Source organism: Brassica napus, chromosome A4 (assembly GCF_020379485.1).
Source record: "Brassica napus cultivar Da-Ae chromosome A4, Da-Ae, whole genome shotgun sequence".
Lineage (NCBI taxonomy): Eukaryota > Viridiplantae > Streptophyta > Magnoliopsida > Brassicales > Brassicaceae > Brassica > Brassica napus.
This window is the reverse complement of record NC_063437.1, coordinates 2622242-2734084: the sequence shown is the minus strand read 5'-3', so window position 1 is coordinate 2734084 and position 111843 is coordinate 2622242. Positions and strand designations below refer to the sequence as shown.

The window sequence follows — 111843 nt, the reverse complement described above, 5'->3', positions numbered from 1 at the left end:
AAAACAAAGATTTTTACTAAATTTTGGACGTGTGGAAATGGAACCAAATGCCGTGTCACTAAATTTTTGTAGAGGGTACAATATTTAAACTATTGTTCAATTTTAAAATATTTAAGATTTTTAATATATTGATAATTACTTGTTTTTAATATTTTTTTAATCTTTAATCTTAAGATATTTCTACTATATGTTAAGCTTTAAAATGTAATGTTTAATATATGTAATTTGAAAATAATAGATTACAAAAAAAAATTGTATGCTTTTTTTATTCTTATTAGATTAATGGTAATTACTATTGTCAAGTAAAAAAATTTATTTTTTAACTACATATTAATTACTATGATCTATACATACTATTAATTTAAATTGTACGTAATTTTTTAATATTAAATAAAATATTAACTACTATAACTGACCGTATGATATACATTATATTAGGCTTTAGATATATATATTACCTGTCAATTTGAAAACCTTGAAACATTGAATCCGATATAGTATTAGACCATGATGGTGTAAGTTTCGATACATAAAACCCACATACAGCTATCTACTTTATAAGCAATGAAAAACAAATGGTTAATGTTTTTTTTTTATGGACAGAGAAATAATATGGATTGGTGATGTTACGATCGGCTAAAATGATTTGGTTGAACGGCAAAAGACAAATGATGCAACAGATTGTTTTTTTTTGTAACTTTTTTTTTCTCTTATTTTTCACATTATATGGACAGATTGTTTGTTGGAAGAAAAAGAATATCATGGAAATATATATATATATATATTTACATAAAATCATAGCTTACAAATAACCCACTGACAAAGACTTGTAAATATTGTTGAAACAGAAAGTGCATTAAAACAAAAAATCTTATGTTTTAATAGTATAGATAACACATTAAAACCGAGTATAATTAGGAATATTCTAAGGATATACATTATGCGAGATATATTAAGTTACAACAATCTATTATTTTGAATTTTGATATCTATTAAGTTACAACAATAAAATCATTTGGTTATTCTCGTTACTTTATCAAATATTGTAATTTTTATACGGAAGTTTATTCATAATATAATATTTTTATATCCAACTGTTAAACAAATTTTACTGAAAATTATTAAAGTAATGAATTAAAAAGATATGATAGGTAGTTTATGGTTTCATGTATATAAATAAGCAATTGTTAGTGTTTGAGCTTGCACATAACCGAATTCTTGTAGCACTTAGATTATAGCCAAAGTAAATACTTTAATCCAAAACCAAACAAACAAAGAAAAAACAGTTGACAGAGTCGTGTATAAAATATTGTAGCTCGAGGAACTTGTTAGGTATTGTGTGATCACAATTTTCAATGATCATTTGATTCTTTTACCTTAATTACCCCGTTTGAAACAAAGGTTTCAAACTTTTGATATATATCATACGACCTGTTATAGGAAAGATATATCTATTGTATAATTACACATGGTTAATTAAAAAAAGAAGTGGAAAAAGATCACACGAAAGTAGGAGATGATCTGCGATTTACTATAACAAAATAAAAGCATTTGATTAAAAGCATAGATTAAAAATAACTCAGTAGCAGAAAATTGTAAATACTTCTGAAACAGGAGGGCACTTCAAAAAATTGCCTTCTGTTTTAATAGTATAGATGAATTAAACTTCTTATATACTTTATATAAGTAAATGCATTGTATTTATGTTATGTATTTTAATATAGATTTGTAATGATCAATACTATTACAGTCTTAATATAGATAAAAAAAATTTGTTTAAATGCGTACAATGTGTCTAGGTTTACTAATAAAATTAAACTCGTGATTGCTGGAATGATTTTCAATAGTCATGTTTTGGTTTTAGAATTTATCATTCACATTCTCATATTGGGATCAATAAGGGATGTGATGGTAAGAATTTTTTTAATATATTTGAACTAAGAATTATCCGGTGATGGTAAGAAGTGTTTTAATAAATTTGAACTAAGAATTATCCGGGCTGTATCGAATGATGTTGAATTTAAATGAGATTATTTAAATTAGATAGACTATAGAACAGTTAGAGAAATATAGGGTATGACCAAAATATTGTTAGTTAATGAAAGGGTGCAACAACCTTGAATAAGTAAATTTTTTAGAACTCTTTCTCTTTTATTAGTATTGATAGACATAATCAGGATTAGCAACCAAAGGTCCATAACCCATCTCTAACATTGGGGTATAAAAATATTTCATAACCCTGCAAAGTCCAAGAATGACCATACCCAGTTTGTTTACTATGTATGATGATGTTATTATAGCTATATGATTTGTACACGAGTGAGTGGCTACAACCTCTCATGAAATGGCTAAGTGATGGTTTGATGTATAATCAAATGGAAACCACACTGACCGTTGCACGATCGGTTAATTCGGTTTGGTTTATGTGTTATGCTAAGAACAATCAAATATCTTTTCAAAAAAAAAATTCGGTTCTCAGTTTAAATTGGTAAGGAATTTCCAACTCTATCTATCGACCTAGTTAATTGAATCGCTGTCTCGAATTGAAATCGCGCTGGCCTATAAATCGTACTTGCTCACACTCTCAGCATTAGGTCAAATGGGGAAGCTTGGGAAGAAAGCTAGAAAATTTGCAAAGAAGAATCTTCAGTCTGTTCAGAAGCGTAACAGGAAGCAGAAGCCCTTTCTCAAACGCAATTTCGCTAAAAGGTAGTTTCTTTATTTTTTTATTTTTTTGGTTTCCCTATCTGCTTTGTAGTTTGTTAGTTGTTTCCATGATCATAGAGACTACTTGCTTGTTATGTTAGTGGAGAGTAAATTAATTTTATTTCTTGCGTTTCCCTAAGTTTTTTTTTTTGTGTGTCTTCGTAGCTCCTTTGTTAGGTGTTCTTATAAGGCCATGTTCGTTTGTACATCAGGAAGATGCATCCAGATGGTCCATCTAGATATCTTATCCAAATGTTCCATCTGGGTGTTGTTCGTTTCTTTATTTTGTTCATGCATCCAGATGAATCATCTGAATGCAACTATGCTCGTTTGCTTTTCATTTTTTTTAACTTTCATCTGCATCCAGGTAGACTTGTTAATAAAATGACTAAAATATAACTTTTTACGTTTCGGCGGAAAAATAGCATTTTTATGGTTTTGGCGAGAAAATGCGTTTTTTCGGTTTTGGCTGGAAAATACGTTTTTCCGGTTTTCGCGAGAAAATACATTTTTCCGGTTTTAGCGGGAAAATACATTTTTCCGGTTTTGGCGGGAAAATACGTTTTTTCGGTTTTGGCGAGAAAATGCGTTTTCCGGTTTTGGAAGAAAAATGCATTTTTCCGGTTTTGGCGGGAAATAAAACCGAAAATGCGTTTTCTAGTTTTGGCGGAAAATTTTCATTTTCCGGTTTTGGCGGTAAAATTGCATTTTTCAGTTTTGGCGAGAAAATGCGTTTTTCTGGTTTTGGCGGGAAAATTTCGTTTTCCGGTTTAGGCGAGAAAATTATGTTTTTCGGTTTTGGCGAGAAAATGCTTTTTTTTTTTGCGGTTTTGGCCGGAAAATGTTTTTTGGAGTTTTGGCGGGAATATGCGTTTTTTTTTTTGGTTTTGGCGGGAAAATGCGTTTTTTTTTGTTTTGACAAGAAAATGCGTTTTTTCGATTTTGGTCGAAAAGTTCGGTTTTACTGGTTTAGCCGAAAAACGTGTTTTTATGAAAATGTGTGTTTTATGTTTTTTTTTGCAGAAAAATGCATCTTGTGGTTTTGACGGGAAAGTGTGTTTTTCAGTTTTTGCGAGAAAATGCATTTTTTGGTTATAGCGGAAAAATGTATATGCAAAAAAATAAAATTTACAGTTGAAAATAATATTTTGATTTTAAAAGATCATTTTTGTCATTTATCATTTTGAACTGAACTAGATGCATCTGCATTCAGATGCACCATCAAGATTCATCTTCATTTGGGTGAGAATTTGAGATGAGTTTTTAAAAATTCAGCTGGGTGATCCATCTGGATGTAGCATTATAATGCACAAAACGAACATCAATTTGCATCTTCACCCAGATTGATCACCTGGGTGAGCAAACGAACAGGGCCTAATCATAGAGACTACTTGCTTGTTAATGGTATTGGAGAGTTAATGGGGTTTGCAACGGTTGAGAAATTTTTTTGCTTTAAGATCTTGAGTAAGTTTCCTTTGCTAGAGATTGCTTACTTGCTTATGGTAGTGGAGGGTCAATGGTGTTTGCAACGTTTGATAAATTGTTTCACTTTAGGATCTTGGTTAAGTTATTTTTTCGTCTTCCTAGCTCCTTTGTTTGGTGTTTATATGATCATATAGACTACTTGCTTGTTTATGGTAGTGGAGAGTCCATGGTGTTTGCAACAGTTGCGAAAGTTTTTCCCTTTAGGATCTTGACTAAGTTGTTTTTTTTTTTGTAGTGTTTGTGGTAGTGGAGACTAAATGGTTTTTGCAATGCTTTTAAAAGTTTTTTTTTGGGTTTAAGATCTTTGATTCTACCTTGAATCTGATGATATTACCTGACTGTTTAACTTCGGTAGTTTAGGAAATGGGCGTCGTGAGGCAGAAGATGAAGAGGAGAAGATGATGGAACAGCCACATAAGAAGAGGTAAAAGTACAACCCGATCCTTGAAACAGCTGCTCAGTCGACTCTGTTCCATTTTCTTTGTTTTCAGATGTTCGACAAAGATGAAGTTGCAGCTCTCGAATGTGGTGATTCAGATAGTGATGGATATCTTGACGAGGTATTCTTTTAATTTGGCGTACCAAGTATTCACAATATGTTCTTGTAAACATGCTTTTCTTGTTTATTCAGCAAAGTAAATGTAAAGCTAACGATCATCCCATGCAGGTGGTAGATGAAACTAGAACAGATACAATGAAGCGCAAAGTACTCTCTGCATCTGTTTTAACCTCTTGCTGTGACCTAGTCAATGAGGAACAGTCTGCTCAAGCATTAACCAGTTTGTTAAATTGGTACCGAGCTGCATGTCACTACGAACTCGAGCCATCAGGAATGAGTAGTCCTGATATATGCTATGAAATTGAGGACAGCGAGACATTCCCCAAGGTCATGATCTTTGTTCTCCAGAAAGCTGATCAGACTTTCAGAAGTATTCTGGGATTATCAAGCTCCAGTAACAAGGAGAAGATTCTGAAGTTGAAGAACAATCCAAAATGGGATAGTGTAAAACCACTCGTCAAATCTTTCTTTAGAAGCACCATCCATCTTGTCAAGCAGGCTGCGGATTTGGAGATAACAGTCTTTGCGCTTGCCCAACTCAGAGTTTCTTTTGCTCTCAAGATATGCAGAAGTCTTATACCAAAGCCTCTGTTTCCATTACACAACTTGCCAAGTTATTGAAGATGGCTCTCAGTACAAAGAATAAGGTGCTTCTTAGTCCTTGCAACGTTCTTTCTTCTACTTTTAGTTTTTTTTATTTATTTATTTGTCTTCTTAGCCTCTTTCGATTCTTCTAAGCAGGAAGCTGTGGAGAAGATACATAGCGGGCACTTCACAAACTGCCTTGATCTCTGGGTGAGTTTTATCTCCGCCAACGTTCAGGATTGTGATTTCCAGCCATTGGTGTATACTATAATTCAGATTATAAATGGAGTTGCTACACTATTTATTGGACCACGGTACCTTCTCCTAAGGGTTAAATGTATTCAATGGCTTAATCGTCTCTCTCGTGCAAGCGGTATATTCATTCGGATAGCATCATTGGTAATGGATGTGTTGGAATATCAAACCACAAATTCCTGAGGTTGCTACTATTCCCATTATGAGGCTGAAGAAGTTTAACGAGAGAAGCACTATTGAAGGGTTGAAGCGTGTGGTGAAACGCTTTACCGAGCAGGTAACTCTCTCTAAGCAACCAAACCAAAGCAACTACTTTTGTGGAATGTAACAAGAATCTTTGCTTTTGGACTGTTTTTGTTTTGTTTAGGTGGAGATGAATATTGAGTATGTGCAAATGAAGAGAGATGAAGCGGCTTTCTCACCAAACGATCAACAATCGATAGAAACGTTTCTTCTGGTTGAGAAGCGAGATAAGACTTCTCCGTATACGCAATACTATGAAAGCATCATAGACAAAGCTATTGGAACAAAACAGACGAAGCGAGGTAAGTGTGTGGTGGGAATAATTTTAATACAGTTTGTAGTTTTGTAACTCAATAGTAATCTTTTGTTACTCGACACTTCTAATGATGGCTTGTGTTTTTTCTTCTTCTTTTGCTGCAATTATTGTAGGCTAGGAGAAACCGTACCAGTTGGAATTTCTCTAATTTTGTAAAACCATTTTTGTTGTCATTTAGATTTTGGAATTTCATGAATTATGTTCGGAAAGATACAAAAGTATTTTTGCAAGGAGCTTAATCAGATTAAAATGACAGATTACTCGTTTGTTATTTCTGCTCCTTAAAGAATTTGGTGTGTACTAGATAAAGGAAGAAGTGTTAGCAATGTTGGTGTGACATTGATTATAAATATTATTCAAGAACTTATTTAGCATTTTGTTACGTCTTAAGATTACCTTTTCCACTATTTATGAATAATGATTTTGATACAAGTACGTTCCTTCACAGGAGGAATTAAAACAAAATTAATAACGCAGAGACAGACGAGATTCTTTGCAAATTTAAAGCACAATAAATTTTACTGTCTTCCGACGAGATAAGATCCAGGTCGCACTGGTTCTTTTTTTTATTTTACTTTTGTTCTTTAATATTGTTACATATTTTGATGTTGTATATTGTTTTGATAGAATGTAGGAACAAAAGGGAAGGGAATGTAGGAACAAAAGAGATTGACTAAATTAAGTATTAAGTCGTTTATTTTAATTACTTGCAAGCAGTGCCGGCACGTGCACAAGGTGCTTATGCACAGGGTCTCAAAAAAATTAGAAATTTTTAGCAAGAATTTAGGGTTTTCTTCTTACAGATTTAAGGGCCTTATTTACCAATTATTTTATTGGTCTTGTAAAAATAAAATAAAAATGGGAGAATTTGTATAATAACCATAGTGGAAGAAAAAAAATAAGAATATAGCCATGCATTGATAAGTGTGATAATTTGGTATCAAAGTGGACCAATCTCTCCTTCTCGGCGAGTGATTATTTGAATGCATTGTGTGATATTGTGATATACTATATTTGGCAAATAGATAGTACAGAACAATCAAACCACAACAATAACATATCATAACGAAGAAAATTAAAAATAAGATGGAAAATGCGAGGAAGAATAAAAGCAAGACATAAAGGAAGAAACAAAGAATTGTTGTTTTGAATATAGAGAGGAAGGATGAAGAGAGAGAGAAAGAAAAAGAGAGCAAGAGATGATATTGTATATTATTTATCTATTCTATGTTTCTAAATAGTTTGGAACACAACAAAATTGTGTCTTATTTGAAAACAAAATCTGACTATACTATATATATTTCAATGATAGTATAGATTTAGACTCGTGTTTATGGAATATTGTAAAAAAATTATAAAATATATATTTGTTTTGAAAGTTTCGAAACATATTATGTGTAGAAAAAAATCTATGTTTTTATTATGTTAAATTTAAAGTTTAATAATTATTCTAACAGAAATTAAAAGCAATTATAACTAGAAGGGAAAAACATATTTATAAAAATAAAAAAGGTATGCCAAGGGTAATATAGCAATTATTATACAAATATCATAGCCTAAGTTTTCTTATGGTTATATGATTAATTTGATGATGTGTTATAGACATGAACCCAAATTTCCCAATAAAAATTGCCTAGGGTCTGTAAAAAACATGAGCCGGGCATGCTTGCAAGTACACGACAAATATCTATTTCGTATTGTTGGTTTGTTATTCGTGGTTAGTTACCCATTCTCGTGGTTAGTTATCCATTATACTTTTGAAAAACAAAATTAACTATGATAAAATAACTTGTTGATACGATAAATAGATTAAATAAGAATGGTATATTAATAGAAATATTTTAAAGTTTTATTTTATTTTATATAATGTGATGAAAACCTTTTCTTGTTCTTTTTAGTGTTATCCAATATTAACTTTAAACATATGAGAAGGAAGAAATAATATCTATAAAAGAAAATATTTTTTTATCATGGAATTCTAACTAATTAAGGTTTTCTAAAATTCATGTGCAAAGTTTAAGTAGCTAAAATAATGAATAATTATCAAATAACATACAAATAATTATCAAACTGTTTTAAAAAAAAAATATCAAGTAACTTGTAAGTAGTTCATAAATAAAAAGTAGTACAACAGGACAAGTAACTTGCATGTACATCATTTAGCAAGTGTTTTAAATCACAATTATTCGTTTTTCATAAACCAAGTACAAGTCTAAATTTCTATTACTTGAGCAAGTCAAGCCAAATACAAAGTATACTAAAAATGACAATTACTTGGCTTGTGATGATGTTTGTACATTAAGAATATCTCCAAAAAAATCACTCTATTTAAAAGTTTTCAAAACCTCATATTTGAAGTTTAAAGGTGTTTTTTTTTCCACAAAAAAAATCATATTTAACTTCAAAAGTATTTATATTTTATACTATAATTCTTATATTTGTCATAATTAATTTAAATTCATAAAACTTTATAAATAACTAGAACAGAAATAAAAATATTAGAGCAATATTAATAAATAAATTTTTATAAAAAATACATAATTAAATATTAAGTTACAAGTAAAATACCATATTATTTCAAAAAAAAACTATTTTCGTAATACTCTCATATATGATCAACTAGTGTATTTGTTAAGTTTCTTTTGTAATATTATTTTTTCTAAATGTCGTTTTAAAATATTTAAATCTTATTTTTAAATTTTTATTTAATTTTATGTGTAAAACTTAAATTTGTGAAAATAAATTTGAAATGTTATATTTTTAAGTTTAGAAATAGTAAAACTATATTTGAAATCTCACTACTAAAAAGTTTGAAGTTTTGAAGTTAAAGAGTATTCGAAGTTATATACTGTTTTTTTTTAGATTCTCTAAGAGGCGCCCTAATCAGTATATATCAAAAATAGTCCAATCATAAACTCCAATACGTAATTTATTTTAGAATAACATTTACTTCCTTTACTTGGGTTTGTATACAAAGATGTTTTATTGGTCGGCGTAAATAAAGATGTTAATGGTACGGTATATCTATACTATACTAAAAGGGAGATATAAATCTCTCTTAGAGTGTCCACATCAGCATATATAATCATCCAATCAGAGAGCCCGAAGTTGCCACGTCATCTCATTTATTTTTTCGTAAAAAATGAAAAAAAAATGCAAAGGACAGGATCGAACCCGGGTTAGTATGACATAAATATAGAGCATATACCGCTAAGCCATTGAAACTTTCTTGAACACATATACAAGAATCACTAAATATGTAATCACAAACTCTTATGTACATTTACAATAATATGGATTCAACTTTCAAGACTTCGATATTTTGTTTTGTAAAAAAAATAAGAAAGTGACTAAGCTAATATATTCTTTGAAAGTGTGAGAACATTGACAAATATGAAAAAGCATAGATTTTTGTTTTCGTGACAAAGTTAAGACTTTTGTAAAAGTAAGTTTACATAAGCTTGCTTTCCCCGATTCTATATACACAAGATTCTATATACACAAATAAATATAATATAACAACATAAGCTTGCTTTCCCCGATTCATATGAAAACTTTTTAAGTTATCCACCAAAGCAAATTAATTAAATCAATCAAATTGTTAGAATACAACAAATTAATATATAATTTTATTTTAAATTAAATTATTTAAAAGTGTATTTTCATTAAAAAAAAAAAAAAAAAGTAAAACTGATTTGATGGTAATTTTTATGACATATATATATATATATATATATATATATATATATATATATATATATATATATATATATATATATATTATGTGAAAGAAATATAAGCTTAATATGGAAAAAAATCTTAAATACAAAAAATCCTAAAATTAACAAAAAAATTAATAAAAATTAAACTATGATATCAATTGAAAGCTTCTTAGACAATATTAATAAAATATTTAAACGATAATTAGACAAATTTAATTTTTTTTTGCGAGCCAAAAGTGTATTATTAATTAGCATCAGTTATTTCAAGATGTTTAAGAAAGGATGGACTTAAATGATATATGAACTATGAATAGTAGTACTTTGTAAAGCTCACTTAGATAACACATCTGCACATCATTTCCAATCCTTTTTGATGCCTAAATTCAATTTCTTCAGAGCAGTTATTCCACAAAGAGATCGTATGAGATATTATTTTGATATTCAGATTTGTTTCTTGAATGTTAAGAAGATTGATAACTGTAAAAATGTCTCCTTCGAATATGATATGTCTATAACCGAATCTCCAACATGAGACAACTTTGTTTAAAAAGTAAATAATTTTATTTTTCTTATATTATATAATAAATATATATTATTTACTGATAATAAAAATATAATTATTCATCTATCACAAATATCTATGCAAATATGTGAATCAAGTACTACAATCAAACAACATAATGATTTCCACAAAGAAAATTTAAAAAATATATTTATGTTATGTAGTCTTATTTTATATTCTTTAAATAATGTAATACAATATTATACATTATTTTTTTTAGAATTGAGAAATACATACATATCAGTTAGACAAATTAAGCAATAATTAGACAATTTTGACTCTTTTTTTGCCAGCCAAAAGTTTATTATTAATTAGCATCAGTTATTTCAAGATGTTTAAGAAAATATGGACAAAAAATAGGATGGACATAAATGATATATGAATTATGAATAGTACTTTGTAAAACTGACTTAGATAACACATATGCACATCCATTTTCAGTCATTTTTGATGCCTAAATTCAATTTCTTCAGAGCAGTTATTCCACAAAGAGATCGTATGAGATATTGTTTTGATATTCAGATTTGTTTCTTGACTGTTAAGAAGATTGATAACTGTAAAATGTCTCATTTGAATATGATATGTCTATAACCGAGTCCCTACATTAGACAAGTTTCTTTTAAAAGAATATAATTTTATTTTTCTTATATTATATAATAAATATATATTATTTACTGATAATAAAAATATAGTTATTCATCTATCACAAATAACTATGCAAATATGTGAATCAAGTACAACAATCAAACAACATAATGATTTCCACAAAGAAAATTTAAAAAATATATTTATGTTATGTAGTCTTATTTTATATTCTTTAAATAATGTAATACAGTATTATACATTATATTTTTTTAGAATTGAGAAATACATATAATATCTTATCCGCGCGTAGCGCGGTTAAAAAATCTAGTATTAGTAAAAGAATAAAGTAAGAGAAGTGTGTGTAGTTGTAAAATCGTGTAATGTATGGTTAACACTAAATTGTTTTGTGACTCGATATAAGAAAAAACGTTACCAATGAGATTAAGAAATCAAATAATTGAAAAGAAAAGATTGATTTTTTTTTCCAACAAAAGATTGATTAAACATCAAAAAGTTGGTTCTCACTCTCTCTCTCTCTCTCTTTTAGATAAGCTACTAGTACTGTTTAGCAAACGACTTCGATTTATAGTTTGTGGTAACTGGTTTGGCTTTACAAAGGAGATCATGAAACAATTAGAACCACTTCTACAAACCTCTAAAAAGTATCAGAAAAGAGTGAGATCCTTGTTTTGAATCTGTCAAATATAAAAATGATTGCTGTGAATGTAAGAGAGACAATGAGCCAAAATATTTATAACTTCTTAAATAAATAAAAATGTTGGCCTTGTTTTGAAATGAAGAGTTTTGATATATTACCACAGACTTAAGAAATGCGATTAATTAATTGATTATCAATGTCTACATGCATTATGTTCTATATAAGATCTAATTAACAATAAGAAAATGTTCAAAAAAAAAAGATCTAATTAACAAAATCCAGGTAAAGTGAACAATGTTTTTCACAAAGGGACTAACGTTGAAAAAAATCTAGGTAAGGCAACAACTCATAGATTATCTACTCATCTACATCCGAAAGTCCTTGAACAGTTTATACAGAGGGTCTTAGGACATCTGCCATAAGAAATACTTTTCAATATGGATCTCTTAACAAATATATTAGTATTTAAATATAGAATTTTTCAAAAGTCTGAGAAATTCATGTGATAAATGAGAGACTATCACATGTGATCTCAAGCTTTTAAGAGACTCTTTAAATACTGAATATTAATATTTGTTGAGAGACTCAGGTTAAGATATATACTTCCCGTTACTATGGCCTTAGCGTTAAAAAATAATTAACAACACAACTAATATGGAAAAGAAAACTAGCAAAGGTAGAGATAAAAAATTTGGTATAAGATGATTGAAGCAAGCAGCGAAGTAAAAGAAAAAAGATACGTTGTGTGATTATTAGTTTCTAATGATATATCATATTATATTTAATTAAAATTCCTAAATTAAGAGTAACAATACAATTAACATACTTTAATTGTTTGTTTCCACTAGCTATTTTAGAAACTTGACGTGAAGGTATGGTAACTGAAAAAAAACTACTAAAATATGTCATCTTATTATGTAGTTAATTGAATTTGGATGAAAACTTAAGTAGTTGGCAGAAGGACTTGGACAGGGGGGTGGAAAAGGTATACGAGGAGACAGATGCAGAGGGTAAGAGAGCCCTAAAGGCTTTTCCAAATGAAGAAAGCTAATAAGAATAGACTACATATATTCATAGTAACAATATTTATAACTTTCACTTTCTCTGTTTTTTTCTGTAAATTGTCAGCGAAATTTAAGGATTACAGCCTACACAAGCCTATGAAGTACTACAATCTTACCGTCAATAATTTTCGCAACCAATCGTTCTATATTTTTTATGTTTTGCATGGGTTGAAAGCATTTAATGTGTCATGACCCACTTTTCTACGTATTTTGGAGACGAGGTTATAGATCAATCTCATATATTCACAAGGGCAAACGCCATTTTCATTAAAGTATTTGATTATGGTTATATAAGACATCCTCAGCTTTGCTATCATCACTATATAGGCTCTTATCACGTTATATATTGGAAATTTTAAACAGAAAGACTAAGATGCATAAGAGCATCAGCAATGGTTTATATTTAGTGAAAGTATATCAAACACATTATTTAATTGTAGTATTAATTTTAAAAAATATAAAAGTGCTATATGATGAGAAGGTGACATATGAAAGAAGGAGTTTGCCCAAAAAAAAAAGGTCTCATCTATTTTTTTAAAATCTCTCTCCAAATAGCCGATTCTGAAATATTTTTACTCTCCACATTTTTAATTGTTTTGATTATCTATATATATAAAAAAATGTTTGTGTCCCTCCTATTACGCCACCTCAGCATCCAGGTCACAAAGTCAGATCCTTTGTATGTGACACGTGTATCTTTTTTTAAATGAGTTTATTGTTGTGTTGTTTCGATTTTATATAGGCTTTCTTCTTTACAATTTTTGGGCTTTCTCTACCTTATTTATTTTTGTGAAAGATGATGATAGCCCAGCCCGATTAAAAGACCAATCGTCTTCTTCGATCTACGAGAGAGATCTTTTGGTCGAGCTTCTTTCGCGTCGTTTTGTCTGAGATTCTTCTCCGTCACGGATCCCTTCTGCGCTCAATCATTGTCATTAAGGTCTCAATTAACTCCATCTCCCCCACTCCTTCCACGATATCACATTCATTGCATATTTGCATCTCCCATTTTCTTTCAGTCGGTGATTCTAGAGCTATAAATAGCTTAGTTTGTCTTTGTGAAATTCATCACTTTCTTCCTCACAATCATATTTACACCAAAACCTTTCGCAGAGTATAGTGGCGAACTTCTCTCTCCTTGCTGACTTCAAAGACGATGACTGCAGCACCACCGCCGAACTGCGGCTTCTGGAGTTTTAGAGGGCAGGAATGTGATCAATCCTCTGTTCCGACGATCCACTTCACCAATCCTCCGTTCTCTTTTCGACCACAAAAGAAGAAGTTCCTCGAAAGCTCCTCGACCCAAGCAAGATTAGCTTATATCCTTTCCTACACCTGAAAACGAGTATATGATTCTTTGTATAAAAGGATATATGTGTGCGTGAAGGAAGTGCTTTGTTTTGTTCATTGTGAGCGAAATGTATCCTATAACATTGCTTTTATACATTGACTTTTCTCAGATTTGCACATAAGTATATCAGAGTTTGAATGAGCTAACATATTGATTCACGTTACAGTCCGTTAAGTGACAAAGTAAATATAACAATGGAAGATTCAGAAGGAAGCAATGCCATTTCTTGATCAATTTCATAAAGTCTACAACAGCAAAATCACAACTTAACTATCAATATATTACTTCATTGTCTAGGGGATTTATAGTGAGAGAGCACTAATTAACCTGTCAATTGTTATAGACATTAGTTGCATCCGGCACTAAAACCAGCCAATTAGGAATTTATTGACTATCCACATGAACCGTTTCATAAGCCCTTTTTCAAGAAAAAAACAGTTTATACATATAAATTAAGAGTCAAATTATGACCTAAGATCCATAGCTGAAGGCATGCGATTAAGCGAACAATACTGGTTCCTGAACTGGCTGGGAAAAAAGAAAAAAAAAGGATTAAAAACACCTCGATCAGAGAAAACGAACGAAGAAAAAAAAAGGATAATTGAACACCTTAATTCCACAAAGTATACTTCTCTGTTAGATATACGGTTGTCAAAACAGAGCTCTTTCGAACTTCGTCATTGTTAATGTAAACAAAATGCTACTTCACCAGAGACCTATCAAGATCCCAACTCAAATTTGAATAATTTGAACAATCTGAGATCAAACATTAAGAAATTTTAATTTCTATAACCACACTAAATGAGCAGAAATGAAGAAGAAGATCTTTCGTTTAAAAAGAAGATATTCAAAACTCATATCAGATTAAAGGGATATGTTACCTTATGGAAGGCTCAATTTTCGCCGAAGATCTGGTAATTCTTTCTTTTCTGCTTTGTTAATTAAATGTGAATTGTAAAAAAGTTGTGATACACAGCAGCACAGACAGAGACCCCACTCACACCCTACTAAAGAGTTTGCCTCTAATGTTTATGCTAATTTAAGAGACTGCAAGTTGTTTTTCTTCTACTAAACCGGCACACATTCTGTTTCTCAGAAAGTAATTGTTCAGTATCGTACTTTTACAAAATTAATACTATAAAAAACAAACAACTTTACCAAACACAGATTTAAAGTCAAACGCAGCCATGCTACAATAAACTAGATGAAACGATGACATATGGCTCCATCGTTCCCCCACCCACTACATGTTTGTTTAGTATTTAAATATTTTAATTTTAATTATTTAAGCCACATATATACTAAATCAAAAGGAAGAAGAAGAGTAAACTAATGACTTTGATTAGAATGATTATAAATTACCTAAACGTACCAAAAGAAATTATCTATGTTTTTGTGTTATATCCAATCGATTATAAATTTATAATTTACATTATCCTTGCTTTCAAAATTAAATTAGAACAATTATCAAGAGTTAAGTAAAATAATTACAAGTGTGAAAGTTGTTATAAAAATAGTGAAAATTAATGTTACAGATAACTGAGAAAGTTGTTATAACTTTCTATGTCTCTTGGAGCTTAGTACTGATAACAAAATCTGCTTCCTGAGCTTTGTTGTGCTCCCGGAGAATCAATAAGTCAACAAGATGATGCTCTTTATTGGTGTATTGTAGAAGCCATTCTTCATGGAAAGTATTTGATTGGGCACGTTGAAAATTAATGCAAAGTTTGAGCCAGATAGCTTTATATGACACATTTGTGCATTCACTGATGGTTCTTATCACAAATTATATAACTATTTAGTATGTATCAGAAAAAAAAAGAAGCCAGGGATGGAACATTCAAACTTCAAAAATATAGAAGACACAGTACCTACACAATACTAATATATTTTATATATGTGTGTAAGTAGTTAGTCCCTAAACATTTCATACTAAACTATTTTACAGATGTTTTATAGGATCATCAAAGTTTAAGATTGTCCTTAATAGCAAAATAAATTCACATATTCAAAATAAAATTTGGCTTCAAGATTTAATGATCACCGTGTCAATTTTATTGATCATCAAAGTTTAAAATGTTTAGATATTCAAAAAAATTATTTCTGAGATGAAAATTATTTACGTTCTCTTCAAATGAATAATCTAAATTCAATTATATGCTTTAATAAATATAATATACATATAGATCAATAAAATATTTATAGAATCTTTACGTATGTCTGCATATAAATATGTATTAAAATATAAATTAATGATATTTCAAGTAAAATATTTATAATTAATCAAAATACTTCACTCCAATTTATCAAATATTATATGAAAGTTGACAATATCATTATAAATACTAAAAGTTCAAAAATAGTATAAGATAATAAAATTAGAAGTACCAAAGTTATAACAACAAAAAGTAACAATGTTATTTGAAAAACAGATACTTGCAAGGACTTAAACATAAGGAACTTCAAATATGAGATTTTGTACATTATAAATTCAAATATGAAGTTTTACTGTACAAAACATCAAAATTTAAAATTTTGAACTTTCTTTAGAGCAAGTAAAACTCCATATTTGATTTTTTTCAAATTGCTTTTGGAGATGTTCTTAACACGAAACAATTGGTTTTGATTCGTACTCCATTATATGTTCGCTTCAGTTTAAAATGTATTTTTTTAACAAATTGTACAATCAATGAAGTTCTTGCTTTAGTCGATAATAATGTTTAGCAACATAAATATTTAACCGATAACGTGGATATTCATTATATCGACACAAAATAATGAAAAAATAAATAACATATATACAGTAGAAAGTCTATAAATTAATACTCGGCAAATGAATAGACACAATAATTAATAAGTTTTATTAGTCTTGAATTGGACATATGTAAAATATAACATAATTCGATAAAATAATAATAATATAACTATTATATATAACTTTTATATAAACATAAACAAAATATCTTTTAAAAAATGAATTCATCTTTCATCTTTTTTTTTTTCAATTTCAACATTCCGATGTTTCCATTGAATTGCAGATAAAAGACATTTATATACTATCATCAAATTCAACACACATGATATATCAATTAATTTAATAAAGTAGATAAAATTTAACTAATATATAGTATCATAAAGTTTATTTTTTTTGAAAAACATAATCAGCTATTGTAACACAAACAACATATATCTTATCACATATAATTCCTCCTCACCTAAAACTTCCTAAAAGACAAAAGAAACATTATCATACACATCTCTTACAAATGCAAACTTAAAACACAAACCATAAAATCATACAAAAATAATAATCTAGATCACAAGTAAAGTGTATTCCGCCCGTAGGGCGGGCCGACCCTAGTTTTAATTATAAAAATGTCTTAGAGATACAGTCTTTGCGGCTTCCTAAGAATAGCTCCAAATGGAGGAAGAGTTCTCAAACTTAAAAAAAAATATATAAAAAAAAAATGGGAAAGAGAAGAAAACAAAAGTTCTCAATAAAAGATTTTTAGAGCATCAGCTGTGTGTATATCTCCTCTAATCCCTCATCATTAAAAACTATTAAAATGTAATAAAAGAAGAAAGAAAAAGTGAGATATAAGAGAAAAAAGAAGAAACGTACTTGAGGTTAGAGACGTTCAACAACATGTAAGATATTGATTCTATGTGTGTTATGTTGTTAGTGATGTAATATTTTGAAGAAAAAAATTAACTCATTTTGTTAAAATGTCGATATTATAAACTGAGAGACTATGTTGAAGAATCCAGACCGTTGCTGATGCTCTTAGACCACTAACAATGGGCCTATTGAATCATTTATTCAACTGTTGACACCAATGAAAGATGAGTGTTGAATAAAAAAAATACACACGTGGATTTACAAGTGTTGAATACTTTCAACTAGTTAAAAGTGAAGAAATTGGGGTCTACTCTAACCCATGTCCTATTATTCTTGGTTATCTTGTTTTTTTTTTTTAATTTTCACTCTATACTTTAAACTTAATTATTTTATGGTAAAATACTTTTCTAAAAAATAAAAAGTAGATCAAAATTCATCATTTGTAATAATCTATAAATAGAGACTAGTTTTGTTTAATTTGGATATAAAATAAAAATACATGTTTTTTATAGTTTTACTTTTTATTAATATTAATTTTATGAACTCAGTTAATACTATGTCATTTTTAATTAAAATATGTCATTTTTAGTTATTGAGTTTAATTACAATTATTATTTTTATTAATACATTGCTATTTGGCATAGAAATAAAAATATAAATTAGGATGTTGAATTTGATTAAACAAAACTATTGTAGAGATAAAATTTGTGTATGTGTTGAATTAATAGATGGAAGAAGAAGAAGATGATGTGGATTGTGAAAAAGTGTAAATTAGGGTGTTGAATCCAAATGACCATTGTACATAGTCTTAGAACTTGTTAAGATATTAAATCAACATAGGTTACTTTGTTAATTTTTCAAGAATTCAAAATATAAATATATAATGATGTAGTTATAATATTAACTAGATCTTGACCCGTGCTCCCGCACGGGTGTTGGATTTAACTTGCGTTCAATGTAAATTTATAAACCATTTATTTTATAAAATGTCCATTTATATTTTTATGTTTTGTAAAATATATTTAGAGTAGAATATATTATATTATAATATAGATGTTTGATAATAATTTTTTTTATGTACGTAATATTATATTTATAATTTTATAATTGATGCAATTTGAAGTAATTGTAATATTCATATATTAACCTATTGATTTTTTTGTTTATTTATTTAAAAATAATTTAAATTTTTACAGTAGGTTTTTATGAATTATTATTAATTTTATGATATTAGATTTTAAGTGAAGCGGCATATTAATAAATAAGAAAGAAATACAATGGCTAAATGTGTAAATAAAAAGAAATATTTAATCTGCTATTTATGTTTCCAAACAATTCTCATTTAATCTGATATCAAAGTTTCCAAACGACAAAATCTGTAAAAAAGAAAGAAATACAGTGACTAAATATGTAAAAAAAAAATATTTAATCTGCTATCCTTATTTCCAAACAACTTTCATTTAATCTACTATTTAAGTTTCCAAACAGTACCTTTTAGAATTCTTTATCATTTTTACCGATAATACTATTCTAAGAATATGATGCGGCAGTACTGCATGCATATATGTTTTTTTTAACATTAACCGCATACGCATATATTGCAAGTTTGCAACTGGATACATTTTTCCATAAATGATGTGTTCAATAAATTCCATATAAAATAACGATTTTGTATAAATCAAATCAAAGTTTTCTCATGAATATATATGTAAATTCAGATATATAATTTGTTTCTTTTTGTAAAATTAACTATCAAAGATATTTAAGATTTTGTTGCATAACATTTTCAAATGATTAGAGAATAGCCTAAGTATTAGTTATTGAAAATAACACGAGCGTATTGTTGTACACATTACACAATACATAAATAATATGAAGAGATGGATGTGACTATACAAAATAAAAAGTCCCGTACGAGGAGGAGGATTAGACTCATTGGCTCCACTTCTCATGAATCCGTACCATTTGGCATATGCAGCCACGACAATGTCCCATCTCCTCCATGTCTCCATCTTCGTGTTTCCTTCTTTTCTAATTTTTTTTTTTATAAATATTCTTCAACCTGGTATGTCCAATTTTATTGCACGCACGCACTTGTGTTTTTTATGTTTTGCTTTTTAAATATATACGAAATTAAAGTTTCTTTTGCAGACGTGCAACACTAGGGTTTTGTGCTATAGCAATCCTCGTTTCTCCCCACATTTCTCTGGCACTATGAAATTTTAGTGTTGACAAGAAATAATCTGGAGTTTATTAGATTGCAACAGCTATATTTGTTTTCTTTTGTATAACCGATACTCTAAGACGAGCCCACATCTCAGGAACCCATGTGCACTACTCTTTAATGAAAATTAGTTAATCTCATAAATAACAGTGAAGATATAAGACAACTAATATGTGTCTTGTTATAGGTTTTTGTTTCATCATAAGTGAAACTGAGCCACGAGGTATATATAATACGATGACACCAAACATTATGCCACCACATGTGTGTGAGATGTTACTTGGACTGTTTCTCAATTAACGATAAGTTGGTTAGATTAGGGCGGTCCACAAAATTCCGTAAAATGTACAATGGCAATAATTTTCTGTATGACCATAATCTATATAGAAATAAGATCAGTAAGGTGCCATAAAAAATATCTGATCATCATTTTATAATATTTGTAGCAGATTAAAGAAGCGTATAAATATATTTTTCAAGCATATCTGTAAATTCGAAAACTATTAGATAATGCTGAAACAATATATGTAATATGGCTTTAACCGATAAAGCTAAACTCAATTAGATAAACTAGGTCAGTTCCCGGGCTACGCCCGGGTTATTTTCTAAGAAAATTTTGATCCAAAATATTATATTAGATGTAGGTATTCTTTGTTTGAACACAAAAAAGTGTGTTGGTAATAATTATTTTTGTTTCGGATGGAAGGATTGTGTGTTATAATATGTCTGAAAATTTGTAAGTAAAAGCTAAAAAAGCAGTAAGAGGAGATTAAAAGCCAAAAAAGCAAATGTTTAAAAGCCAAAAAAGCAGTAAGTAAAGTAGATAATGGAGGAAGCAGATTAAGTCTTTTGCAGATAAGATTGTTTTGAGGGTCATGAGAAAGAAAGGACCTGAAATTGGATAAGAATAGTTAGTCAGCAAACGTTTAGTTGAATATTGTGGTATTGCTATTAAATTAAAAGTTTTGTACCTGGCGTAGGTGGGGTAAACCTATGTGTAAGTCTCTTCTTTATTGGCTTGTATCATCGCTGGGTCGATATTTTCGAGGTTGTTAATCTGTGAATATAATATGTTATCAGATTTCTGAAAAAGTTTGGAGTAAAAAATAAATTATTTAAATTACCTGTCTCGGGATGAAGGCCTTTGAAGATTTCTTTGTAGACTATGTTCTTCACTTTCAGCTGGTGTGGATCTTCAGTTTTGATGATCGTTAATCCTGCTTTGCTTGTGACACGGGAGAGGGCCACGTAAAGTTGACCATGAGAAAAGACTGGCTTAGGCAGGTATAAGATGACCTCTTTTAAACTTTGGCCTTGGCTTTTGTTGATTGTCATTGCGTAGCACAATCTGATAGGAAATTGCCGCCGACGTAATGTGAACGGTAATTTCGTTTCATCATACAAAAGCACAATTCTTGGGATCAAGACCTCTTCTCCAATGTGGGATCCAGTGATGATCTCGGCCTTCAGAACGCGTTCACCAACGTGGGTTAGGATCATCCGAGTACCGTTGCATAATCCTTTTTTCTGATTTATGTTTCTGAGAAGCATAACTGGGGCACCAACTTTCAGAGTAAGTTTGTGCGAAGGCAAACCCGAGAATTCCAATGAGTTAAGATACTCAATGGAGTATAGTGTATCATTTTGATCTGATGTAGTATCTGATAACTCGAAGCTGTCTGAGCTGTAGTACGGCAGTTCGGTGAGCTTCCGTTGTCATGAATTATGTATGACATAAAATCTCGAGAACTCATAACTATCTCCTTCGGTTAAGTTTTTTGAATCATTCGGCTGAATGTCTCCGGTGACCCGACCTTCTAATAGTTGTCCCTGGGTGTGAAAAATATTTTGTTGGGCCGAACTAAGTAAGCAAGCAGTAAGTAGTTTAAATCAAATATGGTGGATTGGGAAATATATAAATATTTGTATATATATATATATATATATAGAAGTTTTAAAAAGGCTTACGTTGTGGTCGTAGCACATGAAGCCGATGGAAGTTCGAGTACTATCTGTTTGGTGGTTTTTGATGTCCCAAACATTTCTTATACATACGATGATAGGACGCATTGAAATCCCTTCTTGAAGTTGGTGGATTCTTTGAGGAATGTGTTGCATGGAAGATGTCACTAAAAGATTTACGATTCAAAAATTGAAATAAGATAAAGCCAGATTGTTAAAATATGATTTTCCTCACAGATTAATGCTACCGAAACAAACGTATAAATATTGTTACTAAAACGTTTTTTATTTTTTATATTTATGTAATTGGTTATGTTATTTTATAATTACCGAAAATATAGAAACATTATTGTACGGATTTGGTCTCGAGTACAGACAGAAATTAGTTCTGCTGTTATTTAAAAAATTTAAATTAGAATATTGAGTTTTATGGTAAAAATATTAACTGTGTATAATAACATGGGATTTCAAATATAATAACTTTTATAGAAAATGGCATAATAAAATGAAGACAAAAATGATTTTAGAATTCAGAATTCAATTGACTTTTTTTTATTTTTCGGAAAGTTTGGCATCAAAGATTGCTTTCTCTGCAAATCGGACAACTTATGTTTCTGCGAAGCCACTGATCAATGCAAGGGAAATGGAAACTGTGGCCGCATGTAAGAGTACAAAGATTGTTGTGTTGGTTGTAATTTCCGAAGCAAACAATACACATCTCGTGGTTGGGTTTGTTTCAGGGTTTCCACCTGTAGATCTTCTTTGATGCGAGATTCTATGAGATATAAGTGGTATGTCACTCATTGTTGAGGTATTTGTGTGGGGTGAAGTCTTTGTCGAGATGTGGTAAATAGAGTGGGTTTAAATATATAATTTTTTGTCTTTAAACGTTGGTGTGAATGAGTATTTATACCTTAATGTTAATTTTATAAGTTACTTGTGATGGTTAGTCTATTTTCTTTCAGCTTTAATTTTATCCGAGATTTATAAGCAAACTATGAATAGTTAATATATGTTTTAGATTAGCAGAAGAGTATATAAAAGGGAAAATTTAGAAAAAAAAAAAAAGTATAAAAATTATTGAATAAAACGGTAAGACAACAATATTCAAAAAAGATCCTGAATGAATAAATTAACAAATACCGTATATATATATATATATATATATATATATTATTTCTGATCTAAGTTAAATTCATATAAAACTTGTAGTTCCGCAACTTCCCAGTTAAAAAAAACTCGAGACATATTGCTGTGAAGACTTAGAAACTAATATATATATATATATTAGTTGTGAAAAATCGTAACTAAGGTTCGTGATAGTTCAAAAATATAGGTCAAAATTTATTTAATATATACGAAAAACCCGGGTCGAATTGAAACTTTTGAAATCGAATATTTGATCATTTTGTAATATTTATAGAACACATGTTACATTTTAAACAGGTAGTGCAATAATTAAATTAAACATAGTTAAAGAAATCTTCTTCTTTTTCTTGAATCTCAGTTTATATCTTGTGAAAAATCAAAAGTTTAAATAGGATATATATATACTATATAAATATTTATTTTTAAGCTACGTTTAACTTTTGATTAATCTTTTGTGTCAATATGTATGTATATCTTGGTTTATGGCCTAAGAAATACAATTAATATATCTAGCTACATACATCCCTATAAAGCGATTCTTAGGATGATTATAGATTTGTTTACCTGCAGTTTGCGAAGGGGGTGGAAGAGGTGGCTGCTCCATTCCTTATATATTTCTATCCTTATAATGAAACTGATTACCAGTTAGATTGATGGATTAAGATTTGTATATTCTTGGTTTATTTAAAAATTCTTACCTTCCACAGTAGGTTGAGTCTAGCGTTGATTAAAGATGGGAAATAGGAAGCTTGGTTGCAGCAGCTTAAGGGGATGCTTCAAAACGGAAAAATAAATCTTGGTTCACCGGGCAGCAGCCTAAGGGGAGAGTTACGGGAGAAATAATACGTGTTTGATATGATTTAGGTAAATCGCATTACTTGGTTGATTTAAAAATGAGAAGATATATTCTCGATTTAAAAAATCGTGTTTGATATGGTTTAGATATTGCTTGATTACTTGATTGGTTCTTTTTCCATAAACGATACTAAATTTATGCCTTCAACAATTTTATGGAAAGTAGAGTAATTATGTAGATTGGTAAACACGTTTTTATCCAAAGTAAAATATGCACTTGAAAACCTCCTTTTTTCCTAAAATGTTGCTTTCTTTACAGACATTTTTCAAAAAAAAAAAAATAGTTCGTTAAAAACTGATTTTCATATTCGGTATTTGTCACAAAGTTATATTTCAAAACACCTAAAGAAACAGAGTTATAAGCCTTAAAAAGTAGAACAATGATTATCAAAACATAAGCATTCAGAGTTTATAAAAAACTTTAGAGAAACTGAAAGAGATCATAAGTCAATAACAGAGTGAGAAAAAAAAAAAAAAACAAACTTCAGACGTAACCCCATGCAAGACATGCTACGACACACGTAAAATCTAAACCCCACGCTTAAGGCGTTTTGCTTTGCCCATCTCATCAATGTCACCATTGCTCTTACTTCCCTCTGCCGAATCCACACTGGGTTTGGAAGCTGCACACACCTTCGTTCCAGTCTCAAATCCGTCCTCCGAGGTTGTCGGGTTGTAGTTTCCTCCCGAAGCTTCTGTGACTGGTGGAGATTCCATAGGGAGAATCTTGGTCACAGTCAAAGATCGAGACTTGCCATCTAAGTTGTGCTGTGTAACCTTTACACAAAAGTTATGTTTCTGACCGATAGTGCTAATTAAAGCTTCCGGGAAAGGCACCTCTTGAGTAACTCCTTGGTCTCCATTAGCCTGACATTCAAGATTATCAATATTCAATTCTTACGTGAAGACCAATATTGAGAGTACCAACACTAAGAGTTCCGAGTGATGAAACTTACCTCAAAATAGCTGCTGACTAACTCGGCTGCATGCTTCCCGGTTAACTCAAAACCAGCATCACCAAGCAGAACAAAAACAGCTTGCTCACTGTTGTCATAGACAGATATCTGTGCACGGTACCTGCCATGAAAAATTAATAAGCTAATACCATTCAAATTGTTATTGAGAATTGAGCAATGAGTTAGAATAAATACTGTGGTACTCCTGATATGTTGACTTTCCCACATTTTGAACACATCAAAGAAGTAGGGCCTTTCGTAGCCTTAGTATGGCAACCACTGCATGATATGTAATACCAGGTTGAACCATAGACCACATCATCAATCGTAGCCGTGCACTCAAAAAAAGCCTCCTACACAGCAAAGCTCTATAAGACTCAAAATTTTAAATAAATGACTGTTGAAAGTTTCACTGCCCAAGAACATCAATTCGTACCTTATTAGATCCATCCCTGATGTAGGAGAATATTTCTCCTATGGTCAGTGTCTCCCTTTTAGTGACCACTTCTGCATTAACCAACTCAGCACTCTGTGGGTTAGAGCCCAACCTAAGACAGAGTAGTAACATTTTGATCCATTCATTCATTGATATGGGATGAGGCAGCTACAGATTAAATATAAAAATGGAAATATATATAGATTTACCAGCTAAAGTAGTCGACCGTAGGTTGGACGTCGCAGTCCATAAAGACACGTGAGGAGGACATTGTAGTAAGTGCAAGAGTACCTGTTGTATTAAGCAACACCCATTTAAAGACCAGCAAGAGTAGATAACTAATTGTAAGAAAGTTTTCTAAAGTTAGAAACTGAACCTCCGAGACTCTTGGTGTTAACGGTCGTCACCAATAACACAGTGGGGGTGCCTTCGGCTGATTTGAATTTTTTGCAGAAGTCTCTTGCAGCCTGGTCCCAAAGGTAGAGCTTCACCACAGGTCCACTGCAAAATATTGTCACTAAATGGTTAATATAAGTAGACAGACAAAGTGTTTAAGAAATAACAAAACACTTACTCGTATGACTGCACATGAACCAACACATGCCTCGCCCTAGCTATTTCCACTTCATCAAGAACTGGGGTCCCAGTGAGACACTGACCATTAATCAGCTTCATGTGCCCAAGAACATCTACACCATTAATCATTAAGCGTGTAGTAAGAAGACTAAATATGGAAAAGCATTTCAACAATTTCATAGAAAATAAGCAGACATAGAAATCAACCAGCTAACAGATCCTAACCAAACTATCCTAAGAAAAAAAAAAAAAAACCAAACACTGATTGTAGTTAACCAGACACTAAGTAATCTACTTTCTCATGAGCAAACAAAACCAAACACGCATAGCACTGTAAGCAAAATTCTAGATTAATCATCAAGCATTGTAACTCATAGTTGGTGTGTGTGATAACAGAGATTACCGTAGAGGTCTCCTTTGCGATCACAGCCAGCTTGAAATTCCTCAAAGGAATGAAAACGGAATCTGTCTTCATCAAAAGGAGTGGGACTGTCTTCAAGAACAGAGAGCTCCGAGTTCCATGAGAACGACACCGTCACAGCATGATCAGAAACCCGATACATGGTTTTGTTGCTTGATCCATAAAAATTGTTGAGCTTGTAAAGCGATCCAGGCTTCATTTCAGACAAATGTCTCTCAATACGGCTTGGTGAAATAAATCCTTGGATAACAGATCCCTGCGAGAAAATACAGTACCAATAAATAGTTGTTTTTGTTTTGTAAAAACTAAGGACAGTGTAAAAAATTAACTATATAAATCAGGATCTAATAACAAATTTAAGGACGATCGAATATGGTAAAACGAAGAAACTTATCTATATAAAATCAGGAGTTAAAAAAAAATTTTAGAACGTTTTAAATAACAAAGAACGAAAAAACTGATCCAAATTAATGACGATCTTAATAACAACTCTAACAACGACCTAAATAACAACGAAGCTAAAAACTAAATAAATCAGGATCTAATAACAAATTTACGAACGATCAAATAGGGTAATACGAAGAACCTTTTCGATATAAAATCAGGAGAAAATCAAATTCTAAAAACGTTTTAAATTTCAAAAAAGCTAAAACTATATTGCGTGAAAACAAATACCTGCTCGTCAATTAACAGCATCTCAATCCCAATAAGCGTCTTCTTTATAGGGTTCCAAGCCTCCCAGAAATGAATCAAGCGGAAACGCAGCTGGGTTTCGTGGGGACCCGGTGTGACATCGCGGAAAAGCATGATTTTGTCATCGTGATCGGTGGTAACCGGGGATTTTCCATTCGGTTTGATCGCCATAGATTAAGGAGAGAAGCTCGGGCTTTGGTTTCCACTCAAAAGAGATGAACAGTATATAAAGGAGCAGGGAGAAAGCTAACCGAAACGAACTCATAAAGGACAAATTGATGGATGGAGATGTCGTGGGGTATTGATTGTAGAGATGTGGATCGAAAAATCTGTAACGATGAAGAGAGCAAAGGGTGAAGACGAAAAGATGGAGGCGCGGAGTATCGAGGGTTCCGCCTCGACTGAGTTTTTTTTTTTTAATATCTACTGACCAAGCCCAATAAACCAAACCAAGCCCAGACACTTTATTATGAGACCCAAATGACTCTGTCTGCGGTTTTGTCCGCGACCCAGAAAGCCAAAAAGAAAAACGCGTTATCCTACGTGTATCCGACGTGTTTTAAGCAAATGTTGTGATTGGGGGATTAAATATGTCGACGTGGACAGGCTTAAAACACTGTATTTGTTACTTTTAGTATAGAGTAGATTATTAAAACCCTAATACTAAAATTTATTGCTGCTAACTTTTTTGCAATAAAATTCTCCTAGATCAGCAGGTTCCAGGAAATTTAAGTATGGAGAATTATTAATTTTTACAAGTGAGAAGCCGAAATAAATAGATTATTTCAAGCTTGTAGCACACCAGTACGCCCAATTGCAAAGCATCATACGATCCACGAAATAGAATGGGCTTTTAAAGAAGTGCATTTGTTAAATCAAAAAAAAAAATTATGTGTTAGGGTGTGTTTGAGATCATACAAAGATAGTGACAAGTAGCTAGAGCCTACGAGCTCGGGGGCATTTACTATTAGATGAAATATTAGTAGCTGAAGAACTAGCTCTAGCTGTCTTGACATTAGAGAACAATTCAGGGGAGTTTAACTCTCTCATTATAAAACTTTAATAAGTAGTTATAATGTGCTGGAGATCTGTTACACATATGTAGGGCTTATATATACTTTCGCAAACACATTTTTATTTTGTTACATTATAAAAAAAAAAATTATTGGTATCAGAGGACACAGATCAAACTGCATGAATATATTGTACTGAATTTGTCACCTAATGGATATATAATTATATATAGCCAAAGAGATAAGTCTTAGTTCCAACGTCGGCTATGGTATACGAAACATTGTAAGTCTTTAGCAGAGGTTCAATATTTTTTTCGGAGACTCCAACATAATGCAGCAAAATCATGACAAACAAAACTAATTTTTGAATAATGCAAAAAGATCTTTTGGATGTTTGGCTTCAGAAAAGTTGCTGGTAGAGAACGACGCTCGATGAGAGACCAAAATTTGTCAATTATATGAGAAAAATGAAAATGCATAATTGTTGTGAACTAACACTTCAGAGAAAAAAAGGATTGATGCAAATAATTTATGTGAATATTGACTATGTGAATGAATATACGACTCATTAAAACCGTATTTATATAACCTCAAAATCGATATTTTTTTTCATTTAGGAAATTAGTAGATATTTTTCTAATTCTAAAGGGTATACAGTACGCAGAGGTTTTCGACCAACAAATTTGGATTTTTGCTTATACACAGAGATTTAAGTTAATTTCATAATCAACACAATAGTAAAACATTAAAATGTGAAAACCTAAAAAAAGGTTTTCAAAACCGCAATGATTTTAATTTGAAGAAACGAGAGAGAAGCAGAAATGGTAGGAGGAGGGACCAGAAGAAAGGAAACGTCTGGGAAAACTCTAAACCCTAAATGGTGACGAAATGGCAGAGAGGAAAGAGCTGTCAAATGTGTCAATTCCATCGATCCACAAAACTTAATGCTTGTGGACTACGCAACGCATCTCTTCTCTCTTTTATTTTTACACTTCATTAATTTACTCACTATCTTTCCTTTCTAATTAATTCTGGGCACAGTAATGGTTAATGAGCTTTGGTATATTTTGTATCTCCGATTATGATGTGTAAACTGTTTCCTAATCTCTATCCTTCTAAATCTCTGATATGCCAAGACAATCTCGACCGTAGGTTCTCTTTCTCTTCTTCTATTTAAACTCTTTAACCCGTTCCTACTTTCTCCACACAAATCTCTTATACTTCTTCAGATCTTGGGGTTCTCTTTACTCTTTATTACTAGATTACTTATTAGGATTTTTTTATGACGAGATCTAATTTTGAAGTTGTGGCAGTCATTTTTTGCTATTGCATCATCTTCAAGATTCAGAAATCATATTCTTTGATGGGTTCTCCTCTGATCCCATCTTCTTTGGTTTGAGAATCTTGATGATGCTGCAGCGGCAATTAAATGGCTTTTTTTTAATATGATCTAATACTCAAACGGATACTTTAGCAGAAATATAGATCAGATGTTTAGATCTATGATCTATTTACTACGATGACTTGTGGCGAATTCTATTGCACAGGTATGATAAATACATATCTGGTTAAGCACACATATATTTGTCTTTGTATAGATCTGTGTGCATATGTATGTGAACAACTTTTAATATGAAACGATGATGAATGGTATTAACATATGTATATCAATTTATTTTGTGGAATCCGTACTGTTAATCTTGTTATAATTTTTGCTGCACAATGTATGGACTGAGAAAAACAATTCTAGACGGCTCTAGGGTTTTCTTATGAAGTACAAAGTGTACATAGTCATTTTGTAGCTTCCTTTTGTCATTCCATAGCTATTGTATCTAAAGAATCCGTAGATATTGTATGGATTTTGCATATACAACAATAAGTTAAAAGGGTTTGGTAGAATATGGCTTTATGTATGGAGGACGCATATGTATGTTGTTGTTTTTGTTTTGTTACTTTTTTTTGTTCTGTTACATTTGTTTAGTACTTCTCTTTGTCTAATGTTTAATCAAAGGAGTCATCTCCATGTGAAACCTAACCCTCCCTTGTTTTTGTGTGTCCATGGGTTCTTTTTATAAGCAAGATCATTATTTTCGATCATCCTTCTCTAATATATATGTAGATGATGAGGTTACGTATTGTATTGTTTATACTCACATGCTTGTTCACATGAAGCTTCTCTAATTTGATCTAATTAACCATTTAAGAGTTGGTGATTTTTACAACCCTAATGGCCTATATCTCTCTCTAAAATATGTACATGAAATATGAATGGATGTTACAAGATCTTAGTAATGGGTTCCTTTCCAATATTCCAATTGAGATTATAAATGCTGTATGTAACAATTAGTGGAGCAATTGGGGCTAGCTAGGAAGCCTGATAATGTATATAACTGTATACTGGGAAATAAAGTAAATATATAGAAACCAAATTAGTACGAGACTATGCAACTTAGTCATTTCTCCATCAAATCTAAAATTTAACAGAGAATGAACTGTTGCAAATTATTATAGATGTAAGGTTTTTGAAAGCAAGCAATTGTAGGTTAAACTGTCTATCGCGATTCCATATAATGCGATTAGATTTGTGAGCTGAGCTGGTAACCATCGTTTGTAGTCGTTCTTGTCCAGTAATCTATCAAAGTGTATATAGGCCATTTGATGTTTATTTTTCTAATTTAATTATTTAAATGATGATGTAACTGAAGGGAGGAAAAGAAAAACTCTATCCCTTTTGGGAAGAAGCAAGCAGATGAATAAATGGAAAGTAAAAAAGAAAACTACAAAACTTGTTACAAATTTGATAATTGACTGGTTTTATTGGATGGCTGGTCAATTCTTGACGCTTTCTTTGTGCATCTCTCAATTAACACAACGGACCCTTAACATAACGTTGGGAAGTTAATGCCTTTTCTAACTTCTGGCCTTTAAGTTTGGGCCTCAGAATTGGGTTTTTAATGTATGCACACCTGCTTCCTTCCTAATCCTCTCTCCGTCTCAAGAACTTATTAAGTAACATTTTGTCCAGTTATCTTCTGATAATACTCCTGCCTAAGAACTTCAGAGCCGAAATTCATAACCTCTAATGGGATCAGCTTTTTTTTTTTATGTTGTTGTTTATTATTCACATTTAGTGTCTCATAGTTTTCGTCTACTTGGTAAGGCGAGAATAACTGCATATAACAAAAGGATAAACTAAAAACGAGAAGAAGAAAATACATTTTTTTAATTGCATCCAATCATATTCTGATCCGATAAAATGAATTGCATCCAATTATAGGTTAGTATAGTGACCCATAAAATGGAGACTCATATGTATATACATATGCATGCAAATTACTTCCACACATAGTGGCTGGAAAAAGTATATAGTAAGATTTTTCAGATTACTGTTATTGGTGATTGTGATCCTAATCGCAATGATTAAAACAAGATTTGGTGTTTGACTAAGATGGATTTTGTTAGATATGAATTTGCTTTTATTTTTAATGCGACTGAAGAGCAATAGAGACTTTAGTATATTAAAATAACATTGCTTCAATTTGAATTAATCTTGTAGTGAGTTATATGATGAATTTCACTGAATATTGAGATTTTATAAGTTTGGAAGACTATGAGTTATCAGAAGACTCTGATTTTGTTACATATTATATGTTTAATACATTTAACCTTCAATAACTTGTGTCTTAGTTCTAGCAGATCTCTTTTTTTTTTCTTTTTTTTTTGTTCACAGATCTCATTTTTTGTTTTATTTTTTCTTTTATATTATACATTGATATATAAGTAAAGACACACGATTTAATAGTATCGGTAGGATTATTTTGTTTTAGAGTGATAGGGGTGGGAATAATTGAATTGTACTGAGAAAGCAGCAAACTTTATCTATGCAGATAAAAGGTCACTGATTTAGATTTGTTTTGGTGCATCAAAATCTCTCTTTTTGCTGAAGCTTTTATCTTTTTCATTTTTATCTATCAGTGAGATAGTTTGAGATTGCAAAATCAGCTGCTCCCCCAAGAAACCCATTAAAAAGGTAGAGATACAATTCATTCAAAGGCTCCTAATGGTGACTGCGGTTTGAGCGATGCGGGACAAGCGGTTCAACTGCGGTGCGGTTCTAGCAGTTATAAAAATGTATTGATATATAGTAAATGTAGATGTTTTTGTTACTGTTAACTGCGGGACGCGACGGGACAATGATCACCATTTGAAACCTTATAACGCATATATTTATAACTTATAAATATGTTGATTTTTAATTAAATTAAATATATAAGTTTATTTTTATTTGAACCATAGAAAGTATCTTATATATCAGTTCCTTTAAATAAATTACTCAATACATATGCAATTGTAACAGACTATGGTGCAAATATTTTGGAAAAAACATTTCGCATACCAAAAGATTGCAGCTGTAACTTTTGTCGTCCGGTTTGATTCGCATTGGAAATGACTATTTACAATGTTTGGATTTCCGACAAAGAGGTGAAAACACATTTTTTCTACCAAAAGAAAAACATTTCGCATGTGCCATGATACCGTGAGCAACGACCTAAACCATTCGTTGTTGTCTAAGGCTTCGAATGTTTACAACCGTTCCGCCCCGCACCGCAGTTAACAGTAAAAATTTTTTTACATATACTATATATCTATACGTTTTTATAACTGATAAAACCGCACTGTAGTTGAACCGTTTGTCCCGCACCGCTCAAATCGCAGTCACCATTCGGAGCCTAAGTTGAAAATTGAACTATACCCCCGCTATTCCGTACAGTGCGTTTGAAACTTTGAGGATATATACCTAGGTTTGCCTATTGTAAGAAAAATAGTAAATTACTATCGTTCATTAATCTGTATTAGATTAAAAACTACGTTTAATGGATTATGAAGAGATTAGGTAAAAAAAAATCAACGTATTGGTTCATGCAAAGAAATACTAAAATACGACGACGTACATTCAAATCGTTAATTGAAGATAACTTATTTGTTTTATTTTTACACTTATTTAGTTATTTATTTCATTGTCACCTCAAATTTGTTAAAACTGAACCCCTTTCGAAAAAGATTCAACGTAAGAAAGAAAATAAAAATAATAATATTAGAAGTAAAATAGTGTAGAATTTTTTTAATGTTTCATTAATTGAAGATCTATTGAGTAAAGTAAAAGCAAGAAAGAGAAATTTTTTTTATTTTATTTCTCGTCAAGCGGTTTTTTTTTTCCTTTCCAAAAACGACATCGATTTGTAACACCATTATAAATGAGGAAGTATAACCTAAACTCTCCTAAACTCTACTACTCTTTCTTTATCTTTGCTGAATCTCCCAAGTTAAAGAGAACAGATTCCATAATCCATCAATCTCCAACAATAAAATCTTTCGTGGCCAGATCTTCAGTTAAATGACTAGATCATCAGCAAACGCACCGCAGTTTCAGAGATGGAACCTATCATCAAAAAAGGAAACCTTTGGAGATGATGGAGACACGTCGAGAGTCACAAGCTCGTTGAGACAGAAGAAGCAAGGGAAACACGGTTTCACAAGGAAGTGTGGGAGACTAGTGAGAGAACAAGGAGCTCGTTTTTACATCATAAGGAGATGCGTCATCATGCTTCTTTGCTGGACTGATAATAGTAATCATAATAAGAACTACTCCGACCACTCCTAAATCAAACATCAAATCTTCTTTGTCCGTTGTTTTGATTTTTGGAAGTAGATAGAGATACAAATGTAAATAAAGGATTCTCCCTTCCGGTTTCTACGTACTCTTTTAGTTGGTAGACTTGTAGTTTAGATTCTTATGTTTGTGTTTTGCATCTGTTCATCAATTTTAGTGTATGCTCTTGAACAATAGAGAATGCAAAAGCATGTTAGTATAAAATAGTAAATTATATTTGTTTTCAACGCCATGATCATATCGATTTAATAGTTTACTAATTGTTAGAACGTGATTTCGTAGCTAGTTATCATTAGACCAAACAATGTGCTAGAACTTAATTGTGTTATAAAAAAAATGTAGTTGATTAAATACTTAAATGTCATTAGGATTTTCGAATATCCTTGAAGTCAAAGGACATCGGTGACATTTTAAAGGGCTCTGAAATATTGTTGTTAGTAGTGGTACTAGTGGATTAAACGTGCGAAAAATATTTAAAAAAATCTAACGAAAGTACCAATATTTTTTTCTTCCAAATGTTGCGCAAAAGTAAAGATTATCTAGCTAAACATAGCTTATACATAAGTATGAAAAAGTTAATTTATAGAATGGATACTGCAATGTGATGACAACACGTAACATCTTACGTAGTCCACGACTTCATGAAATAGCTGCCACTTATATATGATATTATAAACAGATTAATGTGGTCTTAGAAAAGTTGTTATAAACAGATTTATAAACCCACTATAAAACGTATTTGGTCCCTATGTTAAAAAAAATCGTATTTGGTCCCGTAATTTATATTCATTTCTACTAACAATATGACCACAACAATTATGATTCATTATAGCTCGAATAAATAAGAATATTTTTTTTGAAGTGCTTAATTAGGCATGGGGAAATTAATTAAACAGAGGTGAGGCTAGAAAGATCGAGTCTCTTTAAGAAATTAAGTCACTACTGCTACTCATTGTCATTGAGTTACTGCTGAAGAAGTGATGATATTTTCTTATTAGTTCTAGATCTAGGTCAATAATCTTTGAGAATCATAAACCATAACATGTTAATTTAATATTTTTTAACCAAGGTCCCAGTCCTAGATCCATATTTCTTTGAACCATGAAGTCATAAACCATGCATGTAAAATTAATCTTTTTCTATAAATACTCTCTTCACAATACAATCGATAAACTGATAAAAAAAAATTGTAAGATAAACTGATAAAGAAAATAATTTTATAAGTAAAACATATGTTGTTGCGCTGGATTCTTTCTAGTTTTTGCTGGATATCTTCGTGTTTTATTTAATCTTCGATTTGTTCAATGTAACTACTGCTTCACTTTTGACACTTTGTGGCAAAATAAAATAAAATAAATTAGTTTCTTTAAAAATTCAAACGGGGCCGATTTGATTGTTCTATCGAACATTGCAATATATGGAGGGATAATTGATCATTGCAACGCTGAATTAATAACACTTTAATCTCTAAATGGTGTTTAAACATATAAAAGTAACAAATATTATAAGAAATATAATAAGTATATCATGAATTGAATTCCGTCCCCCTTGGTTGTATCCATACGGATTGCTCGTGGCTCCTCTTGGTTGTTGGAGCAGTATAATGAGTTCCGGCGCTTGTCTCCTTCTTCACCTTTTCTGCTTGTTGACATCTACGATCCTTGGATGTTTGTGTTGATTTATAGTCTATGATCGGTTCTCTGTTTTTTATAAAGTTAGCCTTGTTGTTTTAGTTTGTTTCTTAGGGATTGAATCTCAATCTGTTAGATTTTGGCTCCAGAGATTGTCCTTTATCTGCTGGCTTTTGTCTCTGGGGGTTGGTTAAACTCGCTAGCTTGATGTCATTGTTTGTATGATCTCTGATCTGTTTTTTGATCTTTTAATATAATCCTTCAGTGGGGAAAAAAAAAGAAAAGAGGCAAATTATGATAGTTTAGTTACCGGTGCAACGATTAGTTTGAAATTTGAAGTGCTTTATCAGCCATCCCTACAAATCGAAAAGGATCTTTGCTAAATGATTATTAAATGTTGATTGTTCATTAGCATGCTTGATTTGGATTGTTAGGCAACACTATTGTTTTCACTTTGTGGAATCTTTTGTACTAGTTTGCTCGTAATTATTGGGGTTACATCACTTCTTACTTTATAAAAGTGAAAATGGATTGTGTTTTAGCCTTAAGGCAAAATAAAAGTAGCTGAATCAAAGCGTCAGTCATCACCTATTTCTACAACTGCATGGGCTTGCATCTCTTGTAGGAGGAGATAGACTTCTTAAAATTTTGGGCCTAATGGCCTACCAAATTTTGGTGGCATGAACATCGTAGGATTAGAGGACACTCAGGAGACTCATTATGGACAGTCTTTAGTTTCACTGTTTCATTCAGTCTTTGAATCTGATTTTTTTCAGTAATAGACAATTAATGATTCGCCAATCTTTTTTTCAGGTTTGAGAAGTTGCAAAGTGTGTATCCCTCAAATACCAACTCATGATTCAGTTAAAAGAAAGAAAGAAACTGATGATTTAGCTTGAATCTAGTCAAACTCTTATAAACTCATCATCATTATCAACCATTACATGGTTTGTTTTGTGTTCTCTAGTTCTTGATTTCGATACATTTAATAACATAACAAGTCTCCAAAACCCAAACTTTCAAACCATTTCGGAGGCATCATCATCATCCATCCCGTTTGTCTGTTAGTTATACCATTCTTATTTCTTAATATGCAAATTCTACAAATTTTGGTATCTAGAACTGATTGACTTGACAAAAAACAATTTATTGACATATAACATTTTTGTGCTAATTACTTATAGATGTTGCTGAAAATGAGATGGGTTCTCCAAAAACTATCCGTGATGGCAAAGCAAAATCAGCTAATGACCACCACACGCTGAACTCGACCAACTCAAAACCTTTAAGGAACAGCTCAAACTAGTTATCATGAAAACCATCACATATGAAAAATAGTTTACTTTCTAGGTTCTTTTTTTGGTAACAAAATTTCTTTCTAGCATACAACTTACATTTTCCATGGTCAGGTGAAATTTTTTTAACTCAAAACATTACCAAAATGCGGTTATAAGAACACGAAACCAAATCCATCATCTCCGATCGGTTTTAGTTTTATCGGCGGATGAGAATATAGACGAAGTAGTAGTCTCATGCGGTCTACTTAAAAACCTAGCTGAATCCACAAAATCCTCAAACTCTCCAACATTACCACTTCCATCATCAACACACATGCTATCATTCTTATCTAAAAAATCAGGCGCAGGGACAACTTCCGGGGACGGATGCTGCTTCTCTAGATACATAACCACTTGTCTCATCGTAGGCCTAACCTCTGGGGAGTTGTTAGAACATAGAAGCCCTAGTTTGATAACCATAACCACTTCCTCTTCATCAAACTCACCGTTCAATCTCCTGTCCACAACACCTCTAATGTCTCCACTTTGCCACCTTGACCAAACCCAATCAACCATTACAAGCTCTTCCGGTAAAGCATTTGTCTCTATAGGTCTTCTCCCGCAAGTTACTTCTAACAGAACCGCTCCAAACGCGTAAACATCAGTGCTTGTTGTTAACTTTCCTGATTTAGTAAGTTCTGGTGCTAAGTACCCAAACGTACCAACCACTCTTGTAGCTCCCGGGTTCGATCCATGCTCATATAACTTAGCAAGACCGAAATCTCCAACCCGCCCGTTCATTTCACCGTCTAGCAAAACGTTTGCGGCTTTAATATCGCGGTGAATAACCGTTTGTTCCCATCCTTCATGAAGGTAAAGTAAGCCAGAAGCAACCCCTTTGATAATTTTGAAACGTTGCTTCCACGTCAAGATAACTTTAGGGTTTTCGTCGAACAAGTACATGTCTAAGCTTCCATTAGGCATGTAATCATATACCAGAAGCAGATCTTGTCTCCTTCGACACCAGCCTAGCAACTGAACAAGGTTCCTATGCCTGAGGTGACCAATGCTTGAGACCTCAGACATGAACTCTCGCACACCTTGTCTTGACTCGTGAGAGATTCTCTTGACAGCTACAAACTCGTCTGAATCTTGAAGCTTTCCTTTGTATACTTTCCCAAATCCACCAGACCCGAGAAGCTCCTTGTCCCCAAAACCATTAGTAGCTTTCTTCAGCTCTCTATAAGCGAACCTATGCGGACCAAACTCAAGCTCCCACTCTTCAACTTTGTCATCATCTTTTGCCCTTTTTATAAAAAACATCGCTGCCGCGACAAGAACCGTGATTATCAACAGGGAACACGAGAGAGACACTCCAAGGATCAAGCCAGGGCTCTTCTTGTTCTTGTTTGGATGTGGAAGCCGAGGGAGAGATGGCAAAGACAGAGACAAAGCTTCTCCACCCATGTTAAAGTTCCAACCTAAGATGTAATGAGAACTAGCTAGCATACCGGTCGAAGCAGAGAAACCAACATACATCTCATCTCCAAAGACAGAGGACAGATCTACTTTGTAAGAGAGAAGAGACAACGTTGGTTTCTCGGAGATTGGAGAGAGCTTAACATCTAACCTTTTCTTGTCTGAATCATAATCAACCCAAGCTTGGAACACTCTACCACTGTCTAAGAAAAGCTCCTTTTTGGTTGAGTTAGGTAGAAAATAGCCAGCTGGAGTTGAAGTACTTGATTCAAGAGTGTTTATATCGATGCCAACATGGTTATCATTGATATCATCAAAGTCCAAGTCTCTGACGGTATCAAACTCCACAGCTAAGAAGTTGCTAGAGAAGTTAGCTCGGCTTGAATTCCAAAGGCCTAGGTACTGGCTAGGAAGAGAATTTTGGAGATCTGGAGTTGACGTGATGGCGAAGGCAAGTCCGTGGCCTCCAAGGGTGACGTATTCTGGAACCATGACTATTACAAAAGAGGTGGAGAAGGAGAGAGTTCGGTTCTGACCGGGTGGCTTGAACCGGATTGGTGAGGAGTAGAAGGCGTGACCGGTCATGCGACTTGTGTCTGTTGTGAGCCTGAGAGCTCCTGTGTCGGCTATCCCCGCAACTCCGGACAAGATTAGATTAGGAGAAGCGTTTTTGAAGCCAACGAAGGAGAAGTCTTGAGTTATGGATGAAGCCAAGTGTGTGAAGCAGATGAAGAGTAGCCAGATGAAGACAAAGGTCTCCATCAACAATGATTTTAGCTTTTGGATTCTCTGTAAGATGTTTCCTTGGGAAAGAAGTAAATAGAATTATATATGGTTGATGAGCTATAAGGTTATAGTTCTAACATTGATCGATTAAGAAGAGGAAGAAATAACTAAGGTGAAGATTACGAAAGCATGTGATGCTGAGAATGATGTTGGTGATTCAGGAACATATGATTATTTCTAGGCAGATTACAGTATTAAATATTCAATATTTAAACAGCAAATTGAACTTACTTTAAACTATGGTTATACGAGGTTAGAACTGTTGGATATATCGATGTTGTTAATATCAGTTGAGATCGTCGGTATTGATTAATTTAACTGATGAGCAAGTACGCATATTTTGTAATCAAACGATGACTTTTAACTTAATGAATTTATTATGTATATATCACATCAACATTTAATTTCGGAATATGTGGGGAGATGGAAACGATCTGTGTTTGTAATATGTCTTTATGGACGACAGTATTATTATTATTATTAACGTTGGTGAGTGTCGTCTCTGTTGCATGATTTTAAAACTGGTAATTTACGGTTTAAATGATATCTTTTGGCACTATTATTATCGTTCTTTCCTTGGTCCAGAAACAATATATATAGGAAATGAGGGTGGGTTATAGAAGTAAAAGGGGTTTAATGATGTCAACCCTTCTTATAAATACTTTTTGATCAACTATTTAATCAATACTATTAAAAGGGAAAGAGTCCTAAAAAATCTACTTAAAACAAGTCATAGTTGGACCATTTCATTTAACTAGAATTCCTATTATTTTTCATACTATTAACTTCATTATTCTTCATTAAAACAAATTAGTCATAAAAAATGATACTAACCTAATTCTCTACATATACATTTACTATATACACATTATTCCATCATAATTATTTTATGTTATTATTAAATAATATCTACCCTATATTTGTATATATGGTTACTTGTGATTTATTTAATAGTAAATACCTTCGGAGACTATAAACATAATACAATATCTATTGTAAAACAAATTGCATCTTTTACAGAGATCAACCATTATTTTATACCAATTTTATTAACTAAACTGATTTCATTAACCATGTTATATATATATAAACACTTCAACATTATCATTCACAAACTAAACGATGTTTGTCACAACTTAATATTCCAAATTGGTTGTACCATTTAATACCAAGCCAGTTCTTATACGAATCCATATATATGATTATGGTCTACATAAAACCGGTTCAATCTTTCCATCTCCTATATTTTCAGAAAATGGCTATTTATCTTTGGTTCCGTTAAATATTTAGTCTAACCAATTATAAATCGGTTAGTAATAACTTCTAAAAACTTTAAAAACACATTGTTATTTATTAACACTATATTGATATTTTAAAATAGGTTAGCAATAGAATTGTGTTTTAGAACAAAATCCACTTATTTTAAAACATAATATTATTTTGAAAATAGTTTTGATACTATGTGTTATATTAAACATAGTTATATATATATTTAAAAAAATAATTATATACATAATTTATACTTTTGGTTAACTAAATTATTTATAAACCAAATAAAAATATTCGGGTAATTCAAGTTTTCGAGTTATCCGGTTTATAAATAGTATTTTTAGGATATTTGGTTTTTAAAATTGAATGTAATTAATATTTTTAAATATATAATTTTTATTTGAAAATTCAGATACTCATTTGGTTCTCGGTTTAGTTTCAATTTTTCAGTCATAGATATATGGTTTGCTCTATTATTTATGCAATTCAGTTCAATTTTAGTTTTTCAGTTAGTACGGATTGGTCCGTGTTTTTGGATAAATGTGCTCAAACTTATACATTATCTTATATAGAAATTTGTTTAAAATATATTTAATTACAAAAACAAACCCGCGCTTTTCAAGCGCGGGTCAAAATCTAGTTAGTTCTTAAATTGCATGCAACTTTAAACGCCAACTAGATTTTGACCCGCGCTTCAAAGCGCGGATTTATTTTTGTTTTTTTTTTCAATTGACAAATATTTAGTAAATGTAACATTTTGATATATTTGTGTTTTATTTTATAAAATACTTAAAAATTTTATCTTTATTTATCGTATTTCATTTTAAATGAATATTTATGTTTAAAAAATTAAACTTTATTTTTTTAATAAATTAAGTTGGTATAGCTCTGATAAATTAATTTTATTATGGGGTTAATATTTTAATTAAAAAATTATATACTTTTAATAAAGATTTATACTTTTCAATAAAAAAATCAATTATTTTTATGAATGTTTAAATTATATTAAGAAAAGAAAAAAATAATAATTAAGAATAGTTGAAAAAAAAATTATTTGAACTTGGACTCAATGGCCCAAAAGAAAAAAAAAAGTGAGAATTGAATCTGAGTTTTTAATAGGCCCAAATGACCCAAGAGAGATTTGATGTGGGTGGATCCAAAAATAATGATCCAATATAGATTTGTTATTAATATTACTTAATTGCTCTTAATAAAATATGCAATGTCAGTGAAGAAAAGGACAGGCTAAGGTAATTATGATAATAGGATTCTGCTTTAATAGTATAGATGTAACAATTCTATCTATAAGTATTTTCATTTATCTCTAACTAATCAAATTTATCTCTAAGTCTCTAACTAATCAAATTAGGCTTTAAGAGTCTAAAGTATGTGTAAAACAAAAATCAACAAATCACCACCATTCACTACTGGTGTTATTACATAAGTATTTTACCTTACTCGATTACACCATTCGTTTTTAGTAACAGTGTCTATGTAAGAAAGATATTCTTAAAGAGTAATTAATGCAAAAGAAGTAGTACAGCATTTATACGCACACATTGGAGTAACCCAACGCATACAGCCTGGACACGTATTCAGTAACGTGGCTTCGGCACCAGTGGCAGGGCCTCGGGGAAGGCACTAAATAAACTAATACCAAGAAAACAACTTTATGGTTTCGAATGGTAACCATCGTCTCGTTCCGTCCCGTAGTTAATAGTAACAAAAATTTTTATATATAATATATATTTATACATTTTTATAACTGTTAAAATCACACCGCAGTTGAACTGCTTATCCCGCACCATTCAAACCGCAGTCCATTCGGAGCCTATATACTTCCACCACTCGAGAAAATTCATCGAATTAAATATCCTAAAGTATGACGACGAAACGAATTTTCATATAGAATAAATTGTGTAAACTACCCACTTTATATTGAAAAATATTGCTAGCATGCATTGTGGAAAAATCAGAAACGTTGAATACAAAAATATTCTTGGATATCAAACAAGAGTCAATAAAATTTTCTCAAAAAGGTCAATAAAATCACATAATAAAGCTAATGAAATCAAAATTGGAATAAGTTTGGAGACATTAACGGATAAAGTAAACGTTGTCAAAAATTGGAAGACTAAAAGTTAATAAAACAGAAGATGTTTTACCAATAATTATAGCGATGACTACAATACATAATGGAATGGTAAATAAATAATGGAATAAAATAAATATTTTTTTGCCACCAAAATAAATATTTGAATAGATAAATTAATGGTAATAAATAATTAGCTCCAAAATGTGAAAACATGAATTTTAATTAATATTATTGTGAAAGAAAATAGCGTAATCATGTTTTGAAACGGAGTTGTCGGGGAAGACATATCGGCAGTGGAGAATTGAACCGGTCAAGATTGGCTCAGTTTCAATTATTTTTGACCAAATACAGAGCTGAATTTGAACTAAAAAACAAATCGAGTTATATAGTATATTTTTCTTTTGACAAAAACCAAAATAATGGTATGTTCTAATTCACTATATGCGTTTGGCAAAAGGAGAACGAATTCATTATTTCTCAAAACTGGAAAAAACACAAAACAAAAACTGAATCGAAATCCTACTATATAAAAGGGACTAAATTCAAGGCTTTTGAGGCTATCCACCTCAGCCAAAATATTCTCATCCAAAAAGAATTAAAAATAAATGTCATTTAGAAGATAATTAACTAATATAAAACTTTTGATATTTCTAAAAATTTTAAATTTGTAACTGCTAATTTATTAATAGAATCATATATCTATATTGAATTATGTTCTATTTTTAATCGTTACTTTAAGAGTAAATAAATTATTAATTTATAATATATATATAGTTTATAACTTTATATTGTAGTTATAAATAAAGAGAAAATAACCGGGAAAGGTGAAGAAGCTCATATAAAATTATGTAATTAAAATGGTAAAATGGTGAATATGATGAAGTGAATCTAAGAAAATTTGTTGTACAAATTATGGTGCTTTCTTCGTCCACTATAATGATTTAAAATAATATATATTCATATAAATAAGTCAATATTTGTTGTTTTTTTTTGTAAGATGTTAAGATTATCATTTTCTGAAAGGTTACACTGATCCAAAGAGATTAGTTTGTGGAGCTAACCAAACGAGGATTATAGTGTTTACTTTGAAAAAAGTAATAGGTTGAACGATAGATGGCGTGCGTGTTTTTTCACATGGAAATCTGCACATATATTAAAATTGTAAGATTTGAATCATAGAGAAAATATAGTGTATATGACTGAAGTTGATTCATTCCGAAACTAAAGATGGCTAAAATTCTTCTTTGTCAAAATGCATAGATGTGAATCTTATATGAATAGAGTTCTCAATTGCTTATAGCAGTGTAATAAATTCCGTGTGTAAAGGAAAAAAAATGTTATATAAGTGAAAACAAAAATTATGATTTTTTTCTTGTGCCTATAGGCTCTTCGCAATTTGAAGAAGAAAGAACATATTGTGTGAAAATCTTTGGCTCGGTCAAATTTTATCGAGTTGTTTATAAAACTGTTGTTATATGATTCATGTAAATTTTCAGTGTTGATTTAAAAGCCCAAGAAAACTCATCTATACTGACTTTTTGATTTTTTTCTGTGATTTAAATTAAAAAAGATAAAACTTTCGATAAGTTATGTAAACTCAGAACAAGTATTTAACTTTAGAAAGCATTTACATGTTTCAAACTTATAATATATACATATATAATGTTTAAAATTATGTATATAAAACCTGTATAAAATGTGCTTAAATATGTTTCTTTTCTTTAATGTGTTAATTGTACTATATATAACATTATTTTAAAATTTCAAAAAGTTTATGTCACATTCAAAAACTATCAATAAAAAATATAATTCTCCATCTACAACCAGAAAAAAAGAAAAACTATAAACATATAAATTTAAATTAAGAAAAACTAACATTGGAAAAACAAAAAATTAATGTAAAAGAAACAAACCGACAAATAATATTATAAATAAAATAAATTTATAAGACACAATCCGCGCGAAGCGCGGAAAAAATCTCTAGTCTACTATAATATACACTCCTACTGTTAGCAGCTAAAGAGCAGTATAATTGAAGAAATCAACACGTTAATTACACCGAACCTTGATCTTATGAAAATGCGTAATGGACAAGAAATTTAATCTTAGATGATCTCTAATAGTTCACCAAATTTTTTACTATAAAATAAAATAATTTTATAATAGATTGTGATATAATCAAATTGTATTATATTTTAGAATAGAAAATAGAATGATGAACAAAAAAAACAATTTACTCTATATATAGAACAAAACTATTTTTTATTCTATTATAGACAGAAAAATAAAACATCGTTAAAACATTTTTACTTTAAACTTTATTTCAGAGTAAAAAATAGAGTGGAGTTAGAAATTTCTTTTGATATATCACTAAACTCTTTTACGAGCGAGATTATTTTAGATTTAGTGTCTAGCTATTCCTCCGATAATCAACTACCCATCTTGCTGCTAATGTGTATGAAGTTGAAGCAGATCTTGCAAAGCTGCGCTGCTACTTTGTTGCCTAGCTAATATTGTATCTATTTTCAAACGAAATTTTTTATTCTTTCAGTTCTCTATGAACTTTTAGGAATAATAAAATATGTTGACAAAAAAAAAAGGAATAATAAAATATAAACATACAAATTTGCTACGGTATTTAGTTATGATGGGACCATATCTCCCGTACTTTCGTTTTTGGTTTGCTTGTAGTACAAGTGGTACATAAAAAGAAAAAGAATTTGTAAGACCAATGACTGTAAAAACACCCAAAAATGGAAAAATACCGATTCTTATTTGATAAAACCACTCTTTTTGACCATATAAAAGACCTTGGTACCAAAACCAAAAACAGTAACATCAATAAAATCATCTTGGTTGAAATACCAAACAACTTTCTCTAGAAGAATAAACAATACACATGTATATAAGAAAGTATATCCTCAATCTTAAACCACATAAAACCTCACTAACATTGACTCCTCACATGGTTATTGTATGCTTAAAGATTCAAAAATGAAGCATATATAAAATCCCTAAATCCACATATCTACTTGTAACACAAACCCCTCCCTTGCCAACTCTTACCGCATCACAAAGACACAAACTCAAGAAGAACAAAATAATAGAGAAATATAACGAAACTAAACCAGCCTCGAGATCTAGAAATGATTAGAACAATGCCTCAAACGAATAAAAGGTCTTAAAGAACGCGAAGGATGAACAAGAATCACACTCCACACACGCCATTTCTCATAAAGACTATGCTGAGGTTTATCCACAAAATAAAGAGAAGAACATCAAAGCTCCAAGGCGATTCTATGATCAGTTAACAACATTCATAACAAAACTAACCGAGATCAGTCAGAAAAACTAGTAATCACCGCCACAAAACAAACAAACACTAGCTAGACATCGTCCGAGCTTAATAAACAAAAGTCTAACCACTCCTAAATAATTTCAACAGATGGAAACATAATCCTCCGAGCTAAAAGAACACCTTGCAACCATCACCTATCTAATTATCAATATGAAGGAGGACCACGAGGAGGAGGAGCACCCCAATACACGTCGTGTTGAGCCATTTGCTGACCATTTGGCATAAAACCAGGAGGCATATTATACATCGGCGGGGGTAGCGGCTGCATGGACCCTTCGTTACCATCATTCCCACTCTCGTTATCGTCTTTCTCTTTCTCCTTCTTAGCTTCTTCTAGTTGCGGTTGCTGCTGCTCATCTTCAATAGGTAACCTCTCGTAAGTAGCATTAGAAAACGTAGCAGCGATAACAATAACCGGTCCAGAAGCAATAAGCGGTCCAGCGACTCCACCTCCCAGGACTTGACCCTGAGCTCCAGCTAAGTAAACCGTTAAACCGGCCGCGGCTGCCGGAGAACCTGAAGTCGGAAGAAAAGCACCGCACATAGACAAGATCTCAAACTGACCACGAAGAGACAAAACTCCTCCAGACACAGCAGGCTGTCGCAGAGTAACATTAGTCACCAAACCGCTACCGCTCAGAACAGAAACGCCTCTCCCGCGTCTACGAGCGAAGGCGTTTAGGGCTTCCGCCACGTCAGTTCCCGTGGCGATCTCGAGGACGTGGCTTTGCAGCGAGTTGGGACTTTCTTTGGAGACAACCACTGGGTTCTTCGGTTTGTTCTTGGAACCTGGAGGTCTCCCTCTCGGACGTCGACCCGTAGACCCGGATCCAGATCCGGGTTCGATAGCAAGTACCTCGTCTCGGCTATTAGGTTCCTCTTGGCTGTTCTGTGTCTGTGTCTGAGTGTTAGGGCTTCCACTGTTGTTGGCGAAGTCATGGTCCAATCTTGGATCCGACCGGGGCATACTCGGGTTATTGCTTCTGTGGTGCATAGACGGAGCTGATGACGTCACTGGACTCTCCACTCCTCCCATAGCAACGTTCCCTACCCACCAAGGATTCGCCATTGATTTTACTTTTTTTTTTCTGCTCTCTGACAAAAACTATTCCAAAGGGGGAGATAGAAATCTGAAAAACCTTATCCTAAAGTTTAGATTGCATCTTTTGTAACCAAATCTAAGCCGACATGTTGCATGAAGCAGACACAGAAGTCATGGGACATCATTCCTTTTTTTATCATATACCTGAAGGGAAAAGGAAGAAAATAATCAGATCTAGAATTAGCAAGAAAACGCAAAACAAAAAAAAAAAAAATAAGGAAAAAAACCCTAGAACTATCACCAAATATCAAATAACGAAAACCCAGAAACCCAAACATAAAAATCTTAACTTTATTTTCCAATCGAATTTAAAAAAGAAACTTTATGTGATTGACTAAAAAGAGCTAATGAAAAAGATTAAATTAAAGGAGAAGAAAATATGGTGAAATTTTACTATCAGCAAAAATCAAATATCGAAAACATAAAAATCTTAACACTATTTCCAAATCGAATAAAAAAATGAAACTTTATGTGTGATTAAAATAAGTTAAGGATAAAAAGATTAAATTAAAGGAGAAGAAAATATGGTGTAATTTTCGAATCTAGAGAGGGAGACCTAAAGATTTGTTCCAGACAAAGCTTTGTACTTGAAAGTCGTAGAAACTCTTTTACTGTCTCTTTCTATTTTGTACTTTGGAGAATACTGGCGTATGCGTACGATAAAAGGACTTAATGGCAGAGAGGCGTACGATAAGGAGTTTCTGGTGGTGGATGATGAATTGTGATTTGATCTTTCGTGATAACGTTCTCTGAAGCGGTCCTCTCTTTATCTATCTCTAGACCAGAGCCGTCCTTTTGGACCATTGAACTTTTAGGTGTTCGTGCAAAAGTCTGAGCGACCTTCTCTAGACACGCCCTGTCTCTTCTCTCTATCTCAACTAGCCCTGGATTAGCTCACTTTTGTGGACCCGTTTTTGAAACTACTGTATTACCCCTGGCTTCAATTGTCAATTTTTAGATCTATATTTGGTAACAAGTTTTCTGGTTTGATTGTGATAAATCAGCTGTAGAAAAGGAGAAACAAGTTGACTTGAGCTTAAGTTAGTATAATACTAAGACCACTTTTATTATATGTAACACTGTAAGAAAATATTAAAAAAACAAATATTAATACTTTAAGATTTTTTTTGGTCAAAATATACTTAAATTTAAAAATCAATAAAATTAGGTAAATAGCATTTGAAATTGTATAGATATCTATTCCTTTACATTTTAACAATTTTCCTATTTTCTTGTATTATTATTTTATTATAAAATATTTTATTAGATTATCTGTAGTTGCTTTATATTTAAAGTTACTTTTACATTATGCAATTAAATACATTGAACCAGATGTGAATTAAATTTTGTAGAATGTATTGAATCATGAAGAGGGTGAAAAAGAAAACAATGTCACGTGGTGCGTTGTTATTAGGCCATTTCCTATAAGATACCAAAACACTAAATTTAGTGTTATTTTATCTCTAACAAGACATCAAATTTGACATCATTTCACCAAATTTGATGTAATGTGAATGGTATTACATCAAATTTGGTGTAATACTATTCATCACACCAAATCTTCAAAATACATATTTTAATATGTTTTATTTAAAAATATAATTTAATTACTCTTAAATTTGTAATTAAACATAAATATATTGTATTATCTTTTTTAAAATTTATTTTCACATTTCGTGTGATAATATTCATCACACTAAATTTCTAAAATACATTTTAATATGTTTCATTTAATAATATAGATCAATTACTATCAAATTTGTAATTAAACATAAATAATATTATATTATTTGTATTTTTAATTTATTTTCATAAAATTTATTTTTTTTATTTTTATTTTATTATTATATTTAAAATAAATTAGTAAATAACTATTATTATTTATCACTTACAAATAATAAAATATAAATATAATCCAGATATAACAAAGTTATTATTTATCAATTACAAATAATAGAAATATAAAAGTTTTAAAACTGAAAACATCAAATAATATATAATATTGCTTTTGGTGTAAGATTTGGTGTTATTATTGGAGATGACAAAAAAAAATTAATACCAAAACACCAAATTTGGTGTAATTTCAACACTAAATTTAGTGTCATTGTTAGAGATGCTCTTAGATGTATGCATTGTTAAATCAAAAGTAATTGGAAAACACTGTTATTATTGTTAAACTGAGAGAATTAACTTAATATATATAAATGGTGTTAAAATTAGTAATCTACACATGTTTTGACATATGTATAGATTGCTCTACATTTCTTACTTTAGATTTTCAAAAATGTCTTTCTTTACATTCTCTTTTCTTTTATATATTTTTACACTATCTTTCTTCTTACACATTCTTACATTCTCTTTTCTCTTACATATTCTTATACATTTTTACACTTTCTTTTCTCTTACACATTCTTACATTTTCTTTCTTCTTACACTATCGTTCCTCTTATACTTTCACATTCACTTTTCTTTTATATTTTCACATTCACTTTATTAGTCTCAATTTAGAAAACTATAAACATATAAAAAAAGTATATTTGAGGATCTTCCAGTCTAACAACAATGACAACACATAAATGTTTTAGCTAATATAATTTGTAACCACTAAGATATAGTGTTATATATGATCTAACATAACACGTATCAGATAACCAATTATATTCAGCTACCATAACATGTACCAAGTAACAAACCATCTATCAATTTTTTATACCAAATTATATACGAGGTAACAGAATGTATACCATGTAACAAATATTTTTATCAAATAACAACAAATCTATGTAGCATACCAACCATTTGTCAATATTTTTATATAAATTTATGTATAAGCTAAAATAACATGTACCATGTAACAAAATAATTTATCAGATAACAAACAATTTATCAAAAAATATATCAACTCGCAAATCATATATCTACCAATTTATCAAATAACAAACCATGCATGAAACAATGTATAATTCGATAAACCATTCACCAAAACATTTATCAGCTACTAAATTAAGTAGCAGTTGGTAACAAATATTTTATAACATCTTACTTGAAAATTATTAATCAAATTAGACTCATAATTTAATTAAACACATAATTTGAAAACTATTAATCAAATTTGAAAATATCTATAATCTTCTCAAAAGTTAATTAAACTCATAATTTGAAATCATTAACCAGACGACGTTTAAGGAATATAATCTATGAACAACATAAATTATATGATTAATAATTTAAAATTATTAATCAAATTTGAAATATCCATAATTTTCTCAAAAGTTAATTAAACTCACAATTTAAAATTATTAATCAGAAGGAGTTTAGAGAACATATGCTAGGAAAAACATAAATTATATGATTATATCTTATCAAACATACACCATCAATACATAAACTTGTTTCAAGTGAAGTTAATAATCGCTTCACGTCCACGAGACTAACACGGTTTCAGCTGCACAGACTAGAGTCTAGGGCTATTATGGTCTTGAAATTATTAATTAGAAGGCATGAATACATTGCCAATATAGATGTTCAGTAGGGATACAAATACCAATTAACTCTTATTGTTTTGGGAAAATTGTTTTTTAGGCCAAAAATAGTAACTATGTCTCATTAGATTAATTTCTATTTTGTACCATTTTTGTCTCTAATTCCCTTTAATATTTTTGAAAATAAATGAAATAAATATTTTTACAAACAAAAAAAATAGAAAATAGTAACTACTGATGATATACCTATATAAACTTAGTGGTATTGTTTCCAGTTCTAAAAAAGTTTAAATCATAATTTCAGATTTTGTTCTACATAAAGTAGAATTGACATTCTACAAAGTAGAAAATAAAATCCACTTTTTTTTATTGAAACTACAATTTTTAGAATATGTGATTTACGTAAATAATAGTACTCTAAAAATATTTAGAATACACATTCCGCGCTTAACATATCATTCTAAAATCTGTAGAAATCGGAACCTATCGATTACTATAAATCTAAAACCTACAAAAATTGAAATCTAAACATTACTATAAACCTAAAAACTTGTAGAAACCGAATTCTACAGATTTACTTAAATCTAAAACTTGTAGAAACTGAAATCTACACATTACTATAAATCTACAAATCTGTAGAAACCGAATTCTACAGATTTATTGTATTCTTCGGATAAGAATAATTAGTTCCAAGAAATATGGGAAAAAATATTTGGAAATATTTAGTTTCCATATATGAAAAAAATAATTTTTTCAGAAATAAAAATCATGGAGATAGAGTTTTTTTTATTTGAGGATTTTTAATATTTTTTACTTTAATTATTTTAATTATTTATTGTATTTTAATATTTAACAATTGATTTGTTAATTGTAATTTTGAATTTATAATTGAAATTAAGGACATTATTGTCATTTTGAAAATAATTAGCCTAATAGGACATAAAGTATAGGCATGGAACTTTTATCCGAGATCCGGATTCGATCTGATCCGAAAATCTGGATATCCAGAGGAACCAAATCCGGATCCGGATAAAATGTTGGATCCGTCAAAGCCGGATCCGGATATCTTAATTTTTTAGTCCGGATATCCGGATCCGTAAGTTTTATTAATAAATATTTCAAAAATAGTAATATCTATATATAAAAATTAATTTTATTTAATATATTTTAAGAATCCAAATTCGGATATGGATATCCGCCGGATATTACATTTTTTAGAAGGATATCCGACATCCGGATATCCGAGAGCCCGGATCGAGATAAAAATAATAAAATTATGGATCCGCCGGATAAGGATCCGGATATCCGATCCGTTCCGGGCCTAATAAAGTATATGACATTTGTGTAATTGGACGTACTTATCATTTTTTTGGCCAAAAAACCAATTTTCTCTAATTTGTTTTGATACTTTTACAAATTTATATACTACCCAAGGTCCAAATTAAGAGTAGCCCCGAAAGAGTATCAGCACTCTTTCTTAAAACAATGGCTTCAGAATTAATCTACCGTGTAGCCTAGGGCTTTTCAATATGGTAAAACCGAACCGTACCAAACCGAACCGAAATAGACAATATGGTTTGGTTTTGGTATATACTATATAAACCGAATGGATATAACTTTATAAAAACCGTAGGATTTGGATATGGTTTGGTATATAACCGATTAAACCGAATAAACCGAATAAACCGAACAAAACCGATTAAAAGTAGAAACATGTAAATATGTGTCTATTTTATAACGATACATGAAAATCTATTTGTTACATAAGTTAAATTTATGTTAATAACTATTAGCATAATTTTATAGTAATAAAAAACCTTAATTTGTAAAACACTTGAACTATAACTAAATAACAATACATCACAATTCAGACATTTTATTTTCTAAATCTTTTTTTGATCTTTTTGCTTTATTTTAGTCTTCACTAAATTAATATGAAGATTATAAATTTGATGGATAATAATTAATGGAAAATTTTCAATTGAAAAAGCATGACTTTAATGAACACTAAATATGGAAGAGTGGAAAAACTTTTCTTTCATGTTTATATAAATGACGGTGTTGACAATATGACTCTAAAATTCATATAATATGATCTCAAACAAAATAATTATGTTTTTTGGTATAAAACCGAATAATCCGAAAACCGACGGTATATAAACCGAACCGAACCGAAGTAAATATGGATTTAGAATGATAGTTATATTTTACTAACCGAAATACCAAAAACCAAAAAAAACCGAACCGATATCCGGATTGAACACCCCTAGTGTGGCCCAATGTAAGTTGTCACTCCTTTTATGAAATTTTCAGTTATTTTTTTAAGATGGGCGGAGAAAATAATTGTACTACATTGAAGACAATTACACTACCGTTTAACCAGCTTGTAACAAAAGTACTCGATCCATTAAAAAATCAGAGTGATAAAGTGTATTTTTTGGTCAAAGAAAAGATTTTATCCTATTTTCCTTCTAAAAGGCAGTCAATACCATTTCACTTATCTGACCCTTGTTTTAACTGCTTCCATAACATTGACATAAGAAACTCGTGATATACATGTTTCTTTATTACTCAACATCATTTATCGTAGCGTAGCATAAACTTAGTACATTTCAAAACACTACGCCATAGCTGATGTTGTTTCTTTCTTCAGTTTGGAGTTGATGGCTTGTCTTGATAAATCTTTGGATTGTGTAGTTGAAATCCAAAGGAAAGCTCCAATAGCAAACTCTCGCTTGTGAGCCAAGTCTCCATAAGTAGACAAACCGTAGTCTGCTAAAACCCTGTCGAGTTTCCATTCTGGCATGACTTGGTAATCTTCTTTAGAGTATCTCGGGTAGTGAAGAGGCATCTGAAATACACTTACTTCATCGTTCTTGCGATTTCTGACATCCATCCTCTTACTTATTATGTTTTGCTTCTGATGTACCAATGTGCATGTGTTACGTTAATGTTCTTCGGAGGACTATATAGGGATGCTGGAAGTGATGGTTTACACACTTAACGTGTGAATTTTTGTCACACGAATTGGTTTGTTTACCTTCTTAATTTCCGTTGCTAAACGCATGATTATGTGGATTGTACACATTACTATTGGATTACTTGAAAGAGTCTGATCACTTGCACGTACGATGTTATAAGTTTGAACAAACTCTCCATTCTCCTTCCTTGTTTGTCATTAACCAGTATCGTTTCTAAAAATACTTTCTAAGGGAACCTATATTAAGAAATATAAAAAGAAAAGATATTTCAAAACTGCATTTCAAGTAAAGGGTTTTGGTCCACATACTCCAAAGATATATTTACTTGGCTTTCATACATTCGAGAGACAACTTACATGGCTCCATATTTCACCAGATACTTCAAAAATGTTTCTCCACCAAAACCCAACAACTTTGTTATAATTCCCAATAAAATTAATCAAGATAGACAAATCTTACCTTTCAGACTAATTGTTAATTTATCCATGAACAAGAGTAACCATCAAATCTTATCGTATGGTTATTGTGCGTAAAGCCCAAAGCTCCTTTTGTTTTGTTGTTAATCTTAAAATTTCAAGGTTTCAATATACATCTATCTGAGCTTAAACTAATTTTTCACAATACTAATTGTATATTTAACAGCTTGAGCCATTCAGTGGCGGATCTGGACAAATCATTAGAATGGGAGCACAAATTTAAATTTATAATAAATAAGAACTATTATTACTGTGAATATAAAACTATAAATTTTATTCGACTCATAAAGTTATATTTATATTATATATAATTTCAAATTTTCTTACTAATATTATCAATCAAAATAACACACTGTAAAGAAATTGACTTTTAAATATATAGAAAAATAGTATATATAATATTATGTCAATTTATACTATATAATTTTCCTTATCATATCACAAAGAAGGAAAGAACTTATAAATTCTAAGTGTTAATAAAAAGTTTATAGATTGTTTACTAGTATAATATTAGTTAGATATGTAAAATGGTTTCAAGATTCAACTTATCTTTTAATACTCCATGTCATTTTTTTTCTTTCTTCCACATCTTTTAACTTTATATTCATTCAACACAAATTCAATTTTTATCCACTACAATGGTCTTGTTCAATAAAATTCAACACTTTATTTTATTAATAAATATTTATTTTTTCTATATCTAAATTAAATAAATGTAATCTCTATTTATAGATAATTTAAAATGATAAAATTTAGTATAAAAATACAAATAAATTATTTAATTTATAATGAGATTAATTAGTTTTAAATAACTAAGAAAATGTTAAAATATCAAAAGTCTTTCAGAAAGTGACATTTGTCGTCGGTGATCTCCACTTTCTTTTTATTCAGCACCAATTAATCTACATCATCAAATATTATTTTTCAACCTTCATTGTAGAGATTCAACTGTTGAATTTTTTATTCAACACCCCTATTGTACATAGTCTTAAAAGATCTATATTTTGTTTGGAGAAAAAGAAATCTAACTTTTAGAAAACTACTACTACTGCAATGGCGCATCCTCCCAACGCGCCCCCAAAATTCTCTCTCAAACCTAATCTTCTTGAGCTCGAACTTTGGGTTTCACCTAGCCTCCCCAATGCCGACTTGCGTCGTGATAGGCCCATAAACCTCCCGACGAGTCCATCTTCCCCCGCCTCAACCCTCAGCTGCTCCCTCTATGTTCTTTCCTCCTTGCTTTGAGTTTCTGGATTTGTTAAATCTTTGGGAATCAGAGGCGTCTTTGATTTCTTTCGGAGCTCTGGCGAGGCGAGACGAGTCTGGTGTTATCTTAGGGGCCTTGGGTCTGCTCATAGTCGCCGTTTGCGCTCGGATCTGGGTCAGATCTAGGATCCGAGACCCACCAGAACTCCTGACGCGTTGCCGTCTTTGTTCTTGCCATGTCGTCTCGTTCCAATCAGTTTCTTCTATCGGCATGCTCCAAGGTTTGTAGTAGAGATTCTCCTCTTTTTCTAGAGTGAAAAGTGGCTTCGAGGTGAGCCACCGAGGACCTCTATATTTAGTTCAACAGACAACAACCATGGTCGTCTCACAGTAAGCATGTGGATTCTCCCTCTTGCTCCTGATGCTGTTCGCTTGAGTTTTGAGGACAACCCTATGTTGGCGTCGCTTGCATCAAGGTGGAGCTTTCTTGCTTCCTGATTGAGTCATCTGCTTAAAGGAGTTTAAAAACTCTTTACGCGCTTCACTTCTGTGTCCTACGCTCCGGCAATTAGCTCTGTAATGGTTGGACTCTCTACTGCATCTTTTGTGTCGCGTGGCCGGATGGAGCATGTTTAGACCGCATGTGCTTGACCGTAACATGTTCTTCCTGTCTCTGCGGTGTTGAGTCGGTATTGTTCTTTGCTTCTTGTCGAGATAACTATGGGATTTGTTCTATCGGTGTCCTCCTCCAGTGGTGTCCCGGGGTGAGAGCCAGCCACCTCCATTGAAGCTGCTTGGAGCCACTTCAGTGTGTTCAACTGAACGTCCCTTTTAGCTATTCTCATGCTTATGAAGTTTTCTGATTGAGCTTGAAGTGCTTAGGTATGAGAGATATACATTGTTGTTTGTTGTTCTAGTTGATCTCTTACTTTCAAACCTTTCATTGTGAGGAACTTGAATTTAAGTACTTAGGTTTTTAGGAGTTTTTTTAAATTTTTTACTTCTAAACAATCAAATGGCTGTCTCAACAAACTATGGTTGCAAGTCATCTTGTAACCAAAACCCTCATTAGAAATAATGACATTTATACTTTAGCAAGAAAGAAAAAATCTAAAGACGAAAATACAATGAAAAAAACTAAAGAAAGAGTGGTTCAAAAAAAGTAAAGAAAACTTAGAAAAATGAAATAAGTCTGTTAAAAAGAAAAAGAAGTAACAAAGATAAATATGAAACGTGTCAATTGCCAAACATAACATTAATTAATGCTGTATAAAAATAATATGAGTTGATGGAACTCTCAACATAGAATCAAAGAGGGACACTTTTACCAACTGAGCTACGAAATATTAATAACATTAGGTGATAATCTGCGCCCTGCGCGGAACGAAGAGGTTATTAAAGTATTATAACTTTTAATATGTAGACATAATAAAAGTTAAAGGCATAGTAAGAAAAATATATGTAAGAAAGTACGGATTATAGCTAGGAATTTTAGTATGTCAATATAAATTTATATGCGATGGCCATTAAAATTAAATTGTATATTTGTTTGCATGCGGGTAAATTATAAATATAATATTAAATGAAACATAAGCAATAGTCTAATAAAATATAAAAGGAACAATGTATAAAAAAACAAAAGAAAATTAAAAATAGAGACAAAATAACTGCTGTCAATAATGCCTTCAAAAGTCTTCGTTTGCAATCATATTATGAACAATAGCAAAGAGATCATCTAGAAAATTTAAAAATATTATTTAACAAAATATGTGAATGCATGTATTACCTCAATCGTGGAAGATGGAAACGATGAGCTCTACTATTTATATCAACACGGAGCCTAGATCTTTCATATCCACACCAAATTCAATCGAAGAAACGGATATTAATGATGGGAAATTAATACCGTATATACCAGTTGCCTGATTTATAAATTGCGTGATGCCTGGACGTAAAATAGGTAAAGAAAATCAGTGATGGTCACGCAAAAAATATTTCAGAAATATTCTCCTATCGATTAAGGTAAGTTTTTCAAGTCTTTGAATTTTTTTTCCTTTAATACGTTAACAATTCAATTGTGATTCTTTAATATTTTGAAGCATTAAGTATAGGTATGATACCACGAAAATATCATACCACGATTTGTTGCCTTTATCATTTTGTTGCCTTGAATACATACACAATTCAATTGTGTTTCCTTAACATTTGAAAATATCATACCACGATTTTTAGTGATCATTCGTATAGGTTATGATATGAACATTATGATAAACGATTTGATATTAGTTTTACGATAAACATTGTTTGCTTATTCCAAAATTAGATATGAACACTCGTACAGGTTATGATATGAACTTTCGTACAGGTAAAAATAACCAATACAAACCGTAAAGAACTTTGTTGTACCACGTTTAAAGAATCAAAAATTGTAATAAAGCGTATATGACTTTAGATGAGGCACTTATTTTGTTGCCTTATTTAAAAGAAAAACTTCCAAATCTTCGAACATACCATAAAGCCTCTCTTAGGTCGAGTTAATATACTGCCTTATTTAGAGCCCCGTTTTAAAAAAAAATCGAAATGTAATCAAGATGATAATTAGCGAAATGTAATCAAGATGATAAATCGAAATCATATAGTATAAACAAATGACCAGTGGCATTTGTATGTAATTATTCTAGTTCATAAAGGGTTTTTTTAAGAAGTAAGTGAGAGTGCATTAGCTGATGACACCTATGAAATGGCACTCATGTAATAAACACATGAGGCAAATGTTTATTTTTACCAATGCTTTTCCTTTAATAAGAAAGGGATGAAGATCTATAAGTAAATGAGTTTTTAAAAGTAGTTGGGGGCACGTGCCCTCTTTGCTTTCACTGTACATCCGCCACTGGAGCAATCATCCTAAATTATTACCCTATTTATGATTTATCTTGTTATGCTATACCAATTATGTCGGAGATAACGGATGAAACATAATAATTCATTTTAATCAATACCATTAACTAATAAACATGTATGCTTATGAAGTTACAAGTTATGACACATAAGTTTTTTTGGGGGCACCTAGTTATATAAACAAATTGACATAATCAATAACTCTTCACGCAGAAGATTAATAGTTTTAAGGAAAAAATGATCGAAATAATAGTTTTCTATTCACTACTTATACAAATAAACTAATTTTTGATCGGATGAAAATTTATTCTAAGGTAGACCTCCATCCGATGGTGTCTAAATAATAGTTAACCAACCTAAATTTTGCTTATATATATATATTCTTTTGCAGTCAACATTTTACATTGAGGAAAAGAAGTTCAATGGGCTATTACAAATTAAGTTAAACTTAAAATAAACTCATTCTCAACTATTTACATTTTTAATAAAGATAAATTTGTGTCAATCCAACCCAATATATAACAATCTAAAGTGCGGCGCCTAATTGTTTACCACATGTCCTACTGATTTACTCCAAAATGAGAACATTTGTCATTTGCCACGGATTACATGTATATACTTTGACTATTTCGCTATGCATACATTATTTATGCAACATTTTTCTTCTAGCTATGCAACTCACAGATTGCAGTAACTATTTAGGAGTTTTTTTTGAATCAAACTATTTAGGAGTTTCAACATTAATTTTACAACGGAGGGGTCCTTCTTAAAGAAAATAAAGTTTAGAGACTAAATCAAATGATTCTGAAATTAAGGAGGCTTGTTTGAAAGACGCGCTCCACTATTAGATCACCTCCATCGGGATCTCTTAAAGAAGGTTTTAAACAAAAGAGAGAAAAAAATGAAAAAGGATTAAAAACGAGAGAACCACTGTTTATTTTGGGATTTTTAGAGGTGTTAAGAAACCTTATGTGTCACGGTCTTATCCGACCTCACATCCATGAATCTCTCTCCTTCGTCGGCTTGTGTAAACGAAATCAATCGTTTCTCTTCCTCCTCCAATGTCGATCACTCCATCTTCTCCTACGATTCTGATGTCGATCTTCGTTGATTGTTATTACAAACGCAAGAATCTATATAAAATAATTCGATTTGTAGGTAAAGAATTGTTAGAACTTTTTATGTTTTCTAAAGTCCACACAAAAACGTTTACAAAATATCTTTATGGTAAAAGCATCTGATCATTGTGTTGGTTCTACACAAAAAAAACTCTCTTTTTTATTTTTTGAAAACTAGATTATTCTCAATTTTTTCACGTGTTAAAATAAAATATAAAGTAATTCTACAACCAATTATCTCAATTAATTATAATATTGTTTTTCTGTAAGAGAAATATTTGTAATGACTAAGGTTTATGTTGTTGAACTATTTTAAACCTCACAGATCTTATAAAAATATATATTGAAATTTTTGATTATCCAACTATTTGAAATTTAAAATTTAAAATTTTAATTATTATTCAAAACTTATAACAATGTAAACATAACATATATTTTCATATAATATAATTATCTGCAAAATTGCGGGCAAACACCTAGTTTACTATTATTATTATCAATAATGGGGATAAGAGAAGAATCTATGTATGTATATCGGCTTTTATGGCTTTACTGGTCTTACAACATCCTCCTTTATTTTTGTTATGGGATTCATCAACTACAGAAACTGGACTCTACCGAGGAGGCCATTGAGCATAACTTAGTGAGAACGGGATACGAAAATGTAAGGGCGCCAAGGATATATTTAGAGAGTTCAAAGACGAGTTGCTTCCAGTGGTTATTGAACTTGGCGGCTTGGCCATGACCTATGTGTTCATAGTGGTTGTTCTGTTGATCCGAGTCACATGAAACATATGATTCGGGGAGTGAAAACCAATTAGCTAGTATGAGGTTTATATAGCACTTGACATTCTCTATGTTATATAATTCAGTTGTTACATTAATAAAAAACCAAGCTAGTTAGTTTCTTGATTTCCTTGATTTCACCGTTTCTACCAACTTAACCAAGCTAAACCGATACACATTGATAGGTGGCTGGTAGGGGTCTGGCAAATTAGCCAGAACCGAGCTACACCAAAATTGATCGAATACATGAAATACAATTTATATAGTCAAAATATTAATTATATTTAAACTTAAAATAATTTAATTATATAAAAATAATTTAAATTTTTATAAAACAATCCAAAATATTTAAAAAAACTCAATTATTTGAAATTACTCTAAATTATTTAAATATTTTTATTCAAAATGATATAACTACCTAAAAAATTTATTTTGAATTAGTTGATATTTTACTCGATGATACTATCCAAAAATGTGAACTAAACTGAAATTAACCTAAGTTTTTTTTGATATTATAAGATTTTCTAAAATGTTCGCTCTTATTAAGAATTTAATAAATATTTATAATTTAAATTTTCTTTTACTTTATTAATGCACTTTTCAATAGTTTTTCACCAATAAAATTTAATCAATTCAAATAATTTCATTTAATGTTTTTTTAAAGTATAAAAAAATACTTTAAACATATTAAACATATATAAAATCTATTTTTATGGAACAAGTAAAAAATTTAAAACATCTTACTTTTAGAAACAAGGGAGTATATGAACCGATCAGATCGATTTTTTCGGTTATTATTCGAACTATTCGAGATTCAAAATAACCGAACCAAATATTCTTGTTTCCGAAATTTATATTGACTTCCGGTTTGGATAGAAATTGAGTTTCCGGTACGGATCTGTGCAATTCATTTGTTTTTAAAACCCTATTGAAAGAAGGCCGAACCCAAAACCCTGCAGAAGAGAGAATCCATTCCCTTGTAACCGCCATGGTTTTCGCTTCATGCATTCGCAGGTCAGCTTCTCCTTTAGCTTCCGTGTGTGGTCGTGTCGCTCGGTCCCAGGCCATCTCTGCCGCCGTCGTCGTTAACCGCTCGTCCCTTGTTCCCAACCCATCTTCTCTGCTTCGTCCTTTCGTATCTCGTGGCTTCCTCTATTCGACGGATACTAATGACCGGTTAAAGTCCGATCAGACGCTTATCCAAGTGATTGACGCCGAGATCAAAGACGCTTTCGATGCTGATGTGGTAAACAAAACCCCATTTCATTTTAGCTTACTCGAGAAGATTAGAATAGAAGAGTATTGCTGTTTGGGTTAAGGGTTTTGATTAAAGTCCATAAAGTTTCCAACTTTATGATCAAAGCATTGGTTTCATGAATTGGGTTCAGGGTTTGATCAAGTTCCATAAAGTTTCATGAATTGGGTTTTTGTTTGATTAAGTTCCATAAAGTTTCCAACTTTTTGATCAAAGCTTTAGTTTCATGTATTTGGTTTTTGTTTGATCGAATTCCATAAAGTTTCAAACTTTTTGATCATAGCATTGGTTTCATGAATTGGGTTTTTGTTCAAGTTTCATAAAGTTTCAAACTTTTTGATTATAGCATTGGTTTCATGAATTTGGGTTTTTGTTTAAGTTTCATAAAGTTTCAAACTTTTTGATCATAGCATTGGTTACATGAATTGGGTTTTTGTTCAAGTTTCATAAAGTTTCAAACTTTTTGATCATAGCATTGGTTTCATGAATTGGGTTTTTGTTTAAGTTTCATAAAGTTTCAAACTTTTTGATTAAGCATTGGTTTCATGAATTGGGTTTTTGTTCAAGTTTCATAAAGTTTCAAACTTTTTGATTATAGCATTGGTTTCATGAATTGGGTTTTTGTTTAAATCTATTGCACCAATTATTCATAGCATTGGTTTCATGTGTTGGGTTTTTCTGATTATGTGTGTTCTTTATGCAGCAGGGTGAAGACGAGACACCAGGTTCTGGTGACTTTCCTTTTAAGATTGAAGATAATCCTGGTCACAGAACTGTAACGTTGACTAGAGAGTACAATGGAGAGCAGATTAGAGTAGAAGTAAGTATGCCTGGTTCCATGGATGAACATGAAGATGGTATGGATGACAATGAAGATGGTGATGAGAAAGTTAACGAGACAAGCATTCCACTTGTTGTCACTGTGACTAAGAAGAGTGGTCTCAGCCTTGAGTTTAGCTGCACTGCTTTCCCTGATGCGATTGTCATTGATGGTTTGTCTGTGAACCATTCGGATAAGTCTTCTGAAGAAGAAGAAGAACAATTGACATATGATGGACCTGATTTTCAGTAAGTTAACATTTTCTTGTCACTACTATGATGACCAAAAACCTCAATTTTTTTTTTATTTCTTTTGGCTTTGCAGAGAGTTGGATGAGAACATGCGCAAGTCGTTCCACAAGTTTCTCGAGGCCAGAGGAATCAAACCAAGCGTGACGGATTTCATGCATGAGTACATGATGAAGAAAGATAGCAGAGAGTACTTGCTATGGTTGAAGAATCTCAAAAACTTCATCCAAGAATGAATCAAGATTGAAGACACCAAGAAGAGTAGTTTTTATGGTTGCAGTTGTGTACTAGTGACATCTAAGTTCTCAGTCTTTTGAAAGTGAAATTCGAATTTGAGCATTAACCTTCCTTTGGATGGAGAATGATAAAAAAAAAAAGACAGAAAGTTACATTGACTTATAACTTTTTTGACATGAAGAATAGCTAATAAACATTTTGCTATTATCAAAGAACATCAAGGTAGATGGATCTTATTTTGGTGCAACTCCACAAGAAACACTAAATCCTAATCAAACAAAAGAACTTCTGTGTAATAATATGACATTAGCAGAGCTAGAGCCCGTTCTCCACTGCCTCTGTCCTTTAGAATCCGTTCTCCACTGCCTCTGTCCTTTAGAACCCGTTCTCCACTGCCTATGTCCTTTTCAAGACAGGGAGGTCCTTATGTGTGTAAGCAACTCCTTTGTCTCCATCCACAACTTGTCCTTCTCCTCTCATTATCCTGCGCCATTCACCACCATTAATATTCAATCCTCAATAGAGTTTCTAAGAAGTGAATGAACAGAGGAAAGACAAAAGAAGTTCAATGGTGGTACCATCTGGTTGTCAATAATCCTTCTACTCCAACTGGACCACGGGCGTGTATTCTGCTTGTGCTTATCCCCACCTACACATAAAAACAAGCCACATTAGCCATTCATTCATTCACAGTTCATTATTCATTTGGTTCTGTCGTACCTCAGCACCAAGTCCAAATCTAAAACCATCACAGAATCTTGTGCTTGCATTGTGGAAAACAGCCGCACTGTCATAATGTTAAAAGAGTTTAGTTTCCAATTTATTCAACCACAAACATTCTATGGACTGTAGGATTAAACAACACAAGCTATTATTACCTGTCCACTTGGCGGAGGAATATGTCTGCGACTTCACTATCTTCTGTCACTATGCAATCAGTGTGTGCACTGCTCTCACGAGACAAGACAAGACAAAAGAAGTAAGTGACCAAACTAGTGTTCCAGCACATGCAAAGAATACAGTTTACTGTGAAAGACTTTGTGATATAAAATTTGGATTCAACAATAATTTTTACCTCCCATGATTGTGGATATGATCTATAGCACCATGTACGTCTTCTACAATTTCAACAGTGCATGCCTTGGCACTGTACTCGTGATGAAATGATTGTGTTTCCGGAATGTTCAGTTTACCACTTGCTCTTGGACCACCATACAAAGTGACACCTACAAGTTAAAACAAATGTCTCTAATGAAGCTAACCAACAAACTAAATCTTATCTTATTTTTAGTACTTATGGTTTTTCAAACTCATAGTTCATGGTTAAAGACAAACAAACTACTATTCTTACCACTGGCTTGCAGAGCATGTATAAGCTCGTTGAGCACACCATTATTCTCTAGATCCTTATGTACAAGAAGAGTTTCCTGTTAGGACAAGATAAAAACAGAAGACGAGGTGAGACAAGAAGTTCTAAGTGAACATTACTGAAAAAGGTAAAGAGTCTCTAACCATTGCGTTACAGGCTGCTGGATAATCTAACTTTGCATCTGAAACTACACGCTTTGCCATGTCCAGATTACAAGATTTGTCGACATATACATGACATATACCATCTGCAAACACCAAAAAAAAGTAAGCAGTGTTCTCATTAGACCAGTCCAGAATATGAACTTAATGGAAGTGAACTTATAAAAGGTACCAGCGTGCCCTAGCACTGGGATTTTAGTTGAGTTTTTTATCTGAGAAACAAGCTTGTTGCTGCCTCTTGGGATCACAAGATCAATAACATCATCAAGCTGTATACAAATGCAAATGGTAAGTTCTAGATTAAGTAAAAAGAGCTAATCACTTCTGGTGACCTCCCCATTCATGTATTTATACCTTGAGCAAATCAGGAATCTCATCTCTCGAAGTCACAAGTCCTATGAGTTTACCTCCAACAGTCTTTGGAATTGCATCAGTGATCACCTATAGTTTTTTCCATGATTTCAAACATTTTGAGAACCAAGATGATGACTAGTATTGACTACTATGGAGTTCACTCCAATCTATGAATATGAGGTTGATGTACCTTATGTAAGATAGCATTTGATCGACGAGCTTCTTTTCCACCCTTCAGCAGAAGACCATTTCCACTCCGGATAGCAAGTGAAGCTATCTGTTTGATTCATTGATAGTGTTTGGTGATCAGAGTTTACATCTAAGAGTATAAAGGACAATGTCCAGTGACATACCTGAACAAGTGCATCAGGACGAGACTCAAAAACAATCAGAAGAACACCTAGTGGTGATGATGTCTTCTCTAAAACAAGACCATCTGCAATCTGTTATACAAAAAATTGTCAGGAAACATTTGAATTTGAAAGAAAAAAAATTGCATGTTAATAGGAGGGTTGGATCTTCCATCATTTCAGGTTACCTCGGTTTTTGCTAAAACACGGCCGATTGGATCTTCCATTTCAGCTAGCTGGCGAATAGAAGCTGCAAGGCTTGAGATCTATCAAGCACCCGAAACAAACAATGTAAATAATTGGTGCAATAGATTTAATCACACAGTGAATACAGTCTTACCTTCCCAGGCTTCATAACTAAGCGAGCTACCAAGGACTCCTCATATCCAGCTTGTTGTGCTACAGCAACATCTAAATCATTCTCAGCTTTAATTATTTTCTCATTTGCTTCAAGGGCGTTAGCAATATCGAGTAGAATGTTTTTCCTCTCTTCTGACGACAAGGCCTGTTAAAGCAAATTGCAAACAAGTCAATATCTGAACTAACAATTTGAGTACGGTGGCATAAAAGTCCTAACGTTACCTGAAGCTTTCTTGAACTCTCCCTTGCAGCAACTGCCATGTCACGGGAAGTAGTATCTACAACCGGAGCCCACAAATGAGCATCTTGGTGGAATAGAGTACCAACGCGCAGTCCATTAAGGACTTTAGCTATATTATCAGCTGCAAAGCCACTTCAAACCAAAAAAAAAAAAAAAGCAAGAAAAGTATCACTCTTCCATCCAACACTATATGCTAGCTTAGGCATGGACACAATATCCCGAACCAAGAAACCACACCGTACCGAATAAACCGAACCGAATTTATAACTGAGTGGTTCCTATATCTCTTGAACCGAAAAAACGAATGAGTATCCTATATACCTAAAAGTGTTAATTATATTTAATTTCTAAGTAACAAAATCCTAAAAATACTATTTATAAACCAAATTATCCGAAAAATATAATTAACAGAATATTTTTCATCCAAAATATTAAAATTATCCGAATTACCCAACATTTTCATTTTTATCCGAACAATCCAAATTACTAGCTTATTGATTAGTCTCTGACTCCCTTCTAGATTCAGATATTTAGGGGAACAAGCTGATGCTAAGAACTTATGAGTACCGAAGGGCCTTTTACCTGGTAATGATAACAGGAATGCCACCATAAGCAGCACTAACAGCAGCTTTAACTTTTGCAGTCATACCCCCTCGTCCTAATTTGGACTTTTCCCCGAAGGTGATCTCTTCCTGGTGCTTTTCTTTAATGTATGTGTGGATCAACGTTGAATTAGGATCGCTTGGAGGGCCAGTATAGAGACCCTCAACATCACTTAGAAGAACCAAAAGATCAGCTTTCAGCTCCAGTGACAGTAGAGCAGCTAAGCTGTCATTATCCCAAAATATACCAGTAGAATCCTGCATAGGTAACAAAAGAAAGGCAGTGAATTAGTAACGCTTATAACCAAAAAGAAAGGCAGTGAACAAACCTTGTAAGGGGCTTTTCGAGTGCTTATAGCATCATTCTCGTTGAAAACTGGAATAACCCTCATCTTCATCATGGCTTTAACCGTTTCACTAAGTTGCTTTCTGAAATCCTTATCTCTAAAATCCTTATCAGTCACCAGCATTTGAGCCACCGTCACATCCAACTACCAAAAGAGGAAGCAACACCATTAGTACTCAAAATGCTTGCCAATAATCAAGAAATTAGAAGAGGAAAATCACATCACATCACCTGGTCGAACATAGTCTCATAGTAAGCCATGAGGCTGCTCTGTCCAACAGCAGCACAAGCCTTCCCATCAAGTTCATTCTGTGGCTTCTGAAGGTCTGCAAAGCTGGAGTCCATATAGAATAAAAAGATTCAGAACAAAACAAAACAGAACAAGAAATATAACAGTTATTCCCAATGCCCCTGAGACATAATTTGAAAAGGGATGTTTCCATGACAAAACCTGCTGTTGACTAATTGTCTGTAACGAAGCCTTTGACGACCAAGACCAACCGCACCAGATGACACCAAAATGACCTCAAATCCGTCCGAGTTTAATTCCGCTAGCTGCCATTAAAATTATTTAAACAAGTTAATAGATGATTAATGTATAGCTTTAATCAAGAACGTGTATTTGATGTTAGGATTCAAATCAAGAAACCTGCTCGCAGATAGCTCCTAAGCGGCCAAGAGCCAATCTTCCATCTTTCCCAGTAACAACTGCAGTCCCAACCTGTCAACAAAAAAACCACTCTGTGTGATCAAAGGCAACAAAAAAGTTTCAATCTTTAAGAAAATAAAAGAACAAACTTTTAATGTTTTCCACATTTTTGCCCAGATTCATATCGAACCACCATAAAAGTCAAACCCGTAAAAGAGAGAGAGAGAGATGGGAACCTTGACGACGATACGCTTAACGTTCTTGGTGAAAGCGCGGGAACGATCGGTCTCCGCCATATTAGCGCGAGTCAACTCGGTCGGACGTGAGGAGAGGAATGTGGTATAATCCGGTGAGGAGGAGTATCACAAGTGGGATGGGAAGGGAGCAAATGGGGTTTTTAAAGGTAAAGAGCGTCAGCCAAATACTGTATGTGAAAAATAGTTAAAACAAACAAACCCTTGTGTTTTCTCACAAATTAAGTGATGATACTCAAGTTTTATAACTGAATATTAAACCAGTTTTATATTCAGAAATTAAGTTAATTAATTTACAAATTAGGGTTAGCTTCCTACACTAATGGGGATATTTTATAAATAACTTTTTTTGTAATCATATTTGTTATTTCTATAAACTTGATTAGTTTTATATTTGTTTTTTGGTCCTTCGGTAAAACTATAAATCAGTGGCGGATGTACTTGTAACAAAGAGGTGGCAAGTGTCTCCACTCAAAATCTTACAATCCGTGTTATTTTTTTAAGCTTTAGATTATTGCCACATGACAAATACTTTTTTTTTGCCCCAATCGATTTTAAATTTCAAATTATAACCAAAAGAAAATTTTCACATATTTAATTCTATGAAATCCATTAATAATAATTTCTTCTTTTACAAAAAAAATTAGACATTTAGACCTTATAACTTAATTTTATAATGCAAAAGTCTCATATTTCTTATAAAATGTTTTTTTGCCCCTAATCCTAAATTTTTCTGCATCAACCCCTGCTCCAGTTTTGGAAGTTGTATGCATGACTAGTGTTATATATTTGATAACAAATGGTCCTTACCACCATGCAATTTAAAACAAATGTAATTAGACAATGGGAAAATATGTACAAGTGTAAATTTCTCTTTATTTATTTACTCACTGATAAAACAAATCTTTAATTCCCGTAGAGTAATGGTATGTGTCACCAATTTCATGAGTTGAAAAATATCTTGTTGTAAATAATTTTAATTTTATGCTTTATTTGTTTAAAAAAAAACTAAATCGATGCCAGTTTCAGTGTGGCCGCATTTTGTATTAAGTTCTTTCGAAAAATTTCACAATAAAATTCTATAAATTAATATTTTATAAGTTAATAAGTATCTAATATAATAAATTTATATATTTCTAAGTTGGTTTTATTCAAAATAATATAAACTGACAAAATAATGCAATTTTTAAATTTATATGTAAATATAATGGCTAAATATATTCCTAAATCTGTTTATTTGTTTTGATATTTAATGATATTTTGCATGAACTAATAACTAGTAACTTATAAATTAATAAAGTATAAGTTTAATATTACTTTACAAAAAGATACTGTGGTTATGTAGTTGTGAAATCGGGAATTTGTATTGAGAACAAATGGTAGTTACTAGTTAGTAACATGTTCTGTTGTCATATTGTAAAATTGTGATAATTTAGAAATTCTTTTGTCTTTTTCTTCTGAATTTACGGTTTCTAATGTCTAAAAAAATAAACGTAGGTATGCGTTATACACGTTTTTAGCTAAGTCCCGAACCACCTGGCGCCACGTCATGGGGATCTCACATCCTGATCCACATTGATGACGTGGTGATCGTGCAGAGTAAAAGAGTTAGGGTATGGCGCAGCGGATCAGCTCAAGACTGGTGGGTGTATTTTATCGATTTATAACCTGGAGGCTGAGAGAGCACCGTGAACGTGAACTACACAAAGAGAGGACAACAAGTCAGTCTTACTTGGCAATACCTCATGAAACAATTAAAATTTCATAATTCATACGCATCGCCACAACATCATCATTCATCATCATATGATTTGTTATCGTTAAAGTACAAAATTCAAATGATTTTGACATAGTCATATGTGATATTTTATATGTTTGCTATTCAAGGAAAAGAGAAGTTATAAGAATATAACCCAAGAAAGCATTAAGAACATAAGAGCAACATTATTAGGAGCATCTAATCGAAGTTTTCAAAGGACAATAAATTATGATGAGATATTATAAATTAGTGTTGGAGTATCTCAAAATAACCCCATCCCAAGCTATATCACTGGACATGCTCTAACAATCGCCCGTTTCCAGAATAAAAAAATATATTGTCTCTAGTCCTAAATCCATTACCATGTCGTGCCACAACACACGAATACGGCTGAATCTTGTATTCGATATATATGTATACTTAACTTTTGCTCGATATAGTAAAATGTCTTTAGTAACTTAGGGCATTTTACCCGGCTGGCCACACAGATATAGGCTATTACTTTCGGTTCATTTGAATGTTTAGGAAAGGATCTATCCGTAGGTTGTACCCGGCTGGCCACACAGATATAGGCTATTACTTTCGGTTCATTTGAATGTTTAGGAAAGGATCTATCCGTAGGTTGTACCTCCATCCGGAGGTTAGATATGTATCTTTAATAGATTTGGGTTTAACCATTTTTGTTACAAAAAAACTTAGGGTATTTACCAAATTTTATCAAAAAAAAACCTTAGGACGTTTACCATTCATTTAGTATTAATTTAGTGAGAACGTATTTTTATTACTACTTTACTAGTGTATCTAGGAATAAATGAATGGTAAGGAAAATAAATTATTTTAGTTTATTCAAATTTAAAATGAAAAAGGTATATTCAAATTTATTAATTAAAAGTTATTTTCATCTAAAAAATAAATACGTTAAACACATGGAAAGCTATAATTGTAGCTAAAAAAATCACGCGTCTGTGGACAGATGGTTAAGGCGTTCCATAAATTCTCAAAAGATCTGAATTCGAATCCGCACCACATCAGATTTCTACATATGTGGCCACCAGAGTTTTTCATATTCCATCTCCGAGAAATAGTTTACCATTTTTTTTTAATTGTAGCTCAAATTTGATCGCGCTAGAAGCTTAGAGCCAGCCATAAGATATATAGTTTATGTTATGTATACGCCAATGGTCGGTTCTCTTGTCAACTATCGATACACACGTCTATCAAACTCCAATTCTGTTCAATCTCTATCACCTTTTTTAATCCGGTTAGCTATTTCACACGGCAGTAAACTACTACAAATATAGATATACCCTCCATTAAAATAGTGATTAAAAAAAAAAACTTCTTCTGCTACAATTCATCTTTTCCACCAAATGCAAGAATATGCCATAAAAGTGATACCAACATTTATTGTGACGACGGCTCCTATGCCGTTCAAAAGTTTTAGATTGTAAAATTGTATATATAGACAAAAACAATTCTTCTCTTTTTTTCTTATTTTCGTGTTTTAGGGTGATTGGTAAGTGCTATGAGTATTTTAGACCATCATTAGTAATTTAGTCTCTTTACCAATGTCTCTGGAAAAAAATATATTAGTATTTTAAAATAAAATGATCTATACTATTATATTAAAATAGAAATCATGATTTCTTTCATGTGTGATATTTTTATTTGGACCATCCTTAGAAAATTTATTAAATTTTGCATAACTTAATTATAATATTTTTAATATCTTTATATTTATTTGAAATACTAATAAATATCTTACAGAAATGTCTAACAAAATCTTTCAAATATCTTTTAAAATTTTTTAAAATATATTTTCGAAATTAGTTAATTAAAATTTTAATTATCACAAAGTACAATTAGAAACTAAATTTTAGTTTAGTTTTGATTGTAAAAAAAATAATTTTAACAGTATTTTAATGATAATAAAAAAATAAAATTATTTAATTTTCAAAATTAAATTTAAGAAGAATTTTAAAAGATATTTTTAAAAATAAATATTCATTTCTATTTCTAATTTAAAATAAAAACTCTTATCTATTTAGCACAAAAATTACGACTTATTTCATATGTGATTTTTTAATTTAGACCACTTAGAAATCACACCTTTAAATGTTTTTACCATGTAATACAACTAATTTACATCTCATAGATGAAATATTTGATATTTATTCATATCGTTATATTTATTCATATTGTATACATAAAACTTTATTATTATTATAACGTCTGTGTATTCCACTAAGTTAAAAACACAATTTGGTTTGTTATTTAAACAGCTATATTAAATTGGTTTAATTTATAACTATATACCAAATTTTCTATTTTGTAGGTTCAACTTAATTTAGTTTCCACATATATTTCAAATTTAGAAATGAACAAAATTATGTATAGCAGTATCGTTATATATATGGTTGTTGATTCATGGGATAACAAGTTGTAGGCTTGTAAATGTCCATAGGATGGTTTTTACTTTTTACCCATAGCCGAAAATGTTTTAAAAGAGGAGAGATTTCATCGGTGCAGTTTGATTTCTCAATTGTTAAAAAGTTAGAATATAATAGAAAAGATGAAAGAGCTTCGATTCCAAATTTGGAAAAGTCGAGTTCCATCACGTTCGGAGCCTTTAACTATACAAGCAAACAAGAAGTTACATTCATCCCATCTTTTTCTTTTAGTTCTTCACACAAACCAAGAAAATTCGTCGACGCATAGATATTTTCCAACGTGAGTACTCCCACTGTTTTAAAACATAAGATGTTTTAGCCAAAACCACAAAAAAAAAATTTAATTTTGTCAAGAAATATAAATTAAATAACTCAACTAAATATAAAAAAAAATCTATAAACTGTAATTGCCTAGTTGGTTACACAATTTTTAACAAAATTTAAATACATCTAAAATATAAAAATTTATATTTCAAAACATCAACAATGGCTTAAAACATGTTATATTCAGAAACAGAGAGAATCTTTTTTTTTTTACTCCTGGTGATGCAGTAAACAAAATAGTTATATTACACCATCAACAGTGTTTGCTGTGAATGATCATTAATTTTCAAGTGTAAAATCCTTAATATCTTCATGAACACACTTTCACTTTCCATACCATTTGCAGCTATGACCATATGTATGTGAAGAAAAACGCTATACCGGTTTGACATGCACCTTTTAATATGTTAGTCTATATATAAATATTTACAGATGATGTCAAAAGAAATATTTACAGATATGACTGGCTCGAACAAATCTATATATAATAAACGTTTGATTGCAGGAAATGGGAAAGCATCTGGATTCAACCCCAATAGAAAAAACGGCTAGTTTCTCTCTCATCAGGTGCGATAGGAAAGGCGATTTACAAACCAAACAGTGTCTCCGATACCAGCGGCTCACCGGCGTCTCATCAGACGTCGGCTGCTAAGTCAACTGTCTGCTTCTTCTCCCCCGAAGCAGATGAAGAAGAAAAAACCCAAGAATTCTCCGGCGAAATCTAGGTCTTCCCTGCCGGCGAAATCCACACTTGAGAAGTCAAAGGATGTAGATCTCCCTTTAGCCTTCGAGGTTGTTTCCGATGCCCAAATCGGCTCTCAAGCTGACACGGTTGCTCAACAATCCTCAGTCGCCGCAGATCTACCCTCCTCTGAACAATCTTCACCACCATCGAACAAGACAGTGATCGTCGATCCTACGGGAGATCCATCTCTAGCTCAAATTGCAGACCCGTTCGCTCAATTTGAGTCTAATCGTGTTGATTCAACCCAAATAGTACTGGAAACAGAGACCGGAAAGGCAACGAACTGCAACATCAAGACTGCCCTTCAAACTTCTCTTCCAATAGCCAATGCTGATGCTAAGATAAACTCTTTAAGCTCGCAAACGGCTGATGAAACGCTTATCTCCACAACTCCATCGAGTGAGGAAGATTTAACCGGTATGGATGGCTCTGCTGTCATCAAAGCTAAAGCTGCTCTGGACCCTACACAACAGGAAGGGAACACGAGCCAAACTGATGCAGTAAAACGCGTCGAGACTGCTGAAGGTGACATAAACACCCCATCTCCACCAGTCAATGTGGTGAAACAACCCACAGTCACTGCCAACCCCTCCACAGATAACTGGTGCGATCACGCTAAAGGATTAGGAAAGAGGTTATCAAAGAAGGGTGAAGCCTTCATTCTACCCTCGGGTGAAGCCTGTATCAAAATTCCCAATTCAGTGATCGAAAAAAACAGGAAGTCTTGGGAGCCATTTGTCTTGGGGCAGTTTTACTCGGATCCTCCCTCCCAAGGAACGCTGCACAACATTGTTAACGGAATTTGGAGCAAACACTACAGGGACATTGTGGTTTCAAAGATGGAAGGTTTTTCGTTTTTGTTTCGAATTCCAAATGCAGCGACAAGAAGCAGAGTTTTAAACCAGAGATTGTGGCAGATTGAAGGTCAGACTATGTTTGTGGATAAATGGGAACCGGGAATTGTCCCTACTAAGCCCGAGCTCACCTCAGCACCTATTTGGCTAGAGCTTAGAAAGGTACCATTCCAGTTCTTTAATGAGGATGGGCTGGAGAGAATCGCCGGTCTGGTGGGCCATCCCAAGTATCTCCACCCTGCGACTGCAAATAAAACGAACTTGGAGGTTGCAAAGGTCCTTACCATTATCGACCCAAGGAAGCCACTTCCCGAGGCCGTAAATGTCCAGTTTGATTCAGGAGAGATCAGTAGAGTTCTAGTGTCCAGCCCTTGGATGCCGCCTGTCTGTGGAATCTGTAAGGAGGTGGGCCATTGTACCAGGCGCTGTCCGTCAGCCCCTAAAGTGTGCAGTTTCTGTTCGTCCACCGCCCACGATTCCGCTAACTGCCCAAAGAAGCCGGGACAGGAAGCACGGGGTAGGAAGACCAGAAGAGGTAAGTCTAAGGAGAAGAAAAAATGGGTTGCGACTGGACCAGCTCAATCGGATCCTCAGAAGTCGGTTAACCGATCCTCAAGCCCCTCCTCTTCTCCTGCAATTGCTAAAGCGGGGGTTATTCAGGTAATAACGGCTGTTGGATCAAAGCTGGGTACGGAAAAAGATCAGGAGAAGGGAGAATCCAGTGTCAAGCCCTACTATCTGAGATCAGCAACACCAAGGAGTAACTCAGCTGCCTCTAGATCCTCTAACTCCAACGTCCAACCTGACTCTTCTGATGTGGAATCGTCGGAGTCTGAACTAGAGGAAGGTGAATTCAGCATTCTCGAACCGGATTTTGAATTGGTCAGGAACAAAAAGAAGTTTTCAGGTCTGAAAGGAAACCGGGGCAGGAGCTCCAAAACCCACTAATTTTTATGTCGACAGACATTTTTTGCTGGAATGTACGCGGGATGAATAAATTCAGTCACCGTATCGGATTAAGTAAATGGTCTAGGAAAAATTCCCCACTTTTTGGCGGCATTCTTGAGACTCACGTCAAGCAACTCAAGATGAATAAATTTGTGTCGCAGCTTTTCCCGGGTTGGTCTGCTCATCACAATTACGGCTTCTCTCCTTTGGGTAAAATCTGGATTGTTTGGCACCCTTCTCTACTTGTCTCCATAATCTCGGAGTCTTGCCAGATGATCACGGCCGAAATCACTTGGCCCTCCGTCCAGACCAAGATTTACATCTCTACGGTTTATGCGTCTAACGACGCTGAAGATCGTCTCACTCTTTGGTCTGAAATCACCTCCATGGCCTCTTCGTACGGGCTGGATAACAAACCTTGGTTGGTTATTGGTGACTTTAATCAAATTAGAGTCCCTTCTGAGCACTCCCTTCCTCCCACTCTGAACATGGACAAGAGGATGAGGGATTTCAATGACTGCCTTATGGAAGCAAACCTTGAGGATCTGAATTTCAGAGGCCCGACATTTACTTGGTGGAACAAGCGCAAGCTCGCTCCTGTAGCTAAAAAACTTGACAGAGGACTAGTAAATGAGGACTGGCTCATTGTGTTTCCGTCTTCAGTCCTTTTCTTCGGTAATCCAAATTTCTCTGACCACGCAGTTATGGCTATCACCCTGGAGCCTGAGAGGACTAGGATCAAAAAGCCATTCAGATTTTATAATTTTATGCTGCAAAACCCTGACTTCTTGGCTGTTGTTTGTGAGAACTGGTTTTCCTTCAACGTCGTCGGATCGGCAATGTACAGGGTCTCTTCAAAACTCAAGCTACTGAAGAAGGTTCTCAGAGACTTTAGCTTCCAGAACTATTCCGGTATTGAGAAGAAGACTGCCATTGCTCATGGAAAACTGCTGCAGGCCTAGTCGTCCATGCTTTCTGACCCTACTACGGCCAACGCTTCGATTGAGCTTCTAGCGTTGCAGGAATGGGAGGAACTCTCTACTGCTGAAACTGCTTTCTTTTTCCAGAGGTCTCACATAAATTGGCTTTCTGTCGGAGATGGAAACTCCAGGCTGTTTCATAGGTATGCAGCATCCAGACAGGCCATAAATCACATTCATTTTCTCACTTCGGAGTCGGGGGAACGAATTGATTCTCAATCAGGCATACAAGAGCTGTGCGTGGTCTACTTCTCAGACCTCCTTGGCGGCACGGTATCAGAGCCCATGTTTATACAGAGCGATCTTGACCTTCTCTTCGATTTCAGATGCTCCACACAACAGGCTACAAACTTTCAGAAACCCTTCTCGGCTGAGGATATCAAAGAAGCCTTTTTCACTCTGCCTAAGAATAAAACAGGTGGCCCGATGGTTATTCTGCTGAATTCTTTACTTCATCCTGGTCGGTGATTGGTCCTGAGGTTACGGAAGCAATCTTGGAATTCTTTAAGTCTGTTAGTCTTTTGAAGCAATGGAATGCTGCCAACTTAGTGCTTATACCCAAAAAGCTTAACGCGTCTCATCCTTCCGACTTTAGACCCATCTCCTGCCTCAACACGCTTTATAAAGTGATCTCAAAGCTACTTGCTTCAAGACTTAAGGAGATCCTGCCCTTAATGGTCTCTAAATCACAATCAGCGTTCCTCCCGGGGAGACTTCTTGCGGAAAATGTGCTTCTAGCAACAGATCTGGTCAACGGTTACAATACACAGAACCAGACTCCCCGAGGCATGCTAAAGGTGGACTTAAGGAAAGCATTCGATTGTGTCAGATGGGATTTCATCATCGCCTCTTTACGTGCGATTGCCATTCCGGAAGGTTACATCAGCCTCATCAAAGAATGCCTCTCCACAGCTTCTTTCTCTGTTTCAGTTAACGGAGCTTCGAGTGGCTTTTTCAAGAGTACTAAGGGTATCTGTCAGGGTGATCCGCTGTCGCCGTATCTATTTGTTCTGGCTATGGAGAGTTTATCCCGACTGCTTCTCTCTCGATATGAAATAGGCATTATTGGCTATCACCCGCGAACACAACAGCTGAAGATCTCTCACCTCATGTTTGCGGATGATGTAATGGTTTTCTTTGATGGAACGAGCAACAGTCTTCACGGTATAGCTGAATGCCTGGATGATTTTGCTTCCTGGTCTGGCTTACACATGAACACTCTAAAAACAGAGCTGTTTACTTCGGGATTAGAACAAAGGGAGTCTGATGCGATTGCTTGCTACGGTTTCCCCTCTGGTAACTTCCCCATCAGGTACCTTGGTTTGCCTCTCATGAGTCGTAAGCTTAAAATAGCTGAATATGCTCCCCTCATGACCAAGATTAACAGAAGTTTCCACTCGTGGTCTGCTAAACTGTTCTCGTTCGCGGGACGGCTTCAGCTACTGAAGACAGTAATTTTTGGCATGGTTAACTTCTGGATGTCGGCTTTCCTTCTCCCTAAGGGCTGTATCAAATCCATTGAATCTCTGTGCATCAGATTCTTATGGTCAGGAAACACGGATAAGAAAGGCATAGCCAAATTAGCTTGGACTACGGTTTGTCTACCCAAAATAGAAGGCGGACTTGGTCTGCGAAACTTATCTACCTGGAATCAAGTCTTATGCCTTAAATTCATTTGGATTTTGCTGTCTAAAACCCCATCGCTGTGGGCTGATTGGCACTGGAGTATTCACCTGCAAAATAAATCTTTTTGGGCGGTTGAAGTCTCTGTTAACGACTCTTGGGCATGGAAGAAGTTGCTGGATTTGAGACCCCTGGCGATTAACTTCTGCAAAGTCAAATTGGGCAACGGCAAAACAGCGAGCTTTTGGTACGATGTGTGGACTCCTTTGGGACAGCTAATTAACTATATTGGCCCCAATGGCCCAAGAGCTCTTCGAATAAGAAAGGATGCCAAGGTTGCGGATGCAATTATTGAAGGATCATGGACCTTACCTCACCCTAGATCGCAGAAGGAAGTTGCTCTACACTCTCATCTTACCACTCTCTCGCTGCCTCTAGCTATAGACATTGATGATGAATGTGAATGGATTGCTGGTGACTCTCCCCTTTGTTTTTTCAGGGCAAATACTACATGGGAGGTACTTCGGCCAAAAGAAGATGTAAAGCCATGGGTGGACGTGGTGTGGTTCAAAGGAGCGATACCAAAGAACTCTTTCACCATGTGGATAGCGAACTACGACAGACTTCCGACTCGGGCGCGTCTTGCTAGCTGGGGCATGCCAATCTCCCCTCTATGCTGCTTCTGCTCCTCCACCGAGGAAACCAGAGACCATCTTCTTCTGTCTTGCGATTATAGTCAGGATGTCTGGAGGGAAGTGTTTCTAAGATGCCAACCTCCTTCATCAGCAATAACAAATTGGGCAGAGCTCCTCTCTTGGATCAGAGCCCCCACCTCCACAAAGTTTTCCTTACTAAGGAAACTAGCGGCTCAAACTGTTATCTCTCACCTTTGGAAACAAAGGAACAACCTGCTTCATAATCAAACCTCTGTTCCTGCTGCCTCTGTTTTCCGAAACATTGACAGAGAACTAAGAAACATCATCTCAGCTAGGAGAACTAGGAAAACTTTCAATTCACTCATGGTATTGTGGCTGAGATAGGAATGACTTCATCGGCTGTCTAGTAGGTTATGTGTAAAGATCCATCTTGTTTTTTCTCTTTTTTGCCAAGATGACTTTGTCTTAGGTTTCTTGCTTATGTAAAACCTTTCTTCATTCTATGATATTTACAATTTAGCAAAAAAAAAAAAACGTTTGATTGCTCAAAAAAAAAAAAAAAAAAAACAAAACAAAACGTTTGATCTATCTAACACGTTAATTGTATTTAACTCTAACATGTAAGTTAAAATTACAACAAACTCGTTATTCGACTACATTACATGTAGTGGATGGATGTATTTTAAGTCTCTTGAAAGTGCAAATAGTTTTTAAACATTTTTAGTTTGCATGGTAACAAGACGAATAGAATAAGAAAATCTAAAAACATATTATAAAGTATGTGGCGTATTTAAGAAACCATGAAAAAAAATTCTAGATACTACGAGAGCCGGCTTAATAATATTGGGGGCCCTTGGGCAAATATTTTTTTGGGCCCAATAATTAATTAATTATAATATTATTACTAAAAAGAATATAGAAAATTTTAACAAATAAACTATAACTTATTAATTCTGTTTGTGTTTTAAAATTCTAAAACTAAGATAACTACGTCATTTAAGTACAAAAAAAAAAATCTGAACTCTTATTGTAATATAAGATAAAAACTATACATTTGGACCTTTTGTGACATTAAAATAGATTAGATTGTGGATGGGCTCTGGACGGATGCATTATTTTCCCTCCCCATAAAACCGGCCTGGATACTACAAATATAAAATATAACCAAATAAAATGAACTAGGTGATTTTTCCGTGCTCATGCACGGATACAAATATTTCTAAAGTAAATATACTGTAATAATTGATTGCTATTTACTTTAATTACACATATGATTTTATATATGTTATATCTAATCGATTTTGTTGTTTTTATAGTCAATTTAGTTATCATTTGGATAAATATATTAAAATTTTGATTAATTTCTTATTTGCATTTAGTTGGTTGTTGTCTTAGATATGTAAATATATTTTATGAAGATTATCTATAACTTAATATAGCTTTTGCGTAGAATGAAATAAAAAAATAAACTAAAGTGTATGATTCCAAATTAAATAAATTAATATAAAGATAATATTTTGAAGCATTTATATAAATTTTACAAAAGAACTAAATTGTAACTATTGGTTAATATTTTATTTTCATTTTTAATATGTTTTGAGCTGTCTTATGATTCATATTTATAAAATAAATCAATATTTTTATAAAGTTAAATATTTTTATCCTAGTTAAATCTATGATTTTAGATATAAGTTGTATTAGTCGAGTCACTTCTGTTGTGAGTATATTGAGTTACATATATTCTTTTAAATTTAAAATGAAGTATAATTATTTTTTATTATAATTAAGTCAAATGAAATCAATTTTATTTATCGTTTAAATACGTACGTACTTTCATAATATTTATCAAATTATATGTTGATGTTTTTTTTAAGATTAGAAAATAACACAATGCTCAATAGGAAATTACATGCATAAGTAGCTGATACATTTTTGGAAACTCATGAATACATATCAATATTTACAATAATTAAAATATTTTATAAATTCTAAATAAATTTATGCCTTCGATTTATTGAAATAAAACTAAAATTTATTTTAAATAATATTAAAAATCAAAATTCATATTTGCTTTGGTATTTTTGTTATGGTTATACTAAGTTCCACAAACATAAAAACATAAAATTTAAAAGCAAATTTAATACTAAAAAATAACTTTAATAATGATAAAATATAATGTATCTACCTCATTAAACTATTTTGTAACTATTTGTTCAAATGATGTTTATTTTTAAAATTTATTTTTAGTTTGTTTAATATCTCTTAAAAATATGCAGTAAACAAATTTTTGATCATTTATAAAATAATTGTTATATAAATAAATATAATTTATCGATATTTTTTTCAGTGATTGAAAGATATTATAGTCAACTAAATATATGAAAATAAATAAAACACTTCAATAATACTAATTATAAACTATTTTTAGTTAATTAAACATATATCAGTATGTTACTTAATTATTTTGTGTAATCATCTAAGAAAATAGATAGATATACAAAAATATTTCTATTACTTTGTATTTTTTTGTTTGAAATTATGTTTTAAGAGAAATAATATTTCTTTTACTAATATCAAGATTATCTTTGTAAATTGTTTTTAATGAAATCACATTATATACAAATTTATATTTTTTTCATCTAAGAAAATATAGATGTAAATATAGTATTTTATTTCTTCAAATGAATATTTTAAGTTATTAAAAAATATTTTTTTAAATGTAATATTACTATTTTGTGAACTTTCTCTTTTTTTTATGAAATCATATTATATATACATATATTTTCGTTTTTCAATAAGTTTTTTTTTTAACTTTATCAAAAAATTCCTTTTTTCTTTTATGTATATTTGTTTTTTGGAAAATTTTAAAAAGGAAACTAAATAAAAAATAAATAATCTCTACTAATAAAAGGGAGCTTTTGAGGCTCCATAGGGCGTCCACATCAGCGGAAATGTTTTTTCCCGAAAGATGACACGTGGCATAAAATATAGTTTTACATTTTAATATTACTTATTTTCGAAAATTGTAAAAAATATGTAAACATACAGCATAAAAAATGGAAAAACTACATTAAACATATGTAAGATTACTATTTTTCACTTAAAAAAAGACGGCTTATCTCCATAATATAACATTACCGTTTTATAAAAAAAAACAAAAAACATTATATATAATTTCAAAAATAATAATATATGTAAAACATACAACATAAAAATGGAAATACTACATTAAACATATGTAAGATTATCATTTTACATTTAAAAATAACAATAATATGTAAACATACAACATAAAAAAAATGGAAACTTTACATTAAACATATGTAAGATTACCATTATTCACTAAAAAAACGGTTTATCTTCATAATGTAACATTACCATTTTATAAAAAAACGAAAAAAATATAAATATAACTATTTGATTATTTGTCCAAGTTCTTCTATTAAACATTGCCGTTTTACATTAAAAATGGAAAAATACGTAAAGATTTAAATATCTATCTTAAAATATAAAATATAGACATTAACTAAATATAAAGTATAAGAAAGAGAAATACTCAATATAAAAAAATATATAATAAGTAAATATTATAAATATATAAATATACGAATTATATATACAATAATAAGTAAATGCACAATTTCAAAAAATGGAAAGAGTACATTAAATATTAAACATCTATCTTAAAATGTAAAATATAGATATTAAGTAAAGAGAAAGTATAAGAAAAAGAAATACACAACTTAAAAACAATGGAAAAAGTATATTAAGATTTAAACATCTATCTTAAAATATAAAATATAGATATTACGCAAATAGAAAGTACAAGAAAAGGAAATACACAATTAAAAAAATGGAAAAAGTACATTAATATTTAAACATCTATCTTAAAATGTAAATCAATCTTAAAATATAAATTTATTAGTAAATAGAAAGTATAAGAAATAGAAATACACAATATAAAGAAAAATAAATAATAAGTAAATATATAATATAATCCTGAAAGATGACACGTGGCATAAAATACAGTTTTACATTTTAATATTACTTATTTTCGAAAATTTATAAAAAATATGTAAACATACAGCATAAAAAAATTGAAAAACTACATTAAACATATGTAAGATTACTATTTTTCACTTAAAAAAAAGACGGTCTATCTCCATAATGTAACATTACCGTTTTATAAACAAAGCAAAAAACATTATATATAATTTCGAAAAATAATAAATATATGTAAAACATACAACATAAAAATGGAAATACTACATTAAACATATGTAAAATTACCATTTTACATTTTTATTTAAGAAAATAATATGTAAACATACAACAAAAAAAATTGAAAAACTACATTAAACATATGTAAGATTACCATTTTCACTAAACAAAAAGACGGCTTATCTCCATAATGTAACATTACTATTTTGTAAAAAAAATATTATATATAATTTCGAAAATAATAAATAATATGTAAACATACAATATAAAAATGGAAATACCACATTAAACATATGTAAAATTACCATTTTACATTTAAAAATAACAATAATATGTAAACATACAACATAAAAAAATAGAAAAACTACATTAAACATATGTAAGATTACCCTTGTTCACTAAAAAAACGGGTTATCTTCATAATGTAACATTACCATTTTATAAAAAAAAGAAAAAAAAACATAAATATAACTATTTGACTATTTGTCCAAGTTCTTCTATTAAACATTGCCGTTTTACATTAAAAATGGAAAAATACGTACAAATTTAAACATCTATCTTAAAATATAAAATATAGACATTAACTAAATATAAAGTATAAGAAAGAGAAATACTCAATATATAGAAAAATAAATAATAAGTAAATATTATAAATATATAAATATACGAATTATATATACAATAACAAGTAAATGCACAATTTTAAAAAAATGGAAAGAGTACATTAAATATTAAACATCTATCTTAAAATGTAAAATATAGATATTAAGTAAATAGAAAGTATAAGAAAAGGAAATACACAATTTTAAAAAATGGAAAAAGTACATTAGTATTTAAACATCTATCTTAAAATGTAAATCAATCTTAAGATATAAAATTATTAGCAAATAGAAAGTATAAGAAATAGAAATACACAATATAAAGAAAAATAAATAATAAGTAAATATATAATATAAGTAAATACCAAATTTAAAAAATGGTAAATTACATTAAGATTTAAAAATATATATTAAAATTTAAAATATAGATATTACGTAAATAAAAAGTATAACAAATGGAAATATACAATTTAGAAAAAATGGAAAACGTACATTAATATTTAAACATTTATCTTAAAATGTAAAATAGAGATATTAAGTAAATGAAAAGTACATGAAATGGAAATACATATACAGGAAAATAAATAATAAGTAAATAATGTAAATATATAATATATGAATTATATATGTAATAATAAGTAAATACACAATTTTTTTTAAAAATGGAAAAAGTTCATCAAGCATTAAACATCTATCTTAAAATGTAAAATATATAATATAAGTAAATACACAATTTAAAAAATGGAAAAAGTACATTAATATTTAAATATCTATTTTAAAATATAAAATATAGATATTACGTAAATAAAAATATAAGAAATGGAAATAAACATTTAAAAAAATGGAAAAAGTACATTAAGATTTAAGCATCTATCTTAAAATGTACTTCTATCTTAAAATGGTAGTAAATTAAATAAAAATGAAAATACCACATTAAACAAAAAAAAATGTATAGTTTTACATCAAGAAAGTCCCTATAAAACTCATTATTCCATCCACATCAACCTCACACTATTAAGGAAAATTTCAAAGCACTCGAGCAAACAAATGGTTTCACCATCAACTCTTGCCGTCCCAGAAACCTTTAATGACCTTGAATGAGATTTTTCTTATAACAACAAACTTTTTGTTAGGTGGATTCATTGTTGGGAAACCCGCAACTTCCAAAAGCTAAACTTATTCATGGGAATTGAATTGCTTTTCATAGACTCAAAGGTATTCTTACAAATTTAAATTAATCTAATCCATAATTTTATTGTTAATATTCATAATAACTCTTTCATGATCAAACCATTTCAGTTAATAACCATTCAAACATTTATCCTGAAACACTTCCTTCCTCGCCGAATCAGGTATTGGTTCATGTTGATTTAGTATTGTTTTTGGTTTACTAACTGGTTTAGGATGGTCCTATTGTAAATATAATTTAAGTTTGTTTAGCATATATTATGTTTAAAATAACTTAAATTAAATAATAATAATATTATGCTTAAAATATAATTTTAGAGAGTTTTCAAATATAGTTTACAGAACATTATAGGTGATGAATTTAATTTATTAAATTCGTTTATTACTTAAAACTAAGTTTTTTAAAAAACATACTGAGTTATAAATATCAATGATGGATTGGTGAGTATGACATGAAGACAAAAATATAAATATCTGATTTTCAAGATAAGAAATTCAGCTTTTATTCATATACTCAATATATAATATCTTAAATTATTTTTAAAAAATATACATAATTTTTATATATAGATTAATCTTCCAAACTTAAACTATTATATTATATATGAATAATGTTTTTAAATAAAAATAATTTCTGATTTAAAATAAAAATAAAAACAACAAATGGTTATTTTCAAATAATGGATGTAATTTACATTATACTATCATTTAACAAGTATTAGATACGTTTTGATATATCATTATTTTCTATTTCCAGAAAACAATAAATTGTTAAATATCAATATCATCTAGGTTAAGTATACGAACAACACAAATTCAAACATCACAAAAAATATTTACATAACCATTATAATACAATAATTTAATCAAAAAATACAATTAAAAAATATTAAAAAGAATAGTTATATACTTATTATTTGAAAATAAAATATATTTTTGCTAAAATTTTACTTACCTGGCCAAGGAGATCGACCATCTTTTTATGGATCGATCGAATGTTGAGCATATGGTCCATCCGAAAATACTATGCAGTTTAATAAAATCTCTAAAACATTTATTCCAACACTCAAAAGATAGTTTTGGTAAATATGATAACTAGATAGCCAATAAAATTACAAAAAAATATTTAAATAGTAAAAAATATGTTAATTTAACGTGTTAAAATTTAAAAATAAATTTTAATTATGACATGCATTTTAACATTTATATAAATATATATATCATAGCCTAAATATAAATAATTTAACAACTTAAATTAGAAAAAAATAAAAATCCCGGGCGTAGCCCGGGTTAATCCCTAGTAGTATTTTAAATGTAAGGTTTTTAATTCATTATGGTATTAGTGTAATCAACCATCGTGAGAGTTAACGTGAGAGCGACACACAGGAAATTAACTTTTCAAATAATATTATAGAGATTTTATATCTACAAAAACCAGGAAAAACAGTAATGAAAATAAAATGCAAGATTTTTGTCGAATGAATAATTTCCCCTATATATATAACATTAAAAACTGATATCCTTTTTTGTGTTGTTGGTATGTGTATATTTCTTAGGAATAAATCGAGATTGACCATCTCCAATAATATTTCTTTTGAAGAAAAACATCAAAAACTAAAAAAAATTTCTTTCTAATTGTATCTTTTAGAGAAAAATGAAGACATAAACAATAACACATTAATTTGAGATAATATTATTCATAACCACGTTTTAATTTTGAGTTTTAATTTACGTAATATTTATATTTTATATCAAATTTAAAAGATTAAATATTTGTGTTTTTACGTTAGTTAAATCATTAATATTTTAATTAATATAATTATAATTCATATAAATGATCATATATTTTATGAAAAACTAAATTTATATATGTGATAAAATTACAATTTGGTAAATTTTGTATGTTTTAAAACAAAATTATTAGTATAATTGAATAACAATTATTAATAATAAAATATTTTTGAAATATTGTTTTGAAGAAGAAACGAAGGAAACTACTAGAACAAATTTAAGCTTATTTTGATATAAGTGATTAAGTGAACTACTACAAAAGAAAGAAAAATGGACCTACCATTCGTGCAATGTCAATACAAGCAATCAAGCATTTGACAATACTGTTTCTGTGCAACTGTTGTTGATGACGATGGAACATTCAATGATGTCAAAGCTATCACCTACGGGTGATGATAACTGGTATCCACAATGTTTCGGCTTTGATAACAGATGTAGATTAGTTACTATGACAACACGGGAAGATGCTAAAAGACATGGTTCTCTTCATTTAGCACATGGAATCAAGTGCAAGTGAGGAACCCCACAGTGATAAGGAATGAGTTGATTTGGTTCCCACAAACCATACTTCGTTTTTATTCATCGTGTGGCTTGCATTCGAAACTGTCTTTCTATAGGTGATCACACATAAGCTTGGTGTGAGCACCAACAATGCCGTTCCAAAAACATGGCCATTTATAGCACCATGATGATCAAGTAGATAGGAAGAACAACTTAGTTGCAACATCTTTTGTATCTAACTCTATGCCATTAGATTTTGCAAACAATTCAAATTTTTTCGTATTGCAAATATTTTTTTATTGATAAATAAATTTAACATTTAAACAAAAAAAGTTGGCATTATTGAATGGAGACATACATTGTACATAATACATTTGAATTGTATATGTTTTTTTTTGAAACAAAATTGTATATGTTCATCATGTTTGAAAATTATCGAATATATGTTGGCTTAGCTGCTCACTTTCCCTCATTGTAATGATGGACTTATACCTTTTTTTTTTTGTTTATGGGCTTAGATTAACTTGTACGCTTTTATTTTCTTTTTAAACATGTACAATTTTTTTGGGAAAATCTTTTGCATCTTTCAAAAGAGAAGATTTTCCATGGCGCATAAGTTGACATTATAAATAAATTATAATGACCACACATATACAAGAGTTTAGCAAAATGCCCAAATAAAAGTTAAATTACAAGACCTAAAATTTACTAGACTAAAAGCTATGCCAGATAGAATCTCTAACATGCCAATATCAAATCTCAAACCCAATTATTCGATGTTTTTTTACTGTAATCATTGCTGTGAGAGTCATCGACCACTATTTGGAAACTCCTTACGTTTCTATACTTGTGTTTTTTTGGCTAAATGGTAAATATTCATTAATGAAAATGAAAGTGATAAAAGTTGTTTAAGTACAAAAAGGTGGAAAAAAGACTTACGTAACAATACATAAGGATTTAGATGTGTGAAACAAACATAATCCCAAAAATGATCTACAACCGCAAAAGCAGTTAGGAAATCCGACGACGCCAACTCGTACGAAACCTACTCTCCCGACGACGCTTCAAAGTACGAACTCTGGTCTCCCGACAATGTTCCGAGCACACCACAATTTACTCTTGGCACGAACTCAGCAGAGGCTGGTGGCACTAATCCTTAGCACGAACCCAACGAAGACACGAACCCATCGAAATACTAAGACACTAAGAGCAACACCAACGGTTAACAATTCTTCTGAGTTTCTTTAAGTAGTAAAATATTGTTTTTTAAATAAAATTTAGTTAGCCAATTAAATTAAATTTTCTTTTATAAAGATAAACCAATACAGAAGGGACAATTGGAAGGGAAGATTCAGAAGCGGTCCTAAAACATCTCTGCATAGAACTTTGACTGACTTTTTCCATTTTTTTTTCTTTAGTTTTTACTGGAAGAAACTGTAGTAGAAGTTGCTGTTGGAGCTGCTCTAACAACCTTGTTCCAACAGTGTATGAGTAATCTGTACCCAACACAAACTATGGCAAGAGAAAAATATGGGATGTATGGCAGCAGCACCATAACACCTTGCAACACTCAAAACTGCAGAGATACGAATAGAACACAACGACTAGAGTACTACAACGACAACTCGAATCCTGGGAAGTTACATTCTACACAAGCAGCCACCGAGACTTTACCAAACAAAAGACAAAATGGAATATAAAGCCACGACTTTCTCATCAACTAAGAACCATAAGCTGACAGAACCACCAAAGTCTGAAACCAACGACGGCAAGCAAGAGTTTTAGACCTAGGGCAGAGAAAAGCAAACCCGACAATGAACCTTCGCGAAACAATCAACCATGAGCGCAAGAGGGGAGATGCTGTGACCGGAGAAGGGAAGGTGGAAGGTAATGCAACTCGGATTCAGCCGGAGCCCTAGACGACTCTACGCCAGCACCAAAGAGCAGTTGGTCGGTGCAGCGACCAAGACTAAAGAACCGACACACGAGGGCTCTGCAACCTTGAAGCGCGCCGACGAGGTGAGTGACACGCCGAGTGCCACCTAAGAGAGACGACAGGAGGCTTCTCCGACGAGACGCCAAGCGGAGGAGGAAACTCACGCGCCGCCGCTCCATTCCGCCGGGATAAACGAAAGGTTTGAGCAGATGAAAGAACATATCCCGCGCTGAGGACCCTCCTGACGAAAGCACGCGCCACCGTAACGCAGAGAGGCGCCGTAGATATAAAACCGGGAAAATGTTGTGCGGACGCAACCTCTTCCCAGAAAGCCGACTGCTTTAACAGTTCCATCCCTGCGAACCTCGCGGAACTCCAACCCGTCGATCTCTTGAAGCAGCGAACTCTCATGAGCAAGTTTTGTCGGAGATGAAGAGGCCACGAGGAGCGAGATCACTTAGCATATCGGCCGGTGGGAGAGGGAGAGACAGACAACAAAGGAAAAAAACGTAGGATTTGAGAGGGAGGAGATGCGGAACGTCGATTTAGATGTTTTTCAGAGAAAAATGAGGAGAGAGAAAATCAGGTTCTCGTTCTATGCTTGTGTTTTTCCTTACACTTTTCATAAATGTGATAACAATAGACTACTTGAACATGCTATCAGGACATATTCGAGCATGAATGTATACATATATAAACTTCAAACATTAAATTATTTTCTATTTTTGGTGTGGCAGATCTTAGCTTACTGATCAATGAGAGTTACACTAAGTTTCCGTATACTAGATCTACCAAGTCTTGACTTCTTCCCTATAAGATTTGACTTCTTTGAACTTGAGAAAGTGGAACATTAAATCAATCAACGTTACCATTACGTCGGTTGCTTGGGCATTGCTATCCATGTATAGGGAATCAAGACAAGGAACATCCCCTATATATAATTCCATTTTCTGGGGCTGCATTTTATTGTCATATGATTAGCAGTATATAAGCTGATCAACATCATTATTTCATTAAAAAAAATTGATCATTATTTCACTAAAACAATTAGCCTATGGTGTATACGCTCGTAATCTTTATAGACTACTTTATGGTCCATCGACACAGCCTTTATTTGTGATTGAGTAATGGGTGTAATACAATACATATCACTATATCAGACCAAATTAATAGAAATATGAGTAAAAGCATAATAGAAATAGGAAATCCAGCTGAAATATACATCGGTAAGCAATTACATAGATTTATAGAACAAATATTGGGAAGAAAATTATATCCAGATTCGAACTCAATTCTTAAATTAAAGAAGACAAAGAACAAGTACCAATAAACCAATAGACGTAGGCTCTCCTATCTCTCTGTCTTCTCACAAAACCAAAAGTCTCCATCTTTGAAACCAGATCTCTTCTCCGACGCTGGTGGTCCTCTTAGCCGGCGTCTGAGGGCTCCTCTCCCTTCGTCCTTGTTCTCAGCTCCACTGCTCTCTCCTTGTCTCTCTCGGGCTTGCTATTGGTCCTCGGCTGGTGCGTTGAAGCTTCCTCATCTCTTGTGGAGATTCTAGCTCAGCTGTAGCCAGATCTAGTTCAATGGCGATGATTGGGGCTTGGGTCTGTTGGTAGAGTCGGTTTTGTGGAGGTCGGATTCTCTGGTTCGTGCTATGGCTCTCTCCGGTTATTTGAGCGGCACCGGAGCGGTGGGGAGGGAATCATTGTGGGTTGGCGTCGACTCTTTCTCTCGCTTGCTTCGATCTCTGGAGGTGGCTTCAGTTTTTCCGGATCTAGGGTTTGGCCTGAGGGTGACGGCGAGTGGAGCTCCGGTGAGGCTTCTTCTCTGCGGATATGTGGTGGTGGTGTGGCTTAGAGGCTGCTCTATAGGTCTGTGCCTTCTGGGTTTGGAGTTCTAGTCTCGGTTCTTGGTTCCCTCGTTGTGTGGTGGTGTGGTGGGCCAAATTGGCTCTGGCTTTTGGAGATCCTGCTGCGTGTTCTAAGTGATGGGCACGAGTCGGGAAGCATTGCTCGCTTGGAGTTGTCAACCGAGTTAGGTGACCTTCTGTGGCAGCTTGTGTCGAGCTCTTGACTACATCCGTATCTTGTTGGGCTTGTTCTTCTTAGGTCAGGCTCGGAGCGGTGGCGGCTCGCTTATCATTCTTTTCCGTAATAAATGTGTTGAGCTATCGACTGGTTGGTAGTTCAGCCTTTGAACCCGTCAGTAGTTTGTTCTTGGCAAGAGCACTCGAGACTGTGGATGACGTATACGCTTCTCTAGGGTCTTCATCTTTCTTGGTGGTTTCTCCGGAGGTTGTGTTCTCAATCAGTCTAGCGGCTCTTCTCGAGTCTCCGGTTAAATGGGTGTACACGGTCCCGGGTTGGTTGGTTGGAGGTAGCAATCTTCAATTGTCCTTTCCAAACGACGTCATCGCTGGTTTAGGACCTTCCTCGTGCTGCCGGGGCGATACTTCTTGGGTGAGCATGCGGGTTCGAGATTGTGATTCTTTGTGCAGGTCGTAGCTTATTAGATTCCAGAAGCTGTAAGAGCCGTGTGTTTCAAGGTTTGGGTCGCCTTTCTCTCCCGCAGCTCGCGGTAACCGGTTCCAGCTCAGCTCACGCCTGTTTCTCTGGTTCGTCATTACTCCGGTGCTGTCTCGTACTTAATCTCAGTCTCTGCCTCTTTCCTGTTGATCATTATTTGCTGGTTGGGTTCTTCTGTTTATTTTAAATTTCTGCATTTTTATTACTTCGTGAATCTCTATAACTTTTGTCAAAATTAAAAATCTGGTAATAATATCTAACATTTTACCAAAAAAAATAAAATATAATTGAAATAGAGAAACATAGTGATCCAAAAGAGCCTAATGCATTTTTCCTAATGGTGATCGATGTCCCATGCACCACCAACATTTCACAATATATAGTGTTCATAAAAAAAAAGGGTTATGATCCACATGATATCCATATATCTCTAACGATAAATGTAATCTCAGAACTCTATAAGAAAGAAAACTCACTTACACATGCTCCATTTTTCTAATTGCCAAAATACAAATCCTTAGTTGTATTCCATCTTCTATAAAACTCATATTCTCAAAACCAAATACAATAAATAATTGTTAGTAACTCCATCTTTTATCACACTAATTTTTCTTCCGAAAATCATATGTTCACCAAAATTAACCTCATGTTTCAACGTGTATTATATTTATAAGATCATCTCCAATGTATTTTACTATTTTCACTTTTAAAATAAAAAATCTTTATAATAGAAGTGAAATATATTCAAATATATTCTTCTAAAATAGTAATATTTAAATATGAAGTAATAAATAGAGAAATAATATAAAAAAATTTATTATAAAAAAGAAAATAGAGGTGGATTAAAGTAATTTTATATCTAAATGTTATTATATAGGTAAAAATGACAATGAGTCGGAGAAAATCTAAGTCCGAAATAGTTTGCACAATTAGATAATAGGCTTGTTCTTTTCACCGCCGCAGACGCAGCGCAGAATGACCAAAATTATAACTGACTTTTGCCCAAATATGCGGAGAACACCGCAGGCAACCGTACTTTCCACCATTAAAATCAGACGCAGCTCTCGTTTAGCTGTCGCTGTTTTACCCAGCGTCACGGAAAACACCGGCGGCACTTGCAAAAAGTAATCGCAGCGGCAACTCATTTGTTCTCCACCATATATTTTCGTGATTTTGATGTGTTAATTTTGAGACGCTGACGCAGCGTCTGCGGCCGTGAAAAGAACAAGCCTAATGTAGTCCCACTTTCAACTTACTTTTCCTCCAAGGCTTGAAACCCAAAAATAAAATAATTAATTTTGTTATTTTTTTCTCTTAAATAATTTTATTGACCTATTTAATAAGTGAAGGCTCCTTTAAATTAGGGCCAAAGCGGTGTCCAGAGCCGCCAGTGTTTAAAAGGGCAAAACCCTTTTCCTTCTCTTCTTCTTCCTCCAAAACCTTTTAACTCCATTTGTTGCCTCTTCTTCGCCGCTCTCTCTCTCCCTCTCGATTCATCCCTCTCCCAAGTAAGCTTCTTTGATCTGTTCCTGATCTGTTGTAAGAATCCTAGTTATTGAATTAAGGTTTCTTGTTTTTGATGATAAAGATTGCACCTTTGTCTTGTTCACACAGGTGTGTGTTAGCAAAGTTCCTACCTTTATCCACTCAATGGCCACTCGTAAGCTTTCTGCAGAGCCTTGCTTATACTAATTGTGTGTTACTCTTTGAGGGAAATGGCTTTAACAGGGTTTAATATGATGGCAGGTCTTCAGTTTGAGAACAACTGTGAAGTTGGTGTCTTTTCGAAGCTCACTAACGCCTATTGCTTAGTTGCTATTGGAGGCTCTGAGAACTTCTACAGGTATCCCTTTCTTTTTGCTTTGGACACATCTTTAAAGTTTCAGTTTGGTGTTTATGTTTGATGTCTTTGCAGTGCTTTTGAGTCGGAGTTAGCTGGTGTTATCCCTATCGTTAAGACCTCTATTGGAGGAACTAGGATTATTGGCCGTCTATGCGCTGGTTAGCCTTTTCTAATCTTCTTGATATTGTCCACTTGCGTACTTAAGATGGGGGTTTGTTTTTCTTTCTCGGTGTATATAGGAAACAAGAATGGGCTTCTTGTGCCTCATACAACTACTGACCAAGGTAACATCTTGTTGACATATATGTATAGAGATAGTAGTGTTTTTGCAACTTGTTAGAAGCATTTCCACTGTTTAAGTTCAGTTTATTATGGGACTTATAACTGAATATGCTTTTAGTAGTATGGTTCTGTGGTCTGTGTAGTATTGGTGAATCTCTTGGATTTTACTAATGGTTTCATTTTTTCTGACAGAGCTTCAACACTTGAGGAACAGTCTACCTGATCAAGTTGTGGTCCAGAGAATCGAGGAGCGTCTCTCTGCTCTTGGAAATTGCATTGCCTGCAATGACCATGTTGCTCTTGCTCACACCGATCTTGACAAGGTGAATATCTTTTGATGCTGTGGCAAAACATATATGCTGTTTACCAATTAAGCTTACAATAGTTTGCAGGGATAGTCTTATCTAAAATCCATTTGGAATCACCATGAGTTTTTTTTGTTTGTCAACATATACTTTTCACAAAAAGATCACATGCTCTCTTGCTATTACTGCATGTGTTTCAGATGATTTTATATCTTGGCATGTAAAATGGAGTTTCTGTACTTGTGCCGTTTGATTTGATGTCTGGTTTTTGTGTCCATTGACAGGAAACTGAGGAAATAATAGCGGATGTTCTCGGTGTTGAAGTATTCCGTCAGACAATTGCAGGCAACATTCTTGTAGGCAGCTACTGTGCCTTGTCTAATAGAGGTGGCATTGTAAGAGAGAACACAAAACACATCATCATCCCTTTGATTGAAACTAGCATTCGTCTCTTCACTTAAAAAATTGTCTTTATCCAATGGAATAGGTTCATCCTCACACCTCGGTGGAAGACTTGGACGAGCTCTCGACACTACTTCAAGTCCCTCTCGTTGCAGGAACTGTGAACCGTGGTAGTGAAGTTATAGGCGCGGGAATGACCGTTAATGATTGGACTTCTTTCTGCGGTTCGGACACAACTGCGACAGAGCTCTCTGTTATAGACAGCATCTTCAAGCTAAGGGAAGCCCAACCTAGCTCTATTGTCGACGAGATGAGGAAGTCTTTGATCGATACCTATGTTTAATTTTTGCTTTGTTTTGGATGAGACACAACAACAACAACATTCTCAAGTGTCAAATCTCTTAAAGTTTCATATCTTTTATGGTTTTTGTAGGCTCTGAATATTTATTTTACTGTTGCAAGAATAATTTTGTTTCTTCTCCCTTGTGTTTTATTATGTTGAATCTTTTTTTTTTATTGATCTAGTTCAACTGGGTCCATGGTTGGTTCATATTCCAGTGAGTTGTCAGCTTACAAGAACGCATTGGATGCACTGTTGTCTATGATCACATTCAAGCCATTTTGTTAATACTACCAACCAATCACACCGTCTGCTCAAGGTTCCAAAAATCACTTTACTTTTACTGTGTAATATCAAAACTTATGAGCTTTTTAATGGTCTCATGAATCTCTTGTGCCGCGGAACTATAAGAAAGGTGCAGACTTTGAAAGGCTCATCATGTGTACAATTTCCTGAGATTATACAATAAACATTTTAAAATTTGTGCATCTACGTGAAGGGACGTATCTATTCACATCTCCTGCCTTAATCGATTCCATGTCCGAGAGAGATTACGTCTGAACGGGTGAGCTTCTGAAATCATACGCACCATCACACTTGTATCCGAGGAAATGTTCAAAACAGTATTGCAGCACTGAGATTAGTCAGAAAAACTCTCTGTGTTCTGAAATGTAAGATGTTTTGGGTAGTACACATTTATTAAGAAAATTATTTTTTACCTAAAAAATATCATTAAAATTATAAACTAAAAACTACTCAACCAATTACAAAATAGAACTATTAAATTTGATTAGCTACACATTTTTTGATAAACTTAAAATGAGATGAGAACATCTTATATATTGGAACATAAAAATTATTCTAAACATCTTACATTTCAGAACATAGGGAGTATTATATTGTCCACTTTGAGTCTTAAAAATTCCTAACCGATTTTTGGGTCGGCCATTGGATTATATTAGCAGTAACATCAATTTCATAACATCAGTAGTCTCAACTCAGCATTCTCTGGTTTCTATGTTTGTTGATGCATAATTAGTGGACATGTTAATAATGCATTTGCGAAAACTGAATAAGGTCATTTCAACGCTCTCTGTTCTCGCCATGTTGTATGCATTCTTTTGTATCTAGCCAATTGATATGATCACCGTGACCTTCTCTAGCTGATTTCTCCCTTCAAGATTTTAACTGACATGTAAGGAGTTTATTATGGAATGCTTATACTCAATTCTTACTCCTGTCCCATTTGCTTGATTAAACACAAACTTAAAATAATGTCTTCTGGCCATATAATTTTGACATTCTGTGCCCCTACTAACCTCACTTCGGGTTTTATTATTCACGAAATGGTTTGGTGTTTATCCTAATGATACTAACCTCAGTGTAAATTTCAGAGTATTGATGCCTTCTGTTAAATGTGATATAACGTGTTCTGTTTCATATATGTATTTTTTTGGTTATATCCAGTGATTAGATTATTGCGAAATTAACACTCTACAGTTCTAGTTAATAGCCCAGCATCCGATGCTTACGTAACGTGGAAGTAAATGATCTGATATTTTACAGTAAACACTGCTCAAATGTAATGTCAACCAGTAACAAGTGATTATTATTGGTAGGGATGGACACTTTACCCGATATCCGAAGTGACACCCGAACTCGATCCGAAAAACCCGAATCGAAATCCGAACCGAAGTTGCAAAATACCCGAACGGGTATTGAATAAGGAGAGATTGGATACCCGAACCCGAATGGATATCCGAAGATAACCGAACATATGTATAATTAACCTTATATTTCTAGTTTACATCTCTCATTTTATATAAAATATTTATATTGATACTACACATACTTTAAGTTGATATGATATATATACAATTACGGAAAAATGATTTACTACTCACTTAAAATGCATGTCAAGTTTTTTATTTCAAAAATTAATTAAAAGTTACATCCAAAATTAAAAAAATAATAACCAAATTAATGTCTTTTTAGTTTTAAAATGTTATGTCCAAATCTATTAACCATTTAATCTATTAAAAATAAAAATATTAGTTAACTGAAAGTTATATTTTTAAATACAAGAAACTTGAGAAATGAAAATTTTAATTTTTTTTTCAAAATCCAAATATCCGAATCCGATCCGAAATAACCGAACCCGAACTAAAAATACCCGAACCCGACCCGAAGTACAGAAATACCCGAACGGGTTATATACCTCTATACCGAAATACCCAAAAATTCAAAATATCCGATCCGAACCCGAACGGATACCCGAACGCCACCCCTAATTATTGGTATATTGGTCCAACTTTCGAACTATAAAAAAAAGAGAGAATATTTGTTTAGCTTATATAAATCTTCTCCATATACCTTATATGTGGCTATGCTTCTCTATGTCAATATACAGATATGGTATCTTTTTCATGAACAATTCATCTTGTTAAATTATATAAGAATATTTTCTTTTGTACCTAGCTAGCAGTTTTATGATTACTGTAAATGTTAATAACTCACACCATATCAACTGTTTTTCTTTTTCTTCTTCTTCTACCAAGTCGTCCTAAATCTACAGATTGTAGTATTTTTAAAATGTGGTATTTTTGAGTAATTGCTCTTATATATGGTATCATTTTGTTTTCGTATTGTGTTGATTCCACAAAATGCAAGTAGCAAAGACAACAAAGAGAGTCAGCCCTCTGTTATTGATGAATCTTACATCACTATAGCGAATCTATCTTGACCTTATCGATCTTCTGGTCCTTTATATACTTATATTCTCCAGCACAATAAAAATTTACTGTCTTCTTTTGAGTTTCATTATATTGCATCAATTACCAGTAGTTTGGTATAAAATGTTGACCCGCTAGTTTTTTCCAAACCTCCATCTAAACGTTTTGTATGTTTTATGTCTTTTATTAATTTTTTATTTTATTTTTAATGTGAAAACGTCCTTTTTTTTGCTTTTTGTGTGTGTTTGTTGTTGTAAACTAAAAGCGTAAAAAAATATTTTATTTCCATCAAAGATACTGATTTGTTTTTATATTTCAGTGTTTTAAGTAGCAATGATTTCCAGCTGATACAATTCTAAAAGTTATACTGAAAACACAAGACATGTATTGTCTTCGAACGAGATAAAGTACTGCTTTAATGTAGTGGATATGTAACACTTACGAAAACTGTTTCAGTATTGAGACAACAACAAAATAAACAATACATATATAGAGATGACAGATGAATTATGAAATATTTTAAATATTTACAGTCATATATTTTTTTTTTTGAGAATTCGTATGATCAGGACAGTTTTTTTTGTTTTGAATGATTTTTTTTTTTTTTTTTTTTGACAGCAAAGAATTTACAGACTCATGTTGACTCTGTAAACCAAGTTGGTAACTCCGCATCCATGTGAACGACAAAGGACGATTGTTTCCTAGCATTGCGTGCTAAGCTATCCGCCCGAAGGTTCGCCGTCCGAGGAACATGAACGATGTCTGAGTTGAGGAAACTTCTTTTGAGAAGTTTGATATCTTCCAAATAGCTTTCGAATGCTGGCCATTCTTCTGGTTCTGAAACCATCTTCACCAATTGAGAACAATCCGTCGCAAACGTTACCTGTAACTGTCTTAAATTCTTCATACATTCCATTGCCCAAATCAAAGCCTCTACCTCCGAATGGAGGGGTGAAAGACATGCCCTTACATTCCTTGCCCCTAACAGACTATCAAACCCCTGTAAAGTACTATACCAACCTTGCCCTGAAAAAGAATCCTTATCTTTCCATGAACCATCTACGAAACACCATCGACCTTGTGTTGCTAGGGAGGAACTGGTCTGTACCGAAGGCTCCCTCGTAGGATCATTTCTCACCTGTGCTTCTGCCCAAAGTGATGATTTTTTTTTTTGTTCTAATGTCAAAGAATTTAATACAGTAGTTCCTTTGCAACAGACTACAATGTTCTAGAACGAAAAGTTATTTTGCAAATACTTTGGAAAGCATTTTGCATATTATCTGCCTTGAAAATATTCATTGACTTTAGTGTGGGCACGACAACATGTCACTCACGGAAATAATTTTGGAGGATTCCTACATCAATTGATGCGATTACCACTTCTAGTAGCGTATGTACAGCGTAACCTTTTGAAGAGTATTCTCCATATAAGAAAAATAAATACAAGACTACTCCAGCTTTACAAAAACACTTTAAGAACTGGAAAATACCTATGCCTAAAATAATAAATATGCTGAAAGTTTGAGCCAATTTCAATCAAACGATTTGTTGTTATGATCGATCGGTAGCACCCTCATAATACGATTAAAGTAAGAAATAAAATACACATAACTTATAGTGAGTGGTTCACTCTTAGCATAATTATTACGTCCATTTATCACCGTTGTGGACTAAATCCAAAAGTTCTTAAAAGTTAATTGTTCTCTCTTTTTCAATCTCTCGCTCTAATAAAATAGCGGAAGACAAAATAAAGATAGCAAACCAATACGAACATATATAAACCTAAATCTGAATAATTTTAAAAATGCTTAACTAGAAAGTTTCTACCGGATAACACCGGATTCGAGAGACTAAACTCCATAATATGTTTTCAGCCTATTTATCCCACTGACATTTTTCTAGGTAAACTATTTGTTCGGGCAAATAGACTTTTGCTGACATCGTCTAAGATTTTGGAAGAAATATTAGTTCACCAGAAATCTGGAATATCAGACTTTGAGTATTTGGATACTATGGAGAATATGGAAAAATAGAGAAACACTCTTATGTTTCAGAAATGTCAATTACACTGGAAAACCTCTTTAAAGTTGGCACGACAGGACAATGAAGAATGGAAAGCGGCACAAAAGTATGTTGCTAAGAATCATGTAGCAACACCAACCCAAGACATAAGAAGAAGCCATAGTTAAAGGACAAGACCTCTACATGGATGGACAAAATTCAACTACGACTAGACATTTATGTACAAAGACCGTAAGGGTAAAGTTGGATTGATTAAAAGATATGACGATGGAGTGTTTCAAGGAGCAGGGCAAGCAACAATTCATACAACGAATTCTGCTCTTGAGTGTGTGTTTCAAGGCTTAATATTATCAATGCAAACGCTTGGTAAAAAGGATATAGAATAGTGATTTTCTAAGGTAATTGCAAGTCATGGTGGATCTCATCACAAAGAAATAAATCAGTTTTGGAATGTACAACTACATAAGAGATGTTTGGCACTGGAGCAAAAAGTTTGAAGATGTATAGTTGTGTTGGGTACCAAGAGAATGCAACCCTTTGTTAAAAAAAAAAAGAGAATGCAACATTCAGACAGATACACTTATAAAACAAGTTACAGTGAATGACCCATCATTTCAATTTCATAAATATGTACCGAGTGTAGTAAGGGTATCCGCAGCGGGAAGCTCTCGTGTTGATTCTCAGTTAATAAAAATTAATAAAATAAGAAAAGTGAAGAGAAATAGAGTGCACACATAGTGGAAATAGACAAAAAACGTTTCTTTAAGAAGGTACTTTTTCAGGAAAAGAAGAGACTTAATTACAGTTGTCAGAGCATGACTAACCCAAATACCCAAATGGGTTTCTAATTTTTTTTTTTTTCTTTTGGCCGATTTAAAAAAAAAAATTAAAAAAGAATCAATCGCGGACTGCCACGTGTCAGTAGGGTTCGCATACAGTAAAAAATTCCAACAACATACGTTTTTTATTTAACTACATTTGGCTCCCTTCTTCCTAGGTTTCCCCATTTTTGTGGTTCCCCCCCTCCTAAAAACTTTCCTACATATCCGGTTAATGCTGCTCTCATATACTTATTTACATACTTTATAATTCAGATATTATTTTCTTTTTTCTTATGAGAAACTTTTTCATTTCTCACCACTAAAGATGATCTAATACATACCGACTATATTAGTTCATCAATATAGTATAATAATGGAAAAAAATATATTTGAATACACATTCTGAAAAACAAAACTATATATTGAGCCGTTCTTGCAAGATAATACTTTGACAAGACCCCTGTATTTTGATCGAATCTCTCTAACCTATGTAACACCAAAATTATAAATATTTTTATTCATCCTAATTCTATATTTTTAAAACATATTTATTCATTCTCACATGACATATCTAACACCAATATATAAAAAGAAAATGTCAGATTTAAAATAGGCGACAAATGATCTATAAGCCCGATCACATGTAGACATGTAGTCAAAATTTTCAACTATATATATGCATAGGCGAGAGTTAATAAGAGTATCACAAAACAACTGCAAATCTTCACGTGTTCTCTTTTGCTCATCACATGTTCTCTTCTTTCTTCGCCTCTCTCTGCAAATCTAATCCTTTCTCTTTTTGGCATCCCTAGGCTCTTTTTGTGATTCATCTTCCAATAATTTAATCCTTTAAAACTTAAATACATACGTATCCACCTACTCAACTTTGGCATGGACAAGAAGAAGGTTGTTGCAGCTTCATCGTCATCGTCATCTTCTACTTCTTTTGATCATATATTTGGTCCAAGAGTCTCTTCTTCATCTTCTTCAGCAACCACTGGACTGTTCACAACCATCTTCCCACGACCCTCTGCGGTACTTAATTTCTATATTTTTACATCTGATTGCATACATGAATCATTCTAATACATATGCATGTTACATTTGTTTACGGGCTCTAAATTCATATACAAACTTAAGCTGATCTACTCTCCAATTCCTTTTTCTTGTGAACTAAAAGGGGATGTTGGGGAGGCAAATGGACTTTCCAAGTCAAGGTGGACATGTGAAGTATCAATCTGCAAGTAACTATCTTTCATGGGATCTTTTTTTGTTTTGTTAAAGATTTAGTAGAAGTAGGCTATGTTCCATTTAGCTTCAGAAACTTTGACAACCAGGTTGTGGTTTCTATTTCAAGTTGGTTACTATAAACGTTCAAACTGTTAAGAAAATCTATTTTTCACGTAGTTAAACGATCAGTTTATATTTTGTGGCCTTGAATCCTCTGGGTTTTAAACAATCATAGATCACGAGTTAGAGTTTATATATTGTTTATTAGATATTTTAATAATTCTATTAATTGTCTATATTTAGTTTTTTTTTTCTCATATTGACAACTTATATAAGTTTGTGATAATAATATGTAGATGAACGAGGAAAAAGAAGCAACATAAAAGAGAAAAACAGTTACCATAATGAGGAAACAGAACCACCATGCAACTTGAGCTCTTCAATTTACTATGGAGGCCAAGAGAAATATTCCTCTACAACAAATACTAATAAAGATACTGTAAGTCGTAGTCCCTATATGTATAATTGATCTCAAAATTATTCTGCTTTTCTTCTTTATCTTTAACTTATGCAGTACAAGAAAGATGCACAGGAAGGCGATTCCAAAAGGGCATCAAGAGGAAACTGGTGGGAAGGTATCATTGTTTTTCTATCCAAAGTTACAGATTTATTTAATTGACAAGGGTTCGTTTTACATTCTTTTGCAAACTTTACTAGTTAAAGATATTATATTTGGTGCATGCAGGGTCGCTTTATTACTAACATGCACTGCATGTCACGCAATCCTGATTTTGAGCAACTGCTAAGGTACTTATATACTATATTAAATGAAATAGAAGGTCCATAAGTATTACGTACGATCTCATGCTTTTTCGTAATTTGTTCACCTAAAGATGAAAATCTAAATATAGTGGATACACATATTAGCTTATCAAATTACCTGAAATTACCTTTTGTTGGTGTAGCGTTTAGATTTTCTTTTAGGTCACACAAATGATAATGTCCAGTCCGATAGAGCATTAGAACACTTCCAAGGAGGGGTTCTAATCAAAAGTTCTTAAAATACAAGAACTTTTGATTAGAACACACCATTGGAAGTTGCTCTTATGGAGCTTTGAAAAACATTTGTTTTGGCCTGTATATTATTACAAAAATAAAAAAATTTGTAAAATTTACTTTCATTTGTTAAGTTTATACAGATATCGCTGATCTAGTTTTGTAACGATTTTGCAGGGAATAAGAGACATATAAATCCCCTTACTATATTAAAGAGTGTAGCATATATTGCATAAACAAAGAATGACTTGTTCTTGAGATGTTGATTTGTTGTTTACGTAAACGCAACGCTAATTAAGACAAGCCTCTTTCTGATTATTTTAAAGTTTGTCTAATATTTGTCTATGTGAAATGATGCTTTATGAATACTTGTACTTTATATTTTACATAATAATGAAGCACATTTGTTACTGGTATCAAAACGAGTAAGCTCATTAGAGCAACTTTGACGGTGCAGATATTATTTGCAGTATCTCACAGCTTTTGTATAAGGACACTTGGAAAAAAAAATATTTGAAAAGGTTTTCAAAGTGTCTCCCCAGAGATACCCTCTCTCTTTATTTCTCAACTTTTTTCTTTGTTTATTCCAATTTATTGTTGAGATATTGACTTGAATACCTCCGATAAAGTTGTTCTTAATATGCTTGGAAAGGTCTTATACATCATTGTTTTGTTCCCCCTCCTATTCATCGTGGGAGCTATATATTTCATATTACTCAAAGTCTTATCAAAGTTCGATATGTAGCACTCCATCTGCTCCGTTGTGCAAGGAGTAACCATTCAGAACCATGATCTAAGTTATAGCGAGTTCGGCTAGTAAAAGAACGTTTTCCCTGAATGCAATGAAAACATATATCGTTCAATAGAAGAGGGGATGGTTTAGAAAGTCAGGGCAGGGGCAGCAACATAAGCTGCATATAGATCAAATAAACTGTTAATGAAGTTCTTTTATATATAGAAACACAAGAAAAACAAAAGAATAAAATACGATTTAATTTGAGATAAGTAGCTAATGAATGCAAACTTTCTTACTGTTGATTGGCACACAATCTTTCAAGATTTGGTTAGTGAACTCGCGAACCATGACTCTCTAAAGCACTAATGACAGCTTTTATTACTACACCACAATCAACTTTTAGAAATGCGTTGCTCTTTAAATATATAACGTGATTTGGCGCCTAAAACATAGGTTTTACCAGCTTTATCCCAGAGCTGGCCCTGGAACTTGCCAATGTGGTCTAACTTCTTTCTAGATTGCTCTGTAAGTCCATTGGATGGTACACAAGGCAATGGAAGCCACCATTAATCTTTATCTTAATGGAAATAGTTAGACCTTGTGGGTTCCACCCCTTGATCAACATAACAGAACACAGTTTGCTATTTGAAACTTCATGGGAAAGACAAAGGAAGATGATGAAAGTGAAGCATAAAAGAAGAAGAAGAAGAAGAAGAAGAAGAAGAAGAAGAAGAAGAAGAAGAAGAAGAAGAAGAAGAAGAAGAAGAAGAAGAAGAAGAAGAAGAAGAAGAAGAAGAAGAAGAAGAAGAAGAAGAAGGGTATTAATTGTTGTTGCGTCCTATTTTTTTGTTCTTTTTGAATTTTGCATAGGGGTCACTTTACCCCATTCTTCCTTTGAGGAAAGAACACTTCCATTCTTCCATTGTGAAGATATATCAATTTACCCCCCCCCCCCCCCCCTCCCCCTCCCCTTGAGGAAAGAACACTTCCATCAAAATTCATCTCTTCGAGAAGGGATACAATTTCAGAGAAGATCTTTATCCTAACCGTCTTGCATTCTTGTGTGAAGATTTGTTTGGAACTGGTAGATGCAGCAAGATTCATTTCGATGAAGTTCGAGGTTGTGGACTTGTATTCACAGCCGCATGACAAGCTGGCTCATCAAAAGTCGTTTGAAGAGATTAAAGTGAGATTGTTCTCGTTTTCTAGAGAAATGCTTGGCCTTTTAGGTATGTCTTTAGATGCATTATCAAACTCTGTTGAGTTTGTGTCTCTATCCCTTTATTGTTCTATTTGTATTGTTAAAGTTTTAAACTTGGCTATTCGAATTTGTCCGGAAGATCTTATTTGCTATGTAGTGTTTTAACTATGAACTAGAGTATGATCCGTGCAACCGCGCATGTGTTTTTTCAAATTGAATCGAGGGATTGTAAGTTATTTTAGTTGCGTATTTCTGTTTTGGATGGTGAAACAATCAAATTGATATGTTAGATAAGTAACTTGTAATTTGATAATTCTATACAAAACAGAATTTTTTTTTAATGTCTTTTTTATAACATTCACTTTGTTTTTTAGTATATGACGTTTTAAAGATTTTTTTCATTGCAAATTAGATGAAATTAATGCAAATTTATTAATTTTTATTCCATATAAATTTTTATATTCTTCGGTTTGAATTATGAATATAGGTGGATAGTTTATGATGATTTTGGTTAGAAAAAATACAAAAAAAAAATTTCTTAATTTTTGTAAGCAAATCTAAATGTCAAAGTAAGAAAAAATGGAAATAATATCATTTAGTTGATAATATATATTATTCCGTCTATATTTGTAAATACATTTGTTTCACAGACAAAAATGCTATATTTTCCTCTTTTATACAGATTTCAATTTATTTTATATGTCAAATTATTTTCACTTTAGATTTAACATTTGAAAATCATTCTAGAGAGAACTTGACGACGTTTTAGCATATGCGTTGTAAACTCTAGATATTATTTGTGCTGGTAATTGATTAGTTTTAACAATAATTAGGATTAGAAAGACATAGTATTTATTACTTTTTCTAATCATCACAAATATTTAATAAAATCTATTTTGATATAATTTTAATATTATTTTCAATATTTCATTGCAAGTATTTATAGTTTTTGCAAACTATACTAAAACGAAATAAAAGTGATATTTAGGATTTTCTGATTTTTAGTAATTTTTTGGTTAGTTTAATTTTTTTTGTAAAAAGTAGAATATTTAAATAAATTTTAAGATATTTTGTTATAAATGTTATATAATTATACTTTTGTGATTTACAAATATAGTATTGGTAAAATAAACAAATTTAAAACCAGGGTTAAAATATGTCTGCTCTGATAGGTTATAATTATTAAATAAATATTATTACTTATAATTTAAATTTAGTTGTGTGATTAATTTAATAAATTTTGTTCATAATATTAAAGAACAATCACATGTTGTGATACTTTTTTGACATCATCAAAATATTAACAATAATCATATGTTATGGTTGCATAACATAATACTAAGAATAGTATACACAATAATATATTATGATTTCATAACATATGAAGAAACAAAATATAGTTAATGACATGACCTATAAAATAGTTAATGGCCTACGAAATAATTATATATATATCTTGTTAATAATTATTAGATTAATAGGTTAATAATATTCTTTATAAATTAGTTGGTATATTTAATTATATTTAATTTTTTTTGGTCTTGAAAACAAAATTTTGAATTTATCATATATTAACAGTAAACAAATTTGAGATTTTCCTTAAAGATAGTATATTGTCGATCTTATTAAGATATTAGTAGGATATACTTCTGATTATATTTCTTATAAAAATAAATGATACGATAATTAAATGTGATGATAAGAGATGATCTAAAATAAAATATCACACATAAAAAGAATCATGACTTATGTTTTAATAGATAAGATGAAAGTAACTGGTTGCACAAAAAACGTTACCACTTCAAATTTTAATATATATATATATATATATATATATATATCATTTTTTTTTGTTAACATAGAGAACCAATATGCACTTATCTACCAATCCACTCCTCGGATTGCCAAACCAGTTTTGCCGGGAAATCGGCCAATTCATACGTCAACAGGGACTAACGGTCCCGATCAGTACATAAACATGTTACATGTGCGAAAACATACATCAATTAGGATAAAATTCAATTTTCCATACATAAACTTACAAAATTGGGTTTTAACATACATTGACCTGATTTCCGTTAGTCAAACATTACGGAATAAGAGTTTTCGTTAACCGGTAACATGAAATTGACCAATTCCTACATCAACAGGGGTCAACGTTCCCGATCAATACAATTACACTGTACATATGCGAAAACATACATCAACTAATACAATTTTTAAATTAAATACATGAACTTTCGAAATCTGGTTTTAACATACACTAACATAATTTTCACTAGTCAAACATTACTGAAGATAAATTGTATGTTATGTATTGATTAAGTGAAATTTTTATTGTATTATGTGGTAATTAAACCATATTACGTAGTAATTGACTAAGAAAAATAAATTATTTAGGCCAAACGATTTAGTTCTCGTGTAAATAATTAGTTAGATTCTCTTTAACTTTTTTTTTTGTTTTTTTATCTTTTTCGGCAAAAGACCTAACACGGAGAAGACAATAGAGGAAAAAATCGAACATAAAAACGGGAATGTCTAACCTATCGAACAAAAGAAGAATTAGGATTGGATAAGCTAGACATTCTCGTTTTTCTCTATGCGATTTTGTTCTCTGTTGTCTTCTTTGTATTAGGTTTTTTGCCGAAAAAGTCGAAGAACAAAAAGTTAAAGAGAAAAGCTAACTAATGAGTTACACAAGAACAAAATCGTTTGGTCTAAATGATTTATTTTTCTCAGTCAATTACCACATAAAACAATTTAATTAGAACGAAATCATTTGGCCTAAATGATTTATATTTCTTTGTCAATTACCACTTAATACGGTTTATTTACCACATAATACAATAAAAACCTCACTTAATCAACACGTGACATATAATTTATCTTCGGTAATATTGGACTAGTAAAAATTATGTTAGTGTATGTTAAAACCAGATTTCAAAAGTTCATGTATTTAATTTAAAAATTGTATTAGTTGATGTATGTTTTCGCACATGTAAAGTGTTTATGTATTGATCGAAAACGTTGACCCCTGTTGATGTAGGAATTGGCCAATTTCATGTTATCGGTTAACGAAAACTCTTATTCCGTAACGTTTGACTAACAGAAATCAGGGTAATGTATGTTAAAACCCAATTTTATAAGTTCATGTATAGAAAATTGAATTTTATCCTAGTTGATGTATGTTTTCGCACATGTAACGTGTTTATGTACTAATCGGGACCGTTACCCCTTATTGACGTATGAATTGGTCGATTTCCCAGTTTTGCCCAAGGGACCGAATTCATTTTAATCCGATTACTCTCCCAAACCTTCTTGGCAGAGAAAATATTCCCTTTCTTTCCATTGACATATCAAATCAGAAAATCAGAAGCAGTAGAAGGGGATATGGTAGAGATAAAAGCGAGAATCTGAAGTTGCTGATTCGATCTCGCCGGTGACATTCTCCAATCAGAATCAGTGATGCAGTCACAGACAAGAGCATTTACTGGAATACTCCAATCCGTAGGATCCATAGGACCAAGGTATTCTATAAGAGGTCCGAAAGGTGTCCAGGGTCTCACCAAAAATAAGTTTCACCTCCTCCCCGAACCATAATTTGCAGGAAGGGATAGATGTCAAATTTTAACTGTTCAACAACATATTTTTCAAAGATATCAAGAAATGGACCGGGCCACAATACGAGGGAAAGCTAAATGAGGTCGTCGAGGCCGCAGGTACCAAACTCCCTAGTGATTTGCTCCTTCCTTTTCCTTCTCTTGTTTCAGTAAGCTTATGTATGTCAGTTTCTTTGTATATTCTAAGTTTTTGCTTAGCAGATTATGGGCTTGCCTCATCGTACTTTCTCAAACTCTAAGGTTGAAAAGTCATATCTTGTATGTTTTATATCTTTTAATTTGAATGTCTATTTTCAAAAGAAAAAACAATATATTTTTCAGAGCATATGGTATTAGAAAAATGAAACGATCCCTTTCAGAAGTGATCTAGTTGAGAAAAAAAAAGTGTGTCTAATAATCTAAGTCAAAACGATTTACAATGGTTCAGGAGTAAATTTTTTAATATTTATAAAGTCAAAAGTCTTTAATCAAGACCAAAATAAATTGATTTCTTTCCCTAATTATAAATCATAATATAGAACTAAACCAAATTATATTTTCTTATAAAAAATACAATTCTTATTTTAAAATAAGTAAATATCAGTAGCTTCAAAGGAAAAACAATATACAAATGTACAAATGCACAGACTGAATACATGATTCAACGTTACATAAATATTCAGTCACCTCTTCATATATTTTTACATTTTTGTCAACACCAATAAATACGGAACCACTATGCACGTATCTAACAATCCAATCAACCAAAATTACATAACGATGGTTTTCTCTAATAAGCTTCATTGCCTATTGATGTTTATGATCTCATCTTTTACTCTTATTATTTTTGCATCAGCGTTAGATGTCTCAAACGTAGTGAAGGATGCAGGAACATCAAAATCAGGCGATGATACGTTGTTACCTTTAGCAAGAAAGTATGTTGTAATCCACAACACTATAGAGAACAAGCAAAGTCTGAATGTACATTGCAAATCAAGGGAGGATGATTTGGGGATGATCCATATCCCTTGGAACCATTACTGGAGTTTCAGATTTCATGTTAATATTTCGAAAACTACGAATTATCGTTGCCAATTTTCGTGGTATGGAGGCGGATCTCACTATTTTGATATATTTAAAGTATCAAGAGACGATACTCAATTTGGTAAGGTTCCAATCTGTAAAGAATGCATTTGGGAGGTGAGAAAAGAGTCAAGAGATGGTAAATCCTCTATATGTCGTATAAATCGCAATGGATATCCTCATTACTGTTTCGGATGGGACAATGAATAGTCTGTAAGGAATATTTTATTGCTATTACTGTGTATCGTTTAATAGATATTACGAAATAAAAATGAATTAATAATAGGATTCTTCCTAATGTTCGAATGTTTCCACATAAACAAACTAATTCGATGGGTTTGATTCAGAGCTCCCATATAGTCATATCTAGAGAAACTTGGTGATCAAGTAAATCAGCCACCCAAATTTATCAAAAAGATGATATAGAACAACAACATTCGAAGGGTATACAGTAATAGACTAGAAGTAATATTTTTCATAGCTTAATGTTGGACGGTTAATATAAAATTTTAGCTGTAAATATCCGTTGTAGGGGCATCTTCAACCTGTGATACTATTTTAGTATCAAAATTACACCATTTTAAAGTATTTTAGCATTAAAATTTTTGACTCTCCAACCACAACACCAAATACTACACTAAAAATAAATACTTTTCATTATTATATTATTAATCAAGATTCTTTTTTTTATAAATACTAATTATTTTTTGATAAAAGCTATTAATTAACAGTAAAACTATAATAAAATAATATTTCTATTTCAAAATATTACCTGATCGAGTTATAAAGAGGTTGATAGTGCTTTCAAAGTGATGTAAGATCTCTCTACAGCTTAAATTATTTTTACAGCCCAAATTTTTGCCAATCATAGTTTGTAAAGATTTTTTAAAGCTAAAGATTTTTTTTTCTTTTTTATTTATTTTTTGCTGTGGAAAGCCATAGAATCTATAACATTTATTTTTTGCTTTAGAAAATTTATATGAAAGTCACTGAATCTTTTTAAACCTACAACTAATATTTTACAGCAAAGTTATCTACAGTCACAGCAAAAAAAAAATCTATAGTTTTATTTCTAAAGAAAAAAATATAAAACTACAGTTCATTCTAATCATCCCCAAAATAGTAATACAAATCTTAAGTAATCAATTTTAATTAGACAATATTTAAATAAACAGTTTTGATTTCACCAAAAAAAACAGTTCAAAAAAAAATATTTGTCGTTACTATAGTGTGTCACTGTTGGAAATAAAGGATTCTATTAATATATAGAAGAGCTGAACTCTCTTCTCCTCTTACCACCTAAGTAAATAATGCAACTAGGTGATGCCACTTGTCTCACTCCACAAAAGTCACTAGGTAGAGTCAACTCTAATCTTCGCTTCACGTCGTCTTACATAAGTTTAGGGTTCGTCTTTGTTCTTCGTTCAATCGCGACCTCTGAACTTCGTCTCCATCACCGAAACGGTCTATGTTACAGAATCTCGGTGTGTTAAATCTCTTATTAATTCAATCAATCACGGTGTAATTTAGCTTCAGCTTCTTTTGTGAAACCTTCTTAATTTTGTTTCAGGCGACTATTATGCCAGCCACCACAAGTGCTAACCGGGTTCAAATCTTATCTTCAAGCGCATGCGAGAAAGAAATAGAGTTCGAGCCGGAAGATCATCAGCCAAGAAGTTCTGTCAAGGCTCAGCTGTCAGGGAGGAAGCGGCTGGTTGGAGGAAACTCAAGCAACATGAGTTCGAAGGGAGCCAAGAAAATCTATAAACAAGGTGAGAAAATGGGATCAAGTTTCAAAAGACTTTTTGGTGAGAAAGATGATATTGTTTTGCGGATCCATGAATGGTTATCTTAGCTTTGATGTTACCTCGAGACAGTTTAAGGAGAAGCTTCAGACTATGAGGAGGAAATATACAACTACATAAATTACGGGTGAACAAGCTTCTGCTTCGAATCGTCATCAACAAAAGTACTTTCAGTTGTCAACTTACGTTAAAGTTCTATTTTCTTCAGTTATCTTTTGATTTTTCCATTTTGTTTTTACTTAACTGATAATTTTCTGTTTTAAGTTTATCTAATAGATAGTTGATGTTCAAAGATCTTTATCATTGATTTAATTATGCTAAATTTTTGGTATCTGGTACGTAGTGATATGTACTACGTATGTTAGACAATTTATTACACTAGGTCAAATATCCGGGTTTTGCGGAGAATAAACATTATGTACACAAATTATTTTTAAGTATTTTATTTATTTTGTATTTATTTACGTTTTATGAAATAATAAATCTAAATTATAATGAGACATTTTGTTCATTCCTTTGTGTGCCATGTCAACATTTTGTAGATTCTACTTTTAAAAAGTGTTAAAAAATGTTAGATTCGGGTTATTGAGATATAAACACCAACACTTATACCACTAAACTAAATGATACTTTGTACATTGATAGCCGAAACTAATATATATTTATGAAAGTTGGAAGTCCTTACTTCTTCGGCTTCCTCTGAGGACCGGGCATACAAGTGTATTATGAGTTTCATTTTTAAAGGGAATTCATCACATTATATGAAAAAAAAACTCAAGTTTGCAACAATTATAGTTTTCCCATATTGTAAACTGTCGTCGTTAAACATGAGCTAGGGTTCTTTTCATCATTGTCTCAGACAAGTCTGAGTTACATAGTTGTGCCGTGTGTCTGTTCGTAATCTATTTTTTCACCGGTGAACTCTTCATCTCCCCATCTTAAATCGCTTGATCATAAATGTTACTGATTTGTAGCCCCTCCGTAAACCCTATATATCTATGATTCTCATCTTTGATGAACTCAATCTGCATCTCCGCAAAACTCATTGATTCCTCTTAGCTTTAATCATCTTCTAGAAAATGTCTCTCTCTGCCTTTCCAGTTCCTCAAATCGGCGTCCCCGGCATCCGACACTCAACCTTCGAGTCTCTCATTCGCTTCTGGGATTCCCTAAACTTCAAGAAAGACAGTGAATTTATGGGAATCACGGTTCTCTTCCTTGATGAAAAAGTAAGTTAATCTTCGATCTATCACACTTATGTAACATAATTGTTTTTAATTGATTTTATGATTCTTTGTTGAATAATATTATTTGCAGATTCCGTGATTTATGGGTTTATTCCCTGACGTGCTAATTATTACATGTCATCTTTGAAAGCCTATTCCATTATGAAAGTCGATCGTTTTGAGGTTGATAAGTGCTTAAGTTTGTACAAGATAACTGATCATTCATTCCTCATTCGTTTCATCTCACCAACCATTATTGATGAAGTCATCACATGTGCTCCTGAGAACAATCTCCAGTCATGATTAGACTGTTTGACAATCTCCAAGTGACTGCGAACACAAACCTAGAACTCCCAGGTATATTATCATATTGCATCTGAGTTTATATTATGTTTCAATATCATAAATGATATTTAAACTCGCAGATGTGGTTGGACAAATCATGTTATGTTCAAGGCTCTGACTTCACCAAAGAAACAACTCGATTCGTTATTCGTCTCCTCATTGATCCGTAAGAAACAATCAACACATAATTTCCTTTATATTACTGTCTATATTGTGCTAACATCAATAATCAAAAATATTTCCTACCCAAGATATGTGGTCGTTTATTTATTTCTCTTACTTTTTTTTTTGGTCAAAAAAGAAAAGAAAAAAAAAACTAATTTTACACAAAACTTTATTTTACAGCTTAAAAGAAACCACAACAACCCAAACAATCAAAACACTAAAAATTAGAATTTCAAAAAAGACGAATCATTAATGATCACCTCTCTTTTTTGTCTAATCTTACAAATAAACTTCAAAACAAATATACCAAGCCAATCACCTCTACTAAAACTCAATGATACAAACATCTTGTGAGCTAAACAAATACAAACTATACATCCATCTATTTAACAAGTTACAAACTTACTTTCGCAGATGCCGAAGAAGACGAAGACGACAACCAAGATCAGTGAAATTACCTAAACAAAAAAATAGAATAAGTTACGAACTCTGATAAATACATATAGCAGTGATTTTTGTTTACATATTATCCATCAAATAAAAGATAAATAAACACAAATACACCACGAGATACAAGCAAATATGAGATTTTAATAATTTTAGTAATTTAGAATCATTTTTAAAAAAAATAAATGAAAATTTTGAAATTAAAATATTAAGGTCTCAATAGTTTTTCAATGTAAATTTCTAA

At 32.1% G+C, this 111843-nt stretch overlaps 9 protein-coding genes, 2 long non-coding RNA genes and 1 pseudogene across 19 annotated transcripts; 7 read left to right on the top strand and 5 right to left on the bottom strand.

Annotated features, from left to right (window-relative positions):
* The first annotated feature begins 4027 nt into the window (after window positions 1–4027).
* LOC106447937 lies at window positions 4028–6523 on the top strand (annotated as a pseudogene).
* Window positions 6524–11363: 4840 nt separating this feature from the next.
* On the top strand, window positions 11364–14201 carry LOC106445362. The gene is made up of 2 exons (XR_001288435.3): window positions 11364–13680; window positions 13854–14201. It is a non-coding gene; the product is annotated as an uncharacterized LOC106445362 (long non-coding RNA).
* Window positions 13734–15110, bottom strand: LOC106445360. 2 transcript variants are annotated; one of them, XR_001288433.3, is made up of 4 exons: window positions 14973–15110; window positions 14701–14847; window positions 14419–14619; window positions 13734–14075 (listed from the first exon to the last, which is right to left on the bottom strand). It is a non-coding gene; the product is annotated as an uncharacterized LOC106445360 (long non-coding RNA). The 2 variants fall into 2 exon arrangements; XR_001288432.3 differs by having other exon boundaries at window positions 14701–14807; window positions 14973–15084.
* Window positions 15111–24426: 9316 nt separating this feature from the next.
* LOC106369506 lies at window positions 24427–27153 on the bottom strand. Its single transcript, XM_022718580.2, has 9 exons — window positions 26965–27153; window positions 26272–26545; window positions 25867–25981; window positions 25669–25793; window positions 25502–25583; window positions 25293–25404; window positions 25052–25209; window positions 24857–24977; window positions 24427–24767 (listed from the first exon to the last, which is right to left on the bottom strand). Exons 1-9 carry the CDS (start codon window positions 27151–27153, stop codon window positions 24429–24431), a joined length of 1515 nt encoding a protein of 504 aa, XP_022574301.2. The 3' UTR covers window positions 24427–24428.
* A 6668-nt stretch (window positions 27154–33821) lies between these two features.
* LOC106447940 (L-type lectin-domain containing receptor kinase S.4-like) lies at window positions 33822–40694 on the bottom strand. The gene has a single exon (XM_048777953.1). It carries the CDS (start codon window positions 38813–38815, stop codon window positions 36770–36772), a length of 2046 nt encoding a protein of 681 aa, XP_048633910.1. The 5' UTR covers window positions 38816–40694; the 3' UTR covers window positions 33822–36769.
* Window positions 40695–45404: 4710 nt separating this feature from the next.
* LOC106445363 (AT-hook motif nuclear-localized protein 15) lies at window positions 45405–47541 on the bottom strand. 4 transcript variants are annotated; one of them, XM_013886897.3, is made up of 2 exons: window positions 47353–47541; window positions 45405–46807 (listed from the first exon to the last, which is right to left on the bottom strand). In XM_013886897.3, the coding sequence occupies exon 2, from the start codon at window positions 46628–46630 to the stop codon at window positions 45707–45709; it is 924 nt and encodes a 307-aa protein (XP_013742351.1). In that variant the 5' UTR covers window positions 46631–46807; window positions 47353–47541; the 3' UTR covers window positions 45405–45706. The 4 variants fall into 4 exon arrangements, with proteins under 4 accessions (XP_013742351.1, XP_013742348.1, XP_048633909.1 ...); XM_013886894.3 differs by having other exon boundaries at window positions 47220–47531; XM_048777952.1 differs by lacking the exon at window positions 47353–47541 and adding an exon at window positions 47276–47296.
* Window positions 47542–60496: 12955 nt separating this feature from the next.
* LOC106445365 (uncharacterized protein At2g39795, mitochondrial) lies at window positions 60497–62328 on the top strand. 2 transcript variants are annotated; one of them, XM_013886905.3, is made up of 3 exons: window positions 60497–60856; window positions 61572–61933; window positions 62010–62328. In XM_013886905.3, the coding sequence occupies exons 1-3, from the start codon at window positions 60599–60601 to the stop codon at window positions 62167–62169; spliced, it is 780 nt and encodes a 259-aa protein (XP_013742359.1). In that variant the 5' UTR covers window positions 60497–60598; the 3' UTR covers window positions 62170–62328. The 2 variants fall into 2 exon arrangements, with proteins under 2 accessions (XP_013742359.1, XP_013742358.1); XM_013886904.3 differs by having other exon boundaries at window positions 60518–60856; window positions 61569–61933.
* LOC106445364 (delta-1-pyrroline-5-carboxylate synthase B) lies at window positions 62296–67078 on the bottom strand. 2 transcript variants are annotated; one of them, XM_048777951.1, is made up of 21 exons: window positions 66839–67078; window positions 66603–66674; window positions 66405–66508; window positions 66185–66287; window positions 65937–66098; window positions 65588–65865; window positions 64987–65137; window positions 64745–64909; window positions 64593–64670; window positions 64408–64497; window positions 64245–64331; window positions 64055–64141; window positions 63873–63969; window positions 63683–63786; window positions 63522–63597; window positions 63246–63396; window positions 63049–63117; window positions 62891–62957; window positions 62749–62819; window positions 62567–62654; window positions 62296–62536 (listed from the first exon to the last, which is right to left on the bottom strand). In XM_048777951.1, the coding sequence occupies exons 1-20, from the start codon at window positions 66896–66898 to the stop codon at window positions 62567–62569; spliced, it is 2160 nt and encodes a 719-aa protein (XP_048633908.1). In that variant the 5' UTR covers window positions 66899–67078; the 3' UTR covers window positions 62296–62536. The 2 variants fall into 2 exon arrangements, with proteins under 2 accessions (XP_048633908.1, XP_048633907.1); XM_048777950.1 differs by having other exon boundaries at window positions 62296–62654.
* Window positions 67079–73977: 6899 nt separating this feature from the next.
* On the top strand, window positions 73978–74898 carry LOC125608424. The gene has a single exon (XM_048778901.1). It carries the CDS (start codon window positions 73978–73980, stop codon window positions 74896–74898), a length of 921 nt encoding a protein of 306 aa, XP_048634858.1.
* Window positions 74899–74904: 6 nt separating this feature from the next.
* Window positions 74905–87195, top strand: LOC125608423. Its single transcript, XM_048778900.1, has 3 exons — window positions 74905–75345; window positions 75444–77561; window positions 86914–87195. The coding sequence occupies exons 1-3, from the start codon at window positions 74905–74907 to the stop codon at window positions 87193–87195; spliced, it is 2841 nt and encodes a 946-aa protein (XP_048634857.1).
* Window positions 87196–91228: 4033 nt separating this feature from the next.
* Window positions 91229–93307, top strand: LOC106445367 (eukaryotic translation initiation factor 6-2). 2 transcript variants are annotated; one of them, XM_013886906.3, is made up of 8 exons: window positions 91229–91467; window positions 91574–91619; window positions 91706–91802; window positions 91875–91960; window positions 92042–92086; window positions 92277–92407; window positions 92674–92784; window positions 92877–93307. In XM_013886906.3, the coding sequence occupies exons 2-8, from the start codon at window positions 91610–91612 to the stop codon at window positions 93132–93134; spliced, it is 738 nt and encodes a 245-aa protein (XP_013742360.1). In that variant the 5' UTR covers window positions 91229–91467; window positions 91574–91609; the 3' UTR covers window positions 93135–93307. The 2 variants fall into 2 exon arrangements, with proteins under 2 accessions (XP_013742360.1, XP_048633906.1); XM_048777949.1 differs by having other exon boundaries at window positions 91328–91467; window positions 91548–91619.
* Window positions 93308–99280: 5973 nt separating this feature from the next.
* BNAA04G03440D lies at window positions 99281–101408 on the top strand. Of its 2 annotated transcripts, none has more exons than XM_013886910.3 (6): window positions 99281–99741; window positions 99887–99950; window positions 100293–100435; window positions 100529–100571; window positions 100682–100743; window positions 101170–101408. In XM_013886910.3, the coding sequence occupies exons 1-5, from the start codon at window positions 99598–99600 to the stop codon at window positions 100696–100698; spliced, it is 411 nt and encodes a 136-aa protein (XP_013742364.1). In that variant the 5' UTR covers window positions 99281–99597; the 3' UTR covers window positions 100699–100743; window positions 101170–101408. The 2 variants fall into 2 exon arrangements, with proteins under 2 accessions (XP_013742364.1, XP_013742361.1); XM_013886907.3 differs by having other exon boundaries at window positions 99292–99741; window positions 100511–100571.
* Window positions 101409–111843: the final 10435 nt, after the last annotated feature.

Bases quoted from the DNA above. Each gene is read 5' to 3' on its own strand.
- LOC106445363 (XM_013886897.3), bottom strand. From the start codon at position 46,630: ATGGCGAATCCTTGGTGGGTAGGGAACGTTGCTATGGGAGGAGTGGAG.
- LOC125608424 (XM_048778901.1), top strand. From the start codon at position 73,978: ATGAATAAATTCAGTCACCGTATCGGATTAAGTAAATGGTCTAGGAAA.
- LOC106447940 (XM_048777953.1), bottom strand. From the start codon at position 38,815: ATGGAGACCTTTGTCTTCATCTGGCTACTCTTCATCTGCTTCACACAC.
- LOC106445365 (XM_013886904.3), top strand. From the start codon at position 60,599: ATGGTTTTCGCTTCATGCATTCGCAGGTCAGCTTCTCCTTTAGCTTCC. The intron at 60,857-61,568 runs GTAAACAAAACC...TTCTTTATGCAG, and splicing joins ACGCTTTCGATGCTGATGTG to CAGGGTGAAGACGAGACACC. The intron at 61,934-62,009 runs GTAAGTTAACAT...TTGGCTTTGCAG, and splicing joins TATGATGGACCTGATTTTCA to AGAGTTGGATGAGAACATGC.
- LOC106445367 (XM_013886906.3), top strand. The intron at 91,803-91,874 runs GTATCCCTTTCT...ATGTCTTTGCAG, and splicing joins GGCTCTGAGAACTTCTACAG to TGCTTTTGAGTCGGAGTTAG. The intron at 91,961-92,041 runs GTTAGCCTTTTC...CGGTGTATATAG, and splicing joins TATTGGCCGTCTATGCGCTG to GAAACAAGAATGGGCTTCTT.
- LOC106369506 (XM_022718580.2), bottom strand. From the start codon at position 27,153: ATGGCGATCAAACCGAATGGAAAATCCCCGGTTACCACCGATCACGAT. The intron at 25,982-26,271 runs GTAATCTCTGTT...TTAATGGTGTAG, and splicing joins TCGCAAAGGAGACCTCTACG to ATGTTCTTGGGCACATGAAG. The intron at 25,584-25,668 runs GTTCAGTTTCTA...TTAATACAACAG, and splicing joins TAACACCAAGAGTCTCGGAG to GTACTCTTGCACTTACTACA.
- LOC125608423 (XM_048778900.1), top strand. From the start codon at position 74,905: ATGCTTTCTGACCCTACTACGGCCAACGCTTCGATTGAGCTTCTAGCG. The intron at 75,346-75,443 runs GTTATTCTGCTG...AGTCTTTTGAAG, and splicing joins ATAAAACAGGTGGCCCGATG to CAATGGAATGCTGCCAACTT. The intron at 77,562-86,913 runs GTATTGTGGCTG...TTTTTTCTTTAG, and splicing joins AAACTTTCAATTCACTCATG to TTTTTACTGGAAGAAACTGT.
- LOC106445364 (XM_048777950.1), bottom strand. From the start codon at position 66,898: ATGGCGGAGACCGATCGTTCCCGCGCTTTCACCAAGAACGTTAAGCGT. The intron at 64,671-64,744 runs GTAAGACTGTAT...GGTGCTTGATAG, and splicing joins TAGTTATGAAGCCTGGGAAG to ATCTCAAGCCTTGCAGCTTC. The intron at 62,655-62,748 runs GTACCACCATTG...TGAATGGCGCAG, and splicing joins GGATTATTGACAACCAGATG to GATAATGAGAGGAGAAGGAC.
- BNAA04G03440D (XM_013886907.3), top strand. From the start codon at position 99,598: ATGGACAAGAAGAAGGTTGTTGCAGCTTCATCGTCATCGTCATCTTCT. The intron at 99,742-99,886 runs GTACTTAATTTC...GTGAACTAAAAG, and splicing joins TCTTCCCACGACCCTCTGCG to GGGATGTTGGGGAGGCAAAT. The intron at 99,951-100,292 runs GTAACTATCTTT...AATAATATGTAG, and splicing joins TGTGAAGTATCAATCTGCAA to ATGAACGAGGAAAAAGAAGC.